Source organism: Pelodiscus sinensis, chromosome 15 (assembly GCF_052426305.1).
Source record: "Pelodiscus sinensis isolate ZL-2025 chromosome 15, ASM5242630v1, whole genome shotgun sequence".
Classification (NCBI taxonomy): Eukaryota; Metazoa; Chordata; order Testudines; family Trionychidae; genus Pelodiscus; species Pelodiscus sinensis.
In genome coordinates this window covers 4,419,493-4,523,530 of record NC_143066.1, presented here as the reverse complement: position 1 = coordinate 4,523,530, position 104,038 = coordinate 4,419,493, and the positions used below count along the sequence as shown (strand labels likewise).

General features: G+C 59.8%; 1 protein-coding gene and 1 long non-coding RNA gene across 6 annotated transcripts; one reads left to right on the top strand and one right to left on the bottom strand.

Annotated features, from left to right (window-relative positions):
• The first annotated feature begins 22,416 nt into the window (after nt 1-22,416).
• On the top strand, nt 22,417-43,542 carry LOC112544404 (uncharacterized). Of its 2 annotated transcripts, none has more exons than XR_012896081.2 (4): nt 22,417-22,555; nt 25,242-25,356; nt 40,068-40,178; nt 43,412-43,542. It is a non-coding gene; the product is annotated as an uncharacterized LOC112544404 (long non-coding RNA). The 2 variants fall into 2 exon arrangements; XR_012896080.2 differs by having other exon boundaries at nt 40,068-40,199.
• SBK1 (SH3 domain binding kinase 1) lies at nt 43,290-92,735 on the bottom strand. 4 transcript variants are annotated; one of them, XM_075899058.2, is made up of 4 exons: nt 91,737-92,735; nt 51,835-52,037; nt 51,081-51,283; nt 43,290-48,575 (listed from the first exon to the last, which is right to left on the bottom strand). In XM_075899058.2, the coding sequence occupies exons 1-4, from the start codon at nt 91,796-91,798 to the stop codon at nt 47,787-47,789; spliced, it is 1,257 nt and encodes a 418-aa protein (XP_075755173.2). In that variant the 5' UTR covers nt 91,799-92,735; the 3' UTR covers nt 43,290-47,786. The 4 variants fall into 4 exon arrangements, with proteins under 4 accessions (XP_075755173.2, XP_075755171.2, XP_075755170.2 ...); XM_075899056.2 differs by lacking the exon at nt 91,737-92,735 and adding an exon at nt 70,103-70,456; XM_075899055.2 differs by lacking the exon at nt 91,737-92,735 and adding an exon at nt 68,323-69,197.
• Nucleotides 92,736-104,038: the final 11,303 nt, after the last annotated feature.

Here is a 104,038-nt window from a genome sequence, read left to right as displayed (position 1 = left end):
GGAGGCAAGAATAGGGAGAGATCGGCCTTGTGCTGCAGCATAATTGGTCTGAATGTCTGATGGGTGCTTGGCGGAGCCCGTCCCTGGGAGAACCCCCCTTCTGCCCTACGTCCTGCCCCACTTTTTCCTGTCACCACTCTGCTCCCACTCCACCTCTTCTCCCAAGCCCCGCCCCCACCTCTTCGGCCCCTGCTCTGCCCCTCCCAGCCCCAGTGCCCCCTCCCTGAACGACGCAACCTGGTGGCTTACCGGGGAGCCCGGCTCCGGCAGCAGGGTTGGGCCCAGCCTGCTCCACTCCCCTGGCTCCCAGCCGTCATTCTGGGGAGCAGACTGGGCCGAGGCTGGGCTGCTCTGCATCCTGCCGCCATCGTGAGTGCAGGGGGACCCTTTCTGCCAGTGCAAGCCCCCCCGATAATCTCCTGGGGCCCCCCAAAGCGTCCTATGGACGGGCCGGCTCTGCCTATAGGGTCATGTCAGTCACTTGGGTTAGAGTTATGGTTCAGTCCTGCTCCCACTCTCAGGTGCCCTGCCACCACTTCCCCAGTAACGCTCACCGCCGGCCGGTGTGTGACAGGAGCTGGAGAGTGGAGACAGGCACAGCCCACAGAAGGGAAGCTGAGTAAGGTGGGGCAGCCTGGGTTCTCTGCAGATCCCCCTAGGAGGCTACCGCTATTGACTGAGCAGGGATAAAAGTATGAGAGTGTAATGTCCGCGTGCCTCCGACCCAGCCCTCCCGCTGAGCCCTCTGTCTGCTCCAGCCCCCCGCCCAGCCCCTTGCCATTCCTGCCACGCTACCAGTAGCCTGTGTTAAAAGCATCATCCTTGTCCCTTCCATTGACTGTCGTGGACCGCTCAGCCAGCTCTCTAGTTCACCTGCCTCCTCGCAGAGGCCTCAGCCTCCTGGGGGCAGCTGAGAAGAGACAGGTGAACTACAGGAGCTCTCAGGAAGATACTTGCCGAGCTCTCTTCTCAGCCCAAGAGGCCTCTTGTTCCTTTGCCCTGTTGGCCAGCCTGAGATCTGTGCCCATGTGCACCAACGCAGCTGATTACATCGCCGGTCGTGGGCGCAGCAGGAGCAGTTCTAGTGCGGTTCCCAGGGAGCTGCTAGCTCACAGCATCACGGCACGCAAAAGGACAGCTCTTTGCTGAGACGCAGTGCAAGCCGTATTTCTGAGGGCACGGTTTTACGTCATTCCGGCAGCTCTCTGCCATGGGTGGTGGGTGAGGGTATTGCTGGGGGGATATAAGCCTCCAGCCCCGCCCCTTCTGCCAGGCCCCGCCTCCCACCGGAGCCAAGCCGCCCTGACCCCCCACAGCTTCATGGGGAGGGTGGTGCTCCGCCCCCAGTACGCTTACGTTAGGTATTCTGGAGGTGGGGTATCGGCGGGGCCAGGATGGCAGTTTAGGAAGGCAGTGCCTCCCCCTGCCATTGAATTCACTGGTGCGTGATCTGCCTCACAGTGACTGGCAAGGCCTTTTGCCCCGTTGATCTATTGGCGGGGGGGCCCACCCTGAAGAGAAGCACCCACAATCCTGAGGTGTATGAATAACCTCACAGGCCCGGATGCCTCCCAGCTAGATAGTGAAACACAGCAACATGGCAGCGGAAACTTGGCAGCTCAGGCATTTGTCCTGCTGCTGCTGCTGCTCCCCAGGGCCGTCCCCCACAAGGTCCTCTGAGTACGGACCCAGCATGCCTGATAACCGCCGCTTGCCAGCCCCAGCTCAAGGGACACCTCTTGGCCTTCATCTGTCTGCTGGCTCTCTCCTCCCGTGATGCCCATGATGAGGGGTTATAAGGCCCATCCTTGCTCAGCAGAGGGTCACACGGCACGGCCAACCCAGTGCTCGGTGATGTTCCAGTTTCTCACCGGAGTCCCTCATGAAGGAGGTAGGAAGATGGAGTTCCCAGAGGGGCCATTAGCTTCCTTTGACTTTGCTGTCTTCAGTTGCTGTCTGCATAGATCTGGTCAACCCCCAACCCTGCCAGCCACGCAGATAATATTCCCTACACAGGAGCGTTTCTTGTGCTCAAGTCAAATGTCTTGCTTGCTGTGCCCCAGAGGCTACAGACTCGGGCTGCGTTCCCGTGGCCAGTGAGCTGTGTGCCTGATGCAGGACTTCCTCTGACTGCCGGCCATAGCTAACACACATCAGTGTTGCCTGTGTGTGCTGATTCCAGTTGTACGCGCTGTGTGGAAACGAAGAGGTACATGCGGAGCCGCAGGTTTTGTGTGGGAAAGTTGCTTCCGGTTCCAGGGTAGCCAGTGGCAAGTTTTGGAACTGACGGGCTGGGAAGCACAGCCCCGTGGATTCTCCCGCCCGGAGACCCAGGCTTGGGCTGCATCCACACTGCAACATGCTTGGGGTCTGACCCAGCCACTGGCAGTCAAGAGAAGTTGGCCTGCATCCAGCTAACTTCTGTGTAGACGGAACAAGGGCTTGGGCTTGGATCTGAGTTTGAGTCTGGGCTCCATGTGCTGCGTAGACAGACTCACAGTCAGGCGCGACTGCAGATTGTTCTGCCCTTACGACCTTGCGTACTGGAAGCCTCTCTTCCAGGGTTGGCACCTACATCAAGGAGCCGGGAGAGGGGTTCTGGATAAAGGAAGAATGAGTGCACCGGCTGCATGGAATGGGGTGGGTGTATTAAATGCCCTCGGCTGACTCTCTTGCCTCGTTCACTGATCAGCCCACGCTGTTCCCCTGGCTGCTGCCCCCAAGCAGCCTGCTGGCATGTGAAATGATCATACACTTGGTCCCCCTCCCCCTCGCCGGGGGGTAACCAAGTGACTGCAGTAAGCATCGAAAGACGCATTGCACATGGATGGCAGCGCTCTGCTGGGACGCTCAGAGCAGCACCCCACAGCCCTGCGAGCCTGAGCGTAATTCCTCGTTACTTGTTAGGGTGACCTGCAGAAGGCAAACCAGCTGGGGCTGGGGCCGTCTTGGTTCTCTACGGTGTTTACAGAAAGGCTGGCCAGTTATTCCCCTGGTGTGTGTGTTACAGTAGAAATTCATCTGCTCTCCGGCGGAATGGGCAGGCAATGACACCCCATTCGCTGAGAAGGTGAAGTAGTTTGGACTTGTCGGCTGAGAGCTCTTTAGCTCTTCTCTCACACTGACCTCAGCTCCTTGGAAAGTATTCATCCCAGTTGCAGCAGCTGCATATTCTTGATATTTCTAAGGAAAAACACTGGTTAAAACCCCCTCTTCCTTACATATTTTTTAAGCTTCAAACTCTTTCAGGCCTTCCTTAAAGCCATAAAGAAGCACACACAAAATGACACAGCCCCAATCCCCCTCTCGCCCCATATGTCACCTTCAAGCACTGACCAGAAGATATTATACCCATTTTCCAGCTGGGAAAACTGAGGCACAGAACGGGGAAGTGATGTGTCCGAAACCACCCAGCAAATTCAGTGTCCAATGGAGGAGTAGGCCCCACATGTCGCCTTCCCAGCCCACTAGTCCAACCACTAGACAAACAGGCCAGGGTGATGTTGATTGTAGGGTGTAGGTAAGGTCCAAGAGGCCCGTAGCCGAGAGCGAGGGTACAGTGTGCTACAGCCAGGGAAAGGAGGCAGAATGTGGACTGCCAGTTCCCTTGGAAAACCTTGTCTGTCCCTAACTGATAATTAGGCCATTTCCTGTGCTCCACGCCAGTCTCTGACATGCTACGAAGCTGCGTGCAGCTCTGAAACAATTGAAAATGAAGGGGATGCCCTCAGGGAATGTGAGTGAAAAAAGGAGAGTGAGCGTGTGTGTGTTTAGCTGCTAGTGAAGATACACGAGGGAGTCAGCTAGAAACTGAAGTCTTCCAAGCAGTTCCATAATTATTCCAAAGAGGGGGCAAAGGTCAGCCCCAGAGGTCTGCGTCCGGGCAGGGAGAAGGGGCAGAGAACACTCAGGAATGTCTGCGGAGGGACAGACCGTCCCAAACCAGCTGCACCTGCAGAGAAGGGCAGGGAAGGCTCTGGAAGGCCAGGGCCTAGACAGGAGGTGGGGAATGCTCCAGAACATCTGCACCTGGCGGGCTGGGGTAGAGAACGTTCTGGAATGCCTGTGCCTGGGGGAGAGGGGCAGAGAATGTTCTGGGATGTCTGTGCTTGAGGGGAGGGGCAGAGAATGTTCTGGAATGCCTGTGCCTGAGGGGGGAGGGGCAGAGAACATTCTGGAATGCCTGTGCCTGAGGGGGGAGGGGCAGAGAATGTTCTGGGATGTCTGTGCTTGAGGGGAGGGGCAGAGAACGTTCTGGAATGCCTGTGTCTGAGGGGGGAGGGGCAGAGAATGTTCTGGAACGTCTGTGCTTGAGGGGAGGGACAGAGAATGTTCTGGAACGTCTGTGTCTGAGGGGGGAGGGGCAGAGAATGTTCTGAGACATCTGTGCTTGAGGGGAGGGGCAGAGAACGTTCTGGAATGCCTGTGTCTGGGGGGGGAGGGGCAGAGAATGTTCTGGAACGTCTCTGCTTGAGGGGAGGGACAGAGAATGTTCTGGAACGTCTGTGTCTGAGGGGAGAGGGGCAGAGAATGTTCCAGAAAGTCTGTGCCTGAGGGGAGGGGCAGAGAACAAAACAGATTGGCTGGGGGGAGGGGCAGAGAACACGTCTGTGCTAGGGTGGAAGGAAGTGCTTGATGAATCACGTGCCCTGTCAGCTCCTGTATTTGTGTTTCCAGCCCTCCCCCCCCCCCCTTCGCTGGACTCTCCCTTGGCTGCTGTGGCCTTGCAGCCTGGCCCCCTCTCTCTGGACTCTCCGCCCGTCTCCTGCTGTTCTAAAAGAAACCAGAGGTGTTTCTCCGGCAACCGACCGACTCTCCTGAAGAAGACATAGCAGCTAAAGCAGCTGCTGCAGCAGGCAGACTCCCAGGAAGGCAGCCTTCTCCCTGCAACACCCCCCCCAGATGCTCCCCACAGCCCCCCCGTGTCTCTTGGCCTGGCTAACAGGCGTGTAAACCCCCAGCCCAGGCATGTCAGAGATCCCGCAGGGGTTTCCCTGCTGCGCACCGGCCTAGGGCCCCCATGGCCATGGCCCGTTGCTTCACTACTGATGTTCTCGGTGGCGTGGCACGGTTCTCAGGGAGCTCAGGGCCACGGGGGCCACACTGCTGGCCCCCACTCCCATGCTAAAGAGCTGCAAAGAGAGCAAAAGCCAGGGTCTAGGTGGGGGGACCCCCTCCAGTGGTCTAAGCCTGGCAGAGCCAACGCTGACACCAGTCAAAGTAGGTGAGAGGAGGGGCAGGAGCAGAGCGTGGCACCGCTCTGACAAATCACAGCCTGCGAGCTTAGGGCCCCTCGCATCTTCAAAGGTATTTATGGCCCCAACTCCCACTGATTTCAGGCAGCCCATGAGTTCATTGGAAGTTAGGAGCCTAAAGACCTTTTGGAGGTGAGCCTGTGTGCCTCAGTTTCCCCTGTGTACAAAAGAACTACCAGCACTTCCCCTCCTCACGGCGGATTGAGGATAAATACACTAATTAGAGTGCGGCACTCAGACGCTAGGTACAGGGACCGTATCCACAGAAGTAGCTTAGATTTAAAAAGCACCATGCTAATTAATTTCAAACTGCAGAGATACGCAGCAGACCCTGCGTGGAGCAGAGGCGGGATATTTATAAAATGTCAGGGTTCCATAAATAACAACCCCCAGCCCGTTCTCGCCAGCACAACGGACGTCCTGTCCTGTAGGAACGCCGGGCTATTCGGTTTGGTTGGAAAAACCCACAGATACCTCCCCATTGCCCCTCCGTCTCATCGCTGCTTGTAGCTGAGCTGCCGTTCACACCGTCTTATCCTCACAACCTGCCACCAGGCAATGGGGATTAACTCGCCAGCGTGGAGGAGCCAATTAGCGATTGTGGGAACGAGGGAGGTGGCAGATTTGATCGGGGATTGTCAGCTTGCAGCTGGCTTCTACTTGCAAACAATTCATTTAGATTATGAAAGCAAGAAATTGAGCACAAACCCCCCCTAGATTGTTTGCTTCCTACAGAAAGAAAAGGAATTTAGATTAAAAATTATGCTGAATGGTATTAACTCCCCATCCACTTTTGCCTCCTCCCTTGGTGGGAGATACAGAGCTAATCAGAATTTGGGATTCTTTTACCCTCCATATTTAGAGGCTATCTCAGTGGAGAAGAAAGGGTAAAAATACCTTGGTCTTTTGTATTAATTCCTGAGGGCTCTGTTTATCGACCTTTCTGCATATAAGGTCTGGTCTGATGATCTATGAATTCCTTGGGTAGGAAATATCTCGGTGTCTGGTCCCATACCTCTGATGCTTCATGTAGGCTGACAGAAGGGGCTGCCCTGGTGGCCCGTGTGCCAGGTCTTGGGTCCTTTCACTCAGACCCGTCCTCTTACTTTGGGGTTTGGTGAAGCAGCAGTTTAGGAAAGGTGGCTTGACTGACACCCCAGCCCGCAAAAGCCCAGCAAGGCCCCAGATCTGACCAGTGCTCAGCCCAGTGGGGACGGCTGTGCCCTGTCGGGGTTCTGTCCTCCTGGGGCCAATAAGTCTATGCCAGTGGTCCCCAACATGGTGACTGCGGGCGCCATGGCGCCTGCCGGGCCATTTCTGTGCACACGGCACATGGGCGGTACCGGCCCCCTGGGCACACGGCGTATGGGCAGCATCAGCCCCGGGCACGCAGCACATGGGTGGCCCTGCCCCTGGGTGCGCGGTGCAAGGGTTGTGCCAACCCCGGGCGCATGGCATATGGGCGGGGCCGGCCCCTGGGCGTGCATCATAGAAGCAGCGCTGGCCCCAGGCATGCAGCACACGGGCGGTGTCGGCCCCGCCCCTGGGCGTGCGGTGCATGGGCTTTTCCAGCCCCGGCGCATGGCATATGGGCATCCCCACCCCTGGGCACGCAGCACCGGCGCCGGCCCCAGGAGTGCGGCGCATGGGTGGCACCAGCATGGGGTGCGCGCTGTATGGGTGGCCCTGCTCCTAGGCACGTGCACGGCCCTGCCCCCGGGTGCATGTGTGGCCCCGCCCGCAGGTGCCCAGCGTGTGAGTAGCCCCACCCCTGGACGCCTGGCAGCCCAAAAAGGTTGGGGACCACTGGTCTCTCCGATTCTGAGGCTGCTCCTTGCATCTGGTGGCTCCTTTTCAGCCATGCCTCCCTCCAGTGCTGGCTGCCACTGGGCCCGGGGTAGGACGGCGAAGCCCCGCGGGGCCCGGGGTAGGACAGCCGAAGCCCCACCGGGCCCGGGGTAGGACGGCTGAAGCCCTGCTGGGCCCAGCAGCACAATCCGGGCAGCAGCTTTGTGCTGTGGCAGCTGCATTTCTACCCTGTTCATTCTGCTTCACGCAGCTGCCGTAGTGCCGGGTTTTGCCCAGCCCGCACCCAGGGAGTGGGTGGCCCGGACGCGGCCGGGGGAGGCCTGGGCAAGGCTCGTGGCCGGATCGAGGCTGCCTGCTCCAACCGGCCCCTAGAGCAAGACAGCGGAGTGGGAGCCCCTCCCTCCCGGGCCCAGCATCAGGGCCCCATTGTGCACACACCGGCCAGAGCTCGCAGTCGCCGGAGAGGGGGGGATCCTGGGCTGAGCTCCCCTGGCCGGGGGCAAGCTGCCTGGGACATGCGGGTGACCGAGGTGGGGTCCCCCTGCCGTGCAGCCACAGGGCCTTGCCTCCGCTCCTGCTGGCCGTCAGCGGGCAGGGCTGGCCTGGACCCAGGCCCATCTGTAGCTTATGAAGCTGCTATTCACCTGGGCTGGGGCAGGGGGAAGCTGTATCAGAAAGGGTCTGTCTGAGCTGGGCCAGCCGTGTCCTCACTCAGCCGCCGACAGCTGAGAAAGCAACGCTCCCGCCGCACCGGCTCCCTCTCCAGAGCAGGCCGTGTCCTCGGGCGCGGCCAGACGCCTGCTGCCTAGAGATGCAGACCCAGAGCCCGGACACCTGCGGAGGATCTGGCCTAGTGACTGCGCTGAAGGGGGCCAGCTGTCTGGGTGCCGGCATTTGGCTTGCTCCGGGGCCTCCCTGCAACGGGAGCGAATGTTCTGCCTCTGCTTGGAAGCCCCAGAGAGGGGTCAGGCGAGCGGCGACCTCAGACTAACCACTCTCCTACCGGGGAAGCAAACGCCACTCCCTCCGGGGCTGTGTTGCCTATAGGCTGTGGCACTTGCAAGTAGGTGTCCTAGGTTCTGTGCCCAGTTCTGCCACTGTGGTCCCTGGAGCAAGCGCTGGCCCCGCTACGTGCCTCAGTTTCCCCTGGAACGTGGAGCTCATCACTTAGGTCTCTGTCTGGGGGCTGCGAGGGTAATCAGCACTCCGCAGCGCTCAGCTGAAAGGAGCCGGGCACCTGCCCAAGGGGGTTCTGGGCCCTGGGGCACGCTGGTCAGACGACCAACCGGGATGACTCAGCAGTGGGTAATTAACCTCCTTGAAGGTAGAAATAGCAGCGCTCTTTGAAGCCTGTAAGTAGGTCAGATGGGAGCCTGTTGCGATCGGTGTCTCTCGCTGGGGCTGCCGCAGCCGGGGAGCTGGTGGCAACATGTAGGAATCAGTGAGGACAAGGCTTCAGGGAGGAACATGCCGGGCAGGTGGGACAGTGCCTTCAGTGAAGCGAGCGTCATGCTGGGTGCAGCTGGGCTAGGACAGGGCCCTGCCATGTCGGCTTCTCCCTACGGACGGGCAAAGCGCTGGGCTCTACAAGTGTGCAAGCCCTTCGGAATGCTCAGCTCGTGTGAACTGGCAGGGAGGTAGCGTGGCCTAGTGGATAGAGAACTGGTGCAAGATTCGAGGGGCCTGGGCCCTGTTCTTGGCTCACCCACTGTCCTGCTGCGTGACCCTGGGCAAGTTGTTTTGTTGCTGTGCATCTGTGTCTCAGTTTCCCAGTCTCTAAAAGGTGGTAAGACAATCGTGGAGACCTCTGGCTGAATAGCACTATTAGTGCACCCACCCCGTCTGGCCTGCTGCCCCGAATGGCCCCCACTGACACACCAGCTGGGGGGGACGACGCTGAGATCCAAACACAATGTCTGACTTCCCTCTGCGCCGGTTCCGAGGCCGGAAGGGACGAGCTGGGCTGCCTAGTCCAGCGCTGGGCAACCTGGGCTAACGAGGGAGCCGCACGAGCAGCCTCCTTCATCTCAGTGGGCTGCCAGATTGCTGTAACCAAGACAACCTCCCGGGCGAGGGCAGGTTTGCTCGCTGTGCCGACTGATCCGTAGCCGCCCGGAGGTTGGCTGCAAGCGAGCGCCCGGCTCTCCCTGTCAGTGCTGGGTGCCTGTCAACACGACATCGAGGGAATCCAGCAACCCTGCGCCTGGACAATGGGAAACAAAATGCCTCCCGGGCCGCAGGCACCCATCAGTCTGGATGGGTCTAGCTTCAGCCTCCAGCCGTGGGTCCGGCTCAGCCTCCCTCTGCCAGCCGGACTAGCCCATTCGTAGATGCTTGTTCCCGGGTCGGTGTCAATAGCCTGGGAGCGAGTCACCCGTCACAAGCACTCCGGAGTCTGCCGCTGAGCCCGGTTTTCCGACCCCTGGATCGGGCTTGTGGCTTTTCTCTGACCCGTTCCAATGTACCAACGTCTGTCTGGAACCGTGGGCCCCGGGGCTGGACACGGGATCCTCGCAGCAGCTGCACCGCAGTGAAATAACGTCCCTGCTCCTCCTGACGATCCCCCCGTGAACCCACCCAGGGATGAGCCCGGTCGGCCGCAGTGTCACATGGAACTCATGGCCCAGATCTAGAGTCCTGGCCTCCGGGGCAGACTCCGACCCCCCAGGCTGGTCCCTTTCCCCACAGCCTCTCCTAAGGGGTGGGTGAGTCCGCGCCTGCCCCTTCGCCCCACCCTCACCCAGGAGGGCAAGAGGCAGAGTGACTCTCAGGCACCTCGTTGGCACCCAGGGGCTCAGGAATGTTCCCATCTCCTCCTCCCTTCCCCCACCTGGGTTCTGACCCATGCCTGCTGTCCGGGGCTGCCGGGCCCTGCTCTTGGACTCCACGAGCCGCCAGTCAGGCTGGATCTCGCCTGGCACAGGAGCGGGGAGCGGGGGAAAAGCCTTTGGCTGCGCTGAGGAGCAGTGAGCAGGGGCCGGCCTGCAGGCGCCTGGCCCCCCAAGCACCGTCCCTGCTGCTGCGTGGGGAGCTGAAAACTCAGCCGCCGTGGCCTGCTCAGAGAGCTGAAGCCCAGCGGGGTCCCTCTACGTGGAGCCACCAGCTGGGAGGCAGGGAGCAGGGGGGCTGGTGGCTGTAAGTGGAAGGGGGAAGGCCGGACAGAGGGGTCCGAAGCTTTTGGGTGGAGCAGCTCCATCTTCATGGGCACGTTACACGGGGATGCCAGCACCAAGAACCACAGCAGGGCAGCCTGTTTCTCCTGGTGGTGCACATCTGCACAAGCCTCAGTGCACCTCACAAAATCTATTCCTCACATGGACAAAATTAGCAGCAACCCTGCACAAACATCTGCTCGGCATCAGCTTCCGTGGGGGCCAAATGCTGCTCCGTAGCAACAGTGACAACGAGTTCCCACCCCGCTCAGCGCTGCCGGGCCCCCGGGCTCCGGCACCTGCAGAGGGAGCCGCCCCGTGTGCTGCAGGAGGCCAGACTAGGAGATCGCAGGGGTCCCTCTTCTGGCCTATGAGTCTGTCTGCACATGGGCCCACAGCGCTCTTCTGAGCCTTACACCGCCCAGGAGTCCATGGCCTCGGAGGAGCGGACCGGAGCTGAGTCCGGTTCCTGCCGCACAAGAGGCAGAGGAGCATCCTTCTCATGGCAGAGCCAAGTCCCAGGCCGGGCCCAGAGCCCGCGCTCCCCTGCCAGCCTACCCTCAGGGGAGAGGAGCAAAGCCGGGCCGCCCGCTGCCCATGCTGCATCTCCTGCGGGCACAGTTGGCAGAGTCCAGGGCTGCGGGGCTGGCACGGCCACCCGCCCAGCTCCCAGGTGTGCAAGGAACAAAGCCGGGCAGCAGAGCGGAGGGAGCAGCCAGCCTCTGTGTGCGCGCCGGGAGCACTGCCCCAGCCTGGGGGCTGCGAGGGAAGCGTTACCGCGGGCGAATTTGGCACAGAATGCGCGACAGCAGCTGTTTCCAGCACTAGGAGAATGATCCCCCTGGCCGGTAAGGGCCCGTCTGCCCCAAGGGCCGGGTAACCTCATTGCACCAGCCTGCAGCAGCCGGTTGCTCTGGCTGCACAGCTGGTCTGCGAGCCGCCAGTGTGTCACGCAGACATGGAGCGGATCCGGGCGTGGGGCGGATCCAGTTCCCCACTGGGCACCTGCCCCGGCTCCTGCATTCCTGCTGTCGCTGCAGCACTGTGTGCGCACGCCAGGGCCTGGGGGATGGAGCAGCAGCCTCTCAGGCCAGGGGCCGGGGAGCCAACCCCAGCCCGGCCCCCGCCCCCAGAGACCATCGAAGCCCTCATGTGAATTGTAAAGCCCCTGGAGCGAGAGGGGAGCCAGACGGCTGCAAGGGAGGGCTGGGCAAGCTGCCTCATGCGGCCACATCAGCCCCTCCGCCCCCGCTCTGCCAGCCCTCCTCAGCCTGACCCAAAGTCCCTGCCACCTGCCCCGGCCCAGGCACCTCCACTGACTCCCCCGAGCCCTGACCCACGCCTGGCTGGGTCTCTAATGCTATAAACGTCACTCTCCATGGCCAGCAACTCCCATAGCCCAGTGCTATGAGCTCCCTCGGCCTAGCCCTGCGCCGTCTCCCGTCGGCTCAGCTCGCCTTCGGCTGGCTCATTCAGAAAGGACGAGGGGTTCGGAACGGCTGCCCTCTGAGGAGAGATCACTCAGACTGGGACGCTTCAACTTGGAAAAGAAACGCCTGAGGGGGATAGGACAGAGGTCTATACAATCCTGACTGGCGTGGAGAAAGCAAATAAGGAAAAGTTATTTTCTCCTTCCCATAACACAAGAACTAGGGGTCACCAAATGAAATGAAGAGGCAGCGGGTTTAAAGCAAACAAAGAGAAGTATTTCTTCACACAACACACCGTCAACCTGTGGAACTCCTTGCCAGAGGATGTTGTGAAGACCAGGACGTTAACAGGGTTCCAAAGGAGCTAGGTACATTCATGGAGGTTAGGCCTGTGTTTGTCAGAAGCTGGAAATGGGTGACAGGAGAGGGATCTTTGTTCTGTTCACTCCCTCTGGGGCACCTGGTCTTGGCCACTGTGGGCAGACAGGACACTGGCCTGGACGGACCTTTGGTGTGACCCAGAGTGGCCCTTCTTACGCACAGGCACCCTCCTCCAGCAAGAGAGCGAACGAGAGACGTCTGCGGGGCTGTCTCCTGCCAGGTCAGATACAAAGAGCCGCCTGTTTCTGCACAAACAACCTCTTGTCGCGCTGCCGGGGCTACTGCTGCCCCAGAGTCCCTTCCCCTTGACTGTCCGGGCTACTCCAGGACAGCCAGAGGAGAGCGAGCCCCCAGCCGTGATGTAGTGCCCGTCAGCCTGCCGCTCCTTGGCAGAGTGACGGAGCGCCTGCCTGGCCTCGCGATGGATGGGGGTGATTGAAGGTGTCGCAGCCACTCAGCTGGGAGGAGGTAAGATGGTTCTGCCCCATTGGCTCCTGGGAGCCAGCCAAACCCATCCATCCCTCTTCCCTGCTGGGGAGTGATGGAGAGAATCAATCTCTGCCATTCCCCACCGGCCCCCGTGCGGAGTGGCCCTTCCCACTCTCTGGCTGATGAGATCGCAGCTGATCTGCTGCAGGAAGGAAGGGCCCCAGGAGCTGGGACTCCGGATCCCACAGGCTCTGGGCTGAAAGAGCCAAACATCCTCCCTCGACAGTTTTCCCCTGCTCCCCACAGCTAGCCAGGCGCAGCCGGAGAGACAGCAGCATCCCTCCGGTGCATCAAGCGGAGCTGCAGGCCACACCCGCGATTAACCAGCGAGACCAGCCGTTGGGACGAGTCTCGGAGAACACCGGAGAAAAGGGCATTTCACCCCACCAAACCGGCCCCGCGTGCCAAGTAAAATGGAGCTGGAGAAAACTATGTGGCCATGAATCCCCCTTATAAAATTCAGCTCCCGCGCGGATAGATCCCTGGTACCCTGTGCGTGTGTCCCCTGTAGGCAGGGTCAGAAGGGATGCCAGGCGCTCTGCAGTGCTACCTACATTCAGCCCCGCTGGGCGCCGCATCACAGTTCGGGCTCTCACCGCAGGGTTACAGACCGGTTCTTTCACCCCGGCCCCTTGTGCAACTTTGCTGGGTTTCCTCTGGGGCCGGTGCCGCGAGCAGGGGGCTAGGAGTCAGGACGTCCCAGCAAAGAGTTGCCATTGGCTGGCAGATGCCAGTGAGCAGCAGACAGGTTTGTGGGCAGGGCTGCAGCCAGGGGAGTGCGTGCTGGGACACCCCCCACCCCAGCTTAGCCCTGCAAAGCTGGCTATGGGCCGGGCAGGCGTGAGGAGGGGGCTGCCGGGGGGACAGGAGGGCCTGTGCAGGGCAGAGGTGGCAAGAGGTGCCTTGCAGCTCCATGGGCCCCAAGAGCCCACTGTCAAAAGCCCGGGCACCTGCAGCTTCTCCCCACTGCTGCCCTGCCCAGCTCAGCTCCTGGGTACAGGCTGATCTGCCGGGCTGCAGCTAGAGACTGCTCATCCCTGGCCTTCCTTCCCTGCTTGCAGCCTGGACAATACAGTCCTCAGTTAGTGGCCTGCCCCAGCCAGCATCTGCACCCGGTAACATGAGAGCCAACAGGACCAGAACGGTTGGGGGGGACGTGCTGCTGTTACCTGGAAGTTGTTAAGATTGGGGTTGCTACGAAGCAGGAGAGTTTAGCCCTGTCTCTGTGGGACAGCCCCACGCGAGGTGAGTCTGAGTTTGCTTTTAGAAACAGAAAGGTTTTTTTTTTTTACAAATAGCCCAGAGAAGTAAAAGAACCAGCAAAGTGGGAACAGCAAAATCTGTAGAGTCTCTAGAGCGTAAGGTGGAATTTTAATGCAGGGCGGGTGGGATTTAAGTTTATGCACACACAAATGGATGGGCATATGCATGCACACGTGTGCATGCGTGCACCCGGGTGCACACATACCTGTCCATGCAGATGCCCACACCCACACTCACAGCTGGGGAGAAGAACTGAGCCAATGACCCCAGGGCATCTCACGGTGCAATCTATCGAGGACTCGGTTGTGGGACCTCGCTACTCCCTACTCAGACTCCACACAGCATCAGGAGCCGCACCCTGTTTCCCCACAGCAGTGGCATGAGAGACAACCACAGCTTCACCCACCCTGACCTGCGGGAGCTCCAGCTGGCAGACGCGTAGCTAAAATGGACATGACGGCTCTTTCCCCTCCACTAGTGTGTTCTATTAATTTATTACAGGTTTAATGTATTTGCTTTCAAATGGCACAGATTTTTCTTTTTGCTGATTTTATTATAGAATACAACTCTATTATTTGGAACATAGTTCATCTTTATTAGTTCACAAGATATGCTGCAGAAGTGCCCAGCAGTTCTGAGAGCAACCAATTACTTTTTACCGTCCAGCATATCACAGCTCACAGGATCGGCGATAAATAGTGTAATACTTATAAACGTATAGCAAGGCCTGCAACTGACTAGGTGCACTGACAGTGTTACTCACAAATGTACAGCAAGCACCACACTGTTCCAAACAGCAGGATCAGGCAGAGCACAGTACGCAACGTGTTACTGTGGCTCACTCTTAAAGTGCTCTTTCAAGCCTGCCTGAGCTGTATAGCTCCACACTGAGCCCTGTGTCGGGCTGTTCAGAGTCAACGAACAGCTGCTCCAACTCCATCCTTTCCCCCCAGAACCACCTCCCGCCCTTCGTTTCACATATGTTACACGGCATAGAGCAGGCAGCTGTAACACTGGGATGTTCTTTCTCACTTACTCCTCGTGGAATAAGGTTTAACAGTTAATTCGAACTAAGGGGTTTATCTCGTAATCCCGCTTCTCTGCCGCATGTAGACGCGGGCAGTTACTTCGGGCTAGTCAGTTTCCAAAATGGCGACCGGACGGGATTATGCTAATCAAGTGTGGGATATTTAAATCTCGCGCTTTATTAGCAATTTCGGTCACCCTCATTAGCCTCCCTAGTTCGAACTAGGGGGCTAGTGTAGATGTACCCTCACACACACACACACACACACAGACACACCCCCCCCGCTGATGGTATAGTTACCAGTCTGTTGCTCGGCCCAACCTATTGGCCAGATAGGTTAGGTGTGAGGAAGGAGCCGAGTTCATGTCAGTCTGGACTGATGCTCCTCTTGGTCTTAGCAGGACAGAACCCGAAGAACCATACAAGACACCCCATCCTGTATAGGACTTTGCTTCCATGCAAGTCTATGCATTTTGCCTCGTCAGGTCTTAATCAGCAATTCAGCATCACAATCAATCTTCCTACAACATGTGCTTATCGGGAGGAAGTTGTTCTCACAGTCATCTGATATCAGTGTGCTGACGATCCCTCCAGAGTGTTGACCTTCCAGCAAAAGTTGTTATCTGTTTCCTATCATGTTTGCCACTAACTTCAGGGTTCGTCAGTCTGCCCCAGTAGTCTGCATCTTCAGTGCGCTTTCATTTAGTTGAAAATTATTTGGTGCTTCTGAATGTCCAGCCCCTCCTCTGACCATTTGAGCATGCAGTGGCCTTCACACTTATCTCTCCTAAAACATTCTCTCTCTCATTCACACAAACAACACATTTACAGAATTGCATCATGGAACAAAGGGTACTTCTAGTCACTTGAACAAAGTTACAAAGTCTTTCAACATTAAACTTCTTTCTATCTGCTACAAGGTCTTGCCTAATATTAGCATCACTATGTATTATGATATTCCATCTCTTCGCTTCAATATGCTAACATCAAACAGAGCTGGAGCTAAGTTAACAAAGCTGCCTGACCTGTCTGAGACCTACATCTTGTATTTAAGTTTAATCCAAACCTTTTGCTATAACATACATTTATTATAACTGACTTCTTAGTTACAAAAGTCCAATTCCAGTGCTACAACACGGCACCAAATTTCAAAATAAAGTGCTATTTCGAGACATCCCTTATTCCTCGTGGAACGAGTTTTACAGGGATGCCGAAATAGCACGTCCATTATTTCGAAAATTATTTCAAAATAGAAGACGCGTTCCTTAGACGCAGGGTAGCTATTTCGGGATACCTCTGGTACCCCAAAATAGCACTGCAGTCTAGATGTACACTCATTCTGCAACTGCAGAGCAGGTGTTTGAATCCTTCCCAGGTGCTGTCAAGTGCTGGTGCTGGCCAGGGTACGGCTTCTGTTGGAATTTCAACATGGCCAGTGATCATCTGCTGGTTGGGAAAGAAAGCCCCTGCTTGTAGCTTCCTGAACAGCCCTGTGCTCTTAAAGACATGTGTACCATGCACCGCTGGCCAGCCCACACCGATGCTGGAGAAGCATCCGTAGGGCTCCACCAATGCTCGCATGACCCTGAAAAGCAGCTGATGTATTCTGTAGCGAGGGGCTCTTGTGCCTAAGCAGGGATATGTGCGCACCTATTGCTCCACCACAATTCGGGAGCATCGCTGCTGCAGACCCATCCACTACGTCTGGCACGTTGTCAAGCATTGCAGTTGTGTGTAGCAGGGGTGCTTAATTGCCCTGCTTGCTTCCATATCAACAGCCCTGCAGTGGATTTTCCAACTCCTGCATGGTTTCCCACTGACCAGTAGCAATCCCGTGTTACAAGTGGGGGAGATGGAGGGGTGGTGGTGGCAATACCATGCTCTGGGCAGTCCAGCCATTCAGTTAGCTAAAGTCTTTTCTCAGCAGAGAACTCTTTAGACCTAACCTTAACGGTCTTGCCTGTAAGGGTTAAAACCATAGACAGTGGGTTGCACAGAGTCACCAGGAATGCCAGGGAAGCAGGAAGTGAGTTGACAGAAGTCGAGGAGAGCCAATAGAAAAAGAGTGTGGACTTCTGAATTGGTAGCATTGGCCCTTCCTGTTCCTGTGGTATGGCTGGAGCAGAGCCTGGGAGGACGTGAAATAAGCCAAGGAGCCAGGCAGGGAGAACCCAGTGAGATCCATGCCTAGGGAAGGACTAACTCTTGAAACTACAGAGGAGTGAGTAGAGCAGGGAATGTTTAGTCAGACACGAGGAGATTATTGCCTTTATTTTGTGGCTTGTCAGATGCCTCTGTGCTGAGCACATGTAACTGCCCCTTACACTGTGATTTCCCCCTGTGAGTTGCTCTGTAACACCTGGCAGCCAAAGAGTGTAAAATCACCCTTTTAAAACCATGATCTGATTCTTGGTCCTAGCAGGTGGGGTGTTCTGTGTGCCTAAGGCTGCACGCCAGAGTCTGAAGAGAAATGAAGGGCTCCTTTTTGGTTGATTGCACCAGCTAAGGGTCCAAGCTCTCTCCAGAGGGAGGGTGAGAAGAGCTAGAGGGTTTCCCACAGGAAGGAATTCCCAAATGCACCTTCCTGGGCTCTCAAAAGCATTTTGCATGTGGGTGGTGGCAGGGATACCAGTCCATGGCTAGAGAATCTGTAACGTGGGGGAGTTTTAACACAACCCTTCAGCAGCAGGGTATTTAAAAGTCCTTTGTGGGCCCCCACCTTCTGCACTCCAAGTGCCCGAGTGAGAAACAGTCTCGACAAGAAGCTTCCATCGTGCAATCGCCTCTCGCTTCTCCGCTGTCCATGCAGCTCTCAATTTGGTGCTGCTACGTCAGATTCGGGGGCAAGCTCCATGCACACATCTGGGATTGTGGATCCCAAAGTTCTGAAGCCACGACTCATGGTCCCAGGTCTTCCTTACGACATGACCCCACCGGTCTGCTCGTTTCTCAGGCCCAGAGGAGGTGCTGCGTCATCTGCGGCTGCTCCATGAATTCCACCAGCAACCCTGACCTGGTTCTCACTATGTCCCAAGGCCTCTGTCCTGCACGAAACGGTCATGTTCCCTGCTGATCCAGTTGTTCTTGAGGCTCTGCAGATAACTGAGCATCACGTGTCTTGTGCTTGCAGTGTCAGTGACAACAGTTCAAAGCCATGCAGGCTCTATGCTTCTAGCAGGGATGGCAGCCAGGGCTGTGCCCATGTGTGAGATTTTGGGAAAAAAGGCATGAAACTTATGAGATACAGATGGCATTATGGGATGGAGACGGTTGCACACTGGGAAGTTGCCTTTCTTGCTCCCAGTCATTCTGCACGACCCATTTTGCCCCCGCCATTTGTCACCCCCTATTCCTTATGAAAATTGGCTCATGAATATGCATAACTCATAGGCGCTTTAGGCAAAATGCCTCATGTGACATATTATTTTAAAAATTTCAGTCTGCTGAATGTGCATGTTCTATTTGTGTGCATGTGTGTGAAGTTAGAAATATGAAGTGTAAACCTGCTTATTAATCTGGAATTTGTAGTGAGAACCCTTAGTGCTGCTTACAACAGAATGGCCCGGTGCTCAAGGTAACAATCTGTGAATGGCTATGTTTTTCCTGAAAGCCTGGATTGTGGTTGGTCCTGCCAGGTCACATGGCCAGGACACCTGATACCGGAATCCATTTTGGATCTTGTACTTTTCCACTCAAGGTGAGAAAAGTTTGAACTCAACACTAAGAATTCCTGTGTTGGGCAAAGGGGAGATAAAGGTGGGAAATCAAACAAGACACCAGCAGACACCCACTTAACACCCAAGATGCCTGCTGGAAACATCTAAGACTTAACAGGGAGAAGGATCAGGCTCAAGGTGAGAGATTAGAACAACTGTTAAGGTAAGACTTTGCATGTAACAAGCGTCTTAGTATATTATGCTTAATTGGCTTGTTTGGTTTATTTTGGCTCAGTAACTTACTTTGATCAGTCTGTTTTCACTTGCAATCATTTAAATCCTACTTTTTATTCTTAATAAAAACCCTTTTGTTTATTCTCAAACCCAGTGTGAATAATCATTACCTGGGGGGAGTCACAGCTGTGTGTGTCTCTCTTCCATTGACAAAGAGAGACAGCCTAATGAGCTTTCTTTGTGTGAGGCTTGTATACAGAGTAAGGCGGATTTATTGGGGACCTTGGTCCCTTTTGAGGGCTGTGTTCCTGGGTGTTGTAAATGAACTACAGCTGAGCTGAGCTGGTTCAGCATCTTGAGTTGCTCTGTTGGGGGGTAGTTACCCCAATTCTGTGTCTTTCTGGGGGGAGACCAGAGCTTCTGGCCCAGCGGGACAGGGTGGTGGGATGGCTCAGAGGGTAGGTAGGCAGGCTCAGTGATGTGATCAGCGCAGTGTGTGACAGCCCCAAGGGGACCTCTGTGATCCAACCCGCCACACCATGCATCTCCAGAACTTCACAGAGGCCAACGGGCCCCACCCCTCGTACGTGGCATTGGGCATTGATACAAGCTCTTGTGGTCGTCCTGAGTGTCCATGCCCAGAAGCGCTATACTAACTGTGCCAACGTTTGTGGAGCAGCCACGCTCCCTACCCTGGAGAAAGGGGGGTTAATATCCTGCATTGCAGGGTGAGAACTGAGTCCCGGAGAGATGAAGGCCCATTCGCAGCCTCACACAGGGCATCTGTACAGAGCCAGGTCTTCTGAGGCCCAGCCAGAAGCCTTCCCTGGGCAGCCCAGTGGGACAGGAGCTGTGTCGCGAAGGATCCGTGTCTGAGCTGCACACGCAGGACGTGACGGACACGTTGGAATCAGCTCGTCCGTCTCGCTGTGAGCAGCGTGTTCGCTGAACCCCGCCGGGCAGTCAGATTTCAGCCGCCCCTTGCTCCAGGCCTGGAGCTTCTTGCTTTGCCGTTTGCTGCCTCTCTGGGGTCAGATCTGCGCGGGCAGCCCCTACCCCTGCATGCGCCGCTGGCGCCCGGGGAGGACAGCTGCCACGAATGATGTTCCCGCTGCTGGGAAGGGTTGTCCCCGTGGGCAGAGGAGCTTGGGGGTGGAGCCAAGCATCTGGCGACAGAGCCTTCTCCGCTCGGCTGGTGGCCAGGCTGTCACTGGGTGGCCTGGGGCTGCCGGGGCCACATCTGTGCCAGCAGAGCCTGTCGTTTAAGGTCACCGGCATGCCGGGCCTGGTGCAGTGTCGCTCAGCTGGGAGCTGGGAGGAGGCCTGCCCCGGCTGTTCTCTGGCACCCTGGATTCCTGCTTCCTTCCCTCCTGGGTGATTGACAGCCCTGCGGCTCAGTGCCAGGGCAGAGCTGGGGGGACGCTGCCGGCAGAGACTCGGGGTGAGACTGGATGTAGCCCCGCCCCGGGGGAACCTCCCCACATCAGCCGTCTTGCCGTGGGCCTCCTCTGAGCAGGACCTGCCAAGCAGCCCTCTCTGGGGCTGGAGTGGGGCAGAGCTGGGGACTAGCCTCTGAGCCCCCAGCCTTTGGGAGGGCTTGGATTGGGGTTCCCTGCTACAGACACAGCCGGGGAGGCGTAGGTGCCTGGCAGGGTGCTGGCACTGTTGCCGGGGGAGCCGTCAGCCCCCAGGGCGGCTTTGTGCTGCCGCAGCAGGCTAATTCCAGCCCCGGGCGGCATAACTACAGCTCCTGCTAATCCCGCTGCTCCTCCACGTGCCTCTTAGCCCGTCACAGGGGATCACAATATTTTCCCTCTTCTGCGGGGAGGTGGCCTGGCTGGCACTCACGCCGGGCGTCTCCGCGCAGCAGGGCTCAGGGCATCAGCTGCAGTCCTGGGGGGCGGCTCGGTACAGGGCAGAGAGCAGCTTGTGGCCCATGCCCTCTGGCTGCTCGTGCAGGTGGCCTGGTGCAGGGAGTGGGGCTGGATTGGCAGCCCCTGGGCACGGAGCCTTCCCTGGGGGGCCACTGTCCAGAAGGAGCGAACCACAAAGCTCCCAGACCTTGCCCTGGAAAGGAGCAGCTGCAATCAAACCCCCAGGGCCCTCTGCTCACCTGCCCCTCCCAGCAAACCCCACGCTGCTGGGCACTGCCAGGCACTCCCCTGGCAACCTGCCGGCGCAGTCCGTGGGCCAGGTCCGGGCACAGGGAAGAGACGCTGGGCTGCCCAGCCGCTGGTGCCCCAGGCACGGGGGGAGACCCCGGCAGGACGGGCTGGGAGGGCAGGGAGCGGGCCGCAAGGCATGCGCGTGGCTCGCCCAGGCTCGGCGCCGACCAGGGCCCAGCCCGCCCCTTTCGCAACACACACCAATGGCTTCTTCCTCCCACCCCCAGGCACAGGTGCCCCACAGACGGGCCCGGCCCACGGTGGGGAGGGGGAGCTCGGCCGGCGGCCCGGGTGGCTTTCCGGCCCCTATTCCTTTGCACGGGGATGGCGCCGGGCTGCGAGAGCCGGTCGTCAGGCAGGACAGAGTGAGCGCCAGGGCTGCCAGTGTCCGGTAGGGACCCGACAGGCCGGTACTTCCGCCTCCTGTCCGGTAAAAAATCGCAAAATACCGAACCCCTGAAACGTCCGGCACTGTCGGATCGTTTTCCCTGCCAGGAGGTGAAAATACCAGACACCTGGCAACCCGGCCACACGCAGCAACCGGGCCCAGCCCCCCGTTCCTCGCACCCCGCTGGCCTGCTTCCGCTGTCTTGTGGCACGGAGGAAGACAACAAGATGGCCGCCGGCAAAAAAAGCCTCAAAGGCCTTGAAAAGGGCTGGGTTTTGGAATTTATTTATTTATTTATTTATTGCTCAATAACTTTGGCCTCCCCCTTTTTTTTCTCCACGGTGTTTTTTTTTTGGGGGGGGGGGGGTGTTTTTCGGTATTTTTGGTTAAACCACCTGGCAACCCTAGTGAGCGCTAGTGCCAGGGCAGGCCGGGGAGCGGGAGTGGCTGGATGCCGAGGCCAGGCCTGCCCTGCAAACAGCCGCCATGCTCCGGGCTGAGAAACATCCCCAGCCCTGAGCCAGGCAGCGGGACGGCGCCGAGGCCTGGGGCGGGCAGCGCTGTGTTGCCAGGGGAGCGTCTCCCATCGCCATAGCTACCGCCTCTCGGCGAGGCGGATTCCCTGCGCCTGCGGAGCAGCATCGTCCCTCGTGGGCTGCGGTGCGCAGACCTGCCCTGAGGGCGCACACAGGGCCCAGTGCCTGCTTCTAACCCCCCCGCCAGCCCCCGCCGGGACCCTCTCCAGGGGTGTCCAGCCCCAGGGACGGCGCTGAGACACGTCTGCCCCTCCCCCAGCCGGCGTCTGTGGGGCTCATGGCATTGTGAGCTCCCTGGGCAGGTGTGAGGACGTGCAGCCGCCCCCACCCATCCCCGGGTTTCCAGACGCTCGGGGGCCTACGGGCACAGCTGCACTGCCGCAGGGCCCCGCGCTGCCTGCCTGCCCACGCCACCCCCCAGGCTGAGGACACCAGCGAGCCTGCTCTGAAACCCGGCAGCCACAGCCCCTCTCTGACTGCTCAGCACTTACACCTACCCCAGGTGTGCTTCCCACCTGAATTCCTGGCGCCACCGCTGAGTCCTGGCGCCAGCTGCTGCTCTGACCACTAGGCATGGCCACCTCCCCCTGGTGCCTTGCTCAGGGATGTGGCATGCTGGGAATGCGGGGCTCTGGCAGCAAAGGCCGGGGGAGAGAAATGGAATCGGATTGTGTATCAAGGTGCTTGGCAGAGCTGTGGTTGGCGATAGCAAGTGTGAGATGTGGCACGGCGCTGGTAAAAGGCAGCAAGCTTACAGTGACGACAGGGCCGTAAGTTTCTGCAGTGTGGAATTAGCTGTGGAACTCATTGCTGCAGGGCATTACTGGGGCAAAGAGAAACTGAAGCTCAAGAAAGGATCCAGCCTGCATGTGGATCTCTGTAGTGATGGGAGCTGGGCTCTCAGGACAGGGGCTCTCAGCCCTCAACTTCGACATCACCTCCCCAAGCTGCTGGCTGCTCTCTGAAATGTCTCCCTAGCTGCCTGCATCTGCAGTGCTCTGGGCCCAAGCCAGAGGCCTTATGGTCTGGCTCCTGGCCAGAGAGTGCAGGCTCCTTCCTGGGCGTGGCTGTCGGCACCTTGGCTGTCGGCGGTGCCGGGATGGGGGTGTGTAGCGATGCCAGGCCGGGCCTGGCTGGGTGTGGGTGGGAGGTGGGGGCAGGGGCTGCAGGTCAGCACAGGAACAGCAAAGAGCAGAGAACACAAGGTCCGGGTCTGTAGTGCAGGTCCCAGACCCCCGGCCCCGGAGCCCAGGCACCCCTCCCCCTGCACACCTGGCTCCTGCCCGGGCGGGTCCCAGCCGGCGGAGGCTCTTCTTGTTCAGCCCCTGGGCGCATGCTGGGCTGTGCAGCGCACCATGAGCCCCTTCGCCCGTGTGGCCCGTGAACCACGGGGGGGAAAGGAGGCGGGACTAGGTGGCCCAGCGAGCTGAGCTGATCAGCTGTGGCTGGCCCCATGTGTTCAGTGCCACCTGGCTGTAGTGCAGGGCCCCCCCCCAGGTGCAGGGGGTTGGGGGGGAAGGGTGGATCCCAGTGTGGCTGGGTAATACCCTGGGTGGGAGGGGGCTGGGAGAGGGCCCCCCCCCCGTCTGGGCCAAGCGGCCGAGCGAGTGGAAACACCGAATGCAGCTCTGGTCCTCCTGTCTCTGCGCATCAACCCTGAAAAGTAGGGCAAGGCCAACGCGACAGCCCAGCCTGCTGCTGAGCTGATGGGCCCTGACAGTGCCACGGCCAGTGAGCGCTGGGGCGTAGCAGGAGGGGCGCAAGGGGGCAGCGAGGGCAGGGAGGTGAGGGGATGAGCAGGAGGCTGTCTGTTTGGATACGCCAGGCCGGGCAGTGATGGGCAGTGGCCACGCCGATGCCCCCCCCCCCCCGGCGTGGATGTGCTCAGGCCTCGGCGCAGGGCTGCGGGGAGATCTCCAATCAGCACGGATCCCTGCCACCCTGCTCCCCGCCCCCTGTGCCAGCCCCGCACGCGAGCGGATTCGGGCAGGGAGGCAGACGTTCATCTCACCGCCGGCCTAGGCCAGCTTCTGCGGCACAGGGCAGGAGAAAGGGGCTTTCTGCCCCAACTCGCTTCCATCCACTCATAGCTGCCTCTGCTTGGCTGCAGCCTGGCCCCGTTTCCCTCTGCCACTCGGGAGCCCCCAAAACTCCCCTCCCCAGAGAGAGTGGCAGGAAGAGTCCAGCAGGAGGTGCTGGCAGGAGAAAGTTGCGTCTCTCCCAGGTGGCATCTGCTGACCCTGGTCCTGTGACTAGCTCCACATGGCTCTGGGGGTGCGGCAGCGAGGGGGAGGGGCTGCTCTGGGCATGCACCAGTGACCCTGCTGTGCAGGGCGTGACCATGGGGCGGGCGAATGGCCAGAGCAGCCTGGATGTGCCTAGTGCCACTGGGCCAGGGGTGTGGTGGCCCCGTAGGACCTGCAAACTCAGGATCCTCCGACCTGGTTCTTGGTTGCTGAGCTAATGGGTTTGTGCAAGAGCAACAGGAAGTGGGTTGTGCCCACAAAAGCTCGTGATACTAGATACGTTTCTGTGCATCTCTGTGGTACCACAGGCCCACGGGGCCGCCACTCACTGGTTTCAAAGGTACAGACTGACGACGCGGCTCCCCTCTGAGACGGAAGGACTTGGGCTTGTTTACTCTGGAAAAGAGAAGACTGAGAGGGGACATGACGCAGCTTTCAAGTACCTAGAAGGGTGTGACAAGGAGGAGGGAGAAAAATATTCTTCTTAATGTCTGAGGACAGGCCAAGAAGCAAAGGGCTTAAATTGCAGCAGGGGAGGTTTAGGTTGGACATCAGGAAACACTTCCTACCTGTCAGGGTGGTTACACACTGGAATAAATTGCTCAGGGAGATTCCCCTGAATCCCCATCTCTGGAGATATTTCAGAGCAGGTTAGACAGACACCTGTCAGGGATGATCTAGATGGTTCAGGGGACTGGACATGATGACATCTCGAGGTCCCTTCCAGTTCTAGTATAATACATTTCAACAGAGACCGCTCTGTCATGATGAGCAGGCCTGTCCCATGGCTCCGCTCCTCCTCTGTCTGTCTCCACTCATTAGACTGTCCGTGCTGTGGGGCGGGGACTGTTTGTTCTGTGTTTGTACAGCTCCTAGCGCAGCAGGGTCCTGGCTGGTTACTGAGCTCCTGGGAGCAGCCACAATCCAAATAATAATAAAAGGCCTCCTTCCTGTGGAGGAGCTACAGGGTAGTATTTGGGACTAGGCAGCTCGGCGCGTCTGTCGGGCATGCTTCATGCGGGGCTCCATTCTCCGTGGTGTGCGAAGGGCCAATAAGTGATGAGCAGCTGGTTTACACACGTCACACACGGGGCGGGAGCTGGTTAGCAGTGGAGGTGGCATAGAGGGGTATAACTGGGTATAGCTTGCCCTGCATAATAATTGAGTGACCATTCATTAAAACACGGATTAACACTAACTCTTTCCCAAGGGAACCGTCGCACAACACGTCACCGTTTCCTGCAGGCCGAGGAGCCGTGTTTCTCCCCGCGCTGAGGCAGCTGTATCAGGGAAGAGTCTGGTTCAACAGGGCCTATAGCAGACAGGTATCGGGGAACTTAAAACGGGGGAATGGTTCTGTCCCCAGCCCTGGCCGCTCTCCTTGCCAGAGGCAGGCAGGGGCTAAGATTCGAGGCAGCGCTGGATCCCAGATCAGCAGCCCCAAGCAGCCCAAGGATGGTCTGTTATGCACCAATCCCGTGAGCACAGACATGACTTGCAGGGACCATGGCCCCCTGTTCCCAGCTGGCTGGCTCCTTTAAGGGAAGATGGGCCCAGCCCCACCTGTGACTCCGCTCACCTGTCCGGGTGGGGCAGAGGAAGCGGATGAGCCTGGGCGAAGGCTGGCTGGGGGAGACCAGGATCCGATGGCGGTGAGTCCAAGGGGGAAGCGCAGCCCGCGCCCCGGAGGGAGGGCTGGGAAAGTCCCTTACTCAGGGAAAGGTTGGCCCCACAGGCTGCTGGAAACCACGTGAAGATGAAATAAACCAGCCCCCGTCCCAAGAGGTGGCATCTCATTTTCAGTTCCTTGGAGTGTGGGAAGAAGGGGAAATTGTGCTGGGTTGCTGCCTCGAGAGTGCCTCCTCCTGGCCTGGAGTGGGACTGCAGCATCCTGCCTCAGTTTCCCCTTCTCAGGTCTCCACCAGCTCCCAGGACTCAGAACGGGGGAAGGATGCATCCTGAGCCAGTGCCTCAGGCCTTGGTCAAAGTGATCCTGGCTGGTCAGGCGTAGGGGGGTCAGGTTAATCCCCACACAGGGGAACAGCCCTGACACCCAAACATGGCCTGGGGGAAGCCCGGAGGCTGTGGGGGCCGTGGGAGGAGCACCCCGAGTCCAGGCTGAAAACAGGGGGGCCCTGGTGTGTGCTGGGAGGGGCGGTGAAGGGGGGGACCTGTGTGACTGGAGATGGTGGCTTGTCAGAGGCCGAAAACCCTCTTAGCCTGGAATCCAAAACAGGTTGGAAGAGCTCTGGGGGTGTCCGGAGGTATCTGAGCCAGAGTGAGCCGGCCGGTTGGCCAGTCCCTTTTCCTCCCCAGGGCTGGGACCCACCGGCTGAGTCTGGGGCCCTGGAAGGACGGGGCCGGATGGAGCCTGGGGAAAGCAGATCTCAGCTCCTTCCCAGCCCTTTGCTGCTGCTGTTTTCATGGTAACGGGGTCGGAAGCAAGGAGCCGATGACGATGAATCGGGCCGGCGACTGGTGTGGCTGCCGTGGCCGTGGCGGGCGTGAGTGCCTACATTCTCCATTCTTGGGTGCCACGTGACCTCGTATGGCCCGTCTGAGCCGCCCTGCATCGCTGCCTGTCCTCGAAGGCTCCTTAGTGCCACTTTGGGGTCCAGCTGGGGGTACCGGGGCTCTGTGAAGCAGCAGCGTGTCAGGACTGAGGGTCATCAGGGGAGCTGTGGCGGGCAGCGAGGGCCAGAGAGCAGGGGCTGCCGGTCGGGAGCGAGGGGTGCTGGCAGAGGAGGGGTATCTCTGCAGAGCTGCTCTCGTGGGGCCACGCAAATCGGGGCCAGGAGTAGAATCAATTGGCGGTCTTCAGGATCACGCAGCCTTGCCCCCGGCTTGCTGTCAGGTGGTATGATGGGCTGGACTGGGCCCAGAGGACCCTTGCTGGAGATCTCAGGCCCTGCCACACTCTGTCCCAAAGAGGAGCAGTAGAGAAGTCCTCCAAGAGACCTAGAGTGGTTGCAGGGAAGCAACCAATGAGAGATGCTTCAATGAGCAGCCAATCATGGCCCAGGGGGCCATATAAAAAGGAGCTGAGGTGTCAGAACCAGTTAGGCAGTTCCTTGCTAGAGTTAAGGGAGGGATAGTTCGGTGGTTTGAGCATTGGCCTGCTAAACCCAGGGTTGTGAGTTCAATCCTTGTGGAGGCCATTTAGGGAGATGCGGCAAAAGTTTGTCAGGGGTGGTGCTTGGTCCTGCTATGAAGGCAGGGGACTGGACTTGATGACCTTCAAGCTCTAGGAGAGAGGCAATCTCCATTAATTTAATGGAGAGCAGATGGTTCTCCTGTCTGGCCAAAGGGCACTGCAGCCCAGCGGATAGAGCCTATGTGGATATAAATGGGTATCTGCAGATATCCACATCCACCAGTATAGTATACATTTGTCTCCACACAGGGCTCTACTATGCATGGCTCAGCCCTAGCAGGCACCTGGGGCATGAGGAGGAGCTCTGGGCTGGCTGCTGGGTCTGTGTTAGAGTCCCAGGTGAGGGCCGGGGTTATGGGGAAGCAGCCCAGAGAGCTGACAACAGTGTTGCTGAGGGGATAGGATAGGGTGGCTTGTGGTTACTGTTACTGTTCTTAGGCTCCCTGGGTGTCCAATGCTAGCACGTGCTGGTAAACCATGAACCATGACAATGCTACATATTCATCCCACCAGGGAGTTTTTGTTTTTTGTTAGTCAAGTCCTTTGCTAATTGTCCTTTCCTGCAAGCCCATTCCAGCTGTGTCTACACTGCACACTTATTGTGACGTAACGCCTGCTATTTCGAAATAACAGTGTGCGCATCTACACAGCAAACCCGTTCTTTTGAAATCATTTAAAAAAAACAGGCTTCTTACCCCCGCTCCTGCAACCCTCATTTCACGGGGCGTAAGGGAAGTCGGAGGAAGAGTGCCCTTCCTTTGACTTCCTGCCGTGTAGACAGCGCCCAAAGCCGAGTGGAGCTGTTTCGACTTCAGCCATGTCACTGACGTTGCTGAAGTTGCGTAGCTTAATTTGACGTTAGCCCTGCTGTGCAGACCTGCCCTCGGTGAGCTTACTAACTGGGGCGGGGCGTTGGCACTGCTCTCTCCTTGAGAAGGGCTGAAATGAGACACCCGTGAATAGTGGCCCATTACCTATGATTAGTTCTTAGGGACTCCTTTGTTGTTCGAATGGCAATTCACCACATGCTGTTCCATTGTTACTCAAGGTGTTGGGCAGCCCCGGTGGTTAAAAATAAAGTGTTTTTCCTGTTGAATCCAGATACTCCAGATGTGCGCTAAACCTTGGGCCAAGGGCAGACAAGAATGTCCCATGAGTTCAGTGGTACTTTCCCCAGCTGTTTCCTGTGTTTAGCACAAATTTCAGGGTTGGACCCCAGGTCACATTCTTACACTTTTCAATTCCCAGATGAGCACCGGGAATATACTTGGCACTAGTGACCATACGCTGGGCCACATCCCAGCCCGGGGATCCCTGTGCCATCCTCAGCAGCAATTTCATCTCTGAGGTCCCCATCAGCTTGTAAGCTTGGAGGTAGCCAGGGAGCCCACCTTGTGGAATTATACTCTAGCTTTGTAAGGCTGGATCCGTCTGTATCTTGTGTCGGAGCTTGTCAGATTTCTTTTTTCCAAACTGGGTCATGCGTGAGTCATATTTACTTCAAATTCCTCTTCCTGCCTTTCACTATTTTGGGGATTCTTGAAAGCATGTCAGCTGTAAGACGCACGCTGAATGAGTCCTTTGGCAGCATCGTCTTCTGAAGACTAGGCGATGCTTTGCACAAGAGCGTCTGTGATATAGCTTCCAACAGTTTCTGACTCAACTGATTTCTGCTCAGAGACATATTCATGAAAGGGCTCACAACCAAAAAACACTGCTTTTCTTTTTCAGTCCGTGGTGTGTTAGTCAGTGCTTCAGAGATCGGTGTGTCTGGACGCTCCTCTTACAGAAAGACTGCCCCCGATTTAAGCAATGGGCTTAAATTGCAGCAAGGGAAGTTTAGGTTGGACATTAGGAAAAACTTTCTAACTGTCAGGATGGTGAAACACTGGAATCAATTGTCCAGGGAGGTTGTGGAATCTCCATCTCTGGAGATATTTAAAAGCAGGTTGGATAAACATCTGTCAGGGATTATCTAGAATGCTGGTGTTTGGTCCTGCCATGAGGGCAGGGGACAGGACTTGATAACCTCTCAGGATCCCTTCTGGTTCGAGTGTTCTAGGATTCTATGAACCCCTGTGCTTGTGCATCGACTGAGAACTTAGGTTCTTTGTGAATCTCAAAACATTCCAAATTAAGAGCCATTGCTTTAGTTGGCCGCAGAACTTTCATGTGTTGTCAATAAACTGGGCTCAAATCAGCAGATCATTAACAAGTACTTCTACCCTGGCCAGAACCTGAAAGGTTTTACCTAGGGAGATGATTCTCCATCACGCGGTGGCTGTCTAACGGACAGGCTGTAGCTCAAACAGAAATGCGGGGCTTGGTGTATGCGACAGTGTGACCTGAGAATTGTCACATGGAAGGCGCAGGGAGGACCCCCACGCAGCAGACTCCAATTAGCCAGTCTTCTCAGAGACTGCTGGGAGTCGGAGGAGTCTGGGGGCTGCATACGCCAGACCCAGCTCACTCCAGATAGACGGGGAGGAGGAGATGCAGCAGCTAAGATCGGGAGGCTGAAGGTTGTGCCACAAGAAAGCTGCTCTAGAAAGGGGCAGGAGGAGAAGCGGAGGGAAAGGAACCGAGTGGAGGAAGAGGTGGGCAGAGGCCGTGGCTGGCCCTTTCCTGAGAGAAGAGCATGTATGGGTAAATGGGGCTAACAGCTTTGGGTGGAGGTGATGATAATCACATTGATTTGGATCCACAGCTGACCCATGATCCACAAACTTGGCACGTGGATATCTGCAGATTCGCCAGGCTCCATCTTCGTTCTCCTGCGTCCCCACCCCCATGTCTCTCTGTGGGTCTCAGCTCATCATGCTGCCCTGCCAGGCAGTGGGGATGCTGGGAGCAGTAGGACACGGGCGTAGCTGGAAGGCCGGGTCGCGTTAGCGCTTGCCTGCCTGGGACAGCCGTGTCTCCACCTGTTCACAATCCCGAGCAGCCAGTGGGGTTCTCTGGCGGGTGCTATGTGGAAGGGCAGTCCCTACTGGCTCTTTATTGACCGCTTGCTCTGCATTCTGATGTACTTTGGCTCTGTGGTTTGAGCAGGCTGCTGACCCTGCACTAGCGACTCAGTGGTCCCTTTGGGCTTTACAAAAATCTACACGAGCTGTGGGAGCTGCTACGTCGTGGCACGTCAGATGCTGCAGTGATCCTGACTGGTCGTCACTTAGATGTGTGCTTGTCCGTAAGCGGAGCTGATGGTGCAGGGTCACACCTCGTCTGTCTCGCTGGTGCTGCCACACCCTTAACGCGCACCCCAGATTGCTCTTCCGCCTGCCTTTTGACATCTGAGCCTGTCGCTTCCTCCCTCCCCCATCTCGTGGGAGAGCACGCCTGTGAGCAGGCCTGATTCCCAGCTTTACAAACCCGCACCGTGTTTGATTTTGTGAGCGCCCGTCCCATTAACCTAGCCAGCCAATGTCTGCATGAGCTCAGTAACAGCTCGTTTTCCACTCGGTCGAGTGTTTGTAACGGTATTTCTCAGTGTTAATGGGGCCGTATGTGGAGCCTGTATTTTTGATGGTGTCCTGGGATCTCCAGCGATGCCTTGTAGTCTGTCCAGAGCACAGCTCAGTCCTGCGTCACATTCTAGGAGAAGATCCTTTACAGCTGACCTGAAAGCAGGTTGTGCACCTGTTTGATCATCTGCATTTGCAGCTGACTCCTCCACCCAAGCATGCGCCTCCTGTCGCACGGTTTCAAACCGGCCGTTCGGGAAGTGCCAGAACTGGTCTACCATGTGGGTTCTCATCCCTTCCGTGTGCGACACGCCGAATCAGTATCGCAGCCTGGAGAGTCACTAATCTTGTGCATTTGGCTCCAGGATCTCTTTTGAAATTCAGGTTTGGATCAGGGTTGCTTGTCGATGACAGACAGATGAGCTCCCAAGCTGGATTCTCTCATCCACTGAAGTTGGTCTCATACAAGGTATGACCGTGTCTCTCTGGGACCAGCGTGGCCCCACAACACGTCAAGGGGGTGTTAAGTCTCCCATTCGAACAACTTCCCTTAGTTCTTTTAGCAGCAGCAAGTTTTTATAGAGAGCCCCCCGCCCCCGCTGGCCGTCTGACCGTCACTTGCATGGAACTAACGATACAATAACGGTCCCTCGTGGGACGGGGGAAGAGCTGGATGAGATGGTCTGGAGTTGATATATGTGCAAGTGTGATCCTGCATCCTTTACGACAAAACATGGCAAATACACCCAAAAGGGCCGGATGGACCTCTAGTCTGACCCAGTCTGGCCGTTCCCAGTGTAGACAGAGCCTCACTAAACAGAAGGGAAAAGAAACCGCTGGGCCCTGCCTGCTGAGGGCTGGGAGGAAATGAACATTGTGTTTATATTTAAAAAGGGTAAATGGGTTGACCCTGGTAATTATAGACCTGATACGGATCCCAGCAAGATAACGGAGCAGCTGGTATGGGACGTGATTGACCAACGCTTCATGGAGGCTAATACAACTGATGCCCCTCAGCATGGGCATGGGAAGCTGAATTCGGTCATACTCATTTGATAGTTTTAGGAGCTTACACGTGTGGTTGATGAAGGGACTAGCATTGAAGCAATACGCGTCCGGGAGACATTTGATGTGGCGCCGCGGGACGTTTGGATTAGAAAACGAGAACGACACAAAATGAAGATTCCCCACGGCACATGGATTTTAAACTGCCTGGCTGGCAGGTGACGACATGTAACTGGAAACAGGAACTCATCCGCAAGCGAGGGGCTGGCTGCAGGTTTGGGTTCCCGCGGATCCTGGCCCTACGCGATATTCAACCTTTTTGTCAGTGACCTGCAGGAAACCATCAAATCATCGCTGGCCAAGTTTGCAGATGACCCCAAACTGGCGGAAGGGTCCGTAATGAAGAGGCTCGCTCCCTGCTACTCAGGGAGGTGGAGCAGGTGCTAAAGTACACCTGGTCCCCAGTCCCACTCCACACCTGCGCCTCTGCTCAGTTCCTGACTCCCGATTCCTGACCCTGGCTCTGGCTCCTGGTTCTGGCTCCTGCCACTAGGCCTGGCTGCCCACTCATTGATCCATGTCATGCATGAGCAGGGGAATCTCGAGTAGGAGCAGAGAGCTTCCTTCACCTCTGGATTTGGCACTGGTGAAACCACCGCTGGAATCCCATGGCCAGTCCTGGTCTCCGCGATTCAAGGAGGAGGTTGGTACGTTTGAGAGGGTTCAAGGGAGAGCCATGAGCACAGTCCCAGGGCTAGAAAGGGCTTTAGAGTGACAGACTCAAGAGCCGCGGTCCATGTAGTTTACCGAAGAGAAGGTTCAGGGCTGCCCATTGGGAGCGAGGGGCCCCGGGGAGCAGTGTGGGGACCGCAGGGCGGCCGTACACCCGAGGGGAGGGGCGTGGCAGAGCTGTGGGCGGGGCTGGCGGAGCAGGCGGGCTGCAGGGCGGGATGGAGAGCTCAGCACTGGGGCAGCAGGACGGCTGTGGCCCAGGAGGGACGGGCTCTGACAGTCTACACACAGCCGCCCTGCTCAGGCCTAGTGGGGGCTCAGCCCCCACATCCCACCCTCTGCCCCGCACAATGGGGATACTGAGAAAGCCGAAATGTATTCCAGCCTTGTCCACAGGCTAATTTCAATTTCCTGGCAATTATGCAAATGAATGTGGATTTAATTAAGGGCAGATTTCATTAACATCTCCCTGGGAAAATGGAAGCAGCGAGGGGAGAGCGCGAGGGAGGAAGGAGGGAGACAGAGGCCGTGTCAGCCCCGGAAGATAAATGACTGCAGGCAGAATGGCTGGGATTGGCCAAGCCACACGCCGACGTGCGCTCCCTTCTCTGGGGCTGGGCGTCTGCTCACGGGGCCTGCAGCTGGCACTGAGAGGGCGTCGCGGCCGGCGACAGGAGACAGAGACGCCTGAATTCCAATAAAGGCGCCTGCCCCCCGCCTTTGTGTCTGGCTCGCTCCCGTCTTCCGTCAAGACGCCTCCTTTCTTCTCTGTGCGCTGCTGCCTGGCGCTCGCTCGCCATCTCCCTGGCGCGTTTCCTGGGGCGGGCCTGGCCCTGCCCCTCCTCTGCTCCGGCAGGAGCCGAAAAGCTCCGCCACAGCCGGCCCATGAAGCTGGCTCCTATGGCGCGTGTGCACTATAGAGCCCCCCGGGCACGCCCACTGGGAGGCTGTGCAGCCCACGTTGCATCGCACACCTGGCACAGCTGGAGGGCGTGAACGGAAATATGCACGCGGTGCGGGCCAGGCCCACCAAGGCCGTTCCAGCGCCCAGCTGCCCAGCTGGCCACAGAGCACTGGGCGGCGGACGCGGGGAAGGCTTCTCGGGGCTGGCAGGCGTGGCGTGCAGAGACAAGGGAGGGCTTTGGATCCTGACTCTCAAAGGGGTGTAGATGCCTTGGGCACTGACCTGGGGGGGCCCTCTCCTGCGGTTGGTGCTCACCTGGCAAAGAAGGGACCAGGCCCCCTGTAGGCCTGGCAGGCCCAAGGCTGGAGCACTCCCCTGGGATGTGGAGGACCTAGATTCCAGTCCCTGCATTGGGCGCAAGGACGTGAAGCCAGACCCGCCCCCCTCCGCGGTGAGCGCGCTGGGCGTGGGGGTAACGGCATCTCCCGCTGGAGCAGGCCACCGGTTCCCGGCCCTGCTCCGGTGTCTGTCTGTGTAGCTCTGCCACCTGCAGCCGCTCCAACATCCCACCCGCGCACGCCTGCTGTGGGGCCCGCTCCCAGCACTCCCTGCTGGGCGGCCGCGTGGGCGACGCCCCTGTCGTGCCCGGGGCCAGGCCGCTGTGCGCATGCCAGCACCCACGACTGTCCTGGGCAGGCCCCCGACGCCAACAAGGCGCCCAAGTCTCCACGGAGACCTCCCTGCAGGCTCACCCCGTCTGCTCCGGTAGGAGCCAAAAATCTCCGCCAAAGCCGCGCTGCGCCCGCCCCACATGCGCAAAGTCAAGTGCTGGACCTGGGGAATCTCCCTCCTGGGATTTCCCATTGACGGGGGCGTGAGCCCTCTGGAGAATGGCCCATGGCCCGGAGGCTGAAGGCAGTGGTCCAGCCAGCGCTCATTGCACCGCCTGCTGGTCTGAACTGGCTATGCTGCCGCCAGGTCCAAGTCCCACGGCTTCCTGTACGGGTGGGCTAGCCGATGTGTCCGTTCTCTCCTACTAGCCTGCGGCCGTGCACCGGTCTCCGTGCCTTTGCAGCCCGGGCTTGTGAGCCAAGACTTCGGACACTTCGCTGCCTGGCCCCGGATGGCATAGCCATTGGACGCATGGGTCTGGCGAGGGCTTCCATCGCCGACAGGCCACGTGCCGCTCAAATCAGGTTGAATTCATGCCCCCCAGCCACTGTGGTGCCATGTGAAGACGTCCCTTTGGGCCGACACACCAGCGATGGCACTCAAAGCATGAGCTACTATGCCTTGAGTTACAGAGCCATGGCCCTGTGGGTAGGGACCCTCCCAACTCCTGCCCTTTGTGGGTCCACACGGGGGAGGAACCGGTCGCACACGGTCAGCAGAGGATCCCACAAGAGCAGGGCCGGACGGAGGCATGGGCGAGCCAGGCAGCTGCCCAGGGCGCCAACCGATGGGGGTGCCTGATGGCAGCTGTAAAGGGCGCGCGGCGTCCCGCAGAGCTGCCATCAGGCACCATGCGCCCGGCTCCAGCAGCGCTGACCCTGCGGTGCCGGCCAGAAGCGCCCTTCCCCCCACGGCCGCGGGGCCCTGCACGGCCCAGTGCATGCACCTGCAGCGCTGGCCAGCTTGGGCAGCGCATGCGCCGTGCGCCCTGGGGGCGGGCCCACGCACCCTGGGGGGGGGGGCTGTGCATGCACCGTGTGCCTGGGAGCAGCGCCGTGTGCCCTGGGGCAGACCTGCACACCCTGGGGGGGGGGGGCTGTGCATGCGCCGTGTGCCTGGGAGCAGCGCCGTGTGCCCTGGGGCAGACCTGCACACCCTGGGGGGGGGGGCTGTGCATACGCCTGGGAGCAGCGCCGTGTGCCCTGGGGCAGACCTGCACACCCTGGGGGGGGGGGCCGTGCATACGCCTGGGAGCAGCGCCGTGTGCCCTGGGGCAGACCTGCACACCCTGGGGGGGGGGGGCTGTGCATGCGCCTGGGAGCAGCGCCGTGTGCCCTGGGGCAGACCTGCACACCCTGGGGGGGGGGCTGTGCATACGCCTGGGAGCAGCGCCGTGTGCCCTGGGGCAGACCTGCACACCCTGGGGGGGGGCCGTGCATACGCCTGGGAGCAGCGCCGTGTGCCCTGGGGCAGACCTGCACACCCTGGGGGGGGGCCGTGCATACGCCTGGGAGCAGCGCCGTGTGCCCTGGGGCAGACCTGCACACCCTGGGGGGGGGGCCGTGCATACGCCTGGGAGCAGCGCCGTGTGCCCTGGGGCAGACCTGCACACCCTGGGGGGGGGGGGCTGTGCATACGCCTGGGAGCAGCGCCGTGTGCCCTGGGGCAGACCTGCACACCCTGGGGGGGGGGGCTGTGCATACGCCTGGGAGCAGCGCCGTGTGCCCTGGGGCAGACCTGCACACCCTGGGGGGGGGGGCTGTGCATGCGCCTGGGAGCAGCGCCGTGTGCCCTGGGGCAGACCTGCACACCCTGGGGGGGGGGCCGTGCATGCGCCTGGGAGCAGCGCCGTGTGCCCTGGGGCAGACCTGCACACCCTGGGGGGGGGGCCGTGCATACGCCTGGGAGCAGCGCCGTGTGCCCTGGGGCAGACCTGCACACCCTGGGGGGGGGGCTGTGCATACGCCTGGGAGCAGCGCCGTGTGCCCTGGGGCAGACCTGCACACCCTGGGGGGGGGGCCGTGCGTGCGCCTGGGAGCAGCGCCGTGTGCCCTGGGGCAGACCTGCACACCCTGGGGGGGGGGCTGTGCATACGCCTGGGAGCAGCGCCGTGTGCCTGGGCCCAGGGCGCCAAAAGGGCTCGGGCCGGCCCTGCACAAGAGTAATGACAATTAAACCACTCACAATTTGAAACCAGGCCACCCGCACCCAGGTTTGTGTTGAAAGAAGCAAGGGGCTGAATTCAGGCCAGGTTAGTTATGTCAGTGCTAGTCTGGGTGAAGTCAAGTCCCAAAGGAGAGCTCAGACAGCGAAATGAGGCAGGTAGAAATTAAACAGCGATAGCCCGAGCGAGAGAAGGAAGGGAGACCAGAGAGAGCGAGAAGGAGCAATTAGATCCGGAGTGACCAGATGGCAAGACCCTAGATAGAGGCAGAGAAGACGCAACCCAATTTGCCAGGTTTGTAGCAGCTCTGCCTGGTGGACTCCTGGTCTCTTTATCAGCTCTCCCAAGTCCTGAGATGGGCTAGACCAGGGCTACTCAACTCAAACCATTTGTTTGTGGCCCACGGTGCGGTTTGGGTTGATGTGGGGTTCAACACAAGGCCCACGGGTGGGAGCCAAAGCAAAAAAGTCATCAATATAATGGTCTGTTGATATGGTGCTGAAAGATCCGACCGGGGCCGTGCGCAGCTTGACCTTCTGCTCACAAACAGGGAGGAACTAATAGGGGAAGCGGAGGTGGGTGACAACCTGGGAAGCAGGGATCATGAGATGGTAGATTTCAGGATCCTGACCAAAGGAAGAAAAGAGAGTAGTAAAATACACACCTTGGGCTTCAGAAAAGCAGATTTTGACTCCCTCAGAGACCTGATGGGCAGAATCCCCTGGGATGTTAACATGAAGGGGGAAAGGAGTCCAGGACAGCCGGCAGTATCTTAAAAAAGCCTTATTGAAGGCACAGAAAGAAACCATCCCGACGCGTAGCAAGAGAGGCAAACATGGTAGGAGACCGGATTGGCTTACAGGGGAAATCCTTGGTGAACTTACACACAAAAAGGAAGCTTATAAAAAGTGGAAACTTGGATAAATGACTAGGGAGGAGTTTAAATGTATAGCTCAAGAATACCGGGGGGTTATCAGGAAGGCGAAAGCACAAATGGAATTGCGACTGGCTAAGGATGTGAAGGGTAACAAGAAAGGTTTCTACAGGCATGTCAACAAGAAGAAGGTGATCAGAGATGGTGTGGGGCCCTTACTGGATGAAGGAGGTAACCTAGTGACAGATGATGTGGGGAAAGCTGAAGTACTCAATGCTTTCTTTGCCTCTGTATTCACGGACAAGGTCGGCTCCTGGACTTCTGCGCTAAGTGACGCAAGATGGGATGAAGATGGACAGCCCATGGTGGGGAAAGAACAGGTTAGGAACTATTTAGAAAAGCTAAACGTACACAAATCCATGGGTCCAGACTTAATGCACCCAAGGGTACTGAGGGGGTTGGCAAATGTCATTGAGGAGCCTTTGGCCATTATCTTTGAAAAGTCGTGGAGATCGGGAGAAATCCCGGATGACTGGAAAAAGGCAAATGTAGTGCCCATCTTCAAAAAAGGGAAGAAGGACGATCCAGGGAACTATAGGCCTGTCAGTCTTACCTCGGTTCCTGGAAAAATCATGGAAGGGATCCTAAAGGAATCCATTTTGAGGCACTTGGAAGAGGGGAAGGTGATCAGGAATAGTCAGCATGGATTCACAAAGGGCAAGTCGTGCCTGACCAATCTGATTAGCTTCTATGATGAGGTAACTGGCTCTGTGGACGTGGGGAAGTCAGTGGACGTTATATACCTTGAATTTAGCAAGGCTTTTGATACGGTCTCCCACAATATTCTTGCCAGCAAGTTAAGGGAATGTTGATTGGATAAATGGACGGTAAGATGGATAGAAAGCCGGCTAGAAGACCGGGCCCAGCGGGTAGTGATCAATGGCTCGATGTCAGGATGGCGGTCGGTTTCTAGCGGAGTGCCCCAAGGTTCGGTTCTAGGACCGGTTTTGTTCATTATCTTTATTAATGATCTGGATGAGGGGATGGATTGCACCCTCAGCAAGTTTGCGGATGACACTAAGCTGGGGGAGAGGTAGATACGCTGGAGGGCAGAGACAGTGTCCAGAGTGACTTAGACAAATTGGAAGATTGGGCCACAAGAAATCTGATGAGGTTCAACGAGGACAAGTGTAGAGTCCTGCACTTGGAACAGAAGAATCCCCAAGCATTGTTACAGGCTGGGGACCAACCAGATAAGTAGTAGTTCTGCAGAAAAGGACCTGGGGGTTACAGTGGATGAGAAGCTGGATATGAGTCAACAGTGGGCCCTTGTAGCCAAGAAGGCTAATGGCATATTAGGTTGCATTAAGAGGAGCATTGCCAGCAGATCCAGAGAAGTGATTATTCCCCTTTATTCGGCTCTGGTGAGGCCACATCTGGAGTATTGTGTCCAGTTCTGGGCCCCCCACTACAAAAAGGATGTGGACGCATTGGAGAGGGTCCAGTGGAGGGCAACCAAAATGATTAGGGGGCTGGAGCACACGACCTATGAGGAGAGGCTGAGGGAGTTGGGTCTGTTTAGTCTGCAGAAGAGAAGAGCGAGGGGGGATTTGATAGCAGCCTTCAACTTCCTGAAGGGAGGTTCCAAAGAGGATGGAGAGAGGCTGTTCTCAGTAGTGACAGATGGCAGAACAAGGAGCAATGGGCTCAAGTTGTGGTGGGAGAGGTCCAGGTTGGATATTAGGAAAAACTATTTCCCTAGGAGGGTGGTGAAGCGCTGGGCTGGGTTCCCTAGGGAAGTAGTGGAGTCTCCATCCCTAGAGGTGTTTAAGTCTCAGCTTGACAAAGCCCTGGCTGGGTTGATTTAGTTGGGATTGGCCCTGCCTTGGGCAGAGGGCTGGACTTGATGACCTCCTGAGGTCTCTTCTAGCTCTATGGTTCTGTGATTCTATGGCTGTGTCTACATTGGCGCAATCTCGCACCAAAGCGGCCACTTATGCGCAAAAACATGCTGCCTGTCTACACTGACGGGGAGTTCTTGTGCAAGAACACTGACGTTCTAATGTGTGAAATCAGGGCTTCTTGCGCAAGAATTATGATGCTCCCGCTCAGGAATAAGCCCTTTTGTGCAACTGTTCTTGCACAAGAGGCCAGCGTAGACGGGCAACATGAATTTCTTGCGCAAGAAAGCCCGATGGTTAAAATGGTCATCGGAGCTTCCTTGCACAAGCGAGCATCTACACTGGCACGGATGCTCTTGCGCAAAAGCACATGCCAGTGTAGACACTCTCTTGCGCAAATACCTTAATGCACGATCTCTTGCGTTAAAGAGTATTTGCACAAGGTCATGCCAATGTAGACACAGCCTATGTGTTTTAGTAGTTACAGTCCTGGACTGTCATTGCTCATTCCAGGTGCTGTCCTCTGGGTGAAAATCGGGTCAATGTTGCATTTGATTAATATCAGCAGCACTGACTTAAATGGGGCCTGCGTGTTGTGTGGTCTTGCCTTAATCTTTGTATTCATGCCCGTCAGTGTGAAAGAAGCTATTTGCATATATTTGCATATATATTTGCATGTATATGCAACCACACTTAAGTTGCGGCCCTCGGCATGTGCTGGGAGTATCCTTGTGGCCCCCGGGGCTTCCAAAGCTGAGTAGCTCTGGGCCAGATGATCACAACAGCCTCCTTTTCGCCGTCCCATGGCATAGGACACCACGCCACGCTCCCCTTTCCCCGCCCCTCCGCCCCCGGGGCTCTGCTTTCTCTTGCAGTCGTGCGTTCCCGGGGGTCTCGTGATCACCCGGTAGGGTTCAAGCATTGTGCAGCCTCCCAGCGTGCACAGGACTTTCTAACGCCCGAGAAAAGACCGAGCGAGCTTTGCCAGGCCGCACAGTTGCTTAGCACCATGATTTGAATTGCAAATGTGAAACCCGTCTCCGCCTAGGGCTCCTGGCTCGCTCATGCGCGGCCTCAGGCTGGCTCGGTTGCATATGAAAGGGGATAGAAATGGAAGGGGTCAAGGCACCAGAGACCCATGATCAAAACCTTCTTTCATCCTACAGCAAAACCTGTACGGAACCCTGGCGCCAGCTGCTAACAGCTGCGGGGATGTTCCCACGGGGTGAAGAACCCTGCATAGCCTTCATGGCGAGCGGCACGCACGGCCTGGCGGGGTGAGTGCATGTCACAGCACGGTATGTTGCCATGAGTCCATTCTCCCAGGTGCAGTATAAACTCCTGGTGGCCATGCAGCCTTGCATCTGCCCCCCCTCACTGCTCCGTTCCGGCATGGACCAGTTACCGGTGCCATGTGCGGGGGAGAGGGCTGACCATGGTCAGATCCTTCCACAGCTGGCTTGCGGGTTCGGATCCCCGCGCAGGGTGGGAATAGCTGGCAGTGGCTCCCTCGGGGCTGTGGGCTGCTGGGCTCTGTCCAGGCCTCCATGTCCTTCTGATGCTGCCCTGCGGCTACTTGGCCGTGTCAGCAGGGACGCGGGATGCCAAAGAGCCCAAGCTGGAGCCCAGTGGGGACGCTTGCCTGCCCACTGCCTGCTCCCGGCGCACAGGGCTACAGAGGCAAGAGAGTGCAGCAAGCAGAGACACAAGCGTAGAGGAGCCGTCCCCCTGGGTCACCATCTCCTCCTGGGCGAGGAAGGCTGGGCTTGTGCTAGGGCTGGCCTGGGAATCAGGCGATGGAGTGGCACTTCCAGGCCCTGGCAAACCTTTCTGGGCTTCCTGCATCACAGCTGTGGGGTGCATGGTCCTGCCTGGGCGTGCTCCCGCTGGAAGGGCTGGCTGAGCCTGGCCTCTGGAGCAGCGAGCACGAGGTCCCGGTGGAGCGGACACCTTGGTCATAGACCCTCTCCTTCCATTGGACCTGTTAAAACGGTCCCTTCCAATGTGGCGGGGAAGGGCCCATGTGTCTAATACATACGCACCCCCATGCGCCCCTCCCCAGGACACGCCCCGCCCAGCCGGAATGCCAAACACTCCCTGGGCTGGATTGTTGGGGCGTTATCCCCTTGGCTTTATTTTAGAGCAGAATTAAAGGACACATTTAAAACCCTCGTGCTCCCCAGGTCGAAGAACGCCGCGTAGTTACAGCCACGTGCTCGTGTGAGCGTTTGCTTTCCCTTTTGCAGGACGGGGCGGGCCGGGAGAAATACACCACCGCTATGTCTGATCGGTGGCGTTCTGAGCTGGCCCCTCCCGCAGGGCACAGTGCCACAATGGCACAGACACCCGGCCGGCTCACAAGGCTACGTCCCAACGCAACCAACGGGATGCAGGGATGCTTAGTGTGAGAGCAACCGAACCAGCTGACGGAGGAGAGGGCCATGCTGCTGGATGGATGAGTCAGCGGGGGAGAGCGAGGCTGCCCAGCCTGTGACATCTACGCTCCCCACCTCCTGAGCCATCTGTCTCCTGCAGGCTTGCTCAGTGAGCTGTGGGCCTTATCCGGCGCCCGCGGAAGCCACTGGCCAAACTCCAGTTGGCTTTGCGAGGAACATGGTCACAGCCCAGCTGACTGACGTCCCTGGCGGGGGTGGGAGGGGGGTTGCTGATTGGCCGGGAAGGTTTGTGGGTTTCAGCACAGGGGTTTCTTTAGCAGGTTCCGACCAAATCACGTCGTGACCCTTGGTCCGAAGTCCCTCAGCTGTCCGAGGCGCACGGTCCAAAGGGAGGGCTACGCAGCTGCCCACCAAGGCGATACTCCCAGTCTAGGGAGACTAGGTATCCCAATTTCATAGGGACAGCCCCAAAATTCGTGGCTTTGGATTAGAGGCACCTTTTAACCATCCACCCCATTGCTATCTGGCCACAAATATCAGCTCATCAGGGGGAGCGTCCCAGCCTGGTGTCTGCTCCAAAGGTGTTTCAGCTCGGAGAACATCTAAGCTCGTAGGAGCGATGCCAAGGGGCGGGAGGTGGAGCTAGCCCACCGGGAGGAGCGTGAGACCCTTTCTTCACCTTGGCTTTGCCTAAGCAAGAAGCAAAGACCCCTGGATTGTCGTCACCCCCCCCCCCCCCCGGGTAGAGCACAGCAGCAAGGGCTGCAGCAGGCAGCACATTTGCAGCAGTCAGGATACTGGGCGCGGATGTGGCCAAACCCCTTCATCGGGAGCGATGGCCTGTGCTCCCAGGCTTCTCCCGCCCCACACGCTGGCTAGGGCAACAGCTGGGTCAGGCAGCGTTTCCCATGGAGCGCTAGGACTGCACGGCAAGGTGCACTGTGGGCCGGACAGCGGGCGTCAGGGCATCTGGAACGTAGGCAGCCAGGACGCAGGGCTAGATGGGCCACGGCGCTGCTCCGGTGCGTGGCCAGGCCAATCACGGGCTGCCTCGTCTGCTGGACTCGGCCTGCAAGGGAGCCAAAGGGCAAGCACTTCGTGGGATGTTCGGGGCTGGACTGGGGGCCTGACCAGATTGTTCCAGGGAGCTGGCTGGTCCGGGAAATCGGGACAGGCGGGATGTGGACGACTTGGAGAGTCCAGCGCAGGAGAACAAAAATGATTCGGGGCTGGAGCACGACTTGTACGGCGAGGCTGAGGGAACTGGGCTCCCAGGCTGAAGAAGAGTAAAGGGCAATTTGGTAGCAGCCTTCAACTCCTTGGAGGAGGGTTCCAGAGAGGCTGGCGAGAGGCTGGTCTCAGTGGGGGCAGAACGAGGAGCAAAGGGCTCAAGTTGCAGTGGGGGAGGTCGAGGTTGGACATGAGGAAAAACGATTTCCCTAGGCGGGTGGGAAGCGCTGGGCTGGGTTCCCGAGGGAGGGGGTGGACTCTCCATCCCTGGGGGTGTTTAAGTCCCGGCTTGACCAAGCCCTGGCTGGGCTGATTGAGTCGGGGCTGGTCCTGCTTTGGGCAGGGGGCTGGACTTGATGACTCTTCCAACCCTGCTCTTCTATGAGTCTATGACTGACCAGATAAGCCAGCCCCAGGCGACCTGCTCCGACTCCATGGGGCCGTGAGAGCAGCGGAGGAGCCTGGCCCTGCGCACGCCCGTGGAAGGGGCCGGTCTCTGCAGCGCATACGTCCATCCCACTCTGAGCGCCGCCGCCGTGAGACCCAGGGGGGTCATCAGCAGCGCTGGGGGGGAAATTCAGAAGCTTGCGGCTGCCATTTCAACCTTCCCTGAGCCAGCCCCAGAGCAGTGTCTGCAAAAAACAAACCACAAGCCCCCGCCCTTCCAGAGAGCAGCCAACACACGTGGAGGTTTTTGTGCTGGCCAAGACCCGTCAAATGGGCCAGCCCCGGGGGCCATCACTGCAGTGTTACAATAGGGAATCACTTTTCTTTTCTTTTATTTAAAAAAGGCCTTCACGTCCATGGATAGTTTTTGCTTTTTTTTAAACAGCCATTTTGTTGGTTTTGTCATTTTTTAATTTTTGTCTTTGCTTTTGTAACAGTGACAGAAACTGAGGTAACACTGTGACGCTGTAACCTCTCCTACGGGAAGAATACCCCAAACCCGGCCACCAAAGGCACTGCCGCCCCCGCCCCCGCCCCCCTAACAACAACAGCAACACAAGGGAAGAACTATCACACACACACACCCTGAAAATCAACAGGCCAACCGGAAAAATAAAAAAAGTTCTACGTGGTGTTCTTATTCCTTATCTACATTATTGCACGAAAGATCAAGGACATTGAGGGACCTAAGGCAAAAAGGAGAACTCGCGGCTCTATTCTCTAAACCTGTGCAATGCTACCTCTAAAAAATACTCGCGCCCTGGGCTTTCCCCAGAGCCCAGGGTGACACTAACAGGCGGGCAAACGGGGCACGTTCGCCCAAACCGGGAACCGCTGAGAAGGGGTGACGCTGTGACAGCAGGTGGGGGAAGAGGACCAGTGGACACAACTGGGGACCCCAAAGGTCAGATCCTGGGAGCAGCAGGCTGCTGGCCTGAAGGGCGGGTCAGTCCTGCCCGGGGATGGAGCAATGGGCTAGCAGACGTGGTGGCCCCCGGCCATTGCACCTGGAGGCTCTGGCGTCGCCACGGGGGCGCGGCGGTGAGGGAGGCGGCCAGGGCGGCGTGTGCTATGCTCAGCGAGAGGCAGGCAGGAGACTCTCGCTCTCGGCTGCAGCCCGGTGGCCCTGGCTGCCGAGCGCCCCGGCGGGTCAGGCGCGGGGCCGTCTGGTGTGTGTGTAAACTGTGGTTGCTGCTTAATCGTGCGATAGCCCTTGGTGCAGCAGGTGCGAGTCAGGCTGCGCCCAGAGCCACGGGCTGGGGGGAGCTGCTCTCCAGCGTGACACCCCCACTCAGCCAGTCCAACTCCCCCCACCATGGCCCCTGGGGAGCAGCCAGCCCTGGGAGTCTGGGACGGGGGCAGCCAGCTGTGCTGGTGGGACTGGCCAGTCTGCACCCCGGCGGCATGCCCCTGGCAAAGGGGCCAAGCCAGCCGCTGGAGGCGGGTCTGCCTGCTGCAGAGCTAACTCAGGCGCCTATTCATCCAGCCACCCCCTGCCCAAACCTGAGGGTTCTCTCCGCTTGGGCTAGCTGGTGGGGGCTCTGAGCTAAAACCCAGGCGCGGATTCCGCGTGGGCTAGTTACCACTCCCCTGCTGCTAGTCCTCCCGCGCCCGTTCCACCAACCCCCCAGCCCTGCATGCCCAGAAGGGCGGGGGCTTCCCCGCGATTCCCTGGGAGCGCAGCACAGACTGGCTCAGCTGGCTGCTGTGCTAAGTGTGGCCCAGCCCAGACACACTCAGGGCGCACCGCACCAGAGGCAGCTGCATCTGGCTTGGCAAAGTGGCCGTTTGTTCATCCCAAGCTGGGGGAACTGGGGCACTCAGAAATCCTGCCAGCCCGCCGGGTTAGCGCTGCAGGGAAGATCTGCCCTGAGGTGCAGGTGAGGTAGGCACATGGCAGATCACTGGGGCAAGGAAAACTCCTCCCCCTCTACCCCCTTCCCAGCAAGATGGCCTGGGGCTGTAGTCCCTGATCTTGGGAGAAAATCCCTTTGGAGCATGCCCCTGGCTGGGAAAGGGCCCGTCTGCCTCTGTCTCCCTGGGGACCCCTGCTCAGGGCCTGCACTGGGAGGGAGGCAGCTGAGCGGGCGAGACCCCCAATGCGCCCACTCAGGGCCTGCGTCTGCGCTGTGCATGGCCCAGGCCTCTGCCAGGACCTGCTATCCCTGCCCCCCCCCCAGCCCTCTGCAAGGACCTGCTATCCCTGCCCCCCCCCAGCCCTCTGCAAGGACCTGCTATCCCTGCCCTCCCCTCCCCCCCGCCCTCTGCAAGGACCTGCTATCCCTGCCCCCCCCCCCCAGCCCTCTGCAAGGACCTGCTATCCCTGCCCTCCCCTCCCCCCCCCCGCCCTCTGCAAGGACCTGCTATCCCTGCCCCCCCCCCGCCCCTCCCCAGGACTCTGAAGCACCCACAGCTGTGAATTCCACTTCTGCCACCCCCACACCCCAGTCACTGACCCCAGCCAGGGAGAGCAAGTCAGCCCCCTGCCCCAGAGCCAGCGGGGGGACGGGGGACGGACAACTAGTTACGGATTGGCCCTGCTAGGCCCTTCCCCAACCGGCCCATGGAAATGGCAATTCCACCCTCCCCCTCACACAGCCCCTCTCTCACACCCACGTCTCCCACCCCCCCACACATCTCCCAGCGCGGCGCAGGCTCCCAGGACGGTGGCAGGGCAGGCGCCATGGGCTCCCCTGTGCTCCCCCCACTACAGGGACGTTCCCCACAACCCTGTAGTCACACGGCCAGAGACCGAGCTGGGTTCAGCTGAGTCAGCCTCCTGCTGCGGTCAGACCCCCCCAGTAATTTCGGGGGGGGGGTTTGAGCCGAGAGCCAGAGACGAGCTGGGCAGGCCGCCGGGTCCCAGCCAGGCTCTGGGTGGGGAGGGAGCGAGCGGGGAGCCAGGCGCCGGCCCCGCGCGAAGAGGTGACCGAGCGGCGGGAGTCACCCGCCTGCTCCCCCGCCCTGGCGTGTCTGCGCCCCCGTCCCACGGCCCTTCCCCGCGGCAGTGGTGGGCTCCCAGCGGCGGGACCGGGCCTGACTCGGGGGCAGCGCGTCGCTCTCCCGCCTGCCCACCCCTCGGGGGAATGGCTCCTCCGGGCGCCGGGGGCCAGGCCGGAGCTGGAGACAGCTCAGGGCGGGGACCTGGCTCTGTGGGGAGATACTCAGACTTGCCCCCCGCTTTCCAGCCGAGGAGCTGCCAGGCCAGCCCTGAAGATGTGGCGTTAGCAAGTCGTTTGGTTTCCAGTCATTGCATATGTAAATATATGCACATTGGCTATTTATGTAAATGTATGTAGATTTAGCACTGGTCTAGCTGAGGACGCCCTGTAGTTCTGTTTGGTTCCAATGCACCCACCGAGGTGGGGGTCCTGTGCCAATCTCTATGCCAACGCCTACTGATGTGCCCTGGGCAGCCCCGTTAACTGGCTCTGCTCTGCCCTGGCCTCCCTCCTCCCCCCCGAGGGGTCACACTGGTGGCAGGAGACGCCAGCAAGAGCCTGCCAGCCCAGCAAGCAGGCGCCCGGCCAAACCCATGGGGGTAACTGTGAACACCCCTCCCGTGGCCCTGCCTGGCAGCCAACCCCCCGCCCATACAGCCTGGCACTGAACACCGAGAGCCTCTCTCAGCCCCGGCTCTCCGGCTGCCCTCAGTCTGCCAGCTCCGCCGGAAGGGCTGTGACCTCTGGTCCCCTCGCGCCGTGCCCCCTTGCTCCCCACGTGGCCCTGGGGCGGGAAGGGCGACGGGGAGCGCAGCTGAGCCCCACCGTCCCGACGCACACGGACAGGCCGGCGTTTGCTGCCTTCAGGGGGCATTGGCTGCTTCCGCCGCTGGCACAGAGCAGCCTGGCCTCAGGAGGCGCCGGGGCTGCTCGCCTCCCCAGGCCTCGCAGGGCTCCCTCTGCCGCAGACCGGGCCCTGCGGCCCCCCCTTCATGGACAGACCAGCGCCTCAGCCAGGCTTGTTGGCTTCCTCACCGTCTCCTGCTCCCCACCACAGACTGGGTGGCAGCGGGGGCGGGGCGAACGCCAGCCTGCTTGGCATGGGCTGGGCTGGGGCACGCGGCCCCCCATCGCTCCAAAGGCCTCCTCCACAGACGGGGCTCATGAGCCTTTCACTCAAACCCCACGAGTCCACCCCGCCAGGGAACCCGAAGAGCCGACAGAGCCACAGGGGGTAGCACCCGCAGGGACGGTCCCAGCCCCGGCCCTGTCCTCTCTCGCAGGGATCCCCGCCCAGGGCCCTAGGGCCGAGATGGTCCCGTTCGCACAGGCCTCCCGTCACCCCAGAGCCCCACCGCAAGCCACCCGTCACGGGCAGCCCCGTGTCCTCCTGCCTCCCACCCACCCACAGGCCTGCTGGCTCTGAGCCCCAACTCCCCCGTCTTCCCGCTCTGCTCACTGCGACAGTCCCTGCCGACCCCCCCGGGAGGAGCCGCGGAGCCACTGGCAGAGTGGGGGGCGCAGCGCAGCGTTCTGGGGGACGCAGCCCCCAACCCAATCCTGGAAGACGTGAGGGGAGGGGCCGCCCTGGCGCTCGTGGTCCTTCCCGGCCGCCGAGCCAGGGCCTCTCTCCGGGCTCCGTGCCTGCGCCCCGGCCTCCCCCTCAGGCGCTGGCTGTTGGCTCCTCGGCCCCAGTGCGCACTAGCAGTGAGTATTTTTTTGCTTCGGGAGACAAGGCTCCTAGTCCTTTTTCAAAAGGAATCCCCTCCCCCCGCAGGCCCCCCCTCGCCGGCGGGGCGGGGGCGGACGTCGGCGCTGCAGGCTGCGCGGAGCAGGGGACCGGCCGCCCCCTCTTCCCGTTGAGCCCTTATCAGACACAAATCTCTATTGCTGTGGCCAGGACCATCTGCCCTTTGCCTTTGTCCTGCCGCCCGTCCGTCCGGCTCGCGGCCCCCGGGGAGGGCAGGCCCGGCTCGGAGGCAGAGAGCCGGGGGCCGCTGCCTTCCGTCAGGATGGTTCTCTTGAGCGGGGTGGGGGTGCAGGCGCTGGGCGTCTCGTGGCGGTGGGGGCCAGCGGCCAGCTTGTCCCCGGCGTGCTTGCGGGAGCGGTAGGAGGGCCGGCGGCGCACCTCCGACATCAGGTCGCACTTGATGAAGTAGAAGACCTCCTTGACGGGGCAGCGCTTCTCGGGGTCCAGGGCCAGGAGGCGCTGGAAGAGGCGCAGGGCGCTGTCCGTGAAGCGCCGCCACTGGGACGGCAGGCCGGCCAGGCGCCCCTTCTGCCACCGCACGAACTCCTCGAAGAAGGTGTCGGAGGCCGAGGCCGCCTCCCAGGGGAAGTTGCCAGTCAGGACGCAGAAGATGAGCACCCCGAAGGCCCACACATCGATGCTGGTGTCCACGGCGAAGCCCTCGGCCCGCCCGGCCTGGCAAACCTCGGGCGCCGTGTAGGGGATGGTGCCGCTGACGCGCTTCACCCGGCAGCCCACCTTGCGGGTCATGCCGAAGTCGGCCAGCTTGACCCGGCGGCAGTCGCGGTCAAAGAGCAGCACGTTCTCCGGCTTGATGTCCCGGTGCACCAGGCTCTTGCTGTGCATGTAGTCCAGGGCCAGGCCCAGCTGCTGCACACAGCGCTTCACCATGTCCTCGGGCAGGCCCACCTGCACGGGGAGACACAGCACATCAGCACCGCGCCCGGGGGCGTTAAACACGGCCCCGGGGCCGGCCACGGGGCGTCAGCCACTGCTCTGCTGCCTGACGGGCAGGCCTGGGGGCTGAGCCACAGAGCTACAGAGCAGAGGGAGGCAGAGCAGGCTGGCTCTCCAGGGACGGTCCCAGTGTGCCAGCCCCCGCCCCGGCACCTCCCCTTGGCACGGCTCAGGCTGCGGACTCTCCAGGTTAAGTGCGTGAATTAAGGAGGTCCTACTGTAATTCCTTTCCAGTTCCTCCCCCAGGCCTCCACGTGCCTTGCACAGACACGAGCGTGGCACTCCAGAATGGTCCCTGCCCCGAGTCACTACAGGGGTCACCAGCGTAGCGAGCTCTCCACATCTCCCCCACCCACATTTGGTACCGACATGGGCACTGACTCCGCAGGCCCTTGGGCGAGGCAGGGGGGAGCGGCTCCATGCTCCCAGAGGGGGCGCAGCCTCCGGTGGAAGGGGCAGGGCCGGGCCAGAGAGCCCTCCATGCTGCCCCAAGCGTGTCGCCCCCCCGCCCTTAGAGCCGCCCCAAGCGCGTCACGCCCCCCCCGCCCTTAGAGCCGCCCCACGCGCGTCACGCCCCCCCCGCCCTTAGAGCCGCCCCACGCGCGTCACGCCCCCCCCGCCCTTAGAGCCGCCCCACGCGTGCCCCCCCCCTTCCCCCCCGCCCTTAGAGCCGCCCCAAGCGCGTCCCCCCCCCCGCCCTTAGAGCCGCCCCACGCGCGTCACGCCCCCCCGCCCTTAGAGCCGCCCCACGCGCGTCCCCCCCCCGCCCTTAGAGCCGCCCCACGCGCGTCACGCCCCCCCCCCCCGCCCTTAGAGCCGCCCCACGCGCATCGTCCCCCCCGCCCTCAGAGCCGCCCAGAGCGCTGCGCTGAGCTCCAGTGGCTGTCTAAAGGGCCCTGGGCTCTGGCCGCTGATACTATAACAGCAGGGGTAGCTGGGAGCCCGGGCCCCTTTGAATCACCGGCCCTCGGGGCAACTTCCCCCTTTGCCCCCCCATCAGCAGGCCTGGGTAGCGAGACGCCCAGACACCATGGACATTCCAGTCAGCCTCCCTGCTCTCCTACGCGGGCCTGGCCCCCTCCACTGTCACCCTCAAACCCAGGGCGGGGCCCCTGCTCCCAGCAGGCAAGTGGCAGCCGGATCTCGGCTGAGGACTTTCTCCCGGAGCGGGGCCGTGAGCACGAGGCCGGAGATCCAGCTCAGCTCCTCCAGCGCCGCCCATTCACCCCCAGACCGCAAGACCCCGCGCGGGGGCGGAGGGGCTGGCCGGGGAGGAGGGAGAAAGGTGCTTCGCCGAGGGGCTGTGAAGGGGAGGCGGTGGCGGCCATGCAGGACAGCGCAGCAGCGCTGGGCTCGGAGGAGGAGGCCGCGAGGTCCAGGGGGCTTGCGAGGGGAACAGGGCCGCTCCACCCAACGCAGGCCCAAGTCCTGGAGCACAAGCGGGGGCTGGTCCTTGGTGGAGAGGGGACCTAAAAGGCCTTCCCTGCGGCCTGGGCGCCCCAGCCACATGCCCCACAGAAGCGGAGCCGGAGCGCAGAAACCATCGTCACCCAGAAATGACGCCCGCGCTGGCTCCCGGCCTCCCACGGGCCCAGGGGGCTGCCAGGCAGCTGGGTGGGAACTGCCAGCCACTCGGGCGGGGGGGGGGGGATACAGGTCCCCTTCTCTAGGGGACCACAGCCCAGGCTAGCCGAGGCCTCCCCCACCCCACACAGGCACAGTCTGTCGTGCCTTTGCTACTGCGTCCGTGGCAGCTGCATAATCGCATTGCCTTTTATTCGCTTTCCATTACGATTGCATTACACTTCCAATTCAGTTACGTCTAATTCGATTTGGGGAGATAGCTTTCTCCTCACCGGCCGCCCTTTCTCCTTCAGTTCTCTCAGGTCGGTCTGCTCCCCGTGCAGAGGGGGAACGCTGGGTGTAGGAGCAGACAGCCCCAGAGGATGACTAGGACCCCCGGGCACCGCCGACTCCTCCCTGCGCTCAGAAGGCTGGCGAATCTGTCGTTCGTTTTTGATCTTCCGCTCGCACCTTTCAGGATCCCAAAGCTCTCTGCAAATGCCGGAGCCAGACATGGCCTCACCCACCACTAAAATGCAGCCCCCTCTGGGGTGAGGCATGCCGGGAGTTTAACAGCGCGCAGCGATCCCAAGCAAAGGGTTAGCACAGGCCGTGATGCCTCAGGCACCCGGTTACAACCGCAGGGCAAGCGGGAGCAGGAAGGTTGCCGTGACCCCAGTTCGTGTTTGACCCCCGTGAATATTTCCCAAGGACACAGGGTTCGGGTTTGCTGCCCCCAGGGTCAGGTGGAAGAGCTCAGCATGGACGGGGTCTGCCGTCGCCCTGGGGCAGCAGGGGCGGGGAGGGCGCCAGTGGGCAGGAAGGGGTCTCTCGCGCAGGGGAGCCGTCCAAGGCCCGGCTCGGGGGCAGGCGAGAGGCGCCCAGGGCCGGTACCTGCGGCGGGATGATGTCGAAGAGGTCCCCCCCGGGCGCGTACTCCTGGGCGAAGACGTAGCAGTCCTCCGTCTCGAAGACCACGTCGAAGACCTTGATGATGAAGGGGCTGGAGGAGAGCGTGTTGGTGATGCTGAACTCCCGCAGGAAGTTCTTCAGCTTCGTCTTGCTCTTGTTCACGAACTTCAGCGCCATTTTGGTGCCTGCCGGGGAGAAGGCTCAGCCACGGGGGCTCCTCCCGCCCCAGGGAGAAGGGGGAGGGGGACCCAGCGTCCCGGCGAGAGCTCCCAAAGACATGCCCCCCGGCACGGGCACCACCCACGGCAGCAGGGCAGTCCCAGGGGGCGCTGCTCTCCATGGCAACCCAGCTCCGCGTGGCTCTTGCAGCGGCCTGGCCCACACCCGCCAGAGCTCTGGAGCGGAATGAATTTTGTTATGTGCACCGAGGATGGGGGGGAGCTTAGCGTGCGACACATCACCGTCATATTAGTGCACGTAACAAAATTCAGGCAGCATGGTGGGCCCAAGGGGGTCTGAGCAGGGGGGAGCTCAGGGCTGGGGCAGAGAGTTGGGGGGGCCAGAGGGGGAGGACTCCAGCTGGGGGTGCAGGCTCTGGGGAGGGGCTCTGGGCTGGGGTACAAGAGGGGGGACGTGCTCTGAGCTGGGGCCCCACTAACCGCCCTGGGCTGAACCTGAAACGGCCGCTCAGTTCCTCTGCCCCGGACGTGCCTCCCCCGCCCCGGCCGGGCCTCACCTGTGCTTTTGTGGGACACCAGGTCCACCTTGCCGTAGGTGCCCTTGCCGAGCTCGCGGATGAGCTCGTAGTGCTTGTGGACGTCGGTGCCGGAGAGGGTGCGGATGGCCAGCGACTGCATGTCCTCGGTGATCAGGGGCACCCCGCAGCAGGCCACCTTGCGCGCGGGCTCCTGCTCCACCGAGCCGGCGCTCATCGTCGCGCTGCAAGGCACAGAGCGGGTCAGGGCCCTGAGACAGACCCTGGGAATGGTGGGTGGGTGGGGGGCACAAGGGGGCCTGAGCAAGGAATTAGGAGTCGTTATTAATACGTGGCCTGTGGCAGTCCCTGCTGTGCTCGGGCGGGACGTGATTGATTAGGCGTAGGGCAGACACCACCTGGCGCGAGGACAGCCCGGTCCCCGGCACAACGACAGGACACGGGGGTGGGCCCCCTCCGTCTAGCCACTCCTGCACTTTGCCAGCCTGGTCCTAGTGCCCCCCTGGGCCTGCCCCCCTGCTCCAGGTGAGCCAGATTCGCTGGATCCCAATGGGCAAACACGGACCGTTCCGTCTGGGCAGCACTCCGAGTTGGAACAAAGCATCCAAGCGAGATTCCCGATGCACAGAGCTCTCAGCCATTCACGCTGCCCGCCCCGGGGTGCCAGGCCCCTGGAGCCGTGCGCCCCTCCCCTGAGCGCTCTCGGGGCCCGGGCAGCCTTTGCGTGGTCCGGACGGGGCAGAATCCCAGACCCCCTTTCTTTCGCCAGCATTCCCACGGCTTACACCAATGTGCATTTTCAAGCATTTTTTTCAAACTCAAGGCACATTTTCCCCGGGGAGGGAAACAGGAGGGTTGTCAGAAGGGATTTAATGGCAGGACCCGTTGAGATTCAAAAAGGTGAAGTGCTGTGACCATTAACACACAGACTGTCAACAGCCCCTATCAAAACCTATGCAAATATCCCTCACGCCGACGCTACTAAGTGCTCAAGCCGCCTTCCCTTGCTGTGTCTCTGTGCGTTTCAGTTCTCACCCTGAGCAGGGACAGTGACATCGACATCGAGCCAAACCTCCCAGAGTTAACGCGGGGTGTGTCCAGTGCCAAGCACCAGGGACGTCAATCCAGAACCCAGGCCCCCAGGCGTTACCCAAACACGACCACTGTCCCTCCAGCACCTCTGTCTCCAGCCAGCGCCCAGCGGCCTGTCTGAACTGGACAGCGCTTTTACCGGGACAGGAGAGAAGGATGTGGGGCGAGGAATTCACACCTCTTGTTGTCCCCTTCCCCCCCGCTCTGTTGTGAGCTTCCATGTATCCCGGGGGACTGTAATCCCTCTGTGGTTGGGGAGTCGGATGACTAGTTCCCATGGCTGCCCATTCCCACAGCAGCTAGGACTCCATTACACACCACGATGGGGTGCGTAACCGCCCGGGGCCCTGAAGGGGTTAATGACGTTCTGCAGCTGTACGGGGGGGGGGGAGCCCGGTTTCACTTATCTAGAAGCCCAGCTGGGAAGGAGCAGGGCAGTTAGTAAAAAGCCAGGAAGCTGAGAGCAGAAGAGGGCTGCGAGGGGAGACGCTGCAGGCTGCGTGTGGGAACCCAGGGGGGAGAACAAGCACTGGGAGACCCGCCTTGAAAGAGGAGCCAACCCAGAGAAGCTGGGGCAAGAAGGCCCAAGAGAGGCAGGGTACAAAGAAGTCCAGGGAACCAGCACCGAGGAATGGCAGGGGGCAGCCCTGGGCTTGGAGGGTCCCCGCCGGGCAGCACCCCAGTGTAAAGAGAGGTCCCAGATCCCCCCCTCACCGTCTCTGGGAAAGCAGCATGAGCCCCGTCAGGAGCCAGAGATCCGACGCGAGGGCTAGACAGTATTTATTGTCGGTGGAACTTTTTACCCCAGAGCAGCTGACATAAATCTTGTGACCTGGCCAGAGGGCCAAGATGGAGAGACACCACCGCAGCAATGGGGTGACCGCCAGTAGGGGGCGCCGGACGGGGAAACAGCTGCTCTGCCCCCCCAGGCTGCTGCGTGACCGCCTTACGCGCAGGCACATATAACCCATGCAGCTTTAGGACCCAGGTACACCGCTTACACAGTGAATTACCGGCACGTAGCAGCCTCCTGCCAATTACAGGAACTGGTGACGAAGCACAACCACCACAGAACACCCAAACTAGCGGTACCTGCACTATCGTTCCGGCATCTGCCCCACACCGCTCTGCGGTGACTGTAACGTAACTCCCGCACCATTGCAGTCACTTGATTGTATCACCCACTGGGATGGAGCTGCCGGTTTCAAGGAGGCAGGCACCCGGCAGCCCCATGTGCAAAGTTCAGGGAGACCTCAAGAACTGAAAGGGAATTAGGCCCTTGCCTTCCTTCCGGCCACTTGGGCCTCGTGTGCTGCAGCCTGCAGCCCTGATCCTCACCAGGAGCTGCACTCGGGCGCCTGACGGTGCTTGCAGGAGGGGTAGGAGGGTTTTACAGGGCAGTTTGGAAGCTCTGCGGGTTTTAAGGCATTGATGTGCAGAAAGAAAACTCCGTCCCTGCGTCTAGTCACCCCGGATGAAGCCTCACACTTGAATGGGCAGTGAGGGAAAGTGATTAAAGTCATCGAGTAAGTGGCCAACAATTTACTGTTGTGAAATTCCTGGCAAGTTCTTGGCAGCTAGCAACACCATGGAGATGTGTCAAATGCCCTGCGGAGCATAAAGCTTCCATCCGGCAGAGTCCACGGGCTAGCCTGGCTGCTAAAATCCCCTGACCGGCCATAGCGCCGCGCTTCCTTGGGCCAAGCGCTAACGGCCCCTCCCCACACACGAGAGCCTAGCGATGGGAGAGACACAGAAGTGAAACGATTCGTGCAAGGTCGTGCTGTGAGCGCGTGGCGTGTAGAGGAGCACGGCCGGAGCCCTGGGCCGAGCTGGGCGAATAATGGATTCTGCGGTTCACCGGCAGTTCGGGAACATGGAAGAAAAATGCATTTGGGACCCACAGAAAACATTTTCTTTCCATGTGTGTTTTAATTTTAACCAATCAAAAAGTCGCGAGGGGACTGGCTTGGGTCAAACCCATTTTGTTTTGGTTCTTGAGCAATTAAAAAAACGAAATGGAAAGGAGCGCTCCCGGCAGACGGAAAGGCTCCTTCGTCAGACTGTTTTGGGGGGTTTCCAACTGAGCCAGCTTGCTGAACGCGACAGTCACGAGCCGGTGCAGTGTCACCAATCTGCGTTTTTCCTCGAAAAAAAGTTTGGATCAAAAAAATGCTGGGCCTGACTCTCAGTCCTTCGCTCTAACCACCAGGCCACACTCCCATCTGTAGGCTGGGCAGGATGTGGATACAGAGCTGTAGGGAGCAGTGGATCCCATGGGTCCCCGCTCAATGGTCGGGGGGGGCTTTACAGGGAATTTTGGTTTGGTGTCCAGTGTCCCCCTCAGCAGCTGCAGCAGGGCCGGGCTAGGTGAGTGACTAGGTGTAAATCCATCAGCCCAGCCCGAGCCAGGACCCTGACCCCGGGTCGGTTCAGGACCTGATCACCTGGCTCTACCCAAAGACCCCGTCTGACTCCCCTGCTGGGGCAGGGGGCTGCAGGACTTTCCAAAAAGCCAGGTGAGCTGCACGAACTAGCCCCATCCATCTCCCTGCTCTGGATACGTCAGCGCGGGCGGCTGCCTGCAACGCCACACCTGTCTGCGGTCCCCGTGTCCTCTGGTAAAAATAGCACCCGCTCCGTCCGCCCCTGCTGTTCCCTGCAGCCTCGCCGAGACGGCAAGGGGGGGCCGTCGTACCGCAGCGCTGGCTGGCCCCGCGGCCCCCTGCTGGGAGCGGCAGGACAGGACTTCTCAGCTGTGCTGCGGCCGCACTACTGCATGCAGCACCTCCTAGGGGATGCAACGGGTACTGCAGCAGGTCCTAGGCAGCACCCTCCCCCTTGCAATGCTTCTGGTGGTGAGCTACAGGCCTCTCGTCCAGCCTTCCACTGGAGCTAGTGGCATCTGCAGCCTTCTCCACAGCCAGCCCCAGGGGTGCACGGGAGGATGGATCTGGGGCCAACTTGCTGGATTCGGGGACAGAACCGACCCTGCACTGACCAGCCTGAGGATGCCTCTGGAATCTGCCGTGTCTCAGACATCAGGGCCGAGCTCCTCTGGGCAGCGCCTGCTCACTCCCTAACCAGCTTTGAGGAGCACTGGGCCCTGCCTGGGCTCCCTGCTCGGTGCCCCCCTCTGGATCCCTCATTTTGAACCTCTGACCCCCATTCCTGGCCCCGTTACCCCACACTCACTTGGATCCAGAGCCCAGATGGCTCCGGTGCATACGGCAGCGTGGAGGCCCGCCAGGGGCGAACCCGGGGCACACTGGATCTGGCCCGCGGGCCGGTATTTGCCCACCCCTGGGCCAGTGTCTTAGCCACAAAACCCACCAGCCCCCGGAGTTTTGCTTTCCCTGCACAAAGACCAGCTCTGGCCTCCCAGCCGGAAGGGGCGTATTTCAGATCCAGGGAGCCGCTCCCCCAAAGCGAACTCCCCACCGGCCCATTCCAGCTGTGCCTTTCAGGGCGGCAGCCACCTCGGCAGAGCGCGAGCCTCTAGAAATGTGCACGGAGCATGCGCGGCCAAGACCGTACGCCCCCCCAACTGCCCCGCTCTGAAGCCCAGGGCTGCCCACTGGCTCAGGACCCTCCCCGAGCTCCAGGCTCGGCCATCCTGCCGCCCCGCTGGCAGCTCCCCTCCGTGGGCTCAACAGCTTGATTGGTTCTTCCTACTCCTCAGCCGGCGGCTGTTCTCTGTTGGAGCAAAGGAACCATTTATCTCATTGACTAGCGAGGCTGATCCACCCACCGCTTCCTCGCTCCATGGCTGTGGTACGTATTTATAGACGGCGACAGTCTCCCCATGGCAGCTGTCTTCTCCCTCCCGTCCCTGCTCTCCAGCACCCCCACCAGCGCCCGACCCGACCCCTGGCAGCCCGTGAGGCACAGGAAAGGCCCCCCCCACGGTTCCCCCGAAGAGACCTGCCCCGCTGCCAGTCTTCTCCCTGTTCGGTGACCCAGCCAGGCACATGCACACCAGAGACAGGCTGCAGCGGGCCTGGGGGAGATGGAAGGGAACGTGGCTGAGGAACGAGGGATGGGTCCCTGGGGTATCGGCGCGGTGCCTGACTGCACGGGCCTGGGGCAAACAGGAGACGGCTCCGAGCACCTCCAGACGGAGGCGACGTTCAAACGAGCCGCACCCCTGCCAAGCCCTGCACCAGGACCAGGCTTGGTACAACACAGGCCTGTGGGAATCTAGGCTGTTCCCAGGGCCTCGACCCACGCCGGGCCCCTGCCTGCCATTCCCACCCAGAGTGCAGCCTGGTCAGCCACTCACCGGCCGAGCAGGAGCAGGAGTTGCTGATCTCAGGCTGGCAGGCCCACAGACCCACTGGGAACAGGCACCAAGCAGAGCTGGGCGAATAACGGATCTTCCAGGTCACTGGCGATGGCCCGGAACCCAACAAAACGCAGCTGGGCCCCTCTCCAGAATGACTGGTTTTTAAAATGGCGAATCAAACAATACAAAAAAAATCTGTTTCATATCAAACAAAACTTCCATCATTTTGAGGTGTGACAAAAACATTCCGCAGCTCTCAAGAAAATGGCAAAATGAAAAATCACTTTCCAGTGAAGAAAAAACCTGAAGGGTTGTTCCAAAAATCTCACCTCTTCCCCCCAGATTCTGTTGGGTTGTTTTTCCTCCCCCCTGAATCCATTTGATAAAATGGCCACAAATGCGCAAAGCCCAGTGGTGCCAAATCTGCATTTTTCCCCACCACAGAAAGGTTCAGTCAGAAACGTCCAGCCAGCAACAGCCCCGGCGAGCCCCGCTCTGCTCTCCGGCAGCCATGCCCTGCTGGGGGAAGACACCGTGGCCTGCACGCCTGCGGTGGAAGCCAAATTCACCCCCAGAGATGACCCTTGCTTGCTTCATAGCCAGATTGCCCCTTAAAATTCCCCAGAGGGGCTGCAAAAGGTGCCTCGTACTGGGCTCTCCCCAAGCCCGGCTGTTCACCAAGACGGGGCTGCCAATATGCGTGTTGCTGGGGGGCACTGCCCCCTCCCCGAGCCGCCCAAGGCACAAAGCTGGGGCAGCCACACGCCCACTGTTTCTCCTAGTCTGTCCCCCACACGGGCCAGCGGCTGATCGCCAGAGATGTGAGTTTTCTATAGTAACCCCCCAAATTCTCCAATTCAAATCCCCCCCATATATAAGCCTGTGGCTCTTCCGTGATTAAAATGAAACATTGAACTTTCGCTTGCCTTGCCACACTATCGAGAGGTATCAGCCTGATGGCCAGAGCCCGGCCGTGGTCAGCCCCAAGCTGACGGCGGTTCGGGCGATACGGCAAGCCGGAGAACGGGACAAAATGGTTCTACCGCACATGGATTTTTTTCCCCCCACCAAATGTGAAAGCTAAAGCTTCTCTGTAAAAATGCAAATTCCACGTTCCCCCGTGGCAAGCGGATTTGCAGGCTCCCTGCTGATTACTCTTTAGAGCCGCGTCTGAAACGCTGCCTCGGTTGCCCCGTGACGCTTGTCAAGCTGTGTGATGGCTCCCAGTGAAACGTCCTATTTGAGGGCAAGGAGCAGCGCTGGAATCCGGCGAGACACAAAGCGGCTCTTTTTGGAACCGGGGAGAAACAATCACGCGCTGAATCCAGGTGGCCTTTCGTTGGCTTTCAAACACGCCCGTTGCGGGCGGCGTAAGAGAGGGCCTCTTCCAGACCCTTCCCGGCCCCGCTCGCTCACCACTCGTCCCCACAGCCCCTCTGGTTACAGGGAGCAGCCAGGCAAAGGCATTCTGGAAGCTACGGGCCCCAGCTCAACTTCCTTTCATTCAGAAGCAGGGGTGGCCTGGTTTCCGCCTGCCTGCCGTTTAATTTTAACGTGGTTCTCGCCTGTTCGGTGGCGTGAGAAGGGCTCTAAATATAAACGCGGGGCAGCGGTGTCATGCTGGCTCTGCTCGGAGCTGGTCCCAGCAGCTATGAAACCCGGGGGACTCCGGCTGCTTTCCTTGGGGCTGTGGGGGAGCAGGGAAGCAAGCCCAGTCCTGTATCGGTAGGACCAAACCTTCCCCCATCAGCCCGTCATCGCCCCCGGCCGTTCGGCGGTCTTGAATCAGTCCTGGTGGGTGTCAGAAAACACACACTGCCGGGGCCCCCTGCTCCCCAAAACCCCTGGGCAGGGCCAGGCGTGCTTGTGCACATGTGCAGAGGGGGATTCGCCCCGGAACGTGTGAAGAACAGTAACTCGCCCGAGGGGCCCCACCCTCCTTGCTCGCTTCCCCGGTTGGCAAGTCTCCAGCTGTGGAGCCCCGAAAGAGCAGAGCTACCATCTGTCCCCCTCTTGCCAAAGGACAAATCTAGGCTCCTGCCTTCTTCGGCACGGGCCGCTCTGTCTGGGGCTGACCTCCCTCTGCCCAGTGCCACGTGCACCGGTCCCCTGCTGCGCTATTAGCGCGCTGCCTTCATCTCATCCCACTGCTGGCACCATGGGGAGAGGGCTGCACTGGGGCGAGCAGATTTAGGCGCCTGCTACCGGGCACGAGGGCAGCGACCCCCTGCAGGCTCCGAGGTGCAGACTGAGACGTGTCCGGTCCCCAGAGATGGCCCCACCGCCTAATCCGCTTTTCCATTTCCGCCTTCCAGGATTCACCGTTTGACTCCCCATGCATTGCCCTGGGCTCCCAGAGAAGGTGCTGGTGTGAAGCAAAGCAGGGACTAGAGACAGGCAGGAAACCCAGACGATCTATCCCCCAGCCACCAGAGACAGCCGGTCTCCCTGCAACAAGCCTGGTGTATTTCAGCTCTGCCAATAAATAATCGGCAGCTCGTTAGCAGCTCCTTGAGGGCCCTGGAAACCCTGGGACAAAAGCTCCTGCAGGTCCCGGCAGGGAGGGGCGGAGCGTCTGCTTGTCAATAACGGGGAGAAACTTCAGCGCCAGGAACTCCCTGATCATTCGATGGAGTCAAAGTCGATGGGCTTAGCGCTGGATCTCGCACATGGCCACCTGCATCGTGCCAATGGCTACATCTCAGGGAGGCTTGGTGGGGGGGGCAGGCGCTGCAGAGGGCCCACCCACCCCCGAGCTCTTCGGGCCTCAGTCGACCCAGCCAGAACCCGGGCGCATGGCAGGAACCGGGCTGGGGTGCCAGGGAGAGCGCCGGCAGGGAGCGAGCGAAAGGGAGAAACCCTTCTCTGACCCCCGCTGCGGACGGCGTGAAGGGCAGCGGAGACCAGGGACAGGGCCAGAGCCCTACTGGCGTGAACAGCCACAGCTCCACCGCGGCAGAATGGGGAACGGCAGTGGCGCTTCCGTTCCATCTCCGTGCTCCCCCTCCCCAGAGCCAACTGCGCTGCGACTGGCACACCCCTTCCAGCCGGGGCCTCCCCACCAGCAAGCGCCCCCCTGCCAGCCCCGTCCGGGAGGGAGCAGCCCGCAGAGGGAGAGCCCGGAAGGGAGGGGCTCAGCCCCCATTGCCAGGAAGAGAAGCCAGGGCCCTCGGTCCGCGCTTTGGCCCCCCGCCTGGAGTCCCCCCCGCAGGGTTTTGCTGCCCGTGGGCTGGCCTGTCTGCTGCCTCGCGAGCGCCTCCAGCCGGTGCCGTGCTCCCTTCGCCCCTCGCCAAAGCCGGGAGGCGTCGGCTAGAAAACGACCGCGGCCCAAGCTGCTGGCAGGAGCCGGCCTGAGCAAAACGGCCTGTCCTGGGCCAGCTCCAAGGGGCCCACCGCCCCGGCAAAGCTCTGCCCCACGGCCTCCCAGCGCCTCCCTGCCCCACACGGCTGGGCTCTGACGGCCCCTCGGCGGGTGCATGGCCTGGAGCGCAAGGGCCATACCCCGTGTCCCGCAGAGGGCAGGAGGCTCGCGGCAGAAGGGCCCCCTCTACCTGCAGTAGCTGGGGGATGGGAGGAGGCCCATTGGCACCGGGACCCCTTGGCTCCCACCTCCCCGTTGCCATGAGCGATGGAGTCCTATGCCCAGGGCGGCGGGCACTTGTCGTGAGCAGGGCTGCTGCCCGGAGCCCGGGTCACACAACGACCCCCGCCACGTGGAGCAGACTGGCAGGGGGTCCGTGAGCTCAAGGGACCCTGGAGCACCCAGGGCCCGATCAGGAACCACCAGCATCGCCAGGCAGGACTCAGGGCCCCAGCGCTGCTCAGCATCGCCAGCTGGTCTGGGGGCGCTGGGGATGGTTGCAGACACCCTGCGGGCTAGGGACAGGGGCCGCTCTCACTCACCCACGGCACAGGGAGGGCGGGTGATTCGGCACCTGGCTCCTGACCGGGCTTGAGAAACCCCAGCTGGGCCCCCCAGCAGCGAGGCAGACCCAGAGAGCCAGGGCGAGCGGCCTGAGCACGGCGCACAGGCCCGAGAGTTGCTGGCAGGGAGCGATAGCCGCCGGGGTGGAGTTCTGTGGACAGCGAGAGCCAGGTGCCCAACTCCCATTGGCTTTCAATAGTCAGCAGCCCCCTCTCCGGGGCACGTCTCGAATGGTCACCCCTAGGGCGAGCGCGCCGCTCTGGGGCCGGTGGGCTGCTCCGTGCTGCTCGCTCTGAAGAGTCGGGGTCGCTTCGCAGGGCCCCAGCCCAGCCCCGGCCCTCGGTGAATTTCTCTCCCGGCAGGGATCTCAGCAATGCACCCGCCTGTCACGTGAGACCCGCGGCGCCTCGGCTCCTCCAGTCCCCGGCTTCCGTCTCAGCTTCTCTCTTCCCCCCGAGCCCCAGAGGCGCTGGCTGAAGCCCCACCTGGTGGTTCTGGAAGGGGGGGGGATTATGTAGAGGGACCCACCCCCCCTTAGCAAGCCTGCAGAGCTGCCTCACCTCTGAGGCGTTCCTCACACACAGGGGGCCTCTGTGCACAGTGACTGGCCTGAACCTACTCCGCAAAGGCTGGGAACGGGCCAGCTCCAGCCCCCATGGGGACAGGGAAGGGAGGCACAGCTGGGGGTGGGGGGGGGGGCAGGCTGAGTCTCTGCAGAGCAGGGGTCTAGTCTCGGTTTGATCCCTCACCCGCTGTGTGATCCAGAGCAAGTTGCTTTTGCTGCTCTGTCTAGAGCCATTTCTCGCCCCGAGCTTGGACAGCTCCTAGTGCTGGGTGCCGAACAGCACAAATAACCCCAGGCCAAGCGGGCAGCCCTTCCAGCCGGGCTCCCCACCCAGCACTGTCTGCACCGGTCCCTCCGCGTGCTGCTGAAAGGAGAGACCCCGGGGGGTTTATCCCACTCCCCGAGGGCCTGTTCTGTGGGCAGCTGGGCTGTGGAATCTGTATTCGCTGGGGGGTTCAGGAAAGCTGCCAGACCCCTGCCCGGCAGCCTGAGGGGTCTGCCGTCTGTCTCTCACGGGGTGCAGGCAGGCTCCACACAACAGCTCTGCCAGTCCCGACGCAGAGGGACCAGCCAGGGGGATGGGAAGGGGCCACAGCATTCGTGGGCTCCTTGCACGCTGCCCGTCAGGCTCCGAGGCGGGTGTGGGTCTCCGTTCTGGGGCCTCTTGCCTGCCTGGGATGGGGCTGTAGCCGCTGCAGACAGAGCATGAGGATTAGATCAGACCCCAGAGTTCAGTCTGGACTGGAACCAAGCACTGCACTAATCAAACAATAAGAGGGAAACACAACTCATTCATGTCACCGCTCCAAGCAGCTGGTCAGGGACCGTCTGTCTGTCCAGCACCTAGGACAATGGGACCAGGGGCCATGCCTAGAACTTCCAGTGCATCACAACAGAGCTTTATAACCCTAGAAACCCAACTGCATTGTTCAGAAGCAACACAGCAAAAGGGCACCGGTATGTTGCTACTCACAAGCATCGACTGTATTTTCAAAATCAGTTCCAAAATAGCAATCCCCCAACATTTCAAAGATTCTTAAAAAAAAAAAAAGCCAGGAAAAAAATTAGGATGATCACCAAACTTCATTCTGATTTTGATTTTTTAAAACTTTTAAAACAGCCTTTTATACAAAAAAACCCTGACATTTTTGGTAACAAAAAGATGGAACTGTCACGTTCCCAAAAAAGGATGAAACCGGAAGTTCTGACATTATCAAAATGCCATCTTCTGTTTTCTAAACAAAATTTCAACACAGGTGTCCCAACTGCTTAATTTTCAAACAAAAACGCATTTTGGGGCAAAAACGATTTTGATGAAAAAAAAAATCTCCAACCAATTCTATTCATTTTTCCATACAAATACTATTAGACAAATTCTTACCACTGGAGATTCTTGGGCTCCTTTGTGTCTTAAGGTGCAGTCAGTAGCTATATAGATTCATAGATGGTTGCCTGACTTAGCCTTCCACCCTGCTGGGTTTCCCTCCCCCCAAAATAATTATACTTTGTACCTTCCTAGCAACTTCCATCTGACAGCTCATTACACACATTAATTATTTCAATTCTCACAGCAGCTAGATTACATTTTGCAGAGGGGGAAACTGAGGCCCAGAGAGACAAAACCATTCGCCGAAAGTCACAAGCTGAAACGGAAGCAGACCCAAGAACAGAACCCAGGAGTCCTGCGAGGCAGCGCTATTTGTTAAGCCACATCCCCTCCTCCCTCCCTTTTCAGCAGCAACCTTCTCTGTAGGTCACATCACGGTAGCTTTTCTTTGTGTAATGCTTTGTGTTTTCCTTTCTTCCTCTTTGTTCTATAGATGCAGCTACAACCTTTACTGTCGTTTGCTTTGTTTTACACACACACACACACACACACACACACACACACACACACACACACACACACACACACACACACACACTGCTGTGATGCTGACAGCAATCACCTGGCCATCTGGGGACTGGCCATCATTTTTGCAAAAATTATGTGACAGCAATTCCTGGTGGGAACTAACAGAGTCACCACACTGTGTCCAGCCACCAACCCCCCTCCCCCTCGCCTCTGACTGTTCCCCTCTGTCCCTTATCCGAGGGACATGCTGATCTCAACCTTCCAGCCCCATCTCCATGACGACAGATTCTTGAAGGCAAATTCTCAGTAGGGATGTTAACAGGTATTCGGTACCCAGGGAGACGCCCCACCCAGGGCTGGGTGCAGCTGAACCCCCCCCCACCACCACCACCTGCCCACATTTAATCAGTTAAATATTAACTAATTAAAGGGGATTTTACATCCCTAATTCTCAGATGGTGAAATTGGTCCCAACTGCTCAGCTCCTGGAGTGCCACCAATTGAAACCTACAGGATATTTGGGTCCCAGTTTCTCACCGGCTCCCTTCTTGGGACGGTCGGTCTCAGGCCACCACCACGGCCAATTCCAAAGACCCTGCTCCAGTACACCCTGGAGAACCCCTGCCAGCTCTCTCCGGTGCAGATCTGGCTCCCTACCATAGTACAAGTTGAACCTCTCTAGTCCGGCACCCGACCGGTGCTGAAGCAGACAATTTGCCAAACCACAGGCTGTGCAGATTGTCCAGCAGCATCACCAACACTCCCATGGCTTGCTGCTCTTAGAAGACATTTCGGGGACATTAGAGCTAAAGGACAGCTCAGAACACCGAGAGCCAGGACCGGGGGCTGGAAACAAACTTTACGGGACCACAGGAAACTTGGCCACACCTGTGATAAGTGGGCACCCGGCTAACTCACATCATACCGGAGCCCGGATGTTGCCAGACCAGAGGGTGCGGGTTAGAGAGGTTCAGCCTCTTTTTAAATATATTGATGCTCACAGCAGCCCTGGGAGGAGGGACGTGCCATCACTTTGCACCTGTGCCCCAGAGAGATTAAGTGGCCTCCCCAAGGTCACACACAAGTCTGTGGCAGAGAAGGGGATTTAACCCACATGACTGGAGCTCGGGGCTCATTCCCGGGCCACTGGGTCTGGGTTCCATTCCTGCTCATGGACTATAGGATCTTCCGCTGTCATTGGCCAATGAGGTTTGGAACACGGCTTCCTTTGGTAACTCAGAATCGGCTTTTGTGCCCTAGGATTCATCCGTAAGCCCAAGAGAGCAGGGTGTGCAGTGCAAACAGCCACAAGCAGAAACACGGCAGTACAGCTCTCCGAAGACATGGGCAAGCTACGGATGTTGTACTTAATTAACTGATTGGGAGTGTAGGGGAAAACCTCTTCGGTTCATAATTATGGTATCACGACAGCCCAGCCAGTAAGATGTCTCAGATCCTAACTGGCAGCTTGGCCGGCCAGGGGCAAGCAGAGTAACTCAGCCGGGCAGGTTGTATGACCAGACAGCACCACACTGGGGCAGCCAAAGGGCCCACCCAGTCCCCCGTCACTAATCCCAGGTGGCTCTGAGGAAGCTATAATCCGCACTACCCACAGAGAGCACCTACAGATACAATATCCCCTAAGGCAACATTTCTTCCTAACCCCAGCTGATGTCATGAAGCACGCTGACTGAGAACCCCCACAACCAGTAGCACAGCCAATCCTATTCTTATTCTGTTTGCATTGACTCTTATATGGCTCATGTCCTGCATATCTGAGCAGATCAAAAGATTTATACCCCAGAAGATAGAGAAGTATTATGTCCATTTCACACATGGGAAACAGCAGCACCAAACGATTGAGTGACTTGACAAAGGTCACATGGAAAACATGTGGCAGAGTCCAGAACTGAAATTAGATTGACTGGGTCTCATTTCAAGACCATCCTCCTTGCCCTGTATAAGACCTAATCATTGATTAATCTTGCTCCCGTTTTACTCTGTGATATCCTGCAACAGGGGCTTCTGAGCTTACCCCCTACAGGCAGCTCTCGTCAGCCCTTTTAAAGTACACTGCCTTTTAATTTCCAGTAGCCTTGTGTGATGGGGAATTAGGGTCGTACAAGTGGCACTCACTAGACCCCACTAAAAATCGAATGTGGTGCTGCCCAAGGTGGTAACATTTTCTGCGTTGTTCTCCAGCTCCTTCCTATGTCCTGCCAAGACCCAGTCCGCTCCTCCATTTTCCCTGATGTGAGAGAATTCTCTGGAGAAGTCCCAACCGATCCAGACCTTTGAGGAGTTTCAATGATCCCCTGGCAAGGACTGCAGGTTGCCTGCAATAGCAGGGCAGCGTCCTCCATTCCTTCCAAGGGGCACAACTCTGGCATTTCTCTAGGCTGAATTCCACGTCCCCTGTCATTTCAGATTCTTCCGGAGCACCTCAGAAAGCCTCCGCGCCACGTGAAAGCCCATCGGGCCGGATTCCAGTCACACCGCCACCAATCTGGTGCGACTCCTTGTAGTCAGTGCAATTACACAGGACGCTCTCTATCGCGCTGTGTTGGGAGCACATGTCCCCATGGCGATATGCAGCCCCCTTTCTAGGTTAACTGACGTACTGAACACGGGTCCCAGTCCAGACCCTTGGGGATTCCATATGTAGCATCCGGCTGGTGAGATCCCTTCACTTCCCAGCTCAGCTTTTAATCAGGAACAGGACTCCACCATTCTCCCCAGGGTTACCAGGTACCGTGAACAGCAGCGTACGGGAGCCTCCACAAAAGCTTTGGCCAGAGCAAATGACTGATTTCCTCCCTTCCTGCCCTACCCGCTGCTTTATCCTTCACTGCTCCCCAGGCATGTTCCTGATCATTCCCCCCCCCCCCCCGTCCCTGCTGTGTCTCAAGCCCCCCATGCTGACCTGCAGCTGTGATCTTTAACAGGGCAGCCCCTTTGCCTGAAACTGTTACACCTTCCTGGGTAAGTTCTCCTCCTCATCACCCCCGCCCCGCGTGGCGGCCCCAGCACTGCGCTAGCCCATGCTACCAGATACGTACTGCCACTGAGCCTGTCTTCTGCAGTCCGCTGGCTGACTCCCTACCTGCTGGCTGTCCAACCCTTTGCTGCCCTGCCCTCACTCATTAAGAGCCCCATGAACTCAGCCCCTCCCCTCATCCACACACTGGAGCTTATCTACCCCCTGTCCATGGGACAGGGGATCTCCCAGCAAACAGTCTAGATGGGGCTTGGGCCTGCCAGGAGGGCAGGGGACTGGACTCGATGGCCTCTCCAGGGCTCTTCCTGTTCTAGGGTTCTATGATCCTAGGTAAGTCCCTACCCTAAAGCTCCAGTGGTCTCACCGGCCAACGGTCTCGCTTTTCCCCAGAGCGGTTGGCTGGTTGGGGGGAGGAATTACCCTCCTCAGCCTGTGCCACAGGGCAGCTCCCCGACCCGTCCTCTTCTGGCTTCTCTGATCATTGCCCGTCCCGACACTGGCTTCACCAGAGGGTAACCGGCAGGCCCCTTGCTCCCAGGAGCCTGATTCTCCGTGAGTGCAGCACAAGCACAAAAGCCTGGTGCCAATGCACGGCAGCGGGGGATCCGGCACACGAGGTACATCGCCCTGCTGCCCATCGGGAGCTCGGCAGCCCGGAGCACCTTGCCTGGCGCCTCCCATCTGCAAGGGCAACGTGGCCACCTGGTACGCAGGTGCCAGCGGGGGCCCGCAACTGGGTCCTGCAAGACTGTAACCGACTCCGACTCCCGCCGTCTAGCCCAGCGATCGGCTCCTTCCGCTGCCCCCCGCGGAGCAAGCGAAACCCCAGAGCCCAGTCGGCTCCCGCCTGCCTCGCCCCCCCTCCCGCCTGCCCCGCTCAGCCCGGGGGAGCCGCCTGCTTCCCTCCGGCTTTGTATTCTTCCTGCCTTCTCCAGCCCGATCCCTCGGCTCCTTCCCTGCCACCTCTCCCCAAGTCACCTCTGGTCACCGCCCTCCATCGACTCCCTGTGCTCCGAGCCATGACAGCCAGGCGCCCCCTGGTGGCCGGCGCTGGCCACTGACTGCTCAGAAGGCACGCCAAGAGAGCTAGAGCCCCCCAAACTTTTCCCCAGTCCTTCCCCGCTGATTTCCGCTGCCACTCAGGCTCCAGCTCCTTTCAATCATGACTCACTCCGGTTCCTCTCCGGCTCCCAGTTTCTCTACAGGGACGGATGCCAGCTCAGACTGCTTGGTTCCTTGACAACCCAGCCCAGCCAAGCAACGGGGCGGTCCTCTCCTCCCAGGCGGGGAGGCCATCCCCAAGGTGCCGGCAAAGCTGAATGACAAGCAGTACCCCCCAGCCGGAAGAGACCACTCCAGGGCCATCCGGAAGAAACAAAAATAAACCACCACGCACGTCACAGCCCCACCAGCTGCACTCCCTGGCTCACCAGCTACCCCAAGCAACTGAATAGCTGGGCCACCTGCGAAGGCTGAACCCAAGGACTGAGTCAGAGGAGCTCAAGAGCTGTCTCGCTCTCCAGCACGTGCCTGGCGAGGCGAACATACTGCCACGCATATAGGTGGTGCTGGGTGGCCCAACAGGCAGGCACGTGGCCAAGCCCTGCTCCAATGACCCCAGGAGAGGTCACCAGGCAGAGGCATTATGGCTCCATTAACAGCTATTTACGGCATGTTGTTTGCCAGAAGAAACAGGCCTGGCCGGCTCTCCAAGTGCCCAGCCAGGGAGATATTGCTATGGAGGGAGGGATATGCCCCTTTGGAAAACACCCCGGTACAGGGCACTTACCCAGCAGGCGAGGGGGGGGGAGAAGAAGGCAGGCCATCTTTGGGACAGGGATTCCAGCAGGGCTGCTTGTAGCAAATGATTCTTCCAGAGGGGTTTGCAGCCCAAACACCAGGGCGTCTGAGCTCTTTTGGGAGCATTACACAGACTCTGGGGAAGCACATGGGCGCCCCAAGATCTAATCCCGCCTCCTGCTCCTCGCACTCCCCCACCCCGCCTCAAGCCAACCCTTGGAATCCATGCAGCTAGCTGACAAAGTTTCAGGCAGGGATCTACAAAAGGGCAGGAAACAAGGGATCAGAGAAGTCGCCCCAGGCAGGGCTGAAAATTCCCTGCTAGAACAAGCATAAGAATTTAAGGCAACAAAGGGGGGGGGTACCTGAGACCAGCTGGAAGGGCCTAAAACAGACTAAGGGAAGGGCAGGGGCAGAGAGGACAGGGCGGGCAGGCGGCTGTGAGAGGCAGATGTGCAGAATAGCAGGACCTTGACCCGGCTGGGAACACGTCACCTCCAGCGTCTGCCCTGGTGCCAGGGCCGATGGGCAGCAAGGCTGGATGGAAGAGCCCAGGTCAGACAGGCCGGCTAGGCCAGTCCTGGGAGTGGAGGGACAATAGGATTTGCCCCTGGTGCTGCTGCCAGTTCACTGCCCCCCGCCCCCCCGCAGAGCCCCGATGGAGCCGGGCAGACAGAGCCGGGGGGAGGGGGTTCTGTGCGGGGCTGGCGCCGCCGAGCCATGGAGGGGGAGGGGGCCCGGCTTGGCGCACGGCAGAGACACAAAGGAAAGGGCCTCGCAGCCCAAGCCCCAGGGGCTGGAGCGAGCCCAGCCCAGCCTGCACCTGCCTCCGCCAGCGGCATTCGCCTGCGGCCGCACCCTGAGCACCGGCTGCACGGGGGGGACACAGGGCGCTGGCCGGCGGGGGGCTCCCGGCGCTCGAGGGGGGGGACACAGGGCGCTGGCCGGCGGGGGGCTCCCGGCGCTCGAGGGGGGGGACACAGGGCGCTGGCCGGCGGGGGGCTCCCGGCGATGGGGGATGGGGAGGGGAGGTGACACAGGGCGCAGACCGGCGGGGGGCTCCCGGCGATGGGGGATGGGGAGGGGGGGGTGACACAGGGCGCTGGCCGGCGGGGGGCTCCCGGCGATGGGGGATGGGGAGGGGGGGGGACACAGGGCGCTGGTCGGCGGGGGGCTCCCGGCGATGGGGGATGGGGAGGGGGGGTGACACAGGGCGCTGGTCGGCGGGGGGCTCCCGGCGATGGGGGATGGGGAGGGGAGGTGACACAGGGCGCTGGTCGGCGGGGGGCTCCCGGCGATGGGGGATGGGGAGGGGGGGGACACAGGGCGCTGGCCGGCGGGGGGCTCCCGGCGATGGGGGATGGGGAGGGGGGGTGACACAGGGCGCTGGCCGGCGGGGGGCTCCCGGCGATGGGGGATGGGGAGGGGGGGTGACACAGGGCGCTGGCCGGCGGGGGGCTCCCGGCGATGGGGGATGGGGAGGGGGGGTGACACAGGGCGCTGGCCGGCGGGGGGCTCCCGGCGATGGGGGATGGGGAGGGGGGGTGACACAGGGCGCTGGCCGGCGGGGGGCTCCCGGCGATGGGGACGGGGGGTGACACAGGGCGCTGGCCGGCGGGGGGCTCCCGGCGATGGGGACGGGGGGGTGACACAGGGCGCTGGCCGGCGGGGGGCTCCCGGCGATGGGGGCGAAGGGGGGCGCCGGGCTGGGCTCCACCTGGCCCCGCGCCGGGGCCGCAAAGGAGGGCAGCGTGGCCCCGCAGCCTTACCTGGGTGGGAGCCGGGGCGAGCCCCCGGCGAGCTCCCGCCTCCCTCGCTCACTCGTTCGCCTGCCCCTTGCGGCCGGCCCAGGATCGCCCCTGGGGGCCCGGGCGGGGCTCGGTCTCCGCCTCGCTTGGCTGGCCCGGGGGCCCGGGGCATCCCCCCTGCGCCGCCGCCCTGCGCCGCTAGGGGGGTCGGGTCCGCATGGCGCGGGGCGGGCGGCTCAGGCGGCTCCGCGCTGCTCCCCGGGCAGCAGCCGCCGCGCTCCGCGCCCCATCGCCCCCCGCCTGCAGCCCTCGGGATCCGGGCGCCGCGCCCCGCGCCTGCTCCGGCCCCGTCTGCGCCCGAGCGCGCAGCCCCTGGCCGCTGCCTGCCGCCCCGCCCCCGAGCCGCCGGGTCCTAGCGCCGCCCGCCCGCCCGGATCTAGGTCACCTCGGGCTGCGGGCACCTGGTACCGTGAGTCCGCGTCCAGCCGCTTCGGCGGCAGCCGGGGTGCGCCGAGAGCGGGACACACGGACTCCTGGGGCTGCCTCAGTGGCCCTCACACAAGGGGGGTGCAACACACACACACACACACACACACACACTCCCATACACCTCTCACACAAGGGAGGCGAATTCACACCCCTACCCCCCACAGACAGAGCAAAGGGACACACAGACACACACACACTCCCATACACCTCTCACACAAGGGAGGCGAATTCACACCCCTACCCCCCACAGACAGAGCAAAGGGACACACAGACACACACACACTCCCATACACCTCTCACACAAGGGAGGCGAATTCACACCCCTACCCCCCACAGACAGAGCAAAGGGACACACACACACACACACACACAGACACACACACACACACTCCCATACACCTCTCACACAAGGGAGGCGCATTCACACCCCTACCCCCCACAGACAGAGCAAAGGGACACACACACACACACACACACACACTCCCATACACCTCTCACACAAGGGAGGGGAATTCACACCCCTACCCCCCACAGACAGAGCAAAGGGACACACACACACACACACACACACACACACTCCCATACACCTCTCACACAAGGGAGGCGAATTCACACCCCTACCCCCCACAGACAGAGCAAAGGGACACACACACACACACACACACACACACACACACACACACACACTCCCATACACCTCTCACACAAGGGAGGCGCATTCACACCCCTACCCCCCACAGACAGAGCAAAGGGACACACACACACACACACACACACACTCCCATACACCTCTCACACAAGGGAGGGGAATTCACACCCCTACCCCCCACAGACAGAGCAAAGGGACACACACACACACACACACACTCCCATACACCTCTCACACAAGGGAGGCGAATTCACACCCCTACCCCCCACAGACAGAGCAAAGGGACACACACACACACACACACACACACACTCCCATACACCTCTCACACAAGGGAGGCGAATACACACCCCTGCCTCCTCCTGCCCCCCCACACACAGAGAGCGAAGGGACACAGACATTCCCATACACCTCTCACACAAGGGAGGCGAATACACACCCCTGCCTCCTCCTGCCCCCCCACACACAGAGAGTGAAGGGACACAGACATTCCCATACACCTCTCACACAAGGGAGGCGAATACACACCCCTGCCTCCTCCTGCCCCCCCCCACACACAGAGAACGAAGGGACACAGACATTCCCATACACCTCTCACACAAGGGAGGCGAATTCACACCCCTACCCCCCACCCCTCCACAGACAGAGCAAAGGGACACACAGACACACATACACACACTCCCATACACCTCTCACACAAGGGAGGCAAATACACACCCCTGACTCCTCCTGCCCCCCACACACACAGAGAGCGAAGGGACACAGACATTCCCATACACCTCTCACACAAAGGAGGCAAATACACACCCCTACCTCCTCCCACCCCCCACACACAGACAGAGTGAAGGGACACACAGACACATTCCCATACACCTTTCACACAAGGGAGGATGACACATATATCCCTATCACCCCCCACACACAGGGTGAGGAGACACACGCACACACACAAATACACACTCCCATACATCTCTCACACAAGGGGGGTGAGCACACACCTATCTCCCTCCCTCCACAGGGTGAGGGGACACACACAGAGACACACACACACCTCCATACATCTCTCAAACAAGGGAGGATGACACACACACACACACCTACTTCCTCCCCTCCCTGCCCACACACACACTTCCATACACCTCTCACACAAGGGCAGCCAGTCCTTCCGGGTGCCTGGTGTTGTTTTAAAGGGCCCGGGGTTCTAGCTGCTGCCACAGCTTCAGTAGCAGCATGACAGCCAGGAGCCCCCGGACTTTTTAAATAGCCGGTTCTGAGAGCAGCTGTCCTCTCTGCCCCCCACCCCCTCCCCACTCCCCCGTTGGTGGCAGTTACTCAAAAAGGAACCCCACACAAAGTGGAAACAAAGAGGAATCGCTACTGCGGCGTACAGAAGAACAGCACAAGCGCATGCAGACAAAGTCAGAAGGCCCAAGGCCCAACATGAGTTACACCTGGCCCAGGATAACAAGCGCAATAAGAAAAGGTTATTTACATACATGAGGACCAGGGAAAGAAAGGAAGGTAGGTGTAGGTCTTGCATGTAGGAAGGAAGGCAAGCAATAACTTCCAACTTTTACAAGGCTGAGGTAGTTAATGTTTATTTGGCTTTCGTTTTCAGTAAGAGGGTTTATGGTGACCAGATACTCAAAACAACATTTGCAATAAGGGGCAGGAACACAAACCAAAGCAGGGAAAAAACGGTTTAAAAATATCTAGCTAAGTTAGACGTATTCAAGTCAGCAGGACCTGATGAAATTCAGCTTATAGTATTTAAGGAAGTGGCTGAAGCGATCGTGGAACCATTAGCAATCATCTTTGAGAATGCATGGAGAATGGGGGCAGTCCTGGAGGCCTGGGAAAAGGGCAAACGCAGTATCTAGCTTTAAAAGAGGGAATACAAACAACCCAGGGATTTAAAGACCAATCAACTGAAAATTGATACCCGAGAAGATACTGCAGCAAATGATAACAGAGTTACAAAGACAAGCCGGCATGGATTTGTCAAGAACAAACCATGCTAAACCAATCTAACTTCCTTCTGTGACAGGGCTACTGGCTTGGTGGATGGGGAAGTAGAGGAGCTAGTTCTTCGCTTTTGGTAAGGCTTCTGACACAGTCCCACCAGACATCCTCAGAAGCAAACCAGGGAAATGGCACCTATATGAAACTGATGTGAGGTGGGTACACAACTGGGCTGTACTCAACGAGTAGTGATCAGACCAGAAGGCCGTATCTAATGGGATCCCGCAGGAGCCAGTGCTGCGTCTGGTGCTATTCGATGTATTTGTTAATGATGTGGATAATGGAGTGGAGAGGATGCTTAGAACTTTTGCAAATGAGACCCAGCTGGGAGGGGGACCCGCGCTAGGATTAAAACTCAAAACGACCTTGACAAATTGGAGAATTGGTCTGAGCAAGATGAAATTCCACAAAGTCAAGTGCAAAGAGCTCCACTTGGGGAGGAAAAGTCAGCTTCACCGCTGTGCAATGGGGGATAACCAGCGAGGCAGGAGTTCTGCTGGAAAGGATCAGGACCTGGACCTGATGGTGCAACACAAATTGGATATGAGTTCACAGTGTGATGCAGTTGCAACAGCAGTTCTGCAGGGTATTAACAGAAGTGTTGCATGTAAAACACAGGAGCTAACAGTCCTGCCCTGCACAGCTCTGATGAGGACTCAGCTGGAGTACTGGGGGGGCGAAGCAGTGCAGCGGTGGTAGAGCGGCTTCCAGTCACCTGCTCTGCGTGGCTGTCAGCACGTCCCTGCAGCCCCTGGGTGGAGGTGGGGGGTCTCTGTGTGCTGCTCCTGCTGCAGAGTCTGGGGAGCTGTGCACTGAGACACCGCCCCCCCAGGGGGGAGCATGTGGGGACAGCAGGCAGGCAACAGTGTGAAGAGACCCCCAGCCCCCAAGAGCCACGGCCAGAGGGGGGCGCCCCACGTAAGCATGGCACCCCAGCCGCATCCCCCCACACTCTCTCATACATCATGCTCCCTCCCAGAGCCTGCACCCCTCACCCTTTCCTGCACCCCAATACCCAGCCCAGAGCAGGTGGTGCTGCTGAGTTAAGTGGGGGGAGTGCAGGCTCGGGGCATTTTAGGACCCACCAAAATTTCTGCAAACCTGCTGCTCCTGCCTACAATCACTACACACCTTCCAACTTCTGCAACAAAGGAACAGGAATCCTACAGACAGCAGCCTCCTGCACTACCTAGATCTGCTCCATTCACAGCCCACCCTGAGCTCTGAATGAGGCAGGGTCCTGTGGAAAAAATAGTATAAAAGACTGTAGCATAAAGCATACGCACAAGGGGCCATTCTGGCATTTCCTAATTTGTAAGTGCTTGCCTTTGCCACCTTACTGGTGGCTTTTCCGTAAGGTTCTATGTGTGCAATTTCCAAGGATTTTAACAAAGCAAATGGAACAAATGCCCTCGTGTAGAATGATATTGACACGCCCACGTGGTTCATTGCATGATCACTTTTAGACCCACCAAACAGACCTCTGCCAGGTCAGCTCCAGGCATAACCAGCTGCAGTATCAGGCTGTTATCTTGTCTGTGGATCAGGACTACAAGGAGAGACACACATTTTGTAGGAGAAATACAAGACAGATGGTTTCCCAGTTCTGGTGCCACAACACCCTCAGCACCTTGCAGTAGCAACTACAGGGAGAGACCTCCCAAGCACCATCCCTGGGCTGGGGGAGACATCCATTTGCTCCCTCGATGCTTTTGAGGAGCAATGGGCATGGTCCAGGGCTCTCTGCTTTGTGTCCCCATCTGACTCCCTTGTTTTAGCCCTTTGACCTTCACTCCTACCCTGTTCTTCTTTGTATTTGGCCCCTGTAATTACTTGGCATCCTGGACTCAGTTGATCCTCCCCTTAGACTAGGGGAGGGTCCTTTATACAGCCCACCCACCTCCTGGACCCCAGGAGGACCATCCTTGGTCTGGAGCATACTCAATGCAGACAGACTCTGCAGAGAAGCCTCCATAGTACATGCAAAGAGAGATTTTGCAAAGAGTTATAACTTGCCCAAATTCGGGCAGATTTTTACAGGGAAGGCAGAAAGGCAACTCTCCCTCGTAAGCTTCTCAACCAAAGAGCTGAAAGATTTATCTGAATATGGCAGAAGAACAGCTTTCCCCCTAATTTTGTTCTAAGACGTGGCCGGAACGTCTTAGCTGAACCTTGGAAAGAAAATTCATCTTGAGGCTGACGCCCAGCCTGGAAAATTTCAGTCCAAACAACTGAAGTTTGGCAACGTTATTAAACTACTGACAAGAAGGTTATATAAGGGCAGTTTTAACTAGAGGTAGTACTGCAAACTCTGCCTGTCACTGCAGACAGAGGATTAGAGGAAAGGCAGCTAGGTATTCATTCCTGAGCCAGGCCTAGACAAGTTCTCTCTTTCCTTTTATGTCTCCTTCCCACCCCATCATTCTGGGGATGACTGACACATTGGGGCAAACCGTTCTTCACAAAGAATGGGCCAGATCCTCAGCTGGTTTAAACTGGCGTTGCTCTCTGAGCTGCGTGATTCCACCCAACTGAGAGTCAGGCACGGCAGCTGTTAAAAATGCAGTTTGTTTTGCAACGCATTGTTGGAGAGGCTGCTCTTTGTAAGCATTTGCTGAAAAAGTTGGACCCGTCGTCTTCATGCCGTGCACTGTCCACAAACGCTTCATGCCAGCTATGTGCTATTCATTACTCATGTGACGTGGTTAGTCCCTGTTGTGAGGCTATATCAACCCCTCCTCACCGGAGAAGGCCCGAGAGCTCTATTAGCCCCACCTTGCTACACCTGGAGGGCGTGTCCGGCTCAGGAAGGATCTGAGAGTGGTGGGGTGGAGGAGACCCAGGAATGAGGGGGTCTGGAGTTCCTTCTCTCTGGGAAGGACCAAAGAGAAGCCAGCTGCAGGGAGAGGTGGGAGAGATGTAGAGGAGAGGGGTTAGCTCCTGCAGTGAGTCTTGAGACAGGAGAAAGGGAGGATCTTTGTGGGCTGGCGGTCAGTAGAAGAGTCGAGAACTGGGGGAACATGAGTGGGATGGAAGGCTCAAGCCTGAGACAGGTCAAGTTGCTTAGTTAGTATTTTGTCTGGTTTGGGGTGCTCGCGATGGACCAGAGTCCCGGCAGAAGCCTGGATGGATGAGGAGCCGGAGGGGCTAAGGGTGGCTTGGGAGGGACAAGAGGAGCCGGAGGGGCTGAAGATGCCTTGTTGACTGGCATTCCTTCGATGGCTTTGTCTGGGACATGGACAATGGGACGGAACTGCAGTGTGGCCGGCTGGAGGACAAGCTCGCCACTGAAGTCCTGGGGACGAGAGCGAGGCAGAATTGCTGAAACGTGGCGCCCCACCCCAGGGGGTGCTGCAGGCCATTGGTTGATGGCAGCCCCCCCCCCCCCCCTCCGCTCCCCCGGGTGCATGGTGTTTCCTTCCCTAACCGGATGATTGGAATGGTTTCAGCAAGAGAAGGACCAATAACAAATCCTGCACTTCACCGTAGGGATATCGGGAACGTCCTTGGTGTTCAAATCTGCTGATGTGTTCAGGCTTTGGGGGCATGTGTTGTGACCCCCAGCTGTCACCCCAATTCCAGGGAATAATGAAGCAGATGGGTCGCAGCACGTGGACTGGTGCAAATTAGGTTTCCTTTTTCATTCTCGTCACCGGGCCCTTCAGCCATCTCCCAACCACAACGTTCACTATTCTAGGCGCTGTGGCAGGCCTGGATGACCAGACACATTCCTGAGTGAAGGGGAGCCGCCTGGCTAGGAGAGGAGGATGCGGCTGGAGAAGAGAAGGAGGGAGTTTCTCTTTCCTTCCCCACATTCCCGCTCTGGGGGCGTCCACTTTCCCATGCTGGGACCCCCTCCAGCACCTGCAGGAAGTCTCTCCCGTGAATCTCTCTGCCCCATGGCGCTAGTCTCGGTTGGTGCACAGAGCAGCTCAGGGACTTGAACCCAAGAGGCTGAATCCAGATCTGACACTTCTGTTATTATTTCTATTACAGTCACAACTGTAAGACCCAAAGAAGATCAGGGCCCCTGTGTGCTAGGTGCTGTACAGACCCTTAGCCAGGCCCCGAGGCGCTTACAATGGACCAGAGTCTGTGACAGAGCCAGGGCTGAACCCGCATCCCACCCCCATGCCTGTTCTTTAACCGCCAGACCAGCCTGCCATTCGTGGACCTGCCTATTGAACCGGGTAGCGAGTGATCACTTCTCTCTGGTTTCCTTGTCACAGCCTAGGGAACTTTATAGCAGGAATAGGCTACTCTATTCAATCCCATTGATTCCTCTGAAAAATCTCCACCGTTTCATACTTGCTCAGTTTTTCAGGCTTTTTTCAATAGGGCCATAGAGAAGGCCTCCAGGAGGCTAGAGTGGCTTGGAGGAAACCAGCCAATCAGGGGCCAGGAGGGACTATATAAGAGGAGCTGCAGGACTAAAGGCAACTCAATTGCAGCCGAGATGTGGAAGGGAGAAGGTCGGGGGGTGGCTGGCAGGCAGGCAGGCGGAGCCAGGGACAGTGCCCAGTGGAGAGCTGTTGAGAATGATGAGCAGAGGTAAAGCCCTGAGCTAGGAGCAAGAAACCCTGTCCAGGAGGAGGAGTCCTGAGGGCACCACTCTCTCCTGAGTGGGGAACCAATCTGAGAGGAAAGGGACATTAACAGAGGGTACTGGGAGAGGCCCCTGTTAGAGGTGTACCCTGGAAGGGGTTTGTGATTGCACGCAAGGCTGAGTAGCCGAAAGGCAGTGCAGGGACCTGTACTCGTGTGAGGGGAAGGCTGACCCCCATTACAGCCAATTGTGGTGTTTCCCATGTGCAAAGAGCCACCATCACCTCTCCAGCCAAATGACTTCTGTATTAAGAGAACAAATCAAGAAAGAACAAAAGTAAGGTCTCTGAGAGAGAGAGCGCTGTGTGTGTGTGTGTGTCTGCATAACAGGTTGCATTTGAATGGAGCACAGGATAGCAGCTCGGGGTGGGCAGGGATTTTTATGGCCCAGCACACGCAATGGACTTGCAACAGATACACTAACCCGGAATGAGGTGAGAGCTGGAAGGAGCGACCTCCTGTAACTTCCTGCACTGAGCACGGTCCCCCCCATGGGAAAGCTTGTGTCCCAAGCTGGGGCCGGGGGTGGGGGAGAGAGCAGGTAGGGGAAGAACACACTCTGGACAGTGTCCCTGCTATGGAGGAGCTATCGCCAAGCTCTCTCATCATGTTGTTCTGCCAGGATGGAGCTGGGCCGAGAGGCATGGACCGGGAGAACATCAGAGTTGCTGGTGACCGGGGGTGGAGGAGACGGTCTGGACTCAGAGCGGGTGGGTTAGCGTAACATGAAAGGAGCCTGGCCTTGCAGAGGACGCCTGACAGACCCATTCCCCCCACTTAGCCATTCTCACCCCCCCCCCCCGGCCTCATTGCAGGGGGAGGGCAGACTTTAGGCCCTGATTTTTGCTCCTCCAGGGTGGTGCTTCTTCCATGTCTCTTTGGAGCTCCTTGGGGAAATGGGGGTGGCTCCGGTTGTCCCATAGGGATCGGGACACTGACTCAAATCTCTGGCCATGCCCCTCGTTGCTGCGGGTCCCTAGGCACTGTGTGGCAATGCCTCAAGGTATGTTCTCTGCAGAGACTGAACCTGCATCTCCGAGCACAGTCCTCTGCTGTTCAAGCCAAAGGAACAGCTACTGGCTGGCCTGGCCTGCTCCTTTGGCTCAGAGGCTCCAGCTGACTCAAAGCTCATCTTGCCACGGGGGGGAACCACACTTCTTGGGTGACCTTGGGAAGCTGTGATTTTTCTGAGCCTTATCTCTATGCAGAGCATCGATGGGCAGCCAGGAACAGCCATGGGCCACATGAGTGGCCCCCGGTCACCGCAGTGGGCTGCAGCAATCGCAACCCTCCTATCGGACTCCCTGCCCCACGCATCTCTCACGCACTGGGGCACCGGAGCCCCACACGTACCTGCTCCTCCCCCTCCCTCCCAGCACTTTACGCACTCCATCCCGCTCCTCTTCCTCCCTCCCAGAGTGGAACAGCTGCCAACAGGGGCAGTAGTGGGGCGTGTGAGGGCGAGGGCAGGCAGGGGCTCCATGGGCCATAGGTTGCCCACCTCTGACTCAGACGATGAGCTATGCAGGGCCTGCAGTGATCTTTACGAGGCATGTCCAGCATGGAACTCTAGGAGGCCTTGATTTAGGTTCATGCGATATTGGTGTTCCCTGTAAGCCATGCGCTTCAGTGGCCACCCAGGAGAAATTCAGGTGTCGCCCAGCAGATTAGCAGAGCACCCACAGCCGGCAGCATGTGTTTATACGGGTGGTGCACATCTGCATATGCCTCTGTGCATACAACAAAATTTATTCCACACATGAAAAATTAGCAGGAACATTGACCACAGCAAGGATCCGGATGAGAGCAATCATCGCCATAAACTCTTCCCCATCGAGGTCAAGAGAGTATCTTTCCCCTGCACAGAGGATGGCAAAAAAAGCCAAGCATGTGCCCAGCTAGCTGCCCAGTTATCAAGGTGAGAGGCAGGAGCCCGAGTCTACCAGACCAATGGTTTCATTTACGAGAGTGAATCCTCTGCACCCACATCTCCAGCCCACTGTCTCTCTGGCTGGATAACCGCCTGAGTGGCATGCTCCCCTTCTGACTCGTGACAGACAAAGGCCTTGTAGGCTGCACCAGAATCTTTCCAGGAAGTGGCTAATACTTGGTTGCAGATCCAAGCGCTTCATTTAGAGCAATTAAACCGGAGCTCAGCTCTGACCAGCTAACAATTTCTCCCCTGAGCAGCTCTTGCGCAGCAGCTGCGGCTGTCAGCCTGCAAAATATACTTTGCGCTGGAGCGGGCATGTGGGTCGCGTAGAGATTGAATAATAATAATAATACCCGCACTCAGCATTCGCATGGAGCACTCCATCTTCCCAGTGTTTTACAGACATGAGCTAATTAAGATCAACGAGATGGAAGGGGCCGGCTCATTTCTCCAGAGCTGTTTCAGACACGTCGGCCACCTAACACAGTGGGAGACTTCACCCAAACCGCTTTATAAAACCCAGACTCTAGATCCATCTCTCAAAGCTCTCCTGGCTGAAATTACTAAGGGACTCCTGGCCCAGGTCAGTGATGCTGGCTGCTGGTAGTTCAGGAGCACACTAGCAGAAGGGTGCTTGAAACTTTGATCGGGGTTCCAGCCACACTATGGGCAGAACCTAGAGGCTGATCAATTTCATTGAGTGACAGGAGCTAAAATGCTACCGTGCGGTGACATTTCCGCCCCAGCTGGAGGGGAAATGCGTGATCTGGACTGGACAGAGATGGCCACAGAGCAGGAGTGGAGCATGCTGGGAAGGGAGCTGGCCGAGGCGGTACAAATTAAACCGAGGAGGAGGGAAACGCATGGCAGAGGAAAGGCCGGGGTGACAGTCAGCGGGGGACGCCCTGGTGCCCAGCTCTGGCAAGAGCTGGCTGAGCTGCGGCAAAAGCCAGAGCAGGGAGCTACTCAAAGAGCCAGCAGGGGCCCAGGCCGCAATAGGACAGTCCCTGTGAGAAAGTTGAAGTTACTGTCACCGCTGGGAAAGACCCCAAGGGAAAGGCCAGCAGGAGCCATTTGGGTCCTGAGGGCAGAGCCAGGAACCTCAACTGGAGCTGAGTGGAAATGTTCAGAGGGAATTTCCCAAGAGGTAACTGAGCCCGGACATCAGAAACCACGTGTGACACTGACCCACGCCCAGGTGTCAGCAGCGGGGATCAGACCTGGGAGCCTGGAGCTAAACAGACCTACTATCTGCTCGAGAGAGGCAGGCTGGCTGTTTGCGCAAGATCTAAGGGGTAAGAGCCAGCACCACCAAATTCCGCAGGCGGCGTCCTCTCCTCATTGCTTAAAGCCAGGCCAGGGGTTGGCTGGCAGGTCAGTGGGACGTGCCCGGAATGGGATTGCCCACCAGATCTCACGGTGCTAGCGACAGATTTGGGTTAGTTTCTAAGGTGCTACAGGACTGCCTGTTGGTACATCCCAGTGCATCCACACCAGCAACTCCCCGGGTTGTGGGAATTTGGGGTTGAAGCGCCCTCTAGTGGGCGTCCTGCGTCCTGCCATGCAGCAGGGTGGCCTTGTGTTCGCAGCCTGGCCGCCCAGCCAGCGCACGGGTGCCAGGCGCAAAAGCCGGGGTGTTCCCCTGACCAGATGCTTATGGGCTCCCCGGAGCTCGGAAGGAGGGGTCAGACCTGCCCACCCACAACCCTCTATCTGCCAGCAGAGCCTTGGACTGCTAAGAGCCAAGGGCAGGCCCATACGCAGGAATTTCCGGGAGAAGGGGGTGCAAGTTATGGGAGGGGCTTGTGGCTACCCCACCCCTGCGGCTCAGCCCCGCCCCTGGCCTTGCTCTTGCGGGGTGGGGGGGGGAATCAGCCCCAGCCTTCTCCCAGCCGACTGGAGCACGGGGCAGGGAGGCTGGGGCAATGCGCCGCCCCCAGCCTCACGCGTACTAGGAGGACCGGGGGGGGGGGTGCGTTCGCACCCTTTGCATCCCCCTGCATAGGGGCCTGAAGGGACTTAGCCCTTCTGTGACAGGGGCTGCCCTACAGGCGGTGGGCAGTCGGGGCCGGGGGTTCCTGGGCACGTGGGGCTGCAGTTTGTGGCACTGGCGTGACCCACTGTGACCCAGCCCTGCGGCCAGGAGGCTCTTGGGTCAGACGGAGCCAGGCCCAGCTGGTTCCAAATGGGGCGGCCGGCCCCTCTAAGAGAGGACAAGCCCATCTTGGCAGCTCGTTGGCTCCTGAGCACTGGGGCCAGGGAAGAGGCTGCCGGAGCTCGGCCAAGGGAGGCGCTCCTTGAGGGAGGCTAGCCGGTCCCCAGGGCTTGCCTGCTGGGTGCCTCACAGGTAGCCCTGAGGCAGCTGATGGGGGAGAGGAAGTCCCGGGGAGCCGGACGAAGAGGAGTCTGGACTCTGGCTGAGGGTTGATAACTCGGAGCCCCACAGAAGGGAGCCTCCTCTGGATGAGTGGCAGGGTGGGGAGGGCCGGGCGCGCTGGGGGGGCGAAGAGGCGGGTGTGACGTGAGGGTGATGCCCCTTTGCTGCACGGGGGAGGCTATCCCTGCAGATCCCCCGGGTGTAGGGGAGCCTGCAGCGACAAGGCCTTTCCTCTGGGGCAGGGGCCTCCCTGTGTGGTTCCTTTCTGTCGCCATGGCGGTGCCGACGCTGGGGGCCGGGGCAGCTTTCCGCACCGCTGGCTGATGTAGCGACTGTCATAACGTGTCCGTGCAGGCCAGGCCTGAGTCTGCAGGCAGCCTGCCCCGCTAGCCCCGAGAGAGCGCGGAGCTGCGCCCATTCAGCCCTGAGGCCGACTGCCGGTGGTTTCCGTGCCGGCCGTTAGAACAGGACCCCCCGGCTGTGCTTGGAGGGTGGGTGGGGTGCGGGAGTTCTTGGCAGCGGAGCGGAGAGCTGGTCCCGCCGATGGTGAGTCACCCGGCCCCGCGGGCTCGGTGGCAGCTGCTTTCTCCGATCCCGCCGCCGAACTTCACTTCCAGCCCTGCTCGCAAGCGGTGTTTTGCTTCAACAGGCGGGAAGTGTCACTTCACAGCCCAGAAATAGCCCCGCGCTTACACCTTCCCGGCTGTGGGGGAAAGCGCCGCGGCCTTGTGCTCCCTGCCGGGCCCAGCCCCCCCCCCGGCCCCCGGCCCCTTCGTACCCGCTCCCCGCAGGGCTCGTTCCTTCCTCTCGGGGGTAGAGAGCCCCAGGGTCAGATGTGGCCCCCAGCTTGCCTGGATCCAGCTCCCGAGGCTCAGCGCTCCATCCCCCCGGCATTGGGGAGACCGCACTGGCGCTCCAGCCCTCCTGCTGCCCCACTGCTGGCCGGAGCCCACCAAATCTGCTAGCTGGGGCCCCCCAGCTCTGGTGTGGGAGGGGACTGTGGGGAGGGTCTTTCTGCTTCTCGGCCTGCGCTGCCCAGCGCCCAGCCTCTCCCGTTGCCGGCAGTGTGCCTGGATCTCCTGAGCTCTGCACCTCCTGCGTCTGCAGCATCCCTTCGAGTCAACACAAAACCTCCTGCCCTCCAGCCGGGGCAGGCCCGGGGCTTGGTGTGTTCGGAGAGCTGGTCCAGCAGGAAGGGAGACGCCAGGGCCACTCCGTGCCTCGCCCTTTTGGATCCCCAGCCCACGTGTCAGCTGCTGCTGGGTCGCACGTGGTCCGGCCCTCGCGAAAGCCCCCCCCCACGGAGAGGATGGTCACAGCGTGACTGAGCGGCAGGGCCATGAAAGGAGCACTCCTGTCTCCTTGGGCCTTAGCTGCAGGGCCATCTGCCCCCTTCCCGGCCGGTTTCCTCGCAGCTGGCCTAGGAACCCGGGAACCGTCCCTTTACCCACAGGGCTGGGGAACCTTTTTTGGGTTGGCGGCACCGACCCACAGAAAAATCAATCGGGGCCGCGCACAAGCGAGCTGCAGAGGGGTGGCGGGCGGGCTGGAGCGCCAGTGCGGGCCCCTCAGTGCTGGGAGGGCGAGCCCCGAGACTCAGGGGCAAGATCCAGGCAAGCCGGGGGCCACATCTGGTTCCCCGCCCTTGCTTTACAGGGATGAGCCAAGAGTAAAGAAAGCAGGAGGCCCTCCCCGAAACCTCCTGCCCCCTGCCTGGCCTGACCGCCCGGTCCCGCCCGCATGCGATGGCGTGTGAGCTTGCACCTCACTAAACAGCCAGGTGGGACATGCCCCTGGGTACGGTTGTCAGATGGTTTCAACAAAAATACCGGACACACTTGCTACGACATCACAATCGACCTCCCCTCTGAGTTAGAAAACACCCGACAGTTCTATTGTCTCCGTTCTATTGTCTCCGTTCTATTGTCTCCGTTCTATTGTCTCAATTTGTTTCCCAAACAAAAAGCTCCAATACTGGACTGTCCGGATCAAAACTGGACACCTGGCGACCCTATCCCAGGGCAGGGAAAAGCTCCGGGGATCGTGGTGTCGGGAGCAGCCCAACGCACCAGCTAAATCCCCTCCAGTTCACCGGGCCTCGCAGTGGCCGCCTGGGTCCTCTCCGATCTTCCTCTCGGCCGCTCGCGGGACAGAAAGTAGCGGCAGAGCCAGGAGGGCAGTGGGGATGGCGCTGGGGACGGGCACAGGGCCGGAGCCAAGCGGCTCCTTTTCAGCTCAGTTAGAAACACGGTCAAGGCCCCGATGATGGTAACGGGCTAACGGGGGGGGGAGGAGGAGGAGTCAGGCCAGCTCCTCTACCTCTGCTAGATCTGAAAGGGCCGCTCCGCTCAGCCAGGCTACGGAGCCGTTTGTCTCCAGCCCCGGCAGGTACCGCTGAAAGCCATTTACGTCCGGCGGCTGAGCGTGGCCTGGATGGTGGCTTTCTCCCAGGTCTCGGGGGCCTGTGTCCAGCAGGAGCCCATGTTAGCCCCGTTACTAGCCAGGCCACGCCAGAGACCAGCCCTGGAAGGGCCACGCCTCGGGCTGAGGAAATCTGTGCTACGAATAATTGGCGGGCGTGAGGCTGAAGAGCTGCCCATCACCTGCCTTTCCCTGGAGCTAACTACCCTTCTGGGGCGTGATCTGCCTGAGCTTCTAGAAAGGCACCGCGAGCGGGGGAAAGAGAAACGAGAGCCAGGAGCCAACAGGCACCATTCGATAACCCCGGCCAGCCCCTCCCGCCTTTCTCCGGGACGGTACACAGCGCAGGCCGGGTTACCGGCGGTAACGTGTGGCTGTCGGGCTGTCTTCTCCTCCCCCGGCTCAGACCATCACACCATGTTCTTTGGGCTGGGGCCAGCTCCAAGCACCACGCCGGTCGGTTACGCCTGTAACCTGAGTCCAAGGGAGCCGCCTCGTTTAGCCAGGAAGGCTCGGAGGCCGGCCTGAGCCAGGGAGTGATCCCACAAGGCCGCTTCTCCCATAACCTGCCCTCCCAACCGTGGCCCCTGCCTCCTCCCAGAGCGACGCCGGGCCGGGTCCTACACAAACAGCCGGCCGGACGGCCATCAAGGTGGCACAAATGGGATCTGTGCTGAAGGAAGGAATCCCACAGGTTCCTGCGCTGGGCCAGTCCCGCAGCGGGGTCTCGGCGGGTGAGCGGACAGGGGGCCGGCTGCAGCAGACCGCAGGCGGGGATGGCGAACGGCCGGGGGGCTGTAAACAAGGCCCAGTGGAAGAAGACTCCGTTGTTGCTGTGATAAATCAGGCCCAGATCTCCGGGGAGATGACGCAAGGCTGGGCGAACGCGAGCACCCAGCCCCACGGCGCCGAGGCAGCTGTAAATAATGCCACGCGGGAGGGGGGAGGAAGAGACTCGTAATTACCACGCTGTCAGAATCAAGCGGAGAGCTAATGGGGCCGGGCTGCGCCGAGCTGCCTGTCGATTACACGGGCTCTGAGTGTCCGGACCAGCGCTGGGGACGGACTGAACGACCCCCGGGCAGTAACCCTGCTTCCCGGCTGCCCCACGGGCCTGCACGGCGGCCAGGGCTCGGAGCGACCGGCCTGACTGGGGATGTGAAATCCCAGTGAAAACGTTAACCGGCCGCACGCAATGCTGAACTGATTCGTCGAGATCCCGCAGGGGCGGGCCCAGCCGGGCTGGAGCGGTCCCCCCCACCGGCAGCAGGACACGGGCTAATGCCCCTCTCCCAGTGCAGAGCCCAAAGGGGCACAAAGGGGACACCCCAACAGCTGGGCCTGCCACTGCTGAGCAAAACCACAGCCAAGGAGCAAGCGGTCTGGAAGGTGACAGGCTACCTGCCCTAGCACCAGCCTCTGCTGCCCTGAACCTCCTTTTCCCCTGGAAACCCAGCTTGACTGCTGCTGGGGGGTAGCCGCTCGGGGGGGCCCAGGCCAGAGCTCCAGGGGGCCTAGCACTGCGGTAGCAGCAGTGGGGCGGCTCTCCATGTTGTCCCGGAAGCCAGTCCCAAGGCAAGGCCCCCGCGCTCGGCCCCGCCGCAATTCAGCTTCAGGCCCTGCACGGCAAGGGGTGGGGTTTCCCAGGTAGCGCAGAGAGCTCCAAATTCCTGGCGTCTGAGCCTGGCTCTTTGCCAAGTCGCTCCCTGCTTGGTGCCTCAGTTTCCTCACAGGGGCTAGTGATGCCGACTCTCCCTGCAGCACCCTATCGCCTGCAGCGCGTGGCGACAGAAAGCCAGCTCCCGTCTGGGTGTGACCTGGGGGAGGCGGCTGCCTGGCTGCTCCCCGCTTCCCTTCCGTCGGCCTGTTGAAATTTAAACCATTGCCAGGTGGGAGAGGTTGTGGGGGGGTGATCCCAGGGCCAACCCGAGCCATCGGTCATTACATTCTGGGAAGGCAGCCAACTCCGGCGCCCTGACTCCCTCCTCCCGCCCTCTGCCATCGCCACCTGCTTCAGAGAAGCTGTCACTGCCCGGGGGAGGGGGGACATGCTGCTCTGCCTGGGCCAGGGAGCAGGTATGACCCACACGCCTCCTGGGGGTGTGCACTGTCCCATGCAATAGCACCCAGACCCCTTACAGAGAGTGAATTGATCTGCTCTACTATCTCAGCTGAGCGGATCCTGCACGAGCCTCCCGAGGTCGCAGGTTCGATTCCGGCTGCTAGGAGTTTGCAACAAGCTGCTTACAGCCAGGCCAGGCCTGGAGAATACAGCGGGCTGCAGGGTGGGGGCCAGGCCCTTCCCTGGTGCACAGAGGGAGATGGGGCTGTGCAGGAAGGCAGCAGTTGCCCAGACGGGGAGGGTCTGCCTGGTATGGAGGCCGCTGGCTGAGCGGCATGCTGGCATACCGAGCCCTTTACTGCAAAGGGCTCTTTGATGCCAGCAGCACATGGGGTACTAAAGGTGCGGGCAAGAGGCCCTGGGCACAGCAGGGTCTAGTGGGTACTGCAAGGGACTTAAGAAGTTGGTTCATATACTGCGCCCATCATGGTGGTATCTGGGAGACAGGACGCCTGTGTCTGGCTCTGTCACTGACCTGCTGCGTGAGCTCAGGCAGGTCTGTGCCCTAGACTCAGGGGCTGGGTGCCACCTGCCCACCGCCCTGGTTCTGGGCTGCTCCGCTGGCAGATCCAGCCCTGGGCGTGAGTTAGAGCAGCCTGGATGCTGTTCTAGCTAACGGCAGCCCCCTTCTCCAACCAGTCCCCTGCCCTTCCCTACCCCACCCCAGGGGACAGACACATGGAGGATATAGGGTTGTCTATGTTGCCCCTGCACTATAGGAATTCCCCGAATTCCCTGAGGGGGGGGCAAGACCTCCCCCGGTTTCCCTGAGCACATGCTCGGGGCGGGGGCAGGATTGGGGAAAGGATGGAGGCACTCGGGGCTCATGGGGGAAGGGGCGGCCGGGGGGCTTTTTAAAACCCCCCGTTGGTGAGGAATTTCACACACACCTCCCCAAGAAGCGAAGCCTCCTCCGCAGCTTGGCCCCCGGCCCGTGGGAGGCGGATGGGGTGGATGGGGTCCTGGCTCCGGCGAGCAGGCTCGCCTTCCATGCCATCCGTGCAGGCGGGGAGCCGGGGCCGGGTGGCTGGCAGGCGTCGGCTCTCCCGTCCCCAGGCACGGCCGGCCGCTCTCATTTTAGGCCTCGCCGCCTTGAGGGGAGCAGGGCCTGTTCTGCTGAGTGTGGCCCTGGGGTGCTGAGACGGGCAGGGCCCTGAAAGTAGAAACGCCCAGCTCAGCTCCTCAATGCCTGCCGGGGACCCTGCCTCACCCAGCCCCTCCCATGGCCCGAGTCCTCCTGGGCAGCGCTGGCCTCCAAGCCCAGAGACCAGGGCCTGCTCTGAGCAGCCGGGCCATGGCAGGGGAGGGATCCGCCCCACCGGCCCCTGTGCGCCCCACATGTCCTCCCTGTGCTTGGAGGAGCAGTGGGGCCTGGCCCCAGCTGTGCCTCTCCGACACTTTTCCAGTGTGGCAGCTGGCCAGTGCCTGAACGTGAATCCCCAGGAAGGGGCCAGCTGCGCCCTGAGGCCCTGGAGATGGGCAGAGATGCTGGATCGCTAGGCAGGGGCGGCCGAGTGACGGGCGGGGAGGGCAGGATGGGAGTGGCCAGGGGCTGTGTCAGGACTGAGGGGCACTGGCGGAGCAGGGTGTGGGGGGAAGGGCCCGATTCCTGCCTGTGCCAATAGCTCCCCAATATCCCGGGGACAAAGTCTCCTTTGTGTGTGGGGGGGGGGAGGGAGGGGTCAGCCAAGAGCCCAAGGAAATGGAGCAGCAAAATGATGATGAAAATAAAAGGAAGCAGCCCCCCCCACACACTCTGCTTCCCCCTCACACTGGAGCTGCCCCTCGGATCAGGCCCCTGTGGGGAGGAGCAGGCAGGCTGGGGGGAGGCTAACGGGAAATGGCAGCGAGAGGCAGCCCCCCTACACCTGGTCCTGCGCCGGGGAGGAGCCACGCGGGGAAGGCAGCTGCCTGCGTTCGCACCTCGCAGCCCTGCCATCTGGCTCCTCATTGGGGCGCAGGGGGCTGGGACACGTGGCTTGGCAGGAGGGGAGAACCGTTCCCAAAGCAGTGAGAGCACAAGGGAGGGGAGGCCTGGGGCCTCCGGCACAGGGATACCTCAAGCCCAGGGCCTGCTCTCAGGGGACACCCCTGCCCCCTGGACTAGCTCTGCCAGGCCAGGGAGCTCCGGAGTTCACCGCCGCCTGCCTGCTCTCCTTCCCCCGGCTCTGTGGGAACCGCGGAGCCCCGAGAGCAGCACCGGGTCCTTCCGCCCCCCGCTTGTCGCCGCCTGCACGAGCAGGGCCAGAGGCTGCTCTCCTTGCCACGGGCATCCGCCCAGAGTAGCTCCTGGCTTTGCCACGTGGGCCGGGGCCGCTGCGCCCAGAGACGGAACAGGAACGCAGCGGGCAGGGCGGGGCCCGGGCAGAGGGGTCACGCTAACCATTGCTGTCGCTTTGCTCCTGACCGGGCTAGGGTTGCCAGGTGGCCGGTATTGACCCAGACAGTCCAGTATTTTCGCCTCCTGTCAGTAAAAAAATTCAGAAAATACCGGACACCTAAAATGTCTGATATTTTCTGATTTTTTTTCCCAGCCAGGAGGCAAAAATACTGACCACCTGAAAACCCTAGCACTCGGCCTCCCCCCGCCCCAAGCCCTGACACCCCCAGCCCTTCGCCCATGGACTCCAAGCTCATCTGGTTCCGCGGGGAAGCTAAGTTCTGGCTTGAACAAGAACAAAAACACAAAGTGGCAAAAAGCTTAAAGACCAAGCGGAAGCAATGTCTTCCCTGGGTCTTAGTGCTCAACCGCTCCCTGTTCCTATCCCTGTTCTAACTCTGCACTCACTCTGAAAGGGGCCATGCTGTTTTAATGCTGTTTTATTATTTAACTTTTTTTTTTTTTTTGCTTAATAACTTTGGTCTCCCCTCCCCTTTTTTTTTCCTCAACAGAATTTTTTCTCTGGTGGTTTTTTTTTGTGGGGAAGGGGTTTCAGTAGTTTTGGTTCAACCATCTGGCAACCCTAGACCGGGCTGGGGGAGGGCAGCTCACTCCAGTGGGGGCTGGGTGGACTCTGGGATGGCTCAGCCTGGTGCTTGTTTTGGGGGGGAGGCTGGATCTCAACCCCCCAGTCTCCCTCTGAGGTCACCGGGCACTGCGGCCACTCAGTGCCTTGGGGTCTCACATAGGCCCTGGAAACCGGTGCCCTGATTGTTAGAGGCCATGTGTGCAGAATAACCCCCTGGAACCCCTGGCACCTCCCAGCACCAGGCCTCACGGGCAGGTCCCCTGTGAGCCCTGGTGGCCAACAACCCACGCAGGCTGAGGACTGGCAGGGCCTTCTTCCGCCACCAGTGGCCCTGCTTCCCGGCCCCTCAGCACCGCCCGGCCAGGGCAGCCCTCTCCTGAGCCCTGACCCCGACCCCCTGCAGGGGCATTACTCAGCCCCCAGCTTTGTTTCCATTCCTCACCTTCGCCGCCTCCAGCCGGGGCTCTCCTCCCCTCGCCCCAGTGAGGGGGAGCAGGGCCTGCTCGGAGGAGGCTGCATTTCCCCTTGCCCCCACCCCGTAAACCCACCGCCAGCCCCAAGCCTGGGGAAGCCAGGCCAGTGCTGGGTGGAGAACACGCAGCCTGGCACGTAAGAGGCGCCCACAGCGCCCTGGGAAACTCCCCTGCAAGCTGGCGCCACGCTGCTCATCCCCCCGGCCGACCCGGCCCTGTCGGGGGCCAGGACCTTCCAGGGCAGAGGAGCCCCTGAGCAGAGCTTCGTGCCACAGTCCGGGGGGCGGTTTGCAGGGGCTGCCTGTGGGGAGAGGACCGGTCCCCACGCGGGTGGGCTTCAGCGTGGAGGAGGGGAAAGGGTGGGGTCTCATCGACAGGCTGGCATGGAGGCTCCCGGGTAAGACGGCTGGGGGCTGCATGGAGGGGAGGGGGCTGGCCAGAGGTCAGAGCCCCTCCCCTGGTCTCAGGCCCGTCTGCCTGGGCGCTGCGAATGGCGGGAGAAGCGGCTACATCCCTGGGTTGAGGCTCAGCACCTCTCCATGCCCCTTGGCCAGGGAGGCCCCAGGATCCGGGCCTGAACAGGGACGGGACGGCGCTCGCCCGCACGGCTCCCTGTGACTTGCTGCATTCGATAAATTCCACGGAGGACGGGCTCTGTCAGCCACGCCCAGACGCGAGCGATCCCCAGGGACACGCCCCCTGCACCGAGACAGATGTGCCTGTGCACAAGCACTCCCGCACGCCTGAGTGAGCCTCCCCCGACGTGCACAGGTGCACCCGGACAGACTGCGACCGGCACGCACAGAGACACACCCACCCAGGCACTTCCGTCCAAACAGCTCTGCACACACAGAGATGAGCGTACACACACACACACACACACACACACACACACGTTCTCTCTCCTGTGCTACACACACACACACACACCCCTTCTCTCTCCTGTGCTACACACACACACACACACACCCCTTCTCTCTCCTGTGCTACACACACACACACACACACCCCTTCTCTCTCCTGTGCTACACACACACACACACACCCCTTCTCTCTCCTGTGCTACACACACACACACACACACCCGTTCTCTCTCCTGTGCTACACACACACACACACACACCCGTTCTCTCTCCTGTGCTACACACACACACACACACCCCTTCTCTCTCCTGTGCTACACACACACGCACACTCCTGTCCTCTCTGGTGCAGACACACACCCTGCTACAGACACACACACGCTTCCTCTCCCCTCCTCTGCAGTTTGCAGGTCCCCCTGTTGCAGCTGGAAAGGGGCCCTGGTGGAAGCCGCGTCCTGAGAGAAGACGAGGCGCTTGCGTGAGAGAAACTTTGGCAAAGTGAGGGTTTCTGGGCCCGTTCCTGAGCTCTGTCCTGCGAGCCGGCCTTGCTACCCCCTGCCGCTCACGCCTCCCTCCCCCAGATCAGCTGTGCAGCCCCATCCGCTTCCCGCCCACATAGGCCCACCCCCTCCTACAGCCCCTGCCCAGGCTCCCAGCAGCTCGCCGCCCAGCCCCTTGCTGGCCCTGGGGGCCACGGCTGGGGGAAGGGACAGCGGGCAATTTGGAACTGACCTGTTCAGCTGCAAGGGCTGCAGCTCCTCTTTCTGGAAGCAGACGAAGCAGAAGGAATCCATCTCCTCGCTCCCACATCCGGGGCACCACGGCGGGGGCAGCTGCAGGCTGGGGCAGGCCGCACGGGTGTTGGCATCCTCTGGCCCCTCACTAGGCTGCCTGGAGGCTGGAGGAGCCAGGGTCAGCAGGTCCCCAGGCTCCTGGACCAGTTGCCAGGAGGCGTCATCGTCTGCTTTGTCTCCCAAGTTGCCCGTCGCGCCTTCCGACGGGGAGAGCTCGCGGCTCTTCCTGCCCCGTGCCCTGCGAGGGGACCCTGTGCCCTCGGCCCTGCGGCGGGGAGCCCGCCCGTCAGCACCGGGCTGGCCCGGCCCCGCCCAGGCGCCGTGACTCCTGGCCCACGCTGTCCTCTCCGCGGCCAGATGGCACCCTGCACTCTGGCTCCTGCCGGTGGCCGCTGCGGTCGCGCTCTCGCTCTGCAGGGACGGACGGGGCTGTCCCTGTCGGACTCCCTCCTGGGGCAGCCGGGGAAGAGCCAGGAGGGCCCAGGGCTCAGTCTGTGGCCTGAGGTGGAAGACCCGCAGCTGAGGTGGTTAGGGAGGAAGAGCCAGCACGGAGCCTCCACAGCGTCCTGCTGCTCCTCTCAGGCAGAGACACGGGCGCTTGGCCGCCCATCTCCAGGGGCCGGAGCCTGGCTCGGCGGAGCTGGTGTCCCTGGTCCGGCAGGGAGGGCACTGGAGCCGGAAGGCCGATCCTAGGTGGGCGACTTTGCCGCTCAAGCCGCCCTCAAGAAAGTTTCCCCTTCCTCCCGTCGGCTCAGCAGCCAGCCTTGGCCGTGGCTTGGACGGCTCCGTGGGGCGGGGGCAGCAGTGGGCGTGGGGGAGCTGAACCGCCGGGGCAGCGTGAGGAGCCGGCGCCGGGGGAGCAGCCCGGGCCCGCGGGCACACGCGAGCTCTCACCAAGAAAAGTTCTGGCCCTGCCAAGACACAGCTCTGCGGGGCTTGTCTGGATGACAGAGCAGCCGGCTCGCTCTGACAGATAAACCAGCGTGCGGGTATTAATAGCTCCGGATTCATGCGGAGAGATTAACTCTTTCGCTGCCAGCCCCCAGCCCAGGCTCACGCCAGAGAGGCTGGGCAGGGCAGCTACGGCCCCGGGCTGTTCTCTTTTGGCTCGCTCGGGGCTGCCCTGCATCATGTCCCATCCGATGCAGCCCCCAGTGCCGTTCCTCTAGCCAGCTGGATGGCTCTGGTTCCCCCTCCCCAGGGTGGCCAGGGCCTAGGCAGAATTGAGCATCACAGCCCTGGCCCTGGCTTCCCCCTGCTTAATCCAGCTGCTTTCCCTTTGCTAGTGTCCGTCATCTCCCCCTTCCCCTCTGTGCCAGGGAGCCAGCCCCTGTCCCTGGGTGGGGCTGGGCTGAAGACACTCGAGCTCCAACTGGCTCCTTCTGGCTGGGTTTCCCCCCAGCCCCACCCTGCACCAGGCTGGACTCCTCCTCTGCAGCCGCGGCCCATCAGGACTGACGGGCTGGTCGCTCTGGCACATGCACCCTGGCTCATCGGGGCCAGGGTCCCAAATTTAATCAACACAGGACTTGGCCGGGGTGGGGGCTGTTCTCCTCCTCCCGCACCAGGCACCCGCCCCCTTCCCCCGCCGTGCGGGAGTGGCCCTGAGCTTATCTGGCCTTGGGACAGCTCATGTGTGCAGCTGGAATCAGCCACCCGGCTCCCCACAAACTCCTGTGGGAGAAACTCAGCCTGGTCCCTGGCCTCCCTCTTGGCCTCCCCTGGTTGCAGGGGCCTGGCCCTGGGGCTTCCTCCTGCCCGAGAGCCACCTGGTGAAGGCAGGAGGGCCCACCTTCCTGGAGGCCCAAAAGGGAAGTTGTGCACGTCGGATCTTTCCTTGTGACACGGGCCTTGATCTTACTGGGTGCAAAACTCCAGGGCCAGTTCTCCTGCTCCCAAGGCCTGAGCACTTCCGACAAGCAGAGAGCCCCATTAGAACACAGACCATACGAGCGGCCAGACCACGGCCCATCCAGCCCAGCGTCCTGCCTGCCTGCAGTGGCCAAAGCCAGGCCCCAGAGGGAGGGAAGAGAACAGGGCAGATATCAAGTGATCCCTCCCTTGCTGTCCAATCCCAGCTTCTGGCTGTTGGAGGTTTAGGGACACCCAAAGCAGGGACGCCCAACTTGGCTAACAGCCATGGATAGACCTGACCTCCATGAACTTATCTAATTCTTTTTTGAACCCAGTTATGTGTTTGACATCTACAACATCCTCTGGCAAGGAGTTCCACAGGTTGGCTGTGTTCTGTGCACGTCCTTTTGTTTGGTTTTTAATCAGCTGCCTATTTCATTAGGTGACCCCTAGTTCTTGTGTTATGTGAAGGGGTATATTACACTTCCCTCTTCATTTTCTCCACACCGTGCCTGATTTTATAAATCTCTCTCCAAACCCCCTTTTGTCATGTTTTTCTCAAGTGAAGAGTCCCAGTCTTTTAAATCTCGCCTCATATGAAAGCTGTTCCATCCCCCGATCAATTTTGGTGTCCTTCTCTGTTCTTTTACCAATTATATCTTTTTGAGTGGAGTGACCGTAACTGCATGCAGTAGTCAGGATGTGGGTGTACCACGGATTTATATAGAAGCGTTATGAAATTGTCAGTTTCATTGGCTTTCCCTTTCCTAATGGTTTCTAACACCGCGTTGCCTTTTTTGACCGCTGCTGCACATGAAGCGGACGTGTTCAGAGAACTCGCCCTGATGACTCTTCCTTCCACAGTTCGAGGTAATTCAGAGTCCACCATTTTATGTGTCCACTTGGGAAAAGTCTTCCTAACGTGCATTACTTTGTACTTGTCAACACTGATTTTCAGCTGCCGTTCTGTAGCCCAGTCACCCTGGTTTGTGAGGTCCCTTTGTAAGCCTTCATGGTCAGCTTTGGGCTGAGCTATCCCGAGGAACTTAGGGTGTGTCTAAACAACATGGCTCCATCGATGGAGCCATGTAGATTAGGCTGATCAGCAGAGGGAAATGAAGCTGCGATTTAAATAATCGCGGCTTCATTTAAATTTAAATGGCTGCCGCGCTGAACCGACGAACAGCTGATCAGCTGTTTGTCGGCTCAGCGCACTAGTCTGGACGCTCCCGCACCGACCTGAAAGCCCTTTATCCACCTCCCCGTTATGCCTGGTAGGATGAGGGTTACTGGGGAGGTCGATAAAGGGCTTTCATGTCGGCAGGGGAGCGTCCAGACTAGCGCGCTGAGCCCACAAACAGCTGATCGGCAGAGCGCGGCAGCCATGTAAATTTAAACAAAGCCGCGATTATTTAAATCGCGGCTTCATTTGCCTTTGCTGATCACCCTAATCTACATGGCTCCATCGACGGCTCCATCCCTTAGTGTCATCTGCAAATTTGGCCCCCTCTTTTCTCACCCCCTTTTCCAGATCATTTGTGACCAGCACTGGTCCCAGCACCGAGGGGTGGGGAGCTCACTCGTTACCTCTCTCCTTTGTGAAAACTGACTGTTGATTCCACGCTGTGTTTCCTGTCCTTTCACCAGTTAGGGTATGTCTACACTACCCCCCTAGTTTGAACTAGGGGGGTAATGTATGCATACCGAACTTGCTAATGAAGCCCGGGATTTGAATTTCCCGGGCTTCATTAGCATAAAGCCGGCGCCGCCATTTTTAAAAGCTGGCTAGTGCGAACCCCGTGCCGCACGGCTACACGCAGCACGGACTAGATAGTTCGGATTAGGCTTCCTAATCTGAACTATCTGTACACTTCGTTCCACGATGCATACAGATAGTTCGGATTAGAAGCCTAATCCGAACTATCTAGTTCGTGCCTCGTGTAGCCGCGAGGCACGGGGTTCGCACTAGCTGGCTTTTAAAAATGGCGGTGCCGGCTTTATGCTAATGAAGCCCGGGAAATTCAAATCCCGGGCTTCATTAGCAAGTTCGGCATGCATACATTACCCCCCTAGTTCGAACTAGGGGGGTAGTGTAGACATACCCTTACTGATCCATGCTAGGCCCGTCCGTCTAGCAGCTTACTTTCCTTAAGGGCCTTTGGCAAGAGACCTTGTCAAAGGTTTTCTGAAAGTCCAAGTACACTGTACCCACTGGCTCCCCCTTGCCCACATGCCTGATTGCTGACCCCCTCAAGGAATTCTAACAGATGGGCAAGGCATGATTTCCCTTTACAAGAGCCAAAGTGACTCTCTGCAATATATTGTTTATCTCTGTGTCTGATCGTTCTGCTCTTTGCTATGATTTGAACCAATTTCCCTGCCACTGACGTGAGGCTTACCTACCTGGCATTGTCACATTACTTCTGGAGCCTTCAAATAAAAACCCAACAACATTATACTCAGTGCATAGTCAACCTGTGGAACTCCTTGCCAGAGGATGTGGTGAAAACTAAGACTTCAACAGGGTTCAAAAAGGAGCTAGATAGATTCATGGAGGTTAGGTCCATCAATGGCTATTAGCCAGGCTGGGTAGGAATGGTGTCCCTAGCCTTGGTTTGTCTGAAAATGGGTGACAGGGGAGGGATCATGTGAGGATTCCCTGTTGTGATCCCTCCCTCTGGGGCATCTGGCATTGGCCACTGTCGGCAGACAGGTCACTGGGCTAGATGGGCCTTTGGACTGACCCCGTCCGGCTGTTCTTATGTTCACTAACTAGCTACTGATCGGTCTGTGATGATGCCTACATACGGCACCTGCCCGTGTCTGAGCCCCAGTTCAAATGATTTTCCATTCCAGAGGGTTCACCAAGCATCCACACTCAGCGCCGCAGTGCGCAAAAGCAACCCCCGTGTGTACCTGTCACTCCCTGCAGGTGTGCACGGCGCCTCGCACCGCAGAGCCTTGACCTGGCTGGCGTCTAAGCGCCACTGCCACGTAAAACCAGCATCCTCCGTCCGAAGGTGCCGCGGCCATGGCTGCGGACGGGAGCGGCTGAGCGCGTGCAGTACCCGCTTGGGAACACTGCAGGGCTCTTGGGAGCGAAGAGGGGCTCCGCGATTCCGGCTTGGAGCATGCGGCGCAAATATGGCGGCGAAGAGGCAGGCTGAGAATACCAGCAGCCCGGCGCCTTGGAGTCAGCCTCTGGGTACTAGGCCTCTGCACACAGCCTAGACGCCTCCAGCCCAGATCCAGCTGATGGGGGGAGCAGGCCATGAGCCAAGTGCGAGACGCTGATGCCCACAAGGGGGTGTTTATGGGACAGAGAGGTGTGGATCCTGGGAGAACGTTTCTGCGTTGGGCCTGTCCTGCTTCCCTGGAACCGACCAGGCGCTGGGACCGACCCCGCCCAGCCTGTCCCATGCAGCCCGGGGCTGGCTGTCAGCCTGACCCGTCACGTGGCCTGGCCGGGTGTAATGTCAGAAACAGTGACCGGCCAGCAATTACTGACATCTAGGGAGGCTCTTTTGTGCTCCCCCGTCCCAGTTTGCTATCTTTCAACTCTGTCAGCCTCTGACCCAGCCAAAGGCTCAGCTAAGGGAATCTTTTAAATGCTCACATGGGCGGTGCTATGTAAACTATTTCTCAGAGTCGATATGCTGGATCATAGCAGCTCACCCCTGTGCTGAACCCCAGCTCCTCCCTCCCCTTGGGCCTTCTCCTCTGCAGCGGTTTGTCTCCCCCCCCGCCAGTGCAGTCACGTTCTGCCTCTTGCACGAGCCTGCCCACCCCCCCGCCCCCTTGATTCCGTTGCCTCATGAAGCCCCTGTGAACAGAGGGGTCAGATTTTAAGCCCAAGTAAGGGCAAAGTGAGGGCGACAGCTTCAGCAGACGTTACTGAGCATGCTCAGTCCGTGCTCACATGCTCAGGATAAGCCAGGGCTGGGCCAGATCCGGCCCACGGATGGCATCTGGCCACTTTCTGTTTATATCCTGCTGCCTGGGCCACCGAATTTCCAGGCAGCAGGATCCTATTTTAACGGCTCATGGCTCCCGGTCACAGCACTATCCCGGTAGGAGCCAGAGCCAGGAGCCTTTTAAACAGCTGCAGCAACCCAAGGCAACACTGTGTTTTTATTTCAAAACCTCTGGCCCCAGCCCTGCCCCTACTGCCCAGGCCCCGCCCCCTCCAGCGGTGGAGCCAGCCTGTGACCAGTATCAAAATTAATTAAGTGGCCCCCCTGTGAAAATTGTTGCCCACCCCTGCTATAAGCCAAGCATTTGGATTCTGCTCTCTTGCTCCGCCTGTCTGATCGTGGCATAGCCCCTGCAAGGCAAAGGAGTTCCTCTAGATTTGCCCCAGGCAGGGGCAGGGCTTCTCTCCTCCAGCAAAGCCAGCTGGCCTGCTGTGCCCGGCCGGGCCGAGGGAGGCGTGGTGCTCTGGAGCCAAGGGTGGAGCTGGGCTGTCAGACTGCGGCTGGCGAGGGAAGGCCCCGTGCCCTGCTAAGTGATCCATTTAGTGCACACGGTGCCTGCAATTAGGGAGAGAGGCAGCCCTGTCCTGGCTGTAGCCGGCGGGCGGGGCCTGCCGACAGGCTCCTGGCCTGTCCCCGCCGTGGGGCTGTCGTTTCTCCCTGTGAATTATTTAGCACGACGCTGTTTGAAATGCATCTCCCGGCCGGCGCTGCCTGGGCGAAGGGGAAAAATCAATTGTTTTTTCATTTGCAGTGACCGGGTACTCCCAGCGCCGGCCTGCCGAGAACGCTCGCCGGGAGGGGAGACGGCAAACGGGACAGCTAGTGCCAGGCACAAGGAGCCGCGGCGTTTGGCTTGGACACAGCCCCTAGTGCCTTGCCTTCCTCCCCCACCCCGACCCCTCTTGATTCCTTGTGAGCTGGCCACTTGCCTCAGCTTGCCACTGTCCGACCGGGGGACGCAGCCCTGGGCTTGCTAGGCAGAACTGTCTAGTGGTCAGAGCAGGGCACCAGGAGATGGAATTCCTGGGTCTGCCTGTCTTCAGGGGAGAAGCCAGCTTTGGGGATCAGGAGAGAGTTTCCCAGGGGACAGTTATCCTGTGACTGTTTCCTGCAGGGTTTGCTGCACTTTCCTCTCAGACCCAGCCCCTGTCTCAATGACAGGCTGTCACGTTACTGGATTTTGAGGGGAGCAGCTAGGTCGCTGCTGCACCCATAGGTGGGGGTGTTGGCCCCAGAAAATGGTATAAAGGGGGCCATGTGGGGTGTTGAATAGAAGCCCCCTGTCTGCTAATCCTATGTACGCTGTTCATGTGTGTGTATAATGTCTGTGTGTGCAATTATAAGCATGTACTTATATGGATACTGAAGATTTCCCTGCATGTGGTTGAGCATTGGGCAGGGCCCGGCCTATGGACATGCTAATCAGCGAGGCCCTGTGGGACAATGGCTCTCGATGGGCCAAGGACACACCTAAAGAATGAGGGTGACTCACACCTAAGGGCTACCAGCAGTGAACACAGGAATAAGCTGGGGACCAGGTGACCTGCGATAGCCAAGGAGAGACCAGGAAGGAGGTATAAAGAGGCCATGTGGTGGTCTCCATCTTGTTCTCAGCTCAGCACTTCATCCCAGAGGCAGCAGTGCAGGGATCGAAGAGCCGGAAAGACCTGTGAACCCATCCTGATGCTGCAGGGATTGAAGAGCCCGGAAGACCTGTGGACCCATCCTGATGCTGGGATGTGCAACAAGAACTTTTAAACCAGCAGCTGTAACACCTCTGCTAGAGCCTGCATCGAGAACTGGGAGATTCGGTGCATGTAACGTACTATTCTTTAACAACCTTACTCTCAGGCTTTTCTTTCTTGTGATAATAAACCTTTAGATGTTAGATGCTAAAGGATTGGCCCAGCGTGATTTGTGGGTAAGATCCAGAGGGTAAATTGACCAGGGATCTGTGGCTGGTTTCTTGGAACCGGACAGAACTTGTTCGGGGTAGGTGGGATTGGGGGCTAGGACCCCCCACCTGTGTATAGGCCCGGGGCCATCTGGGGCACGGATATTGCTGGGGTGTCGGAGGGGTTTTGCTCGGGAGGCTTCAGGCAGGCAGCTGAAGCGCTCTGTGGGACTGGTTTGTGGCCTGTTTGGAGAGGTCACCAGTCTGGGGCTGTAAGGAGCCCCGAAGTTGAGCAATTCGCCCTGAGCGGATGCCCTCAGCTGTGCCCAGACATGGCCCGGTCCGTCACACAGGCCACCGGAGCATTGGTGGGATCCAGCCAGGCCTGCGATTCCCCTGCCCTCGAGGCACCGAGCGTTTGCCTGGGGCCAGCGGTCACATGGGTGCAATGTGGCGCAGAACCAGGCCCCTGCATTTCCCTCCTCATATTGCCTCTGGGACCTGCCCAGAGACCTGGGCTCCGTTATTCTCCGCAAAGCATGGCGCGCAGGGCTGGCCAGTTGTCTGGCCGGGCTCGTGGACGTGAGTGCCGGTCTCAGTGCAGCCGGCTACAAGCAGGGCACAAGCCCCACGCTGGCAGCGCGCCTCCGTCTGCCTGGCATTCGCGGTCCCCGGTGTGCTGGGAGGGTTATGCTGAGATTTCCCCCACCCGGTATCAAGTGGGAACCCCTCCGGCACTACAACAGCCTCAGCAAGGAGCCTCAGGCAGTCCCTGGGGTCCTCCAATCTCCCTGGTCACCTTGGCAAGCCTGTCTCTGTGATAGATGGGCCCTCACAGACGGGCTGTTCCCAATTCTCCCCCACCCCCAGCGCCGACACGTGAATGGGGGACGGGACTGTTCCCAATCCCCCCCCTGCTCCCGGTGCCGACACGTGAATGGGGGACGGGGCTGTTCCCAATCCCCCCCCTGCTCCCGGTGCCGACACGTGAATGGGGGACGGGGCTGTTCCCAATCCCCCCCCTGCTCCCGGTGCCGACACGTGAATGGGGGACGGGGCTGTTCCCAATCCCCCCCCTGCTCCCGGTGCCGACATGTGAATGGGGGACGGGGCTGTTCCCAATCCCCCCCCTGCTCCCGGTGCCGACACGTGAATGGGGGACGGGGCTGTTCCCAATCCCCCCCCTGCTCCCGGTGCCGACACGTGAATGGGGGACGGGGCTGTTCCCGTTCCACGGTTTGGTTCTCTAACTCCATCCAGCCCTCCGGAGCGGCGCTGCAGGGCCCCGAGAGACGCTGCAGCCCGGCGACGGCATCACGCAGGGGCCCGCCACTCGCTGCCAGTCATTGAGGCCATTTCCTCCACTGGCGCATCCCGTGAAACCGTCTGCATTCGCACCGGGCCGCCCAGGGACCTCTTGTTCTCAGCTCCCACTTTCAACTCTCCCTCATCAATAAGGGAAATGTGACGCCAGGTGGGAAAGGCCCACGCGTTGGCCGGAGCAATTGGCCCGGGGGGGGGGGGAGGCTGATGGAGGGGGCCGGGAGCTGGCTGGGCTAACGAACGTGCTATTTCTCACTTCTGTCCTTGGGGGGCCGTGTCTCCTCCCGCCCCTCTGGGGGGTTGTGTCCTCAGTAGAGCCTGGGGACTGAACTCGCTCCCCCTCTCCGGGCAGGGACAAGGCACAATTGGGCCCCGACACCATGGAGAGGGGCAGGCATCTCCCCACGAGCTCCATTTCTCCTGACATCAGCAGAGGGACCCTGGGTCCCCTCTCTCTCACGGCAAGGCACTGGCTGTGGAGCATGGCTTCCAGGACAGGGCAGACCCATTTCTCCCTGTCCCAGACAATAGGAGCGCCCTAGCCGGATTGCCATGCACACCAGCCCAGGCGGGAGGGAAGAGAGCGGAAGGGCTGCAGACACTCAGTCACCTGGAGAAACGGGAGAGGGACTTGTCGTTTGTGCCAAGGGTTCTGGGTAGGGAAGCCCTTCATGAAACCCCAGCCCCTTCCCAGCTGTGAGCAGGTGAGGGCAGGTGGCCCTGGCGGAGCGTGGGCCTGTCTCAAGCTGCATTCGAGAGCTTTGGCTGGTAGATGGACTGACATGGGGTTGTGGAGAGGACTCTGCTCTTATTCTGACAGCGTCGGGGCGTTCTCTTGGGCGTCTCCAGCTTTCCTGGATGTTGCTTTGATGGCCTGAGGGCAGCCCCTTCCGCAGCCTGAGCAGGGACCGCACAGCCTGTCCCTCGGCGTGGTGGCCGAGCGGAACGGAGCAGGGACCGCACAGCCCGTCCCTCGGCGTGGCGGCCGAGCCGAGCGGAGCAGGGACCGCACAGCCCGTCCCTCGGCGTGGCGGCCGAGCCGAGCGGAGCAGGGACCGCACAGCCCGTCCCTCGGCGTGGCGGCCGAGCCGAGCGGAGGCGGTTGGGCTGCCCACGTGAGGGGAGTTCCCGTTGTCGTCGGGTGACAGCGGCGGGGAGACTTGTCCCCCGCTACCGTGGCTCCCGTGACGATGTCTCTGAAGCGGGAGGCACGTCGGGGACACGCTCGCGCCCAGCATTGCGCGGCCGTCAGGAGAGAACTTCCTGACAGGCCGGCGTGAGGACCTAGGCAGCAGAGTCTGGGGCACTGTCCTCCCCTCAGCAGTCACGGAGGGGCCCCAGCTCTTGGCACTTGCTCTCCTGCAGGAACAACAGCACAGACCTGCTGTGTAGCCCTGGAGAGAAATCCCCAGTCATGCTTGTGTGACGGCGCGTTGGGGGTTCCCCGTCTCCTGCACCCCGAAATGGCACAAACAGACTGCACCAGCCAGTGGAATTGAGGGTGGTTTATTGCTCCTCCAGCACAGCGCAGCACAGATGTAATCTGGTTACAGGAACTGGGCTAGGATGCCTCAGGCCCCCTTGAGATGGGGGAGACTGGGCCCCTAAACTCCAGCCCCTTCCCCTAGGCTCTCCTCCATGCCCTCCGACAGCCAGCAACCAACTCACTAACTTCCAGCCCTGCCCCCCAGCCAAGGCAGCATTCCACCTTCCTTTGTTCCTCTCCATGGGGGGTGTCTGGCCACTGGTTTGCATAGTGACTCATCCTGTTTTGCTGGGTCGTGGTCCCCACGGCAGCCAGTGGGGGTTACCCCAGAGCCAGCAGCATAGAAACCAGCCAGGTACCCCCACTACGTCACAGTTCTCCCCCCTCCGAGAGCGAACTGAGCAGGGTCACTCCACTCGTGACCTAGGGAAGTTCGGGTCCTCTGCGTGGGAACCCGCCCTGGGGACATGGGTGCTCCCCTTGACTCGGGCCGGCCGTGGCGAGGCCCCACATGAATTGGCTTCCCTCTGTCCACTCGCCGCCCCGCTCCAGGGCGACTGGCACAGGCCTGTCCTCGGGGGTCACACCCACCCTTCCACTGGCCTTGATCTCTGGCCAGGGTCTCTCGGGCCGGGGCCATGAGCCCAGCGAGCCTTCTCTGGACAGCCAGGGCGGCTTCCACCCCCGATGCTCCATCCAGGGAGGACTTCCCCTCCCATAACTCTCTCAGCAAGCCCAGAGGGTCCTCTATCTGGGGTAGAGACCCCCAAGCCGCTTTCCTCCTGTCTTGGGCCTTCCCGCCCCTCTGGCAGGAGTCACAGGACCGGCAGTACCGCTGCACGGCTGTAAAGATTCCCGGCCAATAGAAGTGCTGGAGCAGCCTCAGCCGGGTGCTCCGGATCCCCCGGTGGCCCCCAACGGGGGAATCGTGGGCCAAATACAGCAGCTTGAGGCGATACTTTCGGGGGACGACCAGCTGCCGCTCTACCCTCCATGCCCTCACCTTCCTGGGGGGGAGCCACTCACGGAACAGGAGCCCCCGCTCCCGCAGGAATCTCTCCTGGCCACCTCTCCCCCGGGGCTGGGCTGCACGGAGGCCAGCCTGGTCCCTCAGCCTCTGCAAGGAGGGGTCTGCCTGCACCTCAGCCTGGAATTCAGCTGCTGAGGCAGGGATCGGGACCTGTCCCCCACCTCTGCCTAGGTCCGGAGTCCCAGCCTGGCTGGACCCCGTGTCCACTGGGATGGGACCCTGAGGACGCTGCCAGGAATCCTTCCCTGGACCCACGTTGTCAGCCCCCCGCTGGCTCTGGCTCCAGGTAGTGACTAGAGCCCGCTGGGATTCATGGGGCCACTCCTCTAGGTCATTCCCCATCAGCACCTCGGTGGGCAAGTGCGGGTGCACCCCCACTTCCTTGAGGCCTTCCTTCGCCCCCCATTTCAGATGCACCCGGGCTACAGGCACCTTAAACGGGGACCCATCTATGCCCTTCAGGGTCAGCTGCGCGTGGGGTAGTATCCGCTCCGGGGCCACTATGTTGGATCGGGCCAGAGTCACCTCCGCCCCCGTGTCCCAGAAGCCCGTCACCTTCCTACCATCCACCTCCAGGGGTATGAGGCCCTCGCTCCGCAGGGGCCGTCCTGCCCCCACCCGGTACACGGAGAAATCCGCCTCCTGAGAATCAGACCTCCCAGGGGAGGTGCACTGAGCA

Bases quoted from the DNA above. Each gene is read 5' to 3' on its own strand.
- SBK1 (XM_075899055.2), bottom strand. From the start codon at position 68,483: ATGTGCTTCCCCAGAGTCTGTGTAATGCTCCCAAAAGAGCTCAGACGC. The intron at 51,284-51,834 runs GTGAGGCCCGGC...TCTCCCCGGCAG, and splicing joins GGTGTCCCACAAAAGCACAG to GCACCAAAATGGCGCTGAAG. The intron at 48,576-51,080 runs GTACCGGCCCTG...CTCCCCGTGCAG, and splicing joins TCGACATCATCCCGCCGCAG to GTGGGCCTGCCCGAGGACAT.